At 37.6% G+C, this 144,179-nt stretch overlaps 1 long non-coding RNA gene across 1 annotated transcript; it reads left to right on the forward strand.

The window, feature by feature from the left end:
• Positions 1–31,551: 31,551 nt before the first annotated feature.
• Positions 31,552–110,551, forward strand: LOC139600585 (uncharacterized). Its single transcript, XR_011682609.1, has 7 exons — positions 31,552–31,905; positions 32,221–32,338; positions 32,445–32,596; positions 100,267–100,433; positions 107,731–107,882; positions 107,990–108,108; positions 110,227–110,551. It is a non-coding gene; the product is annotated as an uncharacterized lncRNA (long non-coding RNA).
• Positions 110,552–144,179: the final 33,628 nt, after the last annotated feature.

Here is a 144,179-nt window from a genome sequence, read left to right on the forward strand (position 1 = left end):
AGTGGATAACCCAACACCTGTATATAAACCTGTAACAATTCTGCATTTGCATGATAGAAGTACAGGACACAGACTATTTTCTTTTCCTTGATTTTGATATCCCAGAATTCCTAGAACAGAAGAAGATACCTTGGATCACAACCCTAGCCAGACTGGAGGCTGGCCTTAGATCTACTAGTAATAAAGGGAGAAAAATTAGAATTTCTTGAAAATATGAATAAGAGTTTAATTATTCACAGATAGTTATTCAATTTCTGTGTTTCATAACCAGGAAATCTAGAACCTTTTAATTTTTAATTAACTTCTAAAATAGGAGTCAAAAATTAGAAAAATTAACCAACTTTCCTGGTAACTGTTGCAGGGTAAATAGCAATAATATGAATACAAGATCTTCACCAAATCAGAGAATATCTCTTGTTTGAATGAACCCCTAATAATCAAATCCAGATCCCTGCCCCCCACAGAACTATCTAAAAGTAAAGGGTGCTGAATCTTAAACAGGATTAGAGGAATTCTTTCATACCTCAGAGAAATTAATTACCCCCAACAATGAGGTCAAAATATCATGTGCTCCTACAAAGAATACAATAGGATTTGTTTCATTATTCATCTGTTCATAGAGCTTTCCCCCAAAAGTCAGCCACCTGAATTGTGTGCTCTTCACATGAATGAGGATGAGAAACTGCCCACGCTGAGTTGAAACAAAAAGTGCTCAACTACAGAGTAGTCAAAACAACTTCTCTGCAACCAAACATCCTCTGCATATACCCACATAATCCCTTCAATTCTATTGCACAATTGTTGTCTGAAAAATAAATCTGCTGTTTGAGGTAATTTAGTAAGATTTTTTTTAATGTTTTTTTTAATGGAGTCTACAAGTCTAAAAGGAGCAGAAAGTATACACAGATCAACTCTTAAAGTAAAACAAACAACATCAGAAAAATTATTTGAAAAGTTGTTCACCTAGTTATCAGGAGTGCTGTTAGGGTTCTTCACTAAACAGGAAGATGGAAAGATACTTGGTATACATATCACACAGTGTGAAAAGTGAAAGTAATATATAGATTTAAATATAGTGTCTGCAATACCTTTCTTTCAAGTTCATATGAGAAAAAGCCTCATTCTATAAAAATATTCTTAGAGTTACACATTTTTTTAAGCCATTTCAGATGAAAGTGTATGCTTGTTCTGTGTCTGGTGAAACAGAATCAATTCTCATGGACACAGCAGTGAGGACGCAGGATTTCCATGATGCTTCCACCGAGGTAGTGTTGATTGACAAGTCCACATCTCCACTCCCCTGACACTACATATGCACACATATATGCACACACCCATTATTTAGACTTGGTTTCTAACAAAGGTAGATGAGTAGATAACAAAGGAGTTAACAAAGGAGATAACAAAGACAAAGGTAGATAACAAAGCCTTATAGCTATGTTTAAATTTTGAGCACAGTATCCATTCTTTGAATAGACAAATTCAACTGCATAAAATCCTAAAAATGGCCAGGAGCTGGCTGGGATAAAGTAAAACCCTATGTTTTTCCACCTGGTAGTGCTGCTTAACAGGCCTGAGAGCAGCTACTTCAATGGATAAACATTTGATGGGAGCCGTAATTCTTAGTTCTGGCAGGAGCAGTTATTCTTGCTTGTAGTTAATTAGTCCATCTGAGGAAGCTGTGATAACCTGCTGATACAAATCAGTGGCCTCAGAGCTTGTTCTAGAGGCTTTAACCATAGTTACCCCATACCTGAATTTAATCACATATGGTGTGGTCAACTGCACACTGTACTCCTCCTGCAGGGCTGCTGCAGATATCTATAGGAATTTTCTGTTCAGGCCAGGGAAAAGCTGTGTTCAAACTGCAGGAAGTTCCCCATGACTTATTTCAGGAATTGATAGTCCTGTATCTAAAAGGTGGGTGAACAAGTGTTAAGCAAAAGGGATTTCAAGTGTAACAGGTTTAAATTGGAATGTCTGCCTTCTTGACTCAGGAATATTACCGGGAAAGCTGATGCTCTGCCTTGTGGATATATGCTTCAGAAGTGTCATGGACTGAAAAATAGGATGGCTGTTGTGTTATTGCATTGCTTCACTGTGGTGGTTACAGCTTATTTTCAGTAGACATTGATCAGTACTTTGTTATTTCCCATTAGCAGTCTCTCTGTGCTGCTTTTCCCTTGAAAAAGGGGAACAAATAGGCACAAATATCATAGTGAGAAATGGGACTGTAAGAAGAGCAAAAACCAGTTATGCTGGTTTTGTTTACTTTCTTTAGTCTCTAGGAATAGGTAAAGCTTTCCTAGGCACAAAATAACTTGACTGCCTAAGTTCTGTGTTCAGTTTGGCTTAAACCCTTGCTTGACTCCCAGGAAAGCTGATATTCCTAAGAGCCAATTTTGCAACACTTCAATGCTGAGATTCAGGCTGTGAATGAGTCATCCAGGATCCTCTCTGTTGCCTAGTCTCTTCAAACCTTGAGAGGGGTCAAGCACAAATTTGTGAGGCAAGTCTGGAAGATATTCCCAAGCCCTACAGATCCTCAGCTGTGAGTTTTCTGTTACTTCCTTTTACTTATGTTCCTAACTCCTTTAAAAAGAAAAACAAACAAAACAAAAATAAAAATATCACAGTGGGTAAACTTTTTTTGCTTCCAAGGATGAGCTAAGGTGAGGAAACTTCATAAAAAAACAAAGTCTTATGTGAAAACTCCAAGTTGATGAGCAAAAATTCAAATCCCTCAGATTATATTTATCTCTAAAGAACTACGCCAGGCTTGAAATTACTCCTGTCTTTCCTTGACCTTGGCAGGTTTCCAGAAAAAAAAAGCTACACAATCTGGAGAGCTCTGATGCAGGTTATGTAGGAATAATTCAGGGGCTCTATTTAAGGAACATATTCTGCATCCACTTATTTCTAACAGATGCAAAGATAAAAAGTAAGAACCTTAAAGAGAAAGAATAACAGAGAAAGGGTGACAGTTGGGAACTATTGAAACTTTCAGGAAAAAAAAAGCATTGCATTAAATTCCAGCAGATGAGTTTTATTTTTTCTTTTTTTAGAAAAAACACTGATAAAAGTAATAGTCATTTATTATTTTCAAAGATGACTTCTTTCTGACTGGGAAATGAGTTCTCTCTCACAGAAGAAGGATTCTAGTCTTGACACATGTATATAAATCAACAGTAATTGTTAACCAGGAAATAGCAGTGCCAGGTTTACACCACCACATATAGAACTGAATCTGTTCTATTTTCCTCCTTGTCTGGAACATCTAAGGAATATTGATTCTTTTAAATTTTTTTTCCTATTAATTAGTGTTGGAGAAGGGTAGTTGCAGCCATTGCCAGATTAGGACAAGGAGAGCATGGATAAAAGTGACTGGAGACCTGACACACAGAAGATTCCAGTACCTGAAGAACACCTACAAGAAGGCTGGAGAGGCACTTTATACACAGGCCTGTAGTGACAGACAAGGGCTAATGGCTTTAAACTGAATTAGAGTCAGTTTAAATTAGGTGTTAGGAAGAAATTCTTCACTGTGAGGGTGGTGAGACACTGGAACAGCTTATCCAAAGAAGCTGTGGTTGCCCAACCAAGGCCAGGCTGGGAGGCCTCTGAGTAACCTGGTCAAGTGGAAGATTGGAAGTGGGGTTGGAACTAGATGATCTTTATGTCCTCTTCCAACCCAAACCATTCTATGATTCTATGATGTCAAATCCATGAAGACCCTGGGTATAAAAGACTGCTCAGAAAGATTGTGGGCAACAATCTGCCTTCTGATGTATGTGTGAAGGAATCCTGAAGTAAGGTGCAACCTATAGAGATAGAAATCTTAAAACCAGTGGAAAAAATAGTCTTGGATTTTCCACCACAGTTTTCTCCCCTCTTGATTGTATGATTATAATCTCCCATGTTTCCATGAAAGCAGCAATGCCCACAGGAAGCCGCTCAATCTCCAGACAGCTGCACAAGAGATGCTATAGGATTCAGATTAGAAGGCAAGAGGAATTTTGCTAATAGGTGTCAAAAGTCACCATGCAAAGCACCTACCTGTGCTTGAGAGCATCTGTCACCCATTCACTGCTCCAGAAGCAAGGGAGGCAACAGAGCCCAGCAGAGCCAGCATGGAATGTAACACTTTTAGATGCCAGTTAATGCAGCTGCCTTTATTCTGAGACACAAAGATTTTGCAGCTGAAGGCATAGTAAAACCCATTTAGCAGTATCACTTCTGTCTGCCACCTAATCTGAATCACCACAGCCATCAGTGGCTCTGTGGTGTAACTGGTACTTAATGGGCTGGAAACATTGAGGGAGGATTGGTTTCATCAAGTTCATGCAGAACACAAAAAGCACACTTTTTTGTCTTACTACTGGTTCCTGCTCTCTGCATTTCTGGAGAACAAGGGCAAGCCTTACTAAATATATTATTTGTATAGTATATTTATTTTCTGAATATCTTTTATGACAAATGTTAATTCAGTCACACATTACCCATTAGGCATGTACTCTGTTTTGGAGACATGCATTTGAATGCACGCATGTGAATGACTAATTTTCAAACCTGAGATATTCAGTGACACCGTCATGAAGATGCAGTTGTTCACTAGACCAATTATACAGTTTTATATAGACCAGTTATACAGCTTTATACAATTACCTGAGTTTTGTTTTTTTTTCTGTTGTAGCCAAATAAATAAATGCCTCAGAGCAATAAAATAAGTTCAGAATATATACAAAGTTTTATTGTACATATTTTGTTTCTCAAATTCATTATATATACCATGGTTAAATTTTCAGGCTAAGAAGATTTTGTGCCTGGGTGGGTTAAAGTTGGCCTATTAGTGTGATGGATATCATGCTCTAAGGTTAGTGGCTAGAAAGAATTCATGTAAGTTTATGCAGTGCCCAAGGGTGACAGTTCAAAATTTCTTAGCAAAACAGCAAATTCATCTTCACAAAGTGTGCTTTTTAGTCTGAGTCACCTTGTCAAGCAGGAGACAGCAGAGAAAATTCACTGGTGCTCAGCTCCTTGTCCAATAAAGTCACTGCCTTTCTTTGCTGTTTCAGAGTTCAGAAAAAAAAAAAAAAAAGGCTCTGTCTTTTTTGTAAACCTCTGCAGTCCTACACGGTCTATAGTAGTAACACCCTGCTCTTTGAACATCATTGAGATTCTTCCATATCTGCTTGTTCTCCAAGGATCCAGGGAGAACACTGGAGGGAAAGAGAGCTGCTATTAACATACACTCGTGATGAGGGGGAATTAAATATAAACCAGAAGGTATTTAACCATGGTGGGAAAACCGCAAAATTTTGAAACTGTAGGAACAGAAGAAACCTAATTGGAGGGGTGGAACTATAGCTAACATATTTTACTGACATTTCAGTTCAAATTTTTCAGTCGAGGAGAATGAGACATTTCAGAAAAATGACACATTCCTTTTAATACAAAGTCTTGAGTAACCTTGTGAAGGAGAGTGACTGGTTTTTCACACTGCCAGAACCTGTATGTTCTATAACATCAAGTTCAAATTGAAAAGTAGTTGGACAAGTATTTGCTATATCTGGTGAGAAAGTATTTGACTTCAGCTTTGCCTGCATTTTCTTAACTTGGTCTTCATTTTTTAGACCCCCCCAATTTCAGCAGAAAAACACTTTATTTTTTTTTAAATCAGATATGACATTTTTTGCAGAGGACACAAAAACATGATAATTTTAAGGAAAATATTGTACAGAACTGCACAGGAAAGGGGTGATTCAATATCTTTCATATATTTTTGAGAGAAAAATTCACAGTAACTGAAGATGTACTTTTTCCAAAGTGCCAATCTAAGAATAAGATGGTCCTTTCTCAAGGATATTGTCAAGAATAAAATTATGAACAAATACCTGCTTGTTTATTGAAGACAGACACATCATTTTTGGAAATCCATTATGATTTGTAATGGAATACGTGGGATAAATTCCTTCAAAAATTTCAGACGGACAACTTTATTCATCTGGATGAAAATTCTACCTTGTATGCCAGAATATTAAGTGATCATTCTAGGAAAAGTGAGTAGCAATGGGATATTTCATCTTTTTCTATCCAAGAGATTTTTTCTGCCTAATAAATCCAAAGCTCATTTCAACTGTGAGAGTTACAAACTTATACTGGAAAGTTAAAGTATTAGAAGGTGGATTTGCCAGATAATCAAAAACAGTTCTTTATGGTTTACACAAAATCAATAAAAGATACTTTAAAAAACAGTCAGCAGTTTTAGTTTCAGTAACTTGCCTTATGTTACTGCATATATATTGACTGCACCATGTAGCCTGAATCATTCAGATGCTTAAATGAGCATTTGCAGCAGGCAGTGTGGAGAAGCCATGTCCTGCAGATTACACTGCCATGGTGATCTTTGAAAGCCATGGTAAAACTGAATCAGAAAGATCCCCTTCTCATTGCCTCATAGATTAATTATCCCTACTTCTTTGGCTGAGGCACATGAAAATTTGCCCTCCTTATCTGTTTCTACATTTAAAACATGTATGCACAAAAGTAATCACATGTAAAATAAAAATGTACTGTTCTGTAAAGGTTATGTACAAACCTGAATGCCCTGGTTTACAGCTGTAAGCAGAGAATGAAAAAGACTTGGAGAATGAGTCTCTCACTTCTGTGGGAAAATGGTAGCCTAAAACTCATTGTGGGAATTCTCTTCCTTCCCAGTAAAACTCTGGGCCCCAGAAGTATGACTATGTGATAATAAGTAAAAAGCCTATTCAGTTTTCTGCCTTCATGTAATCTCTTTGTTGCACTCTTGCTGGAGATAGTTCAACTGAAATAAACCTGTGACAAAAGAGCAGTTTGCTTCCATCTTCTCCTTTACAGCACAAGCTTTGGACCCATTCGCAGCGTGGAGCACTAGGAGGTAGCAAAAAATCAGTGTAAAGTTAACAGCTACACTCTTGTCACAATAAATGTCCCTGTACCTCCTTGGAGCTGACCTAGGATGAGGAACAGTTAAAGATGGCAGGATTTTTTTGTATATTTTGGGGAAGGGGTTTTAGTAGCCTGAATAATTCTTCAATCCATTACAGGTGTTACTGAAATCTGCTCTCACTCCAAGGGTTTAGGAAGCAAATATTTATCTCTGTTGTTTCCATTAATTTACTTTGCATTTGACTGAACTTTGAATATTGCCAATTTCACAGCATGTGACTACCCACTGGTGGGAACAGAGAGCAGAGATAATGGTGATTCCAATTGTCACAGTTCTTTTCCTGGCACGCTCCGGGATGATGAAGTTGCTTTTTGCCCCTTGTGGGCCAGCACATTAAAGAACCATTGGGATTTGCACTGCTTGCTTCTGTAGTAGGCCAGCTCTCCTCAGGCCTCCCCAATGGGAATATCTGCCCCTGTTCTCATGTTTCATATGATACCAACAACAGGCAACAAAGATAGTAGGAGAAGATGGGAAAAATCTCTGACTTTCCTAGTAAGATGCCTAACATCTCTGCACTGCCTCTCTGGCTTTTCTTCTTTGAGATGCTTAATCACCATTTTATTCCAAACCAACAAAGAATTTTGCACATAGACTTAACTCTGGGTGCATGATTCAGAGGAAATCGGACTACTTCTATAAGGACACTGTTGTAGAAAACAGCTTAGAGATATCTTTGTGTCAGACCAAAGGCAGGCTTCTCAAACAGCCAAATCCTATTTCAGATTCTCAAAGCCTTGTAAATGGTCACAATAGGAACTGCTCAACTGTCATTTATCGTGAGTAAAAGTGTTGCTGTCTCAGAAGAAAACAGGAAACAGGAGATTTACTACATGAATTAAAAGTGTAACAAATAACATCATATTCTTGGGATATTGCAAGGGCAATGAAGGAGAATGAGTCACTTCCTATTTGCATCAATTATTGGAAGCAAAGAGACTCGTATTTTTTTGGGTTTTAGAGTCTGCACTGTGATATCCTTCATGTGAAAAATCCAAGCCTGCCTACATGCAAAGGTTAAGGTAGATCTTGCTGGAAGTTTTGGAAGGATTTTGAGTGAAAATACAAAAAATCTTGGCAAATTTTGTGATGTGCTTCATCTGGAATCACCTGGAGGACTAAATGCTTTTTACATTCACAGAATCACAGAATGAACTAGGTTGGAAAGGACCTTTGAGATCATCAAATTCAACCTATGACCTAACACCTCCTCATCAAATAAACCATGGCACAGAGTTCCACGACCTCCCTGTGCAGGCGATTCCAGTGCCTGGAATCTTTCAGTGAAAAATTCCAGACTCTTTCAGTGAAAAATTTATTTCTAACATCTAACCTAACCTTCCGCTGGTTCAGCTTAAGACTGTGGCCTCTTGTTCTGTCAGTTGCTGCTTGGAGGAAGAGACCAACCTCCACCTGATTACAACCATTTTCAGGAAGTGTCAGGGTCTCCCCTGAGCCTCCTTTTCTCCAGGCTAGACACCCCCAGCTCCCTCAGTCATTCCTCACAGGGCTTGTGTTCCAAACCTCTCACCAGCCTTGTTGCTGTTCTCTGGATGTGCTCAAGCATCTCAACGTCCTTCCCAAGCTGAGGGGCCAGACCTGGACACAGCATTCCAGGTGTGGCCTCACCAGAGCCCAGTACAGGGGAAGGATGATCTCCCTGCTCCTGCTGGCCACACCATTCCTGATACAGGCCAGGATGCCATTGGCCTTCTTGGCCACCAGGGCACTCTGCTGGCTCATGTTCAGCCAGCTGTCAAGCAGTACCCGCAGGTCCCTTTCTGCCTGGGCACTGTCCAGCCACACCATCCCCAGCCTATAACGCTGCAGGGGGTTATTGTGGGCAACATGCAGGACTTGGCACCTGGACTTATTAAACTTCATCCTATTGGATTCTGCCCATCCATCCAACCATTCCAGGTCTCTCTGCAGAGCCCTCCTACCATCCAACAGATCAACACACCCTCCCAGTTTAGTGTCATCTGCAAATTTACTGATGGTGGACTTGTTCCTCTCACCCAGATAGATCATCAGTTAAGATATTAAACAGGACTGGCCCAAGCGCAGACCCCTGAGGGACACCACTGGTGACTGGCCCCAGCTGGATGCACTATCATTCACCACCACCCTCTGGGCCTGGCCATCCCGACAGTTCTTAACCCAGCAAGGAGTGCTCCTGTCTGAGCAGTGGGCTGCCAGCTTTTCCAGGAGTGTGCTGTGGGAAACAGTATTTGCTTTGCTGAAGTCCAGGTAGGCAACATCAACAGCCTCTCCTGCATCCACGATATCCTGGTCCAAGCCCCCTGGTCCAAGTCCACCTAACACCCAAATGAAGCTGTATTAATCAAGAAGAAATTAAATTATTTGATTCAAAACCCAGAATACTGAGCACAAAGACATTAAAAACCCAGTCAGTTAATGGAGACACAGCTGCTGTCTTTCTCCACAGACATGCAGTGCCTGACTTCAGTGGAGCTGTTAGTGAGAGAGCAGCAGGGTTCAGACTCATCACCACATCTTAGAGTGTGGTAAATTGAGGCAGCTCCACTGATGTCAGGCACTGCACAGCTGCAAGGTGACACAACAGTTTCCTGCCACCTGCATGATTAAGAGAGGCCCACCCTGTGGGTGCTGAAGTCCTAATCTAACACTACTCTCAGCATAGGCGCTGGCAAGTGTGGAAGGCATGGAGTTTATGGGAAAGGAATACATAACTGCTAATTACTGTCTTACTGACTGTCTTAGGGTGCTATAGCTGTGCGGAAATTTAGGCAAGACAGTCAAACTTGTCAAAGTTTGCTTCATGCACAATAAGAATGGCTAATATTGAGATTGATCCTCCTGCCCATTAATCAGGGTTTCTAGTGGTTTGAAAGGGAAAACAAACATACACTTTTGTAAAATTATGTTTGAGTGTTTTGATGGAATTTTGTTTCTTGTTTAGGTGTAACAAAAAAGAAATTAAGGGTAAAAGAGTAATGAGTCTTGATAAAAGTTTGGTAAAGTGCTGAAGAGAGCAAATAAAACTGGAGCATTTATCTATTAACAAATTTGATTGTGTCAGGTTTAGGAAGGGAACAAGATATAAAATAAGGCATGAAATAAAATATTAAAAGCTATTGAAGAGAATAGGTTTTTAGATCATTTGTCAATAAGGTTTCCTGTATATGAATCCAATATATTTCTCTCTGATTAGGTAAAAAGTAAAATTATTTTGATTTTTAGAAATTTAAAAAAGCTAACTCTACTTCTGATTTTCTATTTAACTAAATCTTTGACTTTATATAATAGTGGTAATGTGGATGGTCAAAGTTTAGCTAAACAATACAGCTATAATTTAGCTCAATTGAAAAGAAATGTAAATGTGGAAATCATGAAATTCTATTGGTGCAACTGTATTAAAATTATAATGAATCTCAGTGCACAAGGAAGCACAGATAAGATGAAATATTGTTCAAGGCCTGCATATACATTTAATTAAAGGCTGAAAAAGTTGATTTTCCTTTTTCACTCAAATAGTGTAGAAGCTTTCCTTTATCAAGGTACTATTAAAATTAGGTAAGAAACTAGCTGTATTCCTTCTCACAGTATTTTCTTTAAAGCAATTGCTTCTCTCCTTCATGGATTTATTGTTTTTAAATGTGAATAAAAATATTGGGATTCTGAATTTAAAAAAAAAAATAAAATTCTTCAGAATCATCTTTCACTCATGTACAGGGAGGAGGGGGAGGAAATACCTGAGATGTGCAGTGTTATCTGAGAGCTGCAATCCGTGAAAGCATCCTGTGTGTGTGCACAGCACTGAGGTAGAGAGCAGCAGCATTATGCAAAGCCAGTGGCAAGGTGCTGTACCTGGCATCTGCTGGGACTAAGCCGTTGAGGCCAAAGCTGCTTCTATATGGCCTGGCATCTGATTAAACCAAGAGTTTAGACAGCACCTAAAATCCTGCTGAGCTCTTCATTTTTGTCAATCAAAAATTACCCAAGGGTAGCATCAGCACCCCTCCAACTGCTCACCCAGCTGATACCCATATTTGCTTCTACAATGTCACTGAACAGCAACAATTGACAACTCAGAAAATAAATCATAGCAATACCATAAAGACTTGCCAATGGTCAGCTGCCACTCTAAACTAATATACTTCTGAAAGGAGGACCGGGAGAGCTGCAAAACATATTGAGATGTAGAGAGTTCAACTTTGCAAAGTTTAGAGGGCATTTGATCCCAGCTTACAGATATACGTGAGGAGAGAAGTCTCTCATTCTTGACAGCACTTTTGTTTAGCAGATAAGCTGAAAGATGGATAAAATGAAAAAGAACAAAACTTAAAATGAAAACGTGTGCAGATTTTTCACACTAGTCTAGTACTGTAACAGATTTTGAAGTGTGTGACAGATCACTCAGCACTTGAATCTTAAATCTAAGTTGCCTGTCTTCCTATGAGATGTGATGTCTTTTAAGTGCATTGCCATTGGGCAGGACTCAGGATTTGTTGAAAAGAATTTTATGCCAAGTCTTCATGAGCTTTTAACCAAGGGATAATAATGTTTCTCTGCACCACTAACATCTATAAGTGGAATTACCGCTCTGATGAAATCAACCACAACTTTCACCATGCTTTTTGCTGGAATAAGATTTTATTTCACAAATACATAAATGCTTACAGTTTGTGCTCTTGGCCCAAATAGCTTAATCTTGCCTAACTATATTTGCTGATTGCTTATCTACCAAATAACCAAGTGGTAGATGCCTCCTAACCATGACAGAAGCTGATTGACTGGATGTGCTGCCCATTACAACTCATTCCTTTGACACGAGGTTCAGCATCTTCCTCTCATTCTCCTAAGATACATGGCAAAACATTTGTGAAGTTATTGTGGCTCACTAGACCTTGTATAAATAGTTTGTAATGGAATAAATTTTATCTCAAAACATTTGAAATTATGATACTATTAAAAATGGAGCACTCCCATCAGGTTTACTGTCTTTCTGATAACTTCATTTGAGATCCAGCTAAATCTCTGAGATTAAAGCTTCCCATGACTTGGCTTGCTCTTGACTTTTATCTCATAAAATTTCATATCATTTGCCATCCTGTGAAGTTTTGAAGGAGCTTTTATAGAACAAAATAGCTCTTCAAAGCAAAAGTGCATGTTTGAAATAATAGACTGAAATATGTATTTCTGTAGCTACCAGATAGTAAAAATGTGGAGGAGCATAACTTAAAAATTCCGAGTGTTTGTGAATAGAATCTTTTCTACCAGTAAGACTATAATTACTGGCAATTAGATTAACAAAGCTATTGACTAATTCCATAAAAGGCTGCATTTTTTTCTGCCCCTGATAACCAGGTACATGATGGATAAGGCAGGCATGCACAAAGCACCATACACCATTAATCTTTGGGTCTAATGGGGTTATTAGTACTGTGTCAGCAGATCAAACTCACACATCCATCTGTCTATCTAAACAGATTTCACACTCTACAGCACTCAAGAGACAGAAAGCTGATACCAACTGATAGATCATCAAGACATCCTTAAAGTCTGGCATGATTCTCTCACTGCCACTTCAGTTATGTTAGTCTGTAGATTTATTTTTTCACAGATTTCAGAGGAGCAGAGTTAAAAATGAACAAATCCTTAAAACTATGAAGTCTATTCTTTCTATGATAAAAGAAAGAAAAATTGTTCATTATTTTGAGGAAAAAAAAATCTTAGAGGAAGTTTTTGCAGAGTTATAGTTCCACCACAGATATACAATATAATCAATATGAATTCAATGCCTGGAAATACGGAAGCAATGATTACAGGGTAAGCAAACAAAGGGGAGAATTGTATATTTCATCACTCATGTTTTTCTATGTGTAAGTCATACAGGTGATTATTACACTTAACAGGGAAATTTACATGTTTTAGCTTGATACTTTACAATCTTTCCTGTTCAGCATGCGATGTTAAAAAGGGAAAAAAAAAAGGCGTTATTTTCTTTCAGATTCAAAATACTGTTGAGAAAATATACTGAAGTGCACATGATCAATGCAGTTTTTTCATGTACTTCAGAAGACATGGGGTATGAATTTAAGATGCAAGACCACACATGAATGCTTGAGCTATTCCATTATAAGCATGTCAGCAGTGCTCCCTGGGCAGTGTGCCATCACATGTAATCATTTTGCTTCCAGTTAAGATAGCTGGCTTAAGCTGGGCTTGGACTGGTAATTCACACTTATAAATGTACAGCAATGCTTTTCATGGAAACTGCCACATGTTGGAAGGGTAGGAGGAAAAAGCATACAAGATTAGATACAAGGAAACCACAATGTCAAGCCTGTTGAACATAAGGCGAAAGACCTGACCAGATGAATAAGTGGAAATCAAAGTTTATTAGCAGTGGGGTATTGTTATTCTCCTAATTTTGACATAAAATCTGAGTATGATATATTTTTCATCAAAACTTCATTTTTGTTCTTCTTGAAAACTAAATTGATAGTTGACCTGATATTCATTTCATTCTCCTAATGATAAAATAATTAATTGTAATGAGAAAATAATTAATTGTATGTATTCTGTAGATACTCGTTCTGTGTCAGATATTACAGGCATATTATCTATCCATACTTTTTTTAGGTGGAATATAATTTTGAGGACAGATTTGTACTTCTTAATGTTCTCGGTGGTGTCATGCTGAAAATACTGTCTACAGTGTTTATTTCTTACTGCTCCATTTTAATAAAATATAATGGCTTCGAGTCTTTTTCTTTCCTTTTAGCAAGTATGATGAAAGAACATTATCTTAGGTCTGGTATTTTGTATTTGGTTTTCTGGATTAGATGTTATATAGATGTTTCCTAAGTTCTGCCAATTAGACTACTTGAAATTTGATTAATACTAAATAATAGATCAATATTAAATATTTCCACCCTATTTACTCTTCCTTTATTTTTTACTTATTTTTTTATATTTACAAGTAAATATCTATACCATGGACAATATGATTTTGCATTTCTACTTCACTATGTTGCATGTGAAAGCAATTTTCTAGGCTTCCTTAAATATTTTGAATTGTGTAGGGAGTAGTCTCTCTCCAGTTATTTCTTTAAATGAATCTCACTGTACTGAGTGAGGAAATGATCATATTTCCCAAGCAGCCAGAAAGCCTTTACCTCCACACAAAAAAATTATACTTTCTTTGCTGCTGTTTGAAAGCCCTTTGCAAACATAAAGTTCAGACAGCTCTGTGTGAGAGAGATAAGTACTGGACCATAATCAACTCCATTACCTATAAAGCTTTGCTGTTCAACTTTACATAGCATTTCTACAAGTCCTTTTATATTTTCTTTCTGACCCAACGGAGAACTCAAGTCAGATATGATTTTCCTTCCCGCTCCAGTCTCATTGCAGTTATTAGCTTTCTATTTTCTTTCTCCTCTCAAAAATTGTTAGTGAAATATATTGTGCATTGAAAACTGCAATTATGGACGGAGCAAAATTATATATGAAAATTCCAAATTTGAGGAAATTTAAAGATATATGAAAACTCCAACACTTATGTTCCATTTTGACATTTTGAAAGTGAACTTTAAAAACTAGTTTTAGTTTTGAAAATGCAACTACTTTTAAAAAGAAAAGTAAACTCTGGAAATTAAATTGAACATCAGTCTAAAAACACCTATTATTTTAAATTCTTCTGAGTATCATAAACATGATCCTTTCACATCCAAGTGAAGTTGGATGTGGGAAAAAAGTCATCTCTGTGCATCTGTAATACAGTTCAGCATGTCAAACTACAGAAAAATAAGCTGTGTCTACTTGGTTAACCTCTGATCACTTTCTTCTTTTGAACTGGACTCACTGCTTCAGGGTTCCTGATCATTATCACGGGAATTCATTTGACTGAGCTCTATGTCTACTCAGTAATAGGATCAGCAAATCATGAGTTATTTCTCTATCTTTTCTGATGATCAAGGCATATATGAACAGAAGAGTTCCTGGTTCCTCATCATAGTCATCTAATTCTTTCTTCTACTTTCTGAATTGGCATTTTAAAAAGAAAGAACTCTCTGCTTTCTTACTCATTTTAGGAGTATTGGACTTATCAAATTCCTTTCACACTTGCTTGTGGCACAACCTTCAGAAGTACAGAGAAGTTCCCAGCCTCCTATTCTGGGTTCCAGTCAGGTGATGAAAGGGCTCTGCTTTCATTTTTAGCCTTCCTGGTCCTGAAGTCTAGCCTATTTGTGCACATGTTTCTTGTTTTGACTCTCATGTGGTGTTTTCATGTTTTTTCTGTCTTTTTTCATTAATCTGGAGAATACAAAATACATCTTGTTTTCTGGTATGTGTTAGAGGTTTTGCTGTTTTCCTTTATCCATTGCTATTTCTTCATTGCCAAGTTACTTCTGCCATGACTGAAGTAAGTTCTGACAGTTGCAAAGGGAGAAAAAAAATTGTGTTTCTCTTTATTCCAATTAAAATGAGCTGATCTGGAAAAGCTGCCACATGTTTTTCCTTTTTTTGTCACACGCTGCCCCTCATGCTTCCAACTCATGCTTCTCGTAAACTTTGGCATCTAAGAGAATTTGGGAGTATCCACTGGAGGTGGCCCTGGCCAGTAGTTCTGGCCCCTCAGAACTTCCTCTACACAGCCTCTTGCATAGTAAGTTCTCTGGTAGCCTAAATGCATGGCACTATATCTGCAACCAAAAGTTGCCTGCAATCTCCTTATTAAAGGTGAAATGAAATAAAGGCACATGATTAAATTTTGGAGAGACTATATGGGCCCCATGCCACTTTCCAGAATGGTTACAGGCCCAAGTCTCTCCTGTTCTCCATATGAAAAACTATGGATATGGAGTGAAGGACCGTGTTGATGAAGGTCATGTTTCTGGTCATGTGTGGGTATTAAATCCAGTTCTGTGGGCAGTATATTCTTGTGAAATTATCAGTTGCCTTGAAAAGCATTGAGTCAGGACTCATTTGAAATCAGTGGACAGATTTCCATCACCCTTAGTAGGCTTTGAATGGTTCTGCATTATATACCTTCATTTGTAAATGTTGTATTACACAGGAGATTTCAAACTGTGATTTGTTTAAAACTAGGAGGTTTTTTTTTTAAATCTGTTTTTCTCTGTTGAAAGTCCCTGTATTCTCATCCCTGAGAAGAATTGAGTAGTTTCATTTTCAGTCCACACATTATTAAGCACAGACTCAGTTTCATAAAACATTAAATAGACTTCCAGATAAAACCGGTTTTGTTTCCCACATGTACCAAGCTGCTTGGTTCTCATAACAATAAAAGCCAAAATAAAACATGTGAAGTGTAATGAAACAACTCAGTTTATTTGTAGTACTAATGTCAAAAGGATTTTATTAACTATTGAAGATTCAGGAACAAATGATGAATGACTTAGGAAGATCTGTTAAGTAGCAGATGTGACTAAAAGATTGACAAACACGAAGCCAGTTAAAAAACAATAACATAGCTCATTGGGGAAAGCTGGAATAATGATTCAGACCAAACCTATATTCAATCAACATTATTTTTAGCAAAATGGGATATGAAGTCAATGGGAGATTTGTCTGTGCTAGAAGTACCACATAATAACTTGTATGGCCCTAAGCCAACAACACATTGTTGGAAATAAGACTTCTGATCAACACTTTATTCACTGTGACAATCTAGCATCTTTCATTTGTGTTTTGTCCCTCTAAAACCAGTGAGGTTATTGTAACTTGGTTTAACTGAAGCAGGTGAAAGCTCTGTTTCTGCAGCTCAGCAACTGAGGAGACTGTCCCCAAATTGCCAAAGTGTGTAATTCTGTGAACAGACCCCCTGACTTCACTGACATTGTTCATCTGCCAAATATTAAGAGAAACAATTCCTTCTTGGCACAAACCTTGCCCATGCATGCACTTCCTGACTCACAGCTAGCCCCCAGCTTACTTTCCAACCTGCTCTGGTGCACTCAAGCAAGAAAAGCTATTATTGAGTCCTAAACATTCAGAGCTTACTTCAAAAACTGAATTTTCTCATAATCTGAGATAAAAATGTGCCTGCTGCCAGATGCTAATTGTATTCAGTAGTGTAGCAAGAAGAGTCAGATTGCAGTGGCATGGACAAGGAGGGGCATATAAGAAATTTTCTAGGATGGCATAGTTATTCAGGGATGCTCTGAACAAGGTGCTTTCATTCTTCTTCCCAAAGAAAGTTTGTGCTATTTTAACAAGGAACAGTCTGTGACTGGAAAATAAGAGGATCAAAGTGGGAAATTCAAAGGCAATTCAGTAGGCAAAAGGATAGCTATCTTACTCAAGTTATCAAAATCTGAACAAATTTCCAATTTTGCTCTAAAGACCCAATATAAAACTCACAGAAATCCATCATAATCTTTCCACTCACTTACGTAGCTTTGAACAAAGCTTTTCTCACTCCTTTTAAAGTCCTTTTTGTACCTTCTTTGCCCACCTTTAATTCAGCTGTGATATGACATCCATTACAACTAGCATCAATCTGAAAGTGTAATTGCCCCACTGTGGAAAATTGGTAGAAGAGATTAATTAATATCTTCATATCTCATCTTCTATATAATGACTTTGTCATAACTGAAATTGTCCTTCTCTTATCATATTGTCATTTTCTCCAGGTTTTAACTGGGTACTACACTTGAAAAGGTCAATTATGGTAAGTTCAAAAAAATACATGAAAGTGAAGATGAACAACTGACATTTAACCTAAGTGATGATGCTCTGCTTTTTAACTGTGAGTTTGATTAATTTAAAACCAATTTGGATCCATTCTTTGCTTCATTGCCTGTGCAGTGAAACTCCAAAAATTTGACCCGAGAGAATATAATTCAAGATGGAATAGATGCTTAGTAGATATATATGTCTCATTCTCATAAATTCTCCAAAGTACTGAGCAAGTGCAATTAAATTAAGGGAGTATTTTTTTTCTTTTACCCATTTATTTTTTTTTAATAGTTCTTTTGTTACTGTGTGATATTTCTACCCACAAAGAAAAAAACCAAGCCTGTTTCCTGAAGAACATCTCTCTTTGATTTACTGACTCTGCTTTGGCAATTGTTTGCTTCCATGACAATCTACTGCTGGAAGTGCTGGTAACGAGTAAACTCCTTCAAGTAAAACTGTGACGTGTTCTAATTGATCCTGAGCCAGAATGACAGCACTGTAACTCTGTTTTATTCACTGATGATCTGTTTAAGACTTTACTCTGACATCATTCACTGAAAGTGTTATCCTTCCTAAAGTCAACTGAGCGATTTGCACTAAAGTGAATGTTTGAATTGAGAAGGTACCTCAGGTTTATGCATATTTTTCTTTCTTACATGCCTTTCCATGGAGTTCAGTGATCCACACTTTTTTCATTGTGGATATCTGAAAAATAAATGAGAGATGAAAGTGATGACTTCTTAGGGTTTGGTTTTTTGATGCCCCCAATCACTCTTTTTTTCAAATGTCTGGCCTTATTTAGCTGCCTCACTGCACTAACTGCTTGTCCTACATCTTCAAAAAAAGTCCTTCAGCTTCTCCTAATTGTGTTCCTGTTTTTTCCTGCAATTCTCTTCTAGATGGTACAAATCCTACTGGAACACTTCCTAAGGCATTGATATTTCCTCATTGAGTCAATTTGGGATTGGGTCTCTCCTCTTTCAGCTATCGAACACACATGGTCATCACCATCCGTGAGGGAAAACCTGTGTGAACAGGCTCAGCATGTTGCTTCAGCCTGACCTCCTCCCTCTTTGCAGAATTATTAAGGGCTCAACCCACACCCACCTATCTGCAGCAAAGCTTGCCAGCTTTGAACATCAGTCTGAACATCAAACCTCAGGTGTGTGCTTCTCCACATAATGAATTTGTCACCTGGCAATTACAAACAAGGACAGGATATTCAGCCATGTTCTCATACTAACAAAGCCAAAATCTCTTTTTACAGAAATATAAACTGATTATTTTATCACAGTTTGAAAGTATATTCAGCATTTATTCACAGATGTATGCAGGCGTTTTGTGTCCCACCAACTGTCTTGGTCATTCCCCAGTAAGAAAATTATTATATAACAGAAGGATAATAGCATGACTTCATTCAGTTCTCCTCTAGGATATTATCTGGATTCCTTTTACTTTGTTTATTTATTCATATCTATGTCTCCTAAATATCTTCTGGATTCCTTTTATTTCTTTATTTATTCATACCTATGTCTCCTAAATATTTTCCAGCAGTGAGCTGCCTACACAATTTTAAACTTTGTTTCAATTGCAGAACTTTATACATCACTCAGAGACACAGCACTCTTTTAGTGAATGACCTACAGACTCACTTGTGGTAGATTTGTGCATGCAAGTTCAAGTTCTCCATCATAAGAAAATTATGTAACAATTTTGACCTAAATGGAGTTGTTCCAACTTCTGTGTTCAGAGTTTATGTCATGATATTCTTTAAAAAAATTGCAGCTTACTCTCTTTTCTCAGATAATTCTTTTTCAGTGTCTAATTTTAGTCTCTATTTATCTGTGTACTAATGCACTCCGGGATCCCATTCCCTACTCTTTTCTTTCTCATAGGAGGACTGCTTAAGTCTACAGTGTCACAGAGCAGCTAGTAGTATTTAGTGACCTCCTGCTCTATTAGATGGAAATTGATTTTCCTCTTCCAGGCAAGTGAAAAATCCATAATGTGCTCCATCAACTTTGGTTGTGCAGCAGCACTGGCAACTGAAGCTACAGGTGAAGACACAGCTCTTCAGACACCATAAATGACAATATCTTTTCTCAACATCACAGTAAGCAGGCTGCAGTAAAGTATTTCTCCAGCAGTTTGCAGTAAACCTGGTAAGGATCTGCTGGCTGACATTTGTCTGACAATGTGTGTTGCTGAATTTCCTCAATTTACATTTCACAACTGTGAAGTCTCCTGTAAAAAAAAAAATTACATTATATGACCACAAATAATAATTAGAATTAAATAATAATAATCATTATTTATGATGTCTTTGCAAGTAAGTTTTCAATACAGTAAGATCAAGTACTGCCACATCTTTGGGAATTTTCAATTTCTATCTGGACAGCAGTGCTTTTTGAGCACTTCTTCATTTTAGGGGTGCTGCTCCTGGGTTCAGGATGCATAATTTTACTTCTGTTTTCATCTGTGAGCCTGAAACACTTAAACTAGGATTAAGAATGACCAAAAATATCAACACTCAAGCATTACTCCAATGCTTCTTTCTTTGACCTTACTTTCATTAGCAGAAGCTCAAAAACAATTAGTAGCTGTAGAATATGTTCACCCAGACCCAATATAACATCCTTTTATGTGAGGAGAGGGAATGGAGTGGAAACTTGGTCACCATAGCTCACCTTGATGGGTGCCTAGCTGTACGAGCTATTCAGAAGCTATTCCGTCTTGGCTGCAGTGTTAGAACCTGCATAGAATACAATCAGGCTGAAAAAGAAGTGGGAAGTGGAGTATACAGACACATTAACACCAAGGGAAATCTTTTTTCAGCAGTGTAGAGAACATATTTCCTGGGAACAATGTCCTCTTTGTTTTTATAGCAAGCTGGATGGAAATTTCCAGGCAGATATACTGACAGCAAAAGGAATTAAAACAGACGTTCACATGATAACGAGGGAGGACAGCCAAAAGATAGCCTGGCTGCAGTCATAAAGCAAGTAGGAGTACTGTTTCAGCATAAGAAATTTCTTATTTTATCATAATTTCCAGTGAAAAAAACATTCACCAGGGGATAGAAAAGAGTATAGAGAATTGGTAAATTGAGGTTCCAGTTCATCCAATCAACTCTTTTGCAATCTAGATAGACAATACAGCCCCAAGACAATTAATGGTAGTGTATTTGCATGTAAAATGAGAATATGAATATCCCTCCTCTTTATCTCACAGAACAGTTTTGAAGCATCACATAAGCTGTAACTTTTAGGAAAGATAATAAGAACAAAATGTTATTAACATCCTATCACTAGTTCTATTGTGTTTTCATTTTATCTGTTAATGACCATGGTTTCTAGAAATAAAAACTGTGACATTGTGGAAGTCAGGCTCCTCTTTGAGCACGGCACAATATGAAAGGACTGCAAGAATTGTCTTGTTCTGTATGTTATGTCTTTGACAGTCAAGTTTTCTGAAGAGGCAGAGGCCACAGGGGAGCCCTGCAGAGCTGGTAGCTTCTGTGATGGAGATCCAGTTCCATCATTCTGGAGTTGCACAGAGGCGACTGGGGTGTTAAACACTGGACAAAAGAGAGAGAGGGAATTGTGGCAGACATGAAATTCACACACTCTCCTGCTTTTCTGTTCCCAACTTATCACCTCCAAAGCTACTCTTTAAGAAAGTGTGTGCTCATGAATTTACTTATGGAGATGAGTGTGTATATATGAGATGCAATAGGCATGGACTAATTATGTCTTGACTCTATTTTGAAGGACATGTCTATAGTTAAAAAAACAACCAAAAAAAGTTTTTCCTTTACTGTGTGAATTAGATAAAAGAGGAAAACACTAACAAAGGAAAGATTATTAGGATTTTGAAATGAATTGAACTTTCAAATTTATGCCTGAAGCAATTACTTGAATTAAAAAAAATCATTAATTTTGTATCTATTAAAATCAGCAAGAAAATCCCTACTGGATACTACTACAATGATTCATTTAGCCAGGCATTCCACCATGACAGTAGCAAAAAGAGAAGTTCATCAGCAAGGGGAAACATATGAGTCTGGATTGTTTTTCAAATCCATTAACTTACTCTTCCCAACTTCCACAGCCTTTTTATTAAGCACATCAGACAGTACAAATTCCCTTCAGTATCTGCTCATAAATCTGTTCAGGAGTTTGTTCAGAATCTTTTGCAACCACTCATTCTTCTACCTCTACAAAATCCTGTGGCAGCAGCTCCTAAAGTTCATCGACTTCTCTGTGAAGAGGTATTATATTAATCAGTTTTAAATTGACGTCCCACTAGTTTTAATAAGTACCCCTAATACTGCATGGTGGGGTGGAAAACCATCCTGCAGTCACCCAATCCACTATATTCATCATCTTGTAAGCCTCAGTCAACCTGCCAATGCACCTTCTCCTCACCAAATTTAAGTTCCCAGGCTGTTCTATACCTTCAAACATGTGGGATGCTTCATCCCTTGATTGTGTTTGCCGCCCTTCTCTGCTTCCAAGTCTGCTATATCTGTCTTGGGATGTGGAGACCAGGACAGTATTAAATATTCAAGGCATGAATGCCATGGGTTTTACAGAGGCAAAAGACAACCCTCTGCCTTGTTCTCAAGATTTTTCCTGGCAATGCTCAACATTTTGTCATCTTCTGTTGGCTACTGCTGCATATGGACATGCTCAGTCCAGTGAATAATCCATGGTGACTCCTCAGTCTCTTCCCAGAGTTTAATTGCAGCAGCAAATGTTTTGGACTTCTTAAATGCAGTCCAACTTAGGCATCTTTTACAGCTGAGATCAGAACTAGTGTGTGTGCTGGTGGGGGTTCTCTGCTCCCCACACCTAAACCAGACCTTTTTTTCCTGTTGAGACCAGCTGAAGAAAGGAGTTCTGCTGTCTCTAATCCCTTGCAGGTGGTTTTCTCTTCCTTGCAGTTCACCAATTCCTTGTATTACCACAGAAGGGGAGAGGATTAAGCCTACTGTTACTGTTGCGTACTGCTGCATTTGGGAGCTAAAAACTGACCTTTTTTGTCTTTGGCCTTCTTCCCTCTCTCTTCACTCCTTTTCAAGCACAAATCTAGAGTAAGTAGAAAGGAAAATATTGTCTCTTCCACAGCAGAAGCTGTGGGATAAGTGCTCCCTTCTGTGCTTCTGCCATTTGGTCAAGAGTCATGTCTGTTACAGTTTGTGTCTCACATTTGCTATACACGTCCCAAACACACTACTTCCCTGATCCTTTCTTTCATTTGCTCTTGGGAGAATGATGTTTTCTCAGTGAAATGGTGCTTTAAAGGTCCTTCCTACCCATTTACAGCTACCTATATTTTTGTTTTTAATCAGGTCAAACAATTTACTTTCATCCTGCAGGAAGGTAATTGAGGCTTCTGCTTTTTAGGATTTCTTTTAGAGTTTGCCCCAGGGCTAGTAATAACAAGACAGTAAATAGTGTATTACAGCTCTTACAAGGTTAAGATGCTTATTCTAGTTTGAAATGTCAATGTTTTGCTATTTCCAGCAGAACAGTGCAAATCCACAATGATGCCTTTTTAAGGTACTAACGTAAAATGTTAAAGGTTTTGTAGGCTGGACAGTTCTTGGCATAGTCCCCCATATCAGATCTGCTAATAGGAACAATGGGGCAAAACCCTGCATTAAACAGACTTTACTAATTTATAGGATGCATCAACTCAACTGCTTCCACAGGAGAAAAATATCCACTGCATTTCCTCATCCACTTACTACTGCTCTCATTTCAATTTTTTCATCCCTTCATTATCCCCACAAACAGTAGTTTTAATATAAACTTCATTACTTTGAAGAAAATCATGCTTGCTAATGAAAAAAAAAAAATTAATGGTTTGGAACAATCTGACGGTGAAGTCAGAGCAGCTACTCTTATCACATGAGCTAAAAGCCTTCCTGCAATGCCAGTTGCAGCCGTGCTTTAGATAAATCCTGACTATTCTATGAAAAAAAAAAAAGAACCAAACTATAAAACAATCCTAACCAAAACAAAAAAAACAGTATCAACTGTAGAAACCAGCCAGACTATTACAGGAATTTGCCATACTGAAATACATTTTAAAAATGGTTGTTGATAAATTGATCAGGTTATTGAGTTAAAACACAGGGATTCACCATCAACAGTCATCCAAACCTTCTGGCTGTTGCTCCCTCTTTTAGAACTTTTCTCGACTGCAGCACAGTTACAATTTCAAAACTCCTGAACTTGTGTAAAGCTGCACAATTATGCAAAATATTAGAACAATTTTTTGAAGAGGAAATTTTGTACCATTTTGAAACATGGTCTGCACAGAAATGAGCAGAACCACAGTTTGGCCTGTCATCCAGGATGTGTCACTGTGCCCCAGTTTCAGAATCTAGGTGGCCAGCCTTTCCAATCACTGAGACTTACTACATGTGCATGTCAAAACCCTGCTGCTCTCACATGCAAGAGCCACTCAGCTCTTTTTCAACACCTTTTTCAGGGTGCTGACTCTTGTTCTTCTGTTTGAAGAGAGGGAAAAATATCTTTCTTTTGTGAGAAATTTACATTTCCCAGAAAACTATGTAAATCAACAGCTATTTCCAGGGATGAGGGCACATCCATACACTGATATATAGATATACATTGATATTTAGATATGTATATATTCATATAGAGATGCTGAATTCCAACAGAAGGAATCTTCAGGTCTAAGTGTAATGACGTATTTTAGGAGAAAAATGGATAGACGGGCAGAGAGTCAGAAAGAACAAGAGCCAGCAAGTGCATGGGTCTCTGAGATGCTTGAGACCTGTTTTTCTGTAAGCCAGAATAGATTATATAATAGGGAGCATGACCTGGAACAATAGACTTAAGTCCTGTGCATGGCAAAATCAGTCTAAGCCTGTAACAAGGAACATGGCTTCACAGCTCCAAGGTTTTTTGGAAGCACCTTAAATCTGAAATTCATGGCTTGAACCTGTTTATATAAGTTGAGTTAGATGGAAAAATCAACCACTTCCTCCTTCCTTCCTGCTGCTGAAAAGAAGTCCAACTTTTTTAGTCTCTTTTTAATAAAAATATCTTTGCAGAAGACTTCAAGTCTTTTGTTAAAACCCAACATTTGGAAATGTTGTCCATGAACACAAAAGTAATTTTGAAACAGTTTTACTCAGGCAGAAACATGTTATTTTTCTGATGTTCAGTTCCTAGTTAGTAGTTAAACATCTAATCTCTTGTTTTAAGACAAACTTAGTTTAATTAAATGATATATTCTTCAAAACACATTTCTCTCAAAAACTAACATTCACTGTTTCTTTCCATTAAAGTTCCAGATGTGCTAACATTTATATATTAAGTCAATGTGATATTAAGTGGCATTGCTACTTTTTAGCTATGAGCTCTGTTAAACACATTTTTTATAAAGTACTGCACCTGTGTATAAGAGCTGCTTGAATTAAAAATAAGGTGAGCAGTAGGTTACTAAGAATTAAGAACCTAGGAGTAATAAACCTGCTTGCACCTCAGTTTCAAAACAACATTTTTATATTTATAAGAAGCAAATGACCACCTTGAAAGGCAATCCAACATTTTTATGAAAACAAATAATGATGAATTAAGAGCTTACACATATAGTATGAAGTCCTGAAAATGTTGGGGTTTTTTTTCCTTTTTTTCCCCATTTCCCTGAGTACTCTGAATATTTTTATTCCTGTAGAACAAGAGACTAAGAGAAAGTTTAGGAACAAGAAGTTAATAATTTTCTTTAATTTAAAATCCACTCAGATTTTCTTTTTTACAGAGGGAAAATAAATAGTGAATGTGACATAATATTGTTTCTTTACTATTTATTTTCTTTTTACATTTTTGGTGGAAGAGAGTAGGAGAATAATTTTGCTAATAGAAGATGACAGCAATTTACAATATGAGATAGAGTAGAAATATTTTTAAATATTTCTTAAAGAAAACAGATTTTCAACATGATTTTTTTTGTGCTAACTAGAATATCCATGTAAAAATATTTTCTCAAGTGATTTTTATCACTTTTGATTTTCTACAATGTTGTTCAGGATATGCTGATTGCAATGTCTTCATGCTAGCTGGAGACGAGGAGAGACACTTAGTTCCCTTTGTCAGCTCTATGGAAACTCCACAGTCTAAAATGTGACTGTCCAGTGTGCAGGTGTCACAGAGCATTTGAGCAGCAAGAGTCTGACTCCTGCCCTTGTCCATAGTTTTGCTCTCTGATCAGATTTACTTGGCTCACCTAATTTATGAGATAACTGAGTGCTGAGACACCTGGCCTTCAAACAATTCTGGATTGGTCTTTAAATTACTTTTTTATTTAGCTTTAGGTTCATGGGTATTTCAACAAGTAATTTGATAACCCCTTAAAAATTGCTACTGCCAAAATGGAGAGTTATGCACTCAGATAGAGGCAATGAATTTTGCATGCTAGAATAAAATTGAGAAGGGGTTTGTGTCCATAGGAGAAAAGTTCCAGTTTTTAATGAAGGCTTAGGATATGTTTTGCAGTGTTGGTGAACTGTCTTTGCTGCCCAGATATCAGAAAGGGCACTCTATGATTGTCTCAGGCACATAATAGTTTCATTTCATATCAGCAAATGGCTTTAAATGCTGAAGGCTAGTAGAAATGCATTTATTCAATAATATGTAAAGCAAATGAGGTGGTCTGATAGAAAGTGTTCTCTTCTGTATAGCAAGGATACATATATTTTCCAGAGTTGCACAAGATTTCACTGTGCAATTTCCATTCAAGCCAAAGGGTCTTCTGCATGCCTTCCCAGAAAGCTCACAGGAAAATTATTCTAGGGACACATTATCCAGTAGGCCTTAACAGCACTAATAAAAACAGTCATTAAAATCTATACTCATAGTTTGCCACCCATTTTTCATTTACCACAGGACTTTGGACTATCTCTCACTGCTTCTGTCAGAAAGAATTATCCCTGGCCACAGCAAGAAGCTTTAGCACAATGTATTTCTTGTCTTCTACAATGTGAGCTTGTTAATCTCATCACTGCTATATGTAAGTTTTGTATGACTTTTTTACTGCTTTTATTCAAAAGCACTGCTCCAGATTGTAATTTTATTTGCTTTAAATTGATTACCCTTGTAAGTCCTCTTTCTATGGGTACTGAAGACCTCTTGTTCCACAGGTGGGTATGGTCATTTCAAAAATAAAGACTCAAAGATCCTTTGAGGCTGAGGAAAAGAGCAACTCTTTCTTACATTAACTCTAAGCAAGGACAAAGGCATCAACAAGCATCTGCTTGCAAGGTAGACTTTTGTAGGCTCTGTAGCCTTCTCCAACACCTTATTTTATTAAACAAGTCACTGTTAGATAAAGATACTGAGGAAATCTTAAGATATCAGGGAAATAATTGGCTGAAATTTTTACTTTCTTGTCTGTCTTAGGAAAGACAGGATATTTGCTGAAATTGAGATTCTTGTCTACTTCAGGTAATCACCTGCCCATGGTAAAAGGAAAGCTTCATTTTCCAATGTGATTTCTTTTTGAATATTTTTGGTTCTGTGTTATTCAGGGTGTGTATCTAAGAAGAAAAATTTTCTGGGATGTTTTATGTCTTTTTTTTTTTGAGAGATAAAAACCATGGAAGATTAGGGGACAGCTTACTAATCTTCTTAATAAGCAGCAGAGCCTGTCTTCAGTGCTGCTTACAAGTTTCTTGTGGACTGTTACTTTCCTTGAATCCAACTTTGCTGCTGTTTCACATAAGGATGGATTTTTGTCAATTTTTTTTTCTTCCATCTTGATAGCATTGTGGTTGTCTGGATATCCTATTTAATCCCTTTTTTTTTTTGCTTCATTGCTTTTATATCCCCCCTCACCCTTCTCCCTCATGTTCTTTCTCTTCAGCACCTTTTTCTGTCACCACCCTATTCTCTTATCTTCCCATGCTTTTGTTCCTTCTCCCATTTCAAGCTTACTATTTTCCTGTCCTGCCCATTGCACATAATTATTGTGTCTTTAAATGCAAGGAAAATTAATTAATAATATAACTGTGCTTCAGCCTGGGCATATCTGCATATATGTAAATATACACAATAGAAGTTTTGAATTAGCAGTATAATTTAATATGCATATCATAGTACTAAGGTATTACAGGTTACAGGCTGGTGTGTGTACTATTGAGGCATGGTCTCCTTCAAATGTTGTCTGCCAAAATTGCCTAAACAATCCTGTCTCGCCCCCTTTAGGGCACTTTTCACCTTAGCAGCAAAAGGATGAGAGCTGTGGTGAATGCAGAGCTGCTCTGCAAAGATTGCTGAAGGACAGAGACCTCTCCTGTTCTGGCTACTGAAGAAATGAGAGCAAACACAGAAGCCTGTGCCTTGTCAGTTTGCAGCATTGTGTAAAATTGTTCATTTGCAGCACTGGTTCTCTGAAATGCATACCTTTCATGTAGCAGAGACAAATGGAGAAATAATAGAGGATAGAGAAAAACAAGTATGTCCTTGATCTTGTTTTTACTACCATCAGAAGTTTCTCCTGCTGGCTTCAAACACAGCAGCAAAAAGGGACTGCAGAAATTTAAGGGAGAGGAGAGAGTTTATTTGTTGACATAAGCACAGTAGGAAAACCAATAAAATCCTAAAAGCTTGAAGTGAACTGAAGAATTCTTGATTTTATTTAAAACCTTTTTTTTAACATGTTTTTCCTGTTTCATTGTCCTTTCTTTGTAGAGTCATGGATAAAGCAGGAGTGGTGAGGTTGCACTGAATGTGTCAAAACTGAAGAGAGTTCAAAGGAATTTCAGTCCTTTGCAGGCATGACTTTAATGAGTGTGATGCCTTGACTCATGCCTGTCTCATGACTGCATCTTCTGTCTAAAGTAGGGTCTAATTTATTCTGTGTAAGATAGGCTCTTCCTGTATAGTTCAGAATATAGTCCCTGCCTCAAGTTACTGTACTCTGCACTGACAAAAAGTCAAATTAAATAGATGATACCTTCAGCAGCTCTCCTAGGAGCAAGGCATACAAGCCCCAAAGAGGTGGTGGACAGGAGTAGGGTGACAGGGAGCACATTGTAGGAAGACATTTCACTGATCCTGGATAACAGCATTGTGTTAAAATACCAGTCAAGCTTTTAGACTGCCCCATGTAAATCTCACATCTGAGACCATCAAGACCTCTAATCTCAACCTTGTGTACTTAAATGGCCTCAATAGGAAGTTATTGGCAAATCTAGGATGAAAAACCTACTTCTCCTATTAGTTTAAACTAATTGTTCCTCATGTGATCCCATGAAGAAAGGTAGGTTCATAGTAGTTAAGTCTCTTGACAAAATTACATGTCCTTTTTTTTCTGCAAACTCTAAAATGAAACAAATTATGGTATCTGTCTCTAATATGTGACTGCTAATAAAACTGATTATCTTAGTGAATAATTATAGTTGGGAATTAATTGTTCACAGGAATGTTAATGAAGATTGAATTTAGTACTAATCCAGTTATATGAGGTTTGGAAAGCTATTAATCTGAACTCAGAAGCCAAAAGAAAGATTATGTTGGGTTGCTGGTTTTGGGTTGTTTTACCTACCACAAACCCCACAAAGTGTGTAGAACATCTTTTATCACCGAAAATCCAGCTCCCACTAAGACTCAAGGCCAGGCTGGACAGAGCTCTGAGCAACCTATTCTAATGAAAGGTGTCCCTGCCCACATCAAGGAGGTTGGAACTAGATGATCTTTAAGCTCCCTTCCAACCCAGGTCATTCAATGACTGTGTGATTCTATGAAGCCTGAGCTGTACCTACAGGTTGTTAGTTCCAGGTTTTTTCTTTTTTTATTAGAATTTTTTATACTCTCTCATGTCATTATACTAATAACTAGTAATTTTCTAGTATAACAGCTTCAGGTTCCTTGATGCTAATTGGACATGATGCAAAATTTTGTCAGAGAAGGAGATAATTAGGATGCATCATTAGCCTCTGTGATGCCTATATTCATTAGACTGTATTTCCCTTCTTCTTTACAAATTATAGCCTTATTTATGGTTGTTTCTCCTTGGGCTTTTTCCTGTGATGTTCTCAACACATCCTACTGGTTACAAAATGGTTTGAATTTTTGTTGACTTTTCAATATCTTGAAAGCACTTGGAATCTCATGGGATACAGACTCCAGAGAAAAGCATAAAAACGGACTTACCTTGTTGAACTAGCTAAAGCACAGTTGCCTGAAAGCATTATACAGTGGATCAGTAAGCATTTAGCTCAAATTTTCTCTACAAACATTGCCACGCAATCCAGATACGATACATGCTGATCTTTGTGCCTCAAGCAGTCCAACTTGCAATACCACAGTAGATTTTAGAATGTTACTTCTATTCAAAGGAAAAAAGGCAACAACAGTAAATATAGAAACCAAATGGATTTGTATTTTTAGAATAAAGCCTTATTCTGTGAAATCAAAAGTGTCAACTTCATGGCATTTGTAATGTATTTTTTTAACAGTTTCTGGGATTTAGATTCCTCATGAGCAAGTCCAAGAAATCTTCAACTTTCCAAGGAGTAATTCAGCATTCTTCTGGTAGTAGATTTTTTATTTTTCTTCTTGTAAGATTTGTGGAAAGGCATTTCTTTAATGCTGGAGTTATATAGGACTGTCTTTTCCCTAAGTAACATAAATCCTGTCTTGACTCAGTTTCCCTTTGTACTTTGATTCTTTTAGGTCACCTTAGGCAAATAAACCTAAATAGTATAATAGAACAATATTTCTGGGGAAAAGGACTGAGCTTGGCTGCATATTGGCTTCCACACCTGACTGTACTACTTAGCTGTAAATAACTCCCTTTTTATGATGGTAAAGTAGAATATGCAAGTTTAATCCTCTCATTAAGAGACAAACTTGAAATCATGTTTCAAGGATTAATGTAATAAACATCTTTGAAAATTATTATAATAAATAAAACTATTATAAGGTGTATAGTTATGAATATTTATGCAAGCATGTGCTCAAGAAAAGCAATGAGAAGAAAGTGTTTTGGGGTAGGTTGACGCTATTTTGCATGGGAATAGCATCTCAAGAAGAGCAAACATCTTTTACTTCTACCTGGCATCACTTAGTGACTATCATTGTTCGGTCAGGGCATTTTTGGCACAAAAAGGAGATGACTGAAGGAGGGAAGAACTGCAGAAAGATTGCTGCAAAGAAGTGAAGATCAGCGTCCCTTTTATAAGTTGAAAAGCATGCAAGAAACAATGGACTTTGACCACACCCAGACATGCAGGTAAGCCACTGGCTAGGTGGGATCCTCTGAAATGTGGGCAATGAAGTCAAAGGAGCTACTTTATGGGAGATTGTAGAGCTCCTGCCACTCAAGGTCTCTAAAAGCAGTTTATGCAGAAGCTTGCCAAAAGTGATGTTGTTCTAGAATGGACTTGCTGAACAACTGAGATTCCTTGGGCCTAGTTTTTATGTCTTCCCTTTTCTTTGTGCTTCTTCCAGCTGATAAATACTGAAGGCTACAAACTTACCTCTACCTTACAGCAGAAACCAACTTGCAAAAATTGTAGGGAAAATCTGGGGTGTCCCTTTCAGTATTTGGAGAGGGAGGAAAAAAAGAAAAAAAAATCCTGGTGTCTTTATTTACTTTCCAGAAACTTTGAATATTATAAACAAGTCATAAATTGAAAATTTGGGGAGTATTCATTGCTTTTTCCCTGCAAAACAAAGACTGAATTCATTCCTACAGTTGGATAGAAAACAAAAGTGGCAGAAGGCTTTAGTGGTACAAATGGATTTGGCAGGAAGGAAGGACGGGTCTTTCACAATGTGCAATAATATTTGTGGGACCTAGAAGGAGATTGGCAATATGGAGGTGTGGAACAAAGAAGCAAAGATAAACAGGCCCAGATACTCATCAAAGACAACATGATTGTCCACCTGACAGAGAGGGCTGGAAGTGGCACTTTCTTGGAAATAAACGATGATGAAATGAGAAGATAAGTTTTGCTTTTTTTAGCTTTTTTTCTTAGACTTCTCCCACTCTTCATAATAGCTGCAGCTTCTCTGCCTATATCAGACTCCAAGAAGTTTTCCTGAGCCATAATTGCTCAGTTGGATTTGCAATATCCCTCTGTCTCCAGACTTTTAACAACTCTCAGGGAATAATAACCTGGACAAGAAAAATGGGGAAACCTTGCAGAGAGCAAGTACCTACAAATCATATTCATACAGGTAAATCATGTCTATTCTGTCATAAGAATAAGATTTGCAATATCCTTTTGTCCTCAACGTTTGCATATTTGGAAAATAAAAAAAAAACAAAATAGATGAATTTTGGTGATGGAAGTAATGTGGGAGAGGGACTCTGAGAGGAACACAAGGATGAGTGTTGTCATATTTGATTTATGATTGCAGCAAAAAGGCATAAAAAGACCCAAGGGGTAGGAGGAGAGTGGGAGTCTAGACAAAGCAATGGAGGTCAGAGAACAAAGAGCCTGCAGAAAAGTAGAGTTCATATATTCATTTTTTTCTCTGCTCTTTACTTAGATGTATTCAAGGTCTCAGCAACCAGATCTGCTCTGAGTGGTGGTGTTGGACAACATGAGCTCTGAAGATCACTTCCAGCATAAATAATGTTATTATTATAATATAGCAACTGCAAAAGGTATTATTTCTATGTTAAGAACATACTGCTTCTCTCTTCTCAGAGTTACTGGTAGTGATAAACAATCCCATAATGTTTACCTAACAACTCTTCTCTTTCTTTTCAGGTTCAGACAGCCCTTTTAGATGTGTTTTCCATTTTATTGGAACCTGCCAAGTATGATTTTGTCCACAGAAGAGCAACATTAGCAAGAACCCAACTTAACCTGGTCTAGGGATATGATCTGATCCTATCGTACAGCACCAGGACAAAAGACAGGTAAATGCAGACCCTATTTCCATGTCACTAATGTTTGATTCATATTCTTGCACAGTTGCACAAGTTTTGTGCTGAGAGGAGGTTGGAGGGAATTCATTTTGTTTCACCCACACAGTGAATTCCAGCAATGTGGAACATCCTAGTTTCTGGAAGTATGTTTAAATTCTCACCTAAATCCTTCTAAAAGTAAAGATTATGAAACTGCAACTTGGGACCATTATGGCAGACACTTTAAATTAATGTAACTGGCCATGTTCTTAGCTCTTTTGTATGAGCAGACTACAAAAATTGTCTTAAAAGGGGTGTAAGCACTTCTAAGCACTTGTCAAGGGCACCCTGTGCTTGAAAAATGTTTCCTTTGTCAGCGTGAGCAAAGCTGATGGCATAAAGGATTGAAAACACATAGGTCACAACAAACCCTTAGCTACAGGCTCAACTATTACCCTGAGAGGCATAGTGTAAAGTTGCAGGTGCAATAAAATGCTGATACAAAGCTCCCATTTAGGGCAAGTGGCATTTGATCACCAGGGAAGTAGTTGTCCCTGCAATGGATTTCTTTTTCTGAAGTGGTCGAATTTTTATCACTTTCTCTTTCATCTTGGAAAAGGGGGATAATGCTTCATGAAGGAGATAACGAAAACCATCTAGGGAGCCATCAGAGAAACAAACTTCTAGAAGCTGTATTAAAAAAAAAGTTCCATCTCTGCTTGCCTCTTATATGTGTGAATCACAGTTTTACCACCTCCTTTGAGAAATGACATATTTAATATATGCCCCATCTAAGCAACAGATGCGTGTGTAACACAAAAAGGTGTGGAGGGAGATTTCTTAGAAATAAACTGCTCAGTGGAAGAGAAAATATGTGAACATAAATTTCAAAGGCTTGTTTCAGCAGATAATTTCAGGCTTTCCAGGCAAAGCCTAATAGTAATCACTACCATTAAGGGAATGAGTATGATGTAGGTATGTGGAACAGAAAATATGTAAAGTTACAGTTCAGATGCATCTTTACCTAACACATTCTAATATTTTCCTGTATAGAGTATTTGTTTTCAAAGTTGCATAATTATACAAGACAATTAAATTCACTCCTAGAGAGTATCATGAAATCTGGAAAAATTTTAAATTCTCTAGCTCTTGAAATGAACAATTACATTCCATGAAAGGAAAAAAAATCTTGAAATCAGAGAAGTGTAAAAAATGCTCTGAAAAGGAGATATGATCACATAAAATGCATTTAGGAAAAAAAAAAAAGAAAATTTGGAAAAGGAAAAGGAGTGAATACAATGAAATGGGTAGGAATGACATGAAGTGCAGTGAAAAACACTAAAACTTGTGGAAACTATACATACAGAAATCTTGACACCAAGGAACAAAATTAAATGAAGAGACAGAAGAACAAACTGATGAAATAAAAGGCCAAACAAAAAAGAATTCTGAAACAAAATGAAAATAATAAAATGGAATGAAATAACATAAAGTGCATTGGAAATGGACCAAACCTTGCTGAACTGATCCTCACAGAAATTGCAAGATTCGTTTCCCTCCATGAAATGAAGAATTTCCTTTCATGAAAGGGAATAAAATTTTGAAATCAGAGAACAAAGTCTAAAAAGGAGATATGATAAAATCAAATTCACGTGGAAAAACTCTGAAAATTGGGAAATAAAGTGACTATAACCTACTGGATTCGGATAAAATGAGGTGCAGTGAAAAGGACTGGATCTTGCCAAAATTTTACTTGCTGAAATCCCCTAATAAGAGAACAAAGTCAAACAAAGGCACAGCAGAAGTAATCACTGAAATTAATAGCTAAAAAAAAAAAGAGAGAAAATTCTGCTTTGAAGTGAAAATAATAAAATGGCACGGGATAACATTAAGTGCAGAAAAATGGACAAAAACCTCACCGAACTGATCCTCATTGAAATCACAAGACTTCATTTCCTCTCATGACATGAAGAATTTGCTTTCATGAAAGGAAATGAAATTTTGAAATCAGAGAAGAAAGTGTAACAAACACACTGGAAAGGAGATATGATAAAATCAAATGCAAGTGGAAAAAACCTGAAAATTGGGAAACTGAGTAACTACAGCTGAAAGGATTGAGATGAAATAAGAAGCAGTGTAAAGGACCAAATCTCACTAAAATTATACAAATTGAACTCTGGAAACATGCAAATGAAGCAAAACAAAGAGACAAGCAAAAAAACTGGTAAAGTGAAATGCTTAAAAAAAAAAAGACAAAATCTCATTCTGAAGTGAAAACAAGAAAAACAAGAAAAAGGCATGGGATGCCATGAAGTGCAGGCAAATGGACCAAACCTTGCTGAATTGATCCTCATTGAAATCGCAGGATTTCATTTCCTTTCATAAGATTAAGTTCTTCATCTCATGAAAGGAAGTGAAATCTTGATATCAGAGAACAAAGTGAAACAAACTATAAGAGTGCATTGCCAATGAAATTAAATTCCATGGAAAGAAATAAAAGAAAATTCAGAAATGAAGTGATTGTAATCACATATAATTAGATTGCATGAAGTGTTCATCTTCTGCACAGCTTTTGTAGTTTCCGTGTCCCTGGAGGTTTAGGGTTTGTAGTTTTCCCATGCCTGACCCTAAGCAGAGCAGTAAGAGTTGCAATTTGCTGAGGTGCAAGCACATGGGTGGTGTGGAGCAGAAAGGTGTGGAGGAAAACATGCTGGGGCAGTGCTGTGCTCCCCTTGGCATGCATTCTGTAGTGCCAGGGTGCCTTGAGCTCTGGGCTTTGTGCTTTTCTCAACCCAAGCCCTAAGAGGATCCCTAACACTGAGCAGAGCACTAAAAGCTGCCTTTTGCTGAAGCAGGTGCTGAGCAGAAAGGAGTGAAAGGAACAATGTTGGGGTAAGGCCATGCTCCCCTTGGCATGCCTTTTGTACCTGGAGCTCTCAGCTTTTTGGTTTTCTCAACCTTAATCCTAAGTGTAACCCTAACTCTAAAGGGAACAGTGAAATCAGCCTTTTGCTAAGGCAGGTGCCAAAGTGAAAAATGTGGAGGGAGAAATGCTGGGGGAGTGCCATGCTCCCCTGGCAGGTCTTTTTTAGCATCAGGGTGCCTGGAGCTCTGGGCTTCGTGGTTTCCCTGCACTTCATGTCATCCCATGCCATTTTATTGTTTTCACTTTGGTGCAGAATTGGGTTTTTTTTAGTATTTCATGTCTTCAATTTCTTCTCCTATCTCTTTGTTTGACTTTGTTGCCTGATTGTGGGATTTCAGTAATATAGTACTGGCAAATTTCTGTCCTTTTGCTTCATTTCATCTTAATCCATTTCATTGTATTAATTCCACTTCCAAATTTTCTTTTTATTTTTTTTAATTGCATTTGATTTTTTCATATCTCCTTTTCAGGGTGGTTTTTATACTTTCTTCTCTGATTTCAAGATTTCATTTCCTTTCATGATAGGAAATTCTGTAAATTCTTATGTCTCTAAAAGTAACAGATTTTGAATTTAAACTCTATTTCTAAGCCTAATGAATTATTTCAAACTTCATCTGTAGTTCCCAAGTTAAAAGACTACCTTTTGCAAAGAATGAGTAAATTCTTGATTTATTAAGAAAGAAATTTAGCATTCCTGATACTTCAACTCCTAAAGCAAGTATTTGGATTTAGATGCCTGATAGAAACTTATGTGAAAAGCTGTGAAACTGAACAGAGGTGTTCAGTGTTCCACGTCTTTGTAAGGATGTACTAAGATCAATTTGACCATGGAGAGCAATGGGTATTGTCTACCTTGACTTCAGTAAGGCTTTCAACAGTGTCTCTCAAGAAATCCTGTTGGGCAAGCTGCAGAAGTGTGGGTTGGATGAATGGACAGAGGAAGGAATTGGAAACTGGCTGAGTGATAGATCCCAGGGAATCATGATCAGTGTCACAGTCTAGTTGGAGGCTTGTCACTAGAGGGGTCACCTAAGGGTCAGTACTGGGCCAGCATCATTTAACTGTTCATCAGTGACTTGGCTGAAGGGGCAGATGTCTCCCCAGCAAGTTCTCTGATGACACAAAGCTGAGGAGTGGCCGAGACTCCAGAAGTCTGTGCAGCCCTGCAGAGAGGCCTTGGCAGCCTGGAGAGATGGGTGGAGAGGAACCTTCTGAAATTCAGCAAAGACAAGTGCAGGGTTCTGCACCTGGGGAAGAATAATCCCAGGCACCAGCACAGGCTGGGTCTGAGTGCTGTAAGCAACATTACAGTGAAGGACCTTGGGCCCCAGTGGACAACAAACTGTCCATGAGCCAGCAGTGTCCTTGTGGACAAGAAGGCTGGTGGTGTCCTGAGGTGCATTAGGAAGAGCATTGCCACCAGGTCAAGGGAGAGGATCCTGCCTCTCTGCTCAGCCCTAGTGAGGTGCACCTGGAGTGCTGTGCCAGGTTCTGGGCTCCTCAGTACAAGAGAGACACGGAGCTCCTGAAACAATTCCACTAGACAGCAAAGGCGATTAAGGGACTGGAGCATCTCTCTTTTGAGGAAAGGCTGAGGGAGCTGGGCCTGTTCAGCCTCAAGAATAGGCATCCAAGAGGGTACCTCATCGGTGTCTGTAACTCTGAAGGAAGGGTGTCAAGAGGATAAATCCAAGCTCTTCCTGGCAGTGCCGAGCAACAGGGTAAGAGGCAATGGGCAGAAACTGATGCATGGAAGTTTCTCCTAAACATAAGGAAGAACTTCATTACTGTGCAGATAACCAAGCACTGGAATAGATTGTCCAGAAAGGTTCTGGAGTCTCCCTTAGTTGAGATATTAAAGAACCATCTGGACACAATCCTGTGTCGTGTGCTCTAGGATGACTGCTTGAACAGGGAGGCTGGACCAGATGACCACTGTGGTCCTTTCCAATCTGACCCATTCTGTGATTCTGTAATTCTGACTATGCTGCTACTATAGCAACATCAATTTACATTGAAATATTGTTAAAAGCCTATAAGCAAGGATTAAGTTGTCAGTATTTTCCAGTGCTTTTCTTGTTGAACCAATGATTGACAGTGGGATTTCTTCTTTTTTTTGTTTTTTTTGGTAAGATAGTAGCTAATAAATGCATTCATGAGAATAGTACTTTTTCTTCTTTTGTTTCCTGCCTGCTTTGTTCCTAGATGATTTGCCACCACTGCTTATAAAGTAAAAGATTTCACATGCTACAGAAGTTGAGGCCTGAGCTGTTTTCCCTGAAAGAAAATAGCTAGCAAGCTGCAGGAGGTGACACACTTTTGACCTTGGAGAAGTTCTGTTGTCTAAATTAAGTTTTCAAACAGAAGTAGGTCAGTTACACAAATAACAGTATATTAAATATTAGATGTGGCCATCCATTTGGAATTAAATACTTTTATTTGGTAGTTTATCCAGCTATCTCAAAGAGCAAATTTCAAAGTTGAAAGAGGAAGGAATAATCACATTTTTTGTGTTTATCTTCCTCCAGACTCCTGCATTTAAGATGGGATCAGTGAGATTGTGGGCATAACATTGGGAGTTCGCAGTTTGTGGTGTGGCAAAGCCATGGATTAGGGAAGAGGCTGGATGTCTGTTTGCTTTCTTTGGGAAGCTGTGTGTGCAGTGACAGTGTGTATGCTGGCCATGTTCCTCTGAGCATGAGAGGGAACACATCAGGTGAACTCTTGTGTTTAGTATGCCCAGGAGAGGAAAATCTGTATTCACCAAAATGTGGCAGCAGGGAGTGATGGCCTAGGTAATGCGGAAACTTCTGGGAAGTGGAGAGCACAGCAGATATTTCTCCAAACCAGCTGCTGAGTGGGCAGCTGCTGAGAGAAAGAAGCCCTCTTGCTTCAGTGTGTAAGGAAGATGGTTATAGATTTTATTTATTTCTGTCGTCTTTACTCTTGTTGGGTTCCTAGCACCCCCTCCCCCCCAAATTTAAATTTTCCCTTCATATTCTAATAAAACTTGGAATTTAAGCTTAAAAGCTTTTTCTTTGTAGGACTTATAATGGGAAAATCTTAGACAGGTCCACTACATAGTTGCAGTCACTTCAAAGGCTTCCGTCTCTACATAACACAATATATGATTATTTATATATGATTATTTGTGACCAGACATGAACAGTTTGGTGAATCTTAAACTTCAGGGAAGCGTGTCTGACTTAATGTAATTTCTCTTCCCATTTAACAAAATTATGTGTCTTTAATTCAGGTTTGCCAAGATGCTTCCAGCTTGGTGGATATAACATGAACTTGAACTTCTATGCAGATAAGCATAGAAATAGTGCCTATATTTGAGACATAGGAAATATATTTCCTCTTAAATCTGCCAAAGTCTGGTGGGTGAAAATACACTATTTTTTTCACAATGCTTGGAGTTCTGAATTGCATGAAGCTGCTGCATTGAACATTGGAGTAAAGTTGATTTGACAGTCAGCTGCAAGGGAAAACACAGTGGTCCCAACACTAAACTGTTGAAATCAAGGATGCTTGCACTGTGCTCATTTTTATAGCCATAGTTTTTACCTGCTCCAATCATAAGTGACACCCTGAGGGAGTTCTATTTGAGGGAAAAGTCACGCTCTTTGTGGTCTTATTATCTAGAATTAACTTTAAGTCGAAACAAGCCACCTGCAGCACGACTGCTCTTGAAAATTCTCTGTGTTCATGTGAAAATAAAACAGTTCATCAATTCAGTCTTGTTATTCCTCATTAAACCACTTCTTTTTTATAACAGTACCTGCAGAACACCATGTTTCAAATTAACATTTAGAATCTTGAGCAGAGATCTCACAAAGCATTTCTCAGTTGTTAATCTGCATGTGTCTGGAGATTAATTCTTTTTCTTGCTGTACAGGTAATCTTTCATAGAAAGTACTGAAATTACATATTTTAGTGATTTTTAGGCCTAATTTCTACAACTCTTTCCTCTTTGCCTTAACATCTATCTTGCTGCTTTATGGTGCTATTTATAGTGTCAGCACATAGTATAAAGGAAATACCTGTCAGTGCTGCACTATTTGCAATGCTTTCTCTATACCTGTTCCTGCAAATATGTTTTCAGCCATGTAGTAAACTGTGAAGAAGAGTGCTTATGGGTGCAAGGATGGCTGTAGCTTCATCTAATCAGATGCTCTTCCTTGGATATCCTGGAGTGGCCTAAACTGCTGCTTCAGGGCTCTAGCAAGCAGCACTGACCAGAGGAGGCTGAAAGCACTGCAGCCCTGAAGGGCTGAGTGCTTGACAGCATTGCTCTGGACATAGAGCCACTGACCCAGTCCTCCTCTCAGATATTTGCCAGCAAATGTGCACCACCAGCCCTTTCCAGGAGATAGTTACCAATAATAACTACTAGCTGAATTACGGGGCATTTTAGGATGGAGGGGATATCTGGAAATCACCTAGTGCTTAAAGCAGGTCAGCCAGAGTAGGTTGCCCAAGACTGTTGGGTTAGCCAAGGTTTTGGGGTTTTTAAATATCTCCATGAATGGAGATTCCATAGTCTCTCCAGAAAACTTGTTCCTGTGTTTGCCCTCAAAGTAAGAAGAGTGGGGGAATTGTGTTCAGATGGAATTTCCTGTGTTTATTTTTTGATGGGTTTCCTAAAAAATCTGTGGCTCTTGTACTGTCGGTGGGCACCATTGAGAAAAGTATATCTCTGTCTTCCTCATTCCCAATTTTCATGGGTACAGATAGACAAGGTCCCTTTGAGTCTGCTTTTGTCCAGGCAGAACAGTCCCAGCTCTCTCAGTCTTTCTTCATGCAGCAGATCCTCCAGTCCTGTAATAATCATTGTGGCCCTTTGCTGGACTTGCTCCATGTCTCCATGTCCATGTCTCCTGTTCTGAGGAGCCCAGAACAGGACCCTGCATCCTATGTGTGGCCTCACCAGTACTGAGCAGAGAAGGTGAATCACCTCCCTGAAAATTCTAGAAATGTGTTTCCTAATGCAGCTCAAGACACTGTTGATATTCTTTGCTATGAAGATGAGACTTGGTTTGAGGCTAACAGACCTACATCATAAATGTGGTGGAAATATGATGTTCCACAAGAGTGGAATATTCATATTTATAAATGTAAACAAAACTTGCCAGACTAGAGCACTAGAGCAGATGCCATGAAAAGTCCATTTGTGCCTGTCTTTTCCTGCTTCTTTCCCACATGTTCAATCTTACATGTTCATCAGCATAAAGTCTAATGCACTGTGATGTTGAAAACCCTTGCAAATGGAATATTCCCATTTATGTCATATTAGAATTTCCTTGATCAAGTCAGGAAGGAGTTAAAAGTCTATTTGCTCTCACAGTTAGATGGGATCTTAAAGAAAATTTCAAGTCCCTTCTCCTGCCTAGAGCAATTGTTCATAGATGTGTCATTCCTGATGTGCTTTTCTAATATTTTTTTAAAGACTTCCAGAGATGGAGAGAGGAACATTTCCCCAGGCAATCTTTACTATTGTTTCTACAAAACCATTATGGCTACGAGGCCCAGCATCTAATGAGATTTCTTCTTTGACACATCTTAGGCCTTACTGTCTGTCCTAGCAGTGTCTTTCCTTGACATCAAATGTATTTGTTTATGTTAAAAGCATCTGTTTAAGCTTTATGTTCTCTTCCTTGATACTTTATTTAAGCTAAACTGCAGACAGGGTCCTAATTAGATCTGAACTGATAGGCCCAGAGCTCCACCAAGCTCATAGTTCCTACAAAACCATCTGATAGATTTCAAACTACACCATGTAGGGTATGTGCAAGAGTAACTCCCTCAGTCTATGAAAGAGGAAACAAAAGAAAAATAATACATGCAGTATTTCAAATTGAATCAAGATCCAAAATAAATCAGGTACAAACTTAAACATTAAGTGTTTTCTTTAAGACTGGTATGTGAATTATGGAAATGAGAGATGGAATGGAAGATGGGAAGTATCAGGTAAGCACCCCAAAGTGCTAGCAAGTTAATGGTGCCTAGAGCCCAAGGACTCCAGAAACTGGGAAAAAGACCATGATGTGGGAAGGAGGATGTGAAAGAAGGCATTCTTAGAAAGCAAGGTGGAAAACCATCATTGTCCAATCAAATGATGTATTAGAGATGTTAAACAAAAACCTATACTTTAACTGTTGGTAAATACTGCACTTGCACTAGGTTAAGCTATCTGTAGAGAAATGTATGCACACTTCTATCAGCCAGACTTCCAAATGATAAGTATTCCTGAAAGGAAAGGTCCCCTTTCTCTTTAAGTTGACATTAATGCAATTATATCTTTATTTATATAGAAATAGATATTTGCATGTTTTCGGTCTATTGGTCATATTATCTAGGAAACAGCCTTAAAGATTTACAAATGTGCCTAATTCTACTTCACAAGGAATTATGCTGAAGGCTTGCAGGTTATTTCATGAGTGTTATTTCCAAAGACCAGACTAAAGTGTCAAACAGTGTTACTTCAAATACTCAAGAAGTGTCCTCCATATGGAAGGTTGTGTCTGTGGGAGTGTAATTCAAGAGAAGCAAGGAGAACAGATGTGTAGAATGAACTCAAATACAGTGTAAGTCTTCAAAGAAAAAAAAAAAAGAAAGAAATTCATCCCATATTTTGGAATTAAGACAACCCTTAAATGCTTCTAATTCCAAGAATAACTCTTATCCTATAGTTTTTTGCATCTAGAAGCTGCTGTTCTAAATAACACGCTCCTTCCTAAAGGAAATATCACTTGTCCTAAAACATATATGAAAAAAGGGAAAGTTCTGATCCTAGCAAGGAGATACAGAAGATCACAACAGGTCAGTGTGACAGTGGTGATAACAGGGCAGACATTGCTTCTCACAAACACCAATCCCAACATTTAGTGTTGCCTCAGTTGATTTTGCAGCAGGACAGCATGTGATGAACGAAATTGCTCCTGGGTTTTTGAAGGCTATGAAAAACAAGGACATCACAAAGGAACTAGATTTCACATTAGGTTTTACATTATGCATACATGAATTCAAATAATGCAAGTAGAGCAATTACAAGACATAATCCAGCCAGCTGAAAAGCTGTATCTTAAATGTGCAGTTATAGCTGAGGTATTCCAGTCAACAAGCATTTAGCTAGAGGCAACTGTGCCTCAAAACAGAACATTTTCCAAAATTAGTTTTGAAAAATAGGCCCTCGGGAGGTACTGTTTTAGCTACTTCATGATTTAAATAAGGTGACTTGTAAAGGAACATCTATTGCCCCAAGATTTGCCCATACTCACAAAAGACAGAGCTGTCCTAGTTAAGAATCTGGAGCCTTTGGCATATTATATGAGTTATACGTAACTTAACCTTTTACCAGCGTATTTTAAATCATCCATATAAAAATATATCTACAGTAACTGCAGAGCAATCACATTTCTTCTAAAGCTATCTTTAGACCTGTTTTTTTTTTCATTCTGTTTTCTGTAGACACTAATCTAAGTGTCGTTACAAAAAATCATTTGAAATCCATGTTAAGATTGTTTTTGCCAAATCATTAAACCTTTTCTTGTAATTTTGGGTTTGGGATAAGATGGAGAGGTCTCCACATTAAATCTTATGCATTTACCAGAAAGACCTGTATAAGTGTAATGGAAGACAGATGGAAATACAAAGAAGAAAAACAAACTTCCATGAAATACTGACTTTGGTAAATTTTTATAATCAGATAAATGCTGAGAGTAGAGACCATCATGTACTTGTTTTCTCCCTGTAGATCATTATCTGGTTTGTACATTCTAATCCTGACAGTGCAATTTTTTTCTTAAAGTTGGGGTCTGTATGCTACAGGATGTGTTCATATTAACATTTTGACTCAGATCAGGAGCTTACTTTTGAATCCAGTTTACCAATTGCTCCTGCTTGCTGTGCTTTGCCATTGGATATTGTATTCCTTTGAGGTGGCTTAGTTAGGACATGCATACATAATGTACTTTAGCTATTAAGGGAAGTCTAACATGGCACCACATTATGGCTGCCCTAAAATAAAATTACTTGACATGCATATGAAGTGGCTGTCTGCACTAGCTCTTCTACAGAAATGCTCAAGCTGAGCTATAATGTACAGATTCTTCAGCTAATGGTGATATAGCTTAATTTTGTCTAAATAATCCCTTTGGAGTTTCTCTACCTCTTTGCATTTACTATTTATAGCAGTGTGAAATAATCACACTGTTGTAGAAATAGTTCTAGAAAGGATTTCCTTAGTAGGAAGTTAAGGAAATTCTTCTCTATGAAAGAAGAACTGTAGGTCTAGAGAACATGATTTTGCTCTTAAAGAAGTTTTAAACACAAAATAAAAGACCGTCTGACAGAACCAGACATAAAGGCGGGAGCTGGATGTATTCTGAATGGCATCTACTAAGATGAAAGTAGTAATACTCTTTTTTTTAAAAAAAATTTAAATATGCTGTCAATGGAAGGAAATTTAAGGAATGAAAAATTTGAGAGAGCCAGTCATTTATTGATATTTTTCATACATATATATACCTCACCCCTCTCTGATTTCTCTGATTGGTACACATACATACTCTCTATATGTTTCCATGTTTCTGCTCTTCATATCAGTGAAGAGCAGAATTTGAAGTTCCTTAGGAAAAAACTTACCAGCAAAAACATTTGGAATTCATTATATGAAATAGTGTTTTACTTTAAGAGAGGAAATGGATTAGGCATAAATTTGCATAAATTAGACTCTGCCTTAGTTGTGATGTAATAACTTACACATCTTATGTGAAGCTGTCTGAGATACCCTAACTTTGGGTGTTAAGTTTTCTCTTCCAGATCAAATATGAGAATTTATTAGTCAATGCCTTGAAAAAATACATGGAATTTATTTGCTATCTTGCATTATTAGGAGTTCCAACTATCAAAAATTATTTTTGAAATTCAGTGGGCTTTATCAGTATCTAATGAACTTGAAGAACTTATTTCCTATTACTCTGTCATAACTCCAAATCTACTAGCAATACTGGATCTTAATCACATCTCAGACATAATCCTTCCTAAAGCTGTAAAAGAATGCTAGTTAAAGCATGACTCCTCCCCAGAGATCCTGCTCCAGATTCACTGTTGTTGCTGTCTTCCATCTCCTGCATCCACTAAGCTGTTTTGACTGCTCCAGCTGGCAGCACACAAGGGGTCAGCAGCTACTCCCCTTATTTTATGCTCTGGTCTCATTGTTTACTGAAGCAGCAATGACCAGCTTTAGAGAAATCTTCATTGCTGAAAGGAAGTTTGCCTCTCCTCCCCAGCAAGTCATGATAAAACGTGTTTAGAGGGAAATTGGAGTATCTGACAGAAGGAACTCTAAAATTTTGGATACAGAAAAAAAATGAAAAACAGTGGGTAACTTCAATGAAAAACAGTGGGTAACAGTGGGAAAAATCAAAAAAGACATGTTACAATTAAAGAAAGGACTGAAATAAATCATATAGCACTAGCTATAGAATGTTATGGACATGTATCATGTTTTTCACCAGCCAAGAACCAAGTCCCAGGCAGCTGCTTACTCAGTCAGGATCAGGGAGAGAATCAAAGGGTAAGAATAGAAAACTCATAAGCTGAGATAAAGACAGTTTAATCAGGAAAGAAAAAGCCACACATCCAAGAAAATCAAAACAAGGAATTCATTCACTGCTTCCCATGGGCAGGCAGCTATTCAGCTGTCTCCAGGAGAGCAGGGCCCCATCATGCAAGAGGGTTATTTGGGAAAACAAACATATTCACTCCAAAAGGTCCCCCAATTCCTCCTTCTTCTCTCCACCTTATACAATGAGTATGATTTTATATCATCTGGAATATCCCTTTGGTCAGTTAGGGTCACCTGTCCTGCCTGTGTCCCTTCCCAACCTCCCATATATCCCCAGCTTTCTTGCCACCATGGCCGTACAAAAGGTTTTGGTTCTGTGTAAGCCCTGTTCAGCAATAACAAAAACCATCTCTTTATTATCAACTCTGTGTTCACCACAAAGCCAAAACACAGCCTCGTACCAGCCACTGTGAAGAAAATTACCTCTACCCCAGCCTAAACCGGCACAACCTGTAAGAAACGTTTATAGTTGCTAGCACAAGAGGGAGAAAAACATCAAAAAAGTAGATTTACACTGAGCTTTTCATTTGGATATAGTCCAGTACTGTAGGATTATGTGGTAAAGCTTATCTGCACACTCACAGAGGAACAGACAGACAATGGTAGGAGGGAAAGCCCAAATAATCCCCTGCCAAGCCATTCCCAGGGAGACCACACATGGGCCATCAGCCCACCTGCAAAAGCTGAGAAGAGCACGAGAATACACAGGGAACCCAAATGAAGGCCTCCCAGAGAATTGTACCTTGTCCAGGCATCTCCCTGGTCAGTCCCAGGGGAGATATCATCCCCAGAAACCAGGTGGGAAACCAGTCCCCACGAGTCATGGTGAGCAGCAGTCCAGTCATCTTTCAGACTAAGGGAGTGGATGCCTGTGTATATATAGGCAGGTATAGACACAGAAATAGATATGTAAATATATGTGTGAATGTACATATTGTAGCAAGTGGACCTCCATCCTGCCTAGCCCCAGAGGAAAGCAAGATGAGGCCACTGGTGCTGTCTGTGCTCCTGTGGGTACTCCAGGTTTCTCTCTGTGATCTCTGTGACAGCCACACTGAGATGTGTATATGTAGGGTATATGTGGGCTTGGGTGTGTGTGTCTCCTGGGAGCACATCTTCAGCATCAATACTGGTAGATCTGGGCACACAGAGTGCCAGCAGCCTTATTCCTCTTGGATGCAGCAGGATGCATTTACCTCTAACCAATACCTTTTCTTATTTCAGCTGATAGCAATAAAAAAGTTAGATGATGCATAGTTAGAGCACTCTCAAAGGTATTATTCACACAAAATATTCCATTTAAAACCTGATATTTTTTGTTTAATCTGAGATAACTGTGCATCTTGGAAAAATATTTTAAAATATTTGTTTAAAAAATGTCTTGAACATTAGCTTTCAGGAGAGTATCTAGGAAGCAGAAAGGAGGTATGTATTTTTAGTTAGATTTTGTTGTTAAATTTGATATGCTTTGATAAAGCTGCTCCAACTTTGAAAAAGGTTTCTCTGAAAAAATAGTAATAGAAGAGCATAAGCTGAAGGGTAGTTCCTGGAAATATGCAGTTCCTGAAAATCTACATCTCAATGAAAGAGCTGAAAAAACCCCTCAGGCTGATTTCAAAGCCTTTGCATGAGTGATATTCCAGAGAAGATGGGTGAAGGATGCAAGCAGTTATAATGACCCTTGCTGTTTTACAGTAAATTTTAGTTCCAGGTACTGTGAAGAATGTAATCTCAGGGTTTTCATCACCAGATTTTTATTGCTTTTATCATATCAAAATGGATGTGGAGGAATTTATACCGTAACTCTCTCCCTTACTTCCACTAAACATGTAGATCAATATATAACAAGTAGACTTTGAACATTTTTTTAAATTCATAATATCAATTTTATTGCATAATTTATAATCTATTGCATAACCTATAATCTATAAAAAACTTCTCTGTCATAGACAACAGGAGCTTGTAAAGAAATAATACCCTTAAGGCAATTAAAGTTTACTCTTTTCAGTCTTCCTTTTAGATGAGTAGATAAAATAGGGACAGATATGAGTGGATTAAGAAAAAAACCACTTGTATCTGAAAACCTATTTTATCTTAAAGTTTATTGATTAAGTCACTTCACTGTTTCACTGAATGAGCATATATATATATAGATATATATATATATATATGTGCAAATGTTTTCAGGATAGGCATTCAAGTAATTTCTGTGCTCCTCAGTATGGATTTCCTGTGTAAAGGAGTCTGTAATAAAATTATGTTTGCAATTGGTTTTATCAGCACTGCAAGGTAGAGCTCCTTCTCTTCAAGCTGGCAATTATTTTTAGTCACCCTTATGCATAATAAGGGAATTTTTGTTTTGTAAAATGTACAAGCAAGGAAAATCAGGCCCTGAGGATTTTCACTTCACTGAACTATACGACGTCTGGATATGCTGATATTTAATAGCTACTTCCTAATAGTGACCTTGTATTCAGCTTGAGAAGAGAAAATGTAATAGTGAGTAGAAAATGTATAATAAAATTTTATTCAAAATCAATTTTTTGAGAAGGATAAATTAGATTAAACTCTAATAAAAGTGTAACTAAGATAGATTTCACTTAGGTCAAATGAGTAATATGGTTGGTGTATAAGATGATGGTCCAAATACATGCACAATTATATAGTACTAAATACAGTTAATAAAATGCATGGAAAATGAATGACTAAAAAAGAAAGATATATTTAAAGGTAATTCTTTCAAATTATTTTTCCCTGAGGGATGTTCTCCAGGTCTCCTCATTGTGTTCTACCACACCAAAGCAGCAGACAGACTGGGAAAGTGGAAATGGATAAAAACCGCTGGTTGGTTTGGTATGGTGTTTGTTCTGTGCTTTACTCCCATGCTGTTAGTAGCAGAATGCTAAGCACAGTTTAGTATGGAAGCTTCCTCCAAATACCTCTAATGAAACTCATGTGGTCCAAGGAGCTAGGAAGAAAATGGTAGTAATATGACAATAATAAATAAATAAATATGTAAAATATGAGAGAAAGTAATACCATGAGAGAAAGTAATACCAGATGAAAGAGCTGAAGAGATTCTCTCAGTAGTCCTCAAATGAGTTGAGCAGGATTTAAATTATGTACTACTGCTTGCCCATAATTTTACCTCTTTTCCATGTATGATTTCAAATTCTTCCTATGTACTGTTTGCCTCCTGATCTCTAGCAGAAGTTACATGATAAGAGGTTATAATTGGTTCATCCCCCATGAGCTGGATTTTGAAAGAAGAGGAAGGTATAATTAACTTGGAGTTTAAGGAGATAATGAAGAGAGAAAGAATAGATGGTAGATTTGAAGCTTAAAAAAGTAGGAAAAGAGGAGCAGAACTGAGGGATTTAAGTTTTTCTTATAACTTTTTATCATTATATCTTGCAAACCAAATCATTTTAGGATTTGTATTGTACCAGATCTCAACTTCACAATTTGCAGTAAGAGCAGAATCACCCTATGATTTCATGAAGGAAATCTAATGTCTCCCAAAATGGATGGCAAGTTACAATATTTCTGGTTTAAAAAAATCAGTGATATTACACTGTGTATTTCAGTAGTTTATATCATCACCCATTTATTAACATCTACAAATACTAAAATTAAATGACTCGTCCCCATCTTACAAGATTTTTTGCCAGCTGTAAACTACAGACAAGTCTCAACTGTTCAGGTGTGGTTGTGAATCTTGCATGTGATCAAAAAATGTCAAGGTTCTGTCATCACCTGTGATATTTTTTGCTAGGAGCATGCCCTCCAGAAAGGCACAATATCAACATGATTTTTTTTATTGTTTATACTCTAACCTTTACATTTTTAGATATATGTATGGGTTTTGCTTACATGTCCTTATATCCCCAGGGACATTTCATGTTGAAGGGTTATTGCATGTGAATTATTTTACCTCATGGCCAGAATCTGTCTCATTTCTGATTTGTCTTTAGTGGTAGAACCTGCCCTATTTTTTTGACCCATATTGAGAAAATAGGAATCCCAAAGGATGCATGTTATTACATTACCTTCATAAGCCCAACCAGACTCCCTTATCTTAAACCCATTTGGCCCATTGCTTCTGTTAGGAAGTTATAGAAACCCACATTTGGTTCCATGAAGCATATTAGCACTTTACTGCATTAACCTATGATTTTCCAACCTTGATCAGACCCAGCCGAAGAACCTGAGAAGATTTTTAATGGACCTGCATTATTAAAACCATAGCAAAAGTCTTTATCTCCTTGCTTAAAAGTGTATGATTTCTCTACAATTTTACAGGAGTAAATTTTTCAATAACTCTCTCATCAGTTCATCTATTACTTCTGTGTGTTCTAGGCAACATCATTGTTTGGTTTTTTTTTCCTGTATATAAATGAAAACTGCACACTTCTTTTTTATCTGTTTTTCTCCACATACTTTAATCTGCAAAGATCCTTTCAGATCTGCAAAATCTCATGCATCTGTCACATCAAACAATTTCTGTCTGTTTTGTTGGATTTTTTTAATAATATGAATACCCTTGACACATGAATTGCAGAAATGAATACAGGAAGGGCTATTCTGTTTTCATTCAAGAGTTCCTATTTGTGTTATCACCATTACCAGGGTGGTAACATATTTTGATATCAAACTTGATTCTTTGTTTTTCCTCTATCAAATGCTTTCTTATTACTGAATCTGATATGCTTGTACTTTGAGACACCAAAAGACTTGGTAATCCTGTTGATCTTTTATTTCTTGAGACTTGTAGGATCTTTAAATGCCTGAAAAATATAGTGTTATCTTGTTTATTTGAATTAAATCTGTATAATTAAAATAGTTATAAATTATGAGCTTTAATAATATACAAGGACTAAATTATTTCAATTTGCAGAAGCCCCTAGAAGCTTTTGGACACCTGTTCAAGTTTAAATTCATGATTATGAAATGGGAAGCTCTTGTTGGCACACGCTTGAAGCCATTCCTCTTTGAGCTAAGCTGCTTCCAGCAAGAAGCACTCTTTAATGAAAATTTCTCTTGCTGAAACAAGACTCTGTAACATTCTGGTTTTTTCCTGAGTGGTACAGAGTTCCCACTTCCATAGAAATTTGGGCCTAAAGTCACAGCACAATTTGGGAAAGACAGAATTTTGAAGGCAAATAAACCTAAAGAAAATGACCAAAATTTCCACTTTCTCAAATGCCTGCATTGGTTGGTAGGAATTTCCTACCCTGGCCACTGTTAGTCCTGATATATTTTCTGAAGTCTTAACCAAATACAAATTTTCCTACTATATTTTAAATGCATATATAATATGTAAGCAAATGGAGAAATTGGAGGAGAATGTAGTATTTTCAAGGTATGAGAGCAATGAGAAAAAATCTGAAAGTCTTCAGATAGTGATGCTTCATGTTTTTTATATAAACAAGTTCTGTTTGTTTCTCTTTGTCCTTTGCTATGTCCCTAGCTTCCTTGTGGGATATGGACATCTTTGAACACTTCTTGAATATTCTTCCAAATCTCTCAGCTCTTGCCTTGTATATGTTATATCAATTCCTATGTTGTTCCTAAGTCACAGATATTCAAGCACTGAGCAGGGTTATTTAGTTTCTATTTTTACAAAGATATCCTCAAAAATTTCCTTTTCCACTGAAATAGGTGTGTGGAATATATCATATGTTCTTGAAGGAAGGAAGAAAAAACAAGGGGAAAAAAAAAGTGTGAAGGACTTTGAATTTCTATCAAACCAGAAACCATTCTTTGTTACTTTAGCCCATACTGGATGTCACAACATCTCACAAGTCAAAGATATTAAGACTTGCAGGTGACTCAGTCTGTGTGGAGCACAGAGCCACTGAAGTCCAGCTTACCAAGTTTTCCCTGACACCCAGGGGTTTGCTGCATGCAAGAGCAGTCACTGAGGCAGTAGAGGCAAACATGAAGTTTCCAGTGTGACATCCATCTGACTTTATCCTGCATGAGCTGCTTTTCTATGGAGCTAAGGGATTTTTTTAAAGGTAAGAAATTTTTTGATAGAAAAGAAGCTGGAAAATTCTCGTGAAATTTTGCTCAGGTCAAGCTGTCTTTAGTAGAGGCATTTTTTAAGGGTCCTGAGGAAAAGCAGAGACGTTGAAAAATGATAATGTAATATAAAACCTAAAAATTCCACATCAGTATAATACATAAATCCATAGAAGTCCCTAAATCCCCCATATCTAGATGATCAGTCAGTTTTTCCTTATTATAAAGACTACATTTATTCATGCAGTTTATGGACATTTTATTCAATGAGTCTTCTGTAGTTTGTGAAGTGAGATTCTTCTCACTTGTTCATTTGCTTCTCACTTTCTTTCATTTGTTCATTCACTTGTGTCCAGTTACTAAATGCTGTGAAATTTTTGTGTGTGCCTAAATATCACAAGTATAAATAATTCACATTATTTCATTTTCATTCTATTGAAACTCCTACTAGACTTGATACTTATAGGAGTTTATTATACTTACAGGAGTTTAGGCTTCAAAACACGTTCAGATCAGGAACTGCTGTGTTTAATTGCTCTTTGATGGCCTCTGCTGTCCTGATGTAGAAAGAGGTGAATTGAACTGATGTTAGTGAGTGAGCCAGTGCAGGGATGTGTTGCATATATGTGTGTTGCCCATCCTCTCTACTTCAGTACAGAAGTGGCATTTAATAAACCTGTAGCAGTAGTCCCATAGTTGTGGAGAAAAAAAAAAAAAAAACAACTCTGAGTTAATCCCACCAGGCTGTCTGTCTAGGCTGGATCAGACCCAAATGTGGATGCAGCATTTACACAAAACCAAACAAACATAGCGATATTCAAATTTTTAGTTTTCTCCATAAGCCAATTGCTGTCTCACTTTTCACTAGCAATAAAAGTCATGAAGCAGATTATAGTAATTTTCAGGAGCATTAGCTGTTCCACAGATTTTTGTTTGATAGTAAACTGATTCAGTTTATCTGTATGTAATATCCACAAGCATTGAGAAGTACCCTGAAGCTAAAGAGATACTCATACACGTAGTATGGCCTCCTGGACTAGGGTCCTTTCCTTGCTGGAAATTGCTATTCATAATTGACCACAGAATCGTAGAATATCCTGATTTATAAGGGACCCACAAGGATCCTCCAGTCCAACTCCTGCCCCTGCACAGGACAAACACCACAATCACACCATGTATCTGAGGATGCTGTTCAATAAATAACATCTTATTTAACTTTACTGGAAGTGTTTTGCTCTCATTTGGCCTTCACAAGCTCTCCAAGATCTTTCTTTTCATTTGGAAAGAAAAGAGGGAGGAACTATGACAAAGTTTTTGACATCTAGAATTAGGTTCCCTGCAATGACTTAAAATGCTGTACTATAATTAAAATATCAGTGTAAACTTCCTGAATTACAATTTTTGGGGTTTTTTTGGGGGGGTATATGGGGGGGGGGGGGGGGAGAATGTGACCAGAAGACCCAGAGCAACATTTGCTTTAGTAGATATATTTCAGTTAATATTTAACAGTTGGTGTGTATGGGAATCGAGATTAATTGGGAAAAAAAAGGGAAAAAAAAGGAAAAATAAACAAAGAGCAAAACAAACCTTGTTATCATGCACCTTCTGTCCTTGATTGACTCTGTTGATTGCCTCTGTTGTTAACATGCACCCTCTGTTCTTGTTTGAGTCTGCTCTTGATTGAGTCTGTTCTTAACAGTCCTTGCTCATATTGATATTGTCATTTGTTCCTCTAAGGAACAAAAATACACTGAGGATTACTTGTGTGTTTGCCACTGGGAGAAGCATCTCATCTGAGGACAGACTTACTTTCCAATCCTTCACTCACCGAGAATTGAATGTTTCAAGCTCAGTAATTTTGATGGGATTAGCAGTTCTGGTGTTCAGATCAATGGTTTAAAAGAAGGCCATTTTTCTGAAAGTTCTGAAAATGTGAACCCTGGGGATTTTTTCAAGGACAAAAATGTGTTGCCGAAATTATGGCAGGTGGAATTGCTGCTAACTTGTTTGGGGGAGGGGGGTTTGTTTGTTATTTTAAAGCCAATTTTTTTTGGCCAGCAGTCTCTGTCAGGTGCAGAAGAGAGAAGAAATAAATGTCCTAGTGAGGGAGTTGTGCTCTTTTGTTTGTATGTGTTTATCCAACATAATCCCCTCAAATTGCAACAGATTACAAACTAATGCTTCTAGAAGCGTTTTTCCTTCTGTCATTGTTTTCCAATTCAGTGCTAAATGGAATGGCATTGGGCTACAATAAGAGAGTCAAATCAACTGCAGAACTGTTAGGTTTGTTTTATTATTAATGAGATTCCTAGGTTTCTGATTCCTATGAAAAATGCTTACAAAGATCTGTTAGAGATAGTATAGGCTTGTGAATTTTGAAAGAAAGGGATTTTAGGAAGGGTTGGATAGTCCATTTCCAAGTCCTTCTTTGCCCTCCAGTATATTCAAAATGTGAATTTGCCAACTATTTTTAACCCTTCCCTCCTTCCAGTATGAGTGTTTCCACATTATGAATAATTTAATTTCTCCCCTGATTAGTCATCTATATTTTCAACTCATCCAAGTTGCTTTATGAGCCTAATAAAAGCATTGTTCATTTTATACTCTGCAAAAAGAACTAGCCATGATGCCTGCAAGCTCAAATACCTTGAAGGGAGATTCTTTCATGTTCCCAGTTAATTAAGAGATCTAGTAGACTTGACAAGTTTCATTCATTTGGCAGGAGAAGCTTTTATTTTTGCATGAATTTGAAGTTGTTTCTTAAATAACTTACTTATCTCTCTCCCTGAGACATTTTTCCACATTCCGATTTCTTTGAAATGTTTCATACAAACTGTCATTGCTTGACAGCCCTGGATCATTTACTCTGTCTCATCCACAGGCACAACTAACTGGGTCCCTCATGAGAAGGAAGCCCATTTTTATTTTCTCTGGTTAAAACAATCCTAGACTGATCATCCAAAGTATTTCATTTGTGGAAATTATCATATAATAATAAAGAACTTTAGCAGCAGAGACTCTTAAATTTAGTTACCTTATTATAGGTGAGCTGTAATTTCATTGAAACTAAAGCTATTTCTGATTTATCTTCATTGCAGCTTTGACATAACTGCTGCAGCATTGCCTTTTTTGACTGAACAGGCCACTAATAAAGCACAACAAATCAGTGACTTAGAAAAATTCTCTCTTGTGTCAACGTAGTTTGTCTGTTGGTACCCAGTATGTTATTTGGGGAAGAAAAATACATAGATCCTATGCAAACAATGACAAAATTTGCATTGGTAAAGCATTTGTAGAATTCAAGCAGAAGGTGTTTGGTTAGACAGGCTGCAATTACCTCTTCATTAAGGATCCTGTGGCACCTATATGCTTCACATAATTCCAAGATGCTCTTGTTGGGATTGTGCACAAATATTGGGAAACAGCCATGAGAGAGTACTCACTGAGACATCTTCACTGTTTCAGTGTGGTGGATGTGCCTCTCATCACAGGACTGATGGAAACACTGAGTATTTCCACAGTACACTTGCAGGGCCCTATTCAAACTGGATATTATAAACACTTGTGCTTGCTGTCTCATGGCACTGCAAAAGAGACCCTCAAGCCTATGTCCTTCAAGAGAATTACTCTGAATGCAGGGCCAGTAAGGAAATAATGCTGATCCATCTCATTTGCATAAAGGTTGCTAAATTCAATAATGCTGATCCATCTCATTTGCCTAACGGATATTACAGTCTCAGTGAAAGATATCACATGGCTGAACTTGCTTTAATTATATCCATCCTATCCTGCATCTGCTCACTCTGGGTCAGTGCTGCAATGTCAGTCCAAATATGAGGAGCTGGAGGAGAAAGAACATATGTACAAACACAGTTCTTAAAATTCAGGTAGATTTAACAAAATCAAGACTCCACAATAACCTTGAAGATGCTTTTCTTCTTGTTGGTTTAATTCAGATAAGATCAATTTTATGACCAGCACTTTGCTGGGGGACTGCTTCTATTTTAATCTCTGTGACAAAACATTCGTCTGCTTTGCACATTTGTACAGTTCTGTGACATTCATTCCCCCAAAATCCACGTGCTAGAAGCATGACAAAAGGAGATTGTTTTATTATGTCAATGTACTGTTAAAATTATAGGTTTTATTTTTTATTTCTTTTTAAATTTTTTTAATCAACAGATAGGTAATACATTTTTTCAGGATTGTTCTGTAATCCTCTAATAGCATTGTTTTGTTTTATTAACAATTGCTGAAGTATCTCTTCAGTCAGTTTAACATTATGAATTGTAACGTTGCTCCAGAAATCTTTTAGTATTTGTTGACATTTCTGGAGCAATCTTGATTGTAAAGATAATATAGTAGTGGCTGAGTTTATTGTGAATTGCTGAAAGAGATGCTCAGAACAATATCCACATTGTTACCTTCCCCTAAGTGTTAGCAAGATCTAAATTTGCATCATTAAATAGTTCTCCACACCCCATACAAATGAGCATAATAAGCAATTCCAGAATCCTCTTGCATCTGTGAAATAATATATCATTACAAATGTAACAATTTCACATTGAACTCCTTCATAAAGTACTTCACTTCATAAAACACTAGTGTTTTGCTTCATAAGGCATTTCTTCACAGTCCATGTGAAAGCAGTCTACATTTGTCTACATTATGAGCTGAGGGAGACCTTGAAAAAAGTTTCATGATTTTTCAAGGCCCATCCCATGAATACTTCCTGTACCATTGTTCAGCAGCTGTCTCAACTCAAAAAATACAGCATTTTATTTTGTTGTTGAAAAATCAATAAATTAATGTAGGCAAAATTAGTTATTTCCATTTAGCTGTTTGAATTTTAAAACTGTATTGAAAAAATTTAAAATAATTATTGTAATGGTACTGCTAACAGTTTCTAAAAGTACAAAATCAGTTAATTTTAAGTAACCTGGCTGAACTACTAGGATGCTTTAAATGTCATGACCAGACTTAAAAGGTTAATTAATGTTAAAACACCCTTATCTATCTGTGCATTTCCTTTCTGACTTATGTGAACCATACACCTTGTATTCTCTCATATTCTCTTTAAAAGTGCTTATTAAGTTTTGCTGCTCGACCTTATTTACTAAGAGATCTGTAAGAATAAATACAGCAGGGGGTATTGTAGAGAACGAGACCTAAGCATGTTTTGTCTCAAACATTCTGAGTGTGGCTACAGGAAACCTGTGATTGGAAGAGAAGGTCCCACAGAGGTGGGGACAGGCTGTGCTGACCCAGATTCCTGCTCCACCTTGAGACTTGTGCTCAGCTTCCCCCCAGCTCACTTCCTGGAGAAGGTCTGCCTCTGCATGCATGGAAAAAAATGTGCAAAAACTCTAATTTACTTGAGAAATATACACCAGGTTAATTATAAAAGGAAATTGATTTGTCCCACTCCCTCTCTCTTGGACAGAGATTGGGCCTTCTCACTCCATCTTTCCCTCTCTTCTCATTTCCTCTCCTCTTTTCTCTTCTGTTTTCTTTGTCTTGCAACCCTAGCTCTAGACTATCCACATGGCAGCACCAACACAGGATCCAGGGACTGGTGATATTCCTTGTTTTCTTCCCTTGCTTTGCCTGGGAAAATAGCCAAAACATGGCTACCGTATTCTATCCCCTAATCCTTATTGAAATTTGCTGTGGGAGTGGGGAACTTGTGGAGGTGTTTTGGCTTGTGAATCAGCAAGCACAATTTAGAAGTTTATTGCTGGACTTGTGGAGTGTACTGTACAAAACTAAAGTTTTCTTGTCCTCCACTCTTGTAGAAGTGTATTGTAGGAATTTAAGGGAATGTTAGCTAATACCTTTTACATCAACACATTGGGCTGGTTGCTGGAGTTATAAAAGACCATGCAATAAAAAGAGTTGCCTGACATGTCCAGTGTCTTTGTTCAGCCTGACAAGAATTTATAACAAACGTTACACCCCCTATCATTGAGTCATGACAGGTTTCAAATCAGTTTTCATACTGTAGAGTGGCTTGGGTTGAAAGGGAACTTGAAGATCATCTAGTCCAAATCCCTCTGCTTCAGGCAAGGGCACCATCCACTAGATCAGGTTCCTCAGAGCTCCATCCAACCTTCCACCAGCAGTTCCAGGAACAAGGCTCCAGAACTTCTCCAGGCAACCTGATGCGGTGTCTCAGCACTATTACAGTAAAGAATTTCTTCCTAATATCTAACCTAATCCTACTTTCTTTCAGTTGGAAATTATCCTCCCCCCACCTTGTCCCATCACTACATGCTCTTGAAAAAAGGCCCTCTCCATTTTTCTTGTAGGCTTCTTAATGTACTGGAATGCTGCAATTAGCAAAGCCTTCTCTTTTCCAACCTAAGCAATCCCAGTTCTCTCAGCTTTTCCTCATAGGGGAGGTGCTTCATCTCTCTAATCTTCTTGGTGGCCGCCTCTGAACTCTCTCCAACAGTTCCCTGTCCTTCCTTTGCTGGGGAGCCCAGAGCTGGATGCAGCACTGCAGGTGGGGTCTCACCAGAGCAGAGCAGAGGGGCAGAATCCCTTCCCTCTCCCTGCTGGTTATGGATGCAGCCCAGGACACATTTGGTTTCTGGGCTGTGAGTGCCCATGGCTAGATCATGTCGAGCCTCTCATCCACCAGCATCTCCAAGTCCTTCTGGTCAAGGCTGCCCTTGGTCTGTTCATCCCCCAGTCTTTGTTGGTACCAGGTATGGTCTCTTATATTAAAAAAAAAAAAAAAAGTAAGAGCCTTTAAAATTATATGTGGGGGAGCACTAAATGTAGAGAGAGGTCATCACAGAGCACCCAAGTTGCACATAAAATTTAGCAAAAGTAGATATGTAACTTATCAACTAATCTTTTAGTCTTCGTGATCCAAGAAAAATTTGAAGGGTGAACATCTTTCATGTTGAATTGAATACACTATGGTGGGCAAGAGCAGAAAAAGGTCTAAAAAGCCTTAAAGTTATTGACAATAAAAGTCAGCCTGTCTTGGGTACAGAAGTATCTTGTCATGCTCATCCCATGCTTCAGGGTAGGTTATGTTTGTGCTTCACTGAAAGAAGTATTAGCAGAATAAAATGCATCTTTCATCTCTCCTTTTTTTTTTTAATTTTTTTTTTTAATTTTTTAATGAAAGAGGTTTCCAGGTTTGGGATGGAAATGGAAGAGGGAAGAAAGCAAATTTGCCAGATGCATTCAAACTTTTTCCACATGACCCAGAAGGAGTAGTATGGCAACAACAACTTGCTTCCTGTAAAGCTTTTAAATGAAATGTTCTTCAATAAGAACAGGATTTGTTCTCATATGAGTGAGAGTTTTCCCAGTATTTTCAATGTGAACAGGATTTGAGTCATTTCCTCACTAAGTGGCAATGAGGAAAATTGAGTGAATAGGTCTCATGATCTCCTATTTGCCAGTATCTGAGTACCTAATTGATTTAGATTCTGAATACATAATTGTAAGCTTGTGGAACATAGTAGGGTGTACAAATCTGCTCATCCCAAATGACCTAAAGTCTACGTGAGCAGTGTTGTCTGAATTCTTAAGGCCAGCTGCGCTCTACAGTTATTAATGACCACATTTCTCAGCTTGCTGTGTTGGACTAATTGTTTGTCAGATGTGAATTCAGACACAAGCAAATGTGGGAAGATTGAAAAGGACAATTTATGGCTAATTTCAGGAAACTTATTGTTTGTTTTATGTTCTTATATGGATGTATTTTCTTACATTTCTGCTAGTTATTGGTCAAGTTCTGATCTCCGTTGTACAGGTGCAGCTCAGTCAACATAATTTTGTTAGGACTGCTGCCAGCTCTATGGGTTTTGTTTTACTGTATTGTGATGTATCACATACAGCCTTTCACCCCTCTCTTTCCTGTGTGGCGCGAATAGTTCCATAATATGGATATGATTCAAGAACACATTTCTGTTAAGGATTAGTTTCCCACAAAGAGTAGTTAATGCTATCCATTTATATTGCATTTTGAAAGGGAATTGTGGCTACTCAGCATTTTTTTAAAGAATGAGGTCTTTATAGGCAAATACATCTTAATATAAGCATTTAACTGGAGTTACAGTGTCTTGCTACTTTACATCTTGGCACACTGCTGTTGCTTTTGTAACAGATGGTTTCTCCCTGAAGACCTAAAACTCTGAGGTTTTGAGCAGCAGTGACAAAATACTTTATGGAGATAGGGGTATCAACTAAAACATTAAAAAAATAAAAGCTGCCTATATATGTTATCACAGTTTAGAAGACACAATCTCAGAGAAAGGTTATGAAGCAACAAATCTTGTTTACCAAGAAACAACACAACCACATGTGGAAAACCCAATAATGACAAATTTTGGTCTGTTTAGCCTCAAGGAAAAATATTTATTCATAACTCTTATTTATGTTACCATGTTCCCCACCACACATACAGAAACCAAAATAATATTCTCATTCTGTCTATTTTTCTCACTTAGATTGTCTGGTAAGCATTTCCACACTCTGGTGATTGAGGATTGATTATGCCACATGAAGATATGATTGTAAATGTGAATGCTGAGTGCCATGTGTATGAATTTAAGCTAGTAACTTTTTCTCTCAGTAACAAATGAACAATTGCTAGTTGTTTTTTTTTTTACTTAGTCACCTTATGATTTCTCAGCCTAGACAGATCAGTCTACTTCATACGTCACAAAAAATCCAAACAGAATATAACATAATCCATGGTATAAATTTTAGACCACTGATGCTGGAGAGTTCAGACTCTCATTTAAATTAAAAAAATAATATTGATGTACACAAGATGAAAAGGTTTTGATCTGACAGTATCAAAGAAGCCTTAGATTTCCAGCAAAGCCCTAGAGTCTCATAATAAAAGATACTACTTTTTTTCCTCCTCTCCTGAAATAGGCATATTCTTCATACTAATTATATTTTAAATGTTCAATAAATAGATCAACAGCTGCCAGTACAGAGTCTTAGGAAATAGGCTGGACTAGAACGGTGTTAAAAAGCTAGACTGTATCTTTTAAGTGGCTCATGAGAAACTTCAGTAGTCCTCAATTTTTTTACTGGGTATTCTGTCTGGTGTTAAAAAAAATGTCTTGGGAGACTTTTAGGAGTAAATTTAGACAGTCATTAAACTTCATTCGGGTCTCTTAAGGAGGGAAGAAACTGCCTGGAATTAATTTTGACCTCAGGCAACCTTACCAAGACTCAGGGTACTTAGGAACAGTGAGGAACCTAATGAAGAGAAATGCATTATAGATCACAAAGTAATTTTTTCCCAAAATCTTCCTAGATCTAGGTACCTGTTCAACTTCAAAGACTGTCTGTCTTTGAGACATGGAACCAGAAATTTATAACTGAAACCTGGGAACTAGTATTTTTCTCTCTAGGAATCTTGGAGAAAGGGAAACTGGCAATGGTTCTGAAGATCTAGCTGCAAGATTGAATTTCTTGAAAAAAATAACAGACAGTGTTTAAAACGAGGAAAGATCCTAGCATGGAAATGATGTACCAAAATAATGGTATCCTACTGGGCCCAAGATGAAGACAATACACAGGCCAAGGGTGGTCCAGGAACTTTTTAGTTGTATAGCCTTGTTCTGGCCCTATCTGGTTATTGTGGACTGATAAATGTCAAAGAAAAAAACTTGATAACATCTGTGTATTAATAATAGCTGTTCATAAAATTATGCCAGAAAAATTTAGAAAAAGCATATTTGGTGTATTCATTCAGGGGGAAGTAAAGTCTCAGAATTCAACACCTTTGTCCCTGTATTTGCAAAAATGATAAAACTGTTGCTCTCTGACCAGGCAAAGAATCAGCTACTTAATATGTATCTTTCTTTGCTTTTATGTCTTTCTTAAGCATCAGTACAGGTAAAGATGACAAAGATTTTTGTTTCATTAAAATTAATCGCTTTCCCTCCAGCTTTCAGACTTCAGTTCACAATACCAAAAATCCTAACAATGCAATCCTCTTCCACCTTGAAATGGTTGCTAACAAGGGGTCACATTCTTTTTGGGGGTCTCTTGGTGTTTTTAAATGCTGCTGAGTTTAGTAGTGAACAGTAGGTGACTTTACATAGCAAAATAATAGGGAAAAAACCTTCTTACTTTCACATAACTTTCAAAACCCTGTAAAGACTGGAATAGGTGGCAGATGTACTTTTGTATCTTCCATTACAGTTCCTAATGATTAGATAGCAGAGGAGACTACATTCAGGACTCTAGAACTCCTACCTCAAAGACACTCAATAGTGTTGGGACTAATGACTAGTAGCTGTCACACATGTTATCATGCCATCCTAACAATGGCTTCTGAAAGGTCCAAGCAATCTTCTCTCAATTACTGTATATTTATTTGACATTCTTCTGTTTTGAAATGACCTTTGCTTAAATCAATTTATGTCTTACTGAATTCTTGCTGGAGCCTCCCTGGAAGGGATTAGTTGATATTTGTGAGTTCCAACCATTTGATCTGTAGGAATTTAGTTTTGTGTAACTCAATATACAGTCATAGTTGCATTGGTTTGGGTTTGGCTTTTTTTTCCCTACATTTATTAATTTTTCATATTAATTTACTTTCTTTTGAGGTTTATATAAGTCAATAAAATTCTTACAACTAATGGATATTGTATATCAATATACAGACTTAAAATGAAGTGCTTAGAGACCAAGGTTTAGAGTATAAAATTAGAATTTTCATTGCATATAACATTAATGCTCTGACTTTGTCACTATTTGTTAACACAAAAGCCAGCTGTTTCCTTCCAGAAGCCGGTGTACTTCTTCTAGTCACAATATTCATTGAGCATTGAAGTATCATGCAAATGTAACCCTTAATTTATTGTCTCTTTAAGAACGTGCAAAGGCTCTATAAGAAGAGTTTGTACATTTACAGTTTTTAAAGTTACAGCAATTATTCACTGGCAAGATACACAGAGCAGGTAGCTAGGAGCAGCTAGACTAAACCTGAGTATGCTCAGCATCTCCAGTACAGGCATTTGATGAGTCTTGGCTGCCCAGATAATTATTATTGATGTGGAAAAGTGTCAGATCCTCCATGGTCCTTGGAACAGCCTTGTTCTTAATCCTTCTGAGTTCTCATTTTTTGACTCACTGGTTCTTTTCAGCATTTCAGCCCTTTACATGTCACTGTTTTCCTCTGAGTCCTCAAGTCGGTATGACCATTTCAAAATATTCACTTTTGCCTTTGTTTCTTTTTTCCTCAAGAAAATCTTGGCTATAGCCTCTATCCTCTCACAGCTCAAGAATTTTTCAGTAAAGCTGAGCCAAGGAACATAACTGTGCCTTACAAAACTGGGCCATGGGCTACAGACAGCTCAGCCCCTGTGCCATAGATTGCAGTGTGTGCAGACACTGATCTGTTGGAAAAGGTTTGGCTTAAGAATGAGAGCACAGGTATTGCACATTGCTCAAACTCCTGAGATAATCTTAATGTCAATTATGTCAGGGTAAAGATTTCTCTTTAGCTAAGTACCTTGGCTTTTTTCTTTTTTTTTCTTTTTTTTGTCTATGATGTCTTGAGACAATCCACATATGCTTAAGTGCAGTAAGTACACAGAGCAAGGAAATCAGCATCATTAACATCTCTGGGATGAACAGTTGGCTTACCAAGGAATTATCTTTTCCTTTAATGTGTCGGGGTTTTTTTTAACATAGTGGCTGTCTAATACTTTAAGATTCTTTACAAGTGGTATCTGAATAATCAAAAATATATTTGATAAATTAAAACAATGATGGTATAGGTCTATGGATGTAAAATTATTTAATGTCTATGCATAGAATTGCATGTCTTGTTTGGCTGAAAAAACATTTTATGAAAGAGGATTTAAGGTAGCACTTTCAGGTATCATGCCTCCTTAAAGTTTAAGCTCAATTGCTTATACACCATTTTGAATAGTCTTCTACACCTGTTTAAAGTACTTCTGATGGTTTTTTCTTTCCTTCATAGTAGGGCACTACATCCATAGATAGCAGTTAAAATTGCCAGATTAAGATGAGAATTTAGATTATGCAATACTACACCCATACCTACCTTTCTATTACCTGAAACATTAAATTGAAATCTGGCTTTCTTCCAGGATATGAGAGAAAGATCATCAGCAGTGAATAACCCTACTCTATCCTGTCCATATGAAAAATATTTACAAAATAATTACATTGAGAGCTGAGGCTCTTATCCGTTGGGTATATCCAACAATGAAAATCCCATGGGAAACTAACCTCTGTTTACTTGTAATTTATGACTCTAATTCTCTTTTATTACTGAATTCAGACTGCCCCAGAACCTGTTGCAAGCCTTTTTACCTTTCTTTGAAATATACTCCCAGTTAAACATTCTCCCTTCTCTTAGTTTGCATATCCTGTTGAAATAAGATGTTCTTTCATTATCCTCAGGAAAAGAGGCAGCATTTATGATGACATGCTGAAAAATGCAAGTGAGAAAGTATTCAGTTCACAGCTTGAAAATAGAAATACCAGTTTTTTATGCTCTACTCTTTATTTTGTCATAAGACCAGCATAATTCTTGAATAACAACAAGACAAAGTAATTAGAGCTGGATCCATCTTTTCTATTAGTGCTCCATGTTCTTATTTTTGAACAATCTCCACTGAACTGCTGAAATATACTTCACAGACAGTTTTGTAGAGAGAAAATACAAATATTTTGATAGTGATTTAGCAAGTGTTTTAACATTAAACCAATCAATTTTGCAGTGTAAATGAGAACAGGATAAGCTGTGAGTGGTAATTGCTTCAGGAAAGAGCATGATATATTTTTTATTTTATATGTAACTTCAGATTACTCGTGTTTCCCCCACCTGCTTCTGGATAGAACTGAAGAAAATACTTTTCTGCAGTTTCCTCAGTGCAAAATATACCCAGAACACTCTGCTGAGAGGATCTCAGTGATTCCTCTTCCCTTCTATGCCTAAAATTTCCAGGATATAAAGATGTTTGCCAAATTCTTGCATGATTGACATTTACAATTTTCCTTAAAATCACATGAGTTATTATTATTTCTTAGGGAAAACTTGAGTGTCACATTATAAGAAGATGCTTATAGCACATGTAAGAAAGTGTGTTGCAGATAATGACATATTTTAGTAAACAGGGAAAGGAATATTCTGCTGGGAAAAAGATAGAACAGAAATCATTGTATGACAAATTCAGTTCATTGCACTTTGATTTTAACACTGACATATTCTAGGGACCTTGGGATCAATAATATTCATAATCTGATTTCCCAGAATAATTTTTCTCATATGTAAACATCACCAAATCAGCTGTAATTTACAGTTCAGCATTCTGCATAATGCCTGGGAAGCTGAGCAATAATTAAAAAACTTCCTCTCTCCTCATTTTTGACCTTGAGAATTGATATGAGAGAATCTGGCATGTCAGATCTTTGTGTTGAGTTCTCATTTAGTAAGAAAAATAATCTCTGTTCTAAGGCTAGCAATCTCTCTGTTCAAAGGCAAAAGCATTATTGAATTTGAACAGCATCAGTCCAAGAGCAAATCTTGTTCTGGGGGGATCAAAACATCTGAATAGTAAGACAGGAAAAAAAAATTCTGAGAAGAATGCAAGTTGATTAAAACACCTACTGACCTATATTGGAGCATCTTTGTCTGCCAAGAATGACTGCAATTTATTAGCTCAAGAACCCATATTTCTGTGAAAATGAGAATTTTTCCAGTCTCTTAAAGATTTTTTTTCTTTTTTTCTCCCTTATCATGAATACCCCATCTAGGAATCAATCCCATGTTCAAGTTCTAGATAGACTTTTTACTTAGAACAAACTTGTATTTCAGAGCAGTAGCATTTTTTCCAAGATGAAGAAATGCTTTGTGAAGATTTTTTCTATAAGCAAAAATCAAATGCCATTTACTCTGGTACATTGTATGGAATCTGCTTAACTTCTTATTCTAACATTGCTGATTTTGTCTTGTTTTCTCTTATCTGTTCCTGAGCCTCTTGCTTTTCAGAAAAGCTCTTTAAGATTTCTAAAACTTAGAAGTTACATTAAAAAAAGTCAAAACCCAAACACATACATAGATGAAAACCACAAGACCCGAGATACAAAAAGCTGGTGGTTTTGTTGTTCTGGTTTTGTTCTTGTCTTAGGATAGCCATGTAGTAATTAAAACACTTAAGTACCATGATGGATAGAGGAGGCTGAGGGACAAATGCTCTCTTTTTTATTATTCAATGTCAAATATAGAAATATTGCCCTGTCAAAAGCAACAAAGAGAGAAAGCACTGTTCATTTGGTAAAGACATGAGGGATTGTTGAGGCACTCAGCAATGTCTTGAAGCACAAAATACAAGGTGCAGTAACAAGCATTGAGTACACTATTGTCAGGCATCCTGCCTTCAAGAAAATAAGTCACTATGGCGTGTAATTGTTACTTTGGTCTGACTTCAGGCTGCAGAAGAGTGTATTTTTGTGTGTCAGTGGGAAATGCCATCACTCAGACATCCAAGAGGAAAATAATTTTTTTCTTACTAGGGTTTTAATTTAAAAATTACACTCAAGACGATAGAATAAGGTTGAGGTTAGCTTTCAAAATGATGCCTTTTTAAAGGAAAAATACTGTTTCTCTTTAGAATATCTGCCTAAGGGAATCCTCATCAGAGACCAGTGAAATTTTGAATATTTTTATCAGTCGTTTCATTTGAGGTAGCATGTACATTCCATCTGTCTGCTCTTCCCCTCCCAAGAACAATAAATCAGAGAATAATAATTCTTGCTAAACAGTTCATTTTATTGTTCCTGGCAACATAAGAAGTAACCCAGGGTACATTAAATTACAAAGCCTAGGTTTTATATGTTCTTTTTGTCATTGTTTTTTCATTTGGTACTTTGATTTTTCCCTATTTAGTTTAAGGGTTGTTTTTCTTGTTTGGTTTTTTTTTTTTTGGTCGGGGGGGATTTTTCCCCTTTTCCTGCCCCTGTGTGACAAAGATATATAAAACTATTTCTCTCTGGGTAACTAAGGTTTAAAAATAGTCCAGCAATACTCTTGCTGGTGCATCTTATTTCAGAAGATAAGTAAGCAAGCAATCAAAGAGCCCTCATAAGGTTTTTTTAGCTGGTTGAGCATACCTACAAAAGCAGACTCTATACAGTCTTATTTCAACAACTGACTAGTAACTGATTAATTCAGAAAAACTTTTCACTTTTGGGTGATTTAGTCACTTGTCAACTATTTTTCTCATTTGTTTTCTTAGGAACAGCATTAATAAATCTGATATGACTCTGTTTCAGTCAATGGAATTAATAGAGGCTTATTCTATGCTCACAGGTGGCTAAAGCCCCAGCAAAATTGTTTCATTGCATCTTTCAACTGAGAACAGAGCTTCAGAACTTATATTTGGTCATTGGTCAAACTGAGCCTCAGGTTATTTGGACATTTGGTTCACAGATTTTCTCAACATTGTTTTTTCAAGAAGTCTGCAACCTGTTTACCAGCCCAGCTGGCAGAGGATGAGCCTTGGAGTGAGCTCTGCCATCTATATTTTTCTGTCATCATCATTACCCAGGTTTCTGAAATGCATGCCAAATAGTTCTGGTTTTTATCCCAGTGTCTGGTGCTTCAAAAATCTGGTAGTTAGAATGAACATGTGTGAAGAAAATTTCCTTGGATCACCATTAGGTGTCTAGTAACTTCTGCAGGATGCTGAAAAAATCTCACAAAAGAGCCATAGCAAAAAAGTGAACAATAAACCACAACGCTTAACATAAACACTCAGAGAGGAGTAAAATCAGATCAATTTTATCAAGAATTTAACATTGATGTAACTGATAATGATAGTCAGATGAACAGCAAACTAGATAGACAGAAAGTCTAAATTATTCTTCTAATCCCATCTATGATCTCTAAAGCAGTCAGAGTTGAATGTTTTCAGAAACAGAAAATTCCTGGCAGCTCCCATTGCATCTGTTAAAAATGAGAAGAATCAAGGACCAGCCTGAAGAAGGTAAAAGTCAGAGCACCGAACGTGCAGTTTACTTAGAGAATCATAGAAAATTATAGAGGTTGGAAAATACCTCTAAGTTCATCAAGTCCAACAACTAACCTAACACTGACAGGTCCACCACTAAACCATGTCCCTAAGTACCACATCAACATGCTTTTTGAAAACTTGAAAAAAAACAAAAAGTCATCTAGTCATTTTTACATGTGTATTTTCCCATTGTTTCTATCAGTTCCAAATCTTAAGAACATACCATATTCAACACCTAAAAGCAGGAACTTAACAGCCAAATATTTCAGCTGAGGCACTTGATAGCAGTTAGCTCTTGTAAAAGAGGCTCAGTCATTACCATAGCGCAACGTTTGAGAACAGTGTCTGCTTATTTTGTGAAGTCCATGCATCTGCATCTGCATTAATTCATTTTAGAAGGGGGAATTTCTTTGTAGTAAGCTAAGGATCACAAAAAACTTCGCATGTCAAACCAGAACTGGCTCTTTCCTAGAAGTATTTCTTTGATTATGCTTCATTAATTACATACTATGTAACAACTAGGGATAAATTAAACTATCAGCATTTTTGAAATTAGGTTCCATTAGTCTCATCTCACTCTTCTGAATGAGTTAGCAAACAAATGCAAAAAAAAGGTCAAGTCTTCTAGTCAGTACTAGCAGAACTGTAGTTTAAGAGTATAAGACTTTTAATAATCACTTTTACAGTTGGTCTGAGCTTCAGGGTAGGTAGGTCAGACATTATCAAAGATGTTTGCTAGTATGATAAAATGAGCCTTGTGAAACTTCAGAAGGACCATGAAAACTGAGAAGGGCAATAGGAAAAGAACCTAGAGTTTGTCCATATCAGCAGGAAGAAAAGCATTGAGTTTTAGATTCTTCCAGAAGTCTTGAGACCAACAGGCACTCTGGAAAAGCAGCAAAAAAGTTGGACTGATTTATTTCTTTTAACAGGAGGGAGGAGCAAGGGACAAGGGACTTGTTTCCAACCCTCCACCCAAAAGTTAAAAAAATCTAAAATAAAACAGCAACAAAAACATTACATAATTTGAGGTAGCTGGCACTTTACCTGCATAGCTGCATATTTTATTTTGGAGAGGAACTTACCTTTCCTGTTTTTCCCTCATACAAATGAATTTCTTGAGATAGTTCATTTCCTGAAATGTTTTTAAGTCATTTTCTTTGCACTTCATATCTATAGACGCAAAAGTTTATACAGCGCCTTCTTCTTTCCTAGATTAGACTTGAGACACACTCCAGATTAAACTTGGTAGTTCTGTAGTCAAAAACACTCGTACATCAACATGGCAGGTTTAGGTGGAGTTGTCAGTCAGTATCCACATCTGACTGAATCTCTGGAGTCTCTGAGCTGCCCTTTGAAAGAAACAAGCTCACCAGTTCTGGAAGCAGAGGATGAAAGTAATTACTTGTTTAACAGCACAGAGAATATCCTCAGCTCAGTGCTACATCCTGAGAGCTGTCCTTTGGGGATATTAAATAGCTATTTCATCCAGAACTAAAAACTCCCACCTGCAAGAATGAGCACTCTTACCTTTACAATAAACTGAAATTTCCATGTGAAAATTAATGGGAAAGTATTACACCTCTCTTGTTAATTTCCTTTCCAGAATAATACAAAGTTTTTATCTGCAACCTCATAATGACTCACAAATTATAATGGTATCTGCCTGGGAAAAGGGCACGTAATGGATTTGCATGCCAAGGCAAGAACAGTGGGGAGCTTAGGCCTTCAAGAGGAGCAGCCAGGGCTGTCCCATGTCAGAAACAACCAGTTCCTGTCAGCACTGTGAGACCACACTGTAGGGGATAGCTGAGCCCCTAGCCATGGCTAGGTCCCTCAATGGAAACACCTCTAAGGAAAGGGAGAAAATTCTGCACAGACAGAGGATGAAGGAACAAAAATAGTGAGAAACAGCAGATGGAACACTAGGGTCAGAGGAAAAGGAGGAAATACTCCATGCTGGATCAGATATCCGCTCTGCAGCCCCATGGAGGACCCAAGGCTGCAGCAGGTATAGATGTCCTGAGAGAAGCGGCAGCCCATGGAAAGCCCACACTGGAGCCAAGGAAAAGGGTGAGGAGGAAGCAGCGGCAGAGAGGAACTGTCATGATTGCAACCCCCAGTTCCCCATTGCCTCTGCAATGCTGGACAGGGTGGGGAGAGGACGAGGAGTCAGGAATAGAGGAATTATGTTGAATATGGGAAAAAAAGGGGAAGGTGAAGCATCTTTTTGTTTTTCAACATCTACATAATTTTAAATGGCAATAAATTGAATTAATTTTCCCTGAGTCACAGAATCACAGAATACGCTGAGTTAGAAGGGAAGCACAAGGATCATGGATTCCAAATCCCAACCCTGCCCAGGACCATTCCTAAGAGTCATACCATATGCCCAAGAGCAATGTCCAAATTCTTCTTGAACTCTCTCAGGCTGGTGCTGTGGCCACTTCCCTGTTTCAGTGCCCAACCACCCTCTGGGGGAAGAACCTTTGTCTAATATCCAATCTAAACCTTCCCTGACTCAGCTTCCCTCAGGTCCTGTCACTGGTCACCAGAGAGAAGAGATCAGTGTCTGCCCCTCCTCTTTCCCTTATGAAGAATCTGTAAGCTGCAATGAGGTCTCCCCTCAGGCTCCCTCAGGCTGAACACAGCAAATCAAGTCTGTTTTTTTTATGACAAAAACTGGTCGATCAATTATCCTGCCTTTCTTTTCACCCATGTTATTTTCTCCTCCTCCCATGTGTGAGAAAGGTGAAGAAGTGAGAGTCTGAGTAAGTGTCCAGCAGCTCGCCAAGGTCAATCCACCCTAGAGGGTTTGACAGATGTTCCTGCAAACATCTCTGCAAGAAGATAAAGCTTATGTCTTCCCAAGAGCATCAGTAATATGAACAGAAGTATTTCTTGTACTTGCTGTACAAAACACAGTGGAAAAGCTTTTTGTGATCTTTTACCACCTGGATTTACTCAACTTCAAGCACTTAATTGAGGCATCTAACTCAGAAGTTTAGTTCTCTTAGTCAATGAAAAAGAACAGATGCCTTCAAAAGATTATTTAAATCTTTAATTGGACAACATTTTACTCTGGAGGTATTGGATTCTCACCATTGATTATAAATGAAACCACAGACAAAGGCACTCTTGAAGGACTTTAAGTTAAGCAGGATGAATCAAGGTGTCTGTGGCTGAGGACTAACAGTCCTTGATCTTTCTTCTACAAAGGGAGAAGCTAGTAATAGCACTTTAGAATCTGCTTTTCATGTGTTGGTCACAGTAGCCATGCAGGTAATTCTGCTCTTCCACACAGAACTGAAATGTCCCTACCTCCTTAGTACTGGAGACTATTTTTTGGGCTCAGGGTTACAGGTAGTTGCACCTTTTAATGTTGCAGTTCTTTATTAAAGATGTGCTGTGCTTCCCCAGTAATGTTTCTTGCAGAGGAAAGCATTACCAAAATGAACTAACATCATTAAGAATGGACAGAACTTTAGAAGATATTTAAGTGTAGCTGTGCAATTTTAAAATCTGAATTACAGAGTTTGGGCACTGAGGAAATAATATGTGACACCTAAAATCAACCACACAAATTTAGCTTTTGGGTAAAATATTAATTTTTTTTGTTTTTAGCATGTCAGTTCTACTAATCATCACACTACACTAATCCAAAAAGGTAGGTTGATGGCAGATGGATGATTTTTTTTCATTTGAGTGATTTTAGTCAAACTAGAGATTTAACTATTTATGAGTTAAACATGTTCTTTCAACAATTTTCTTTCTCTCCTAAATTGCTTGCTGTTGAGATAATAATCTCCTTTTTGCTTCCATCAAAGATATACAATCAGCTAAACAAAACTTTTCTTTCAGATGATTTTAATGACCTGGGGATAAGAACCAGCTCTGATGAAGCTTAGTTATCGCTCATGTTAGAGACACTTCATAAATACTGTGATTGATATGGTTGATAAGATGAACATGGACAGCTGGGGGAAAAAAGCCCATAGTGCTCCAGTGAATTTTTAATTACATCATTACAGTTTGGTTGCTTTTTTTCCGTTTTGCACTGTGTTCATAACCATTTTTGCCTTTCTGTTCATCATTGTCAAATTTCTCACACTATGTGTTTAACTCCATTCCTGTACTTCCACACACACTCATTTTTTTTGCTTCCTATAACATGCTGCTGCAGAGTCCTGCATTTTTTTTTTCACAGAAATGCTTATTTTGAATTATCTTTTTTGCTATTGCAGGGTGCCAGGCAGCTTTTCCTCCTTGCTTAAACCTCCATCAACAATCAAATTCTGTAGCAATGTCTCTTGCAGGTTTGTTTGTTTGTTTGTTTTTAAATGATGAAAATGTATAAAAATTGTTTAGGGAGAAAAGCCCAGTCCTCTGTGGCAGCTTGGTTTCCAAAGCATGGTCTCTATGGCCTTGCATCTAATTAATCTCATTGTTTTCAGGTTTCTCTAACCAAAACATTGAAACAGGAGATCTGCAGTTGGTATATGCACAAGCTGGACTTTGTTCAAACAGTGCAGAATCTTCCCCGCCACCTTTCCACCAGGAAAAATGAAATAAGGCTGGGTTATCTGCAGAGAACTTTGTCAGTATCTCTGCCACAGCAAAACATTTACATGCAGCAAGGGGAAACAACAAGAGGAAAAAATATATTCAGTACTGTATTCCAAATTAAACCTTACTTGGAGCCATCTTTGTGCTTTTATGTCAAGCAAAGCAATCTATGAATGCAAAGGGAACCTGTAGTTACTGCTGAAGATAAATTTCTCAGTGTGACACATATATGCTGAGAAAGACACATACAGCCATACCACAAGTGCTCAGGTACTGTGGTAATTTCCCTCATTTGGGACTAAATTGTGATTGTGACATTTGCTTATGTTTTGGCAACTGGAAAATAAATAGTGGTCATGAGAAGTCCTATTTTAATATGATTAATGTGAGGGATGAGCTGGTAAGTATTATTCCATTTTGGTTTATATTCTCACCAGCTACTCACCTTGGACCATAGGTTCTTGAAAATACTTGCTTTCTGCTACTTGAGTTTAGTTTTAACTGATATAAAGGAGCAAATGGAAGTGTGCTTATGAAGAAAGACACAACTATCTGTTAGGAACATGAAAATTAATATCTTTTCTTTATAAAACTTCAGTTCTGTTTTGAGCAGCATAATCTTTTAATAACATTAGGGAATATAAAATCTGGAGGATGGTTTCCTATTGGCCTTTATGAAATTCAGCTTTTTATTCAATGCTTTTAGACATTTCTTTTGGCATTTTTACTGACTTGAGCTCCCCTGACTCTAATTCCATCACTAATAAGCTGATATCTTGCAAAAAGACCATGGCTGGATATTCAAGACAAGAGCCACAACTTGCAAAGGGCCACTTAATTCAGTTTTTGTCCCAGTTGTGTACTCTAATAAGGTAATTTGCAATATGTATGATATTAAAATAAGTCAAATGAGCCCTGTGAATCTCAAAAACCAACATGTTGAGGAGAGCTGGTTGTGCCTTCAAAATTAGGTGCTGGTCAGTTTTTCAGCAAATTTGAAAAATTACTGTGGGATTCTGAGCCATAGAACAAGCTCATGATAACAGAAGTGGAACACTTATTTGTGTTTTTCTTTGAATATTTAATTTAAGGCATAAATACTTATCCAGTGGTATAAGGTATAAATATAAACCTTTAACCTATCAGGGGAAGTGGTAAGAGGCATTTGGATGAAGGAAGGTTTGACCAGCCCTTGTTTTGACAGTGGAGTTACGGTGATCACAGCCAGCTGACTGACCACACACAAAATACCCCAGGGCATCTCAGTGATGTGCTATAGGTGCTTACACAACCCTGTGTGAGGTTATCTTGGAGTCCCCTCATTTGACTTGGAATCATTATTCTACTGAAATCCCAATAGTTCTAAAGCTCAAAAGTTGATAAAAATTCCAAACCATTAAAAAGCTGTAACCGTGCCATGCTGAGACATTTCCTTTTGTTATATATGTACAAGATATTCATAATAATACAGTGAGATCAGGCATATTTTATAAATGTTGCAGGTTGCTTGAAACATGTCATTTTTGCCCCACTATGATTTTCCTGATTTTTCTTGCACCAGGCAGCAACACTATATTTTCACTTTTTAGCCCAGCTCTCAGGAACGCTAGTCAGTAATCACACATACCCTTCCTCTTACCTGGAAGTGTTTTCCTTCACCATGTAGTTGGTTATGCTGTCTAGCCTTAAAAATTGCTTTTTGGCACTCTTAAAAGAAGCAGCAAAACTGAAACAAGCAAATTACAGGAAGAACAAGTTGTACCAGTACTAAAGCTTTATTGTAATATAATGAAATTCTATCATCAGGCAAAGAAAAACCACTGAACTGATATGAAAAGCAGTTTAAAGCTCGTGTATCATCGCTGTCCTTCCTCAAGTGATTTCAACATGAAAAGAGGTGCAAAAATAAATTTGCAGTGTTTTTTGTGTTCTTGGAACAGGAATTGGTTATATGAATGGCTTCTCAAGGAATTAATAATTGACTTGGGTGGCTTAAGAAGCAAAATTCCTTGTACAGCTCCTGTCACAGTTTTAGATAAGATAAGGATTAAGAATATAAATTGCCTAATAAAGAGCAAAATCTTTTCAAGTTGTTTGGCTCCCTCCTGTCACAAGGGAACGTAAAAATTCTTAGGTCCTGTTAAGAAAAGATTCTTAACCACCCCAAAACACATTCCTATGCCAGGAAAAGCTTTCAAAGTTGAAGTCTAACCATGTTTTATGCATTCTGAGAGATGGGACCCCAGGCCCACCAATGTCAGTTGGTTTCCTCTAACAGCAGTGAGAAGCAGATGTTTGAGGAGATTAATATTCAGGCCTTCCCCAATGTAACATATTTCTAGCTTCTATGATGCATCAATATGAGTACCTCTGAATCAAAGAACACTACTGAATTGCTGCATTTAAAAACATCAATGCATTTTAATTTAATTTATTTTTTTCTGGCCTTTGAAGCCTTTTGTTTGGTTTCGTTTTACCTCTAAAATGTTCTGTGATACTGGGTTACACAGTACAAACTCTACAAAAGTATATGTCCCTTTGCTGTTAAATACATGTCCTGAACCTGGTAAGAAGACCAGTGTGCTTCTAACTTCTCATGATATATGATATCAGAGGCAATTCCTGGGCCAACCTTGATTTACAGACCCTTATAATATTGCTTACCAGCTCATTTATTTCCAGAAAGAAGAATCTCAGTGTTGATTTTCTTCTCATATAATTTTTTTCACTATGGGTATCATATTTGGTCCCTTTAATATGTTTTTCTTCTAGTTCTACTTGATAGCTGGAGCAGGTATCTGAAGTCTGTAGCTAGCTAATTCTGAAGTTAAAATTAAGCTGACAAAAAGAAGGTCCATTCAGATCTGAGATTTACTTTTGTTTTCTTCTTACTTAAAAAAAAACCCAAAACATAAGAAACAACTATTAGCACTGCTGCTTCATTTTAAAGTATTAAAAAAGAGAAACTATTGTTTTTCATGCTAGCTCAATACAAAATAATATTTGCTACAGGAATGACAATGGGAAAACTTTATTATCATCTTGAGAGCTGGGTACATGCTGCAAGATGTTTGCTGTGAATATTCAGGAGTAATTTTAAAGCAATCAAACAGTTTGAGTCAGCCTCCTGTTGCTTCTACGGCAGTCATTTATTAGAGATATATTAGCAAATGGTTTTTTTTCTTATTCTGCTTTGTAAAACAACCTATTCCTAAGAAGAAATCATGAAGTTATGAAATTAAAATTCCAAATTCATAGTTATAAGAATTCACAACAGGGAATATAATAGAATCATTTTTATCTTCTGAAGTGTGAGATGATTTATTGAGATTGTTTATTGTAATAATTTATTTACTTTAAGTCCGTTGCAGGAATAAAGGAAGAAATCCTTTAATATTGATATCTCATATCTGTTGACTTTATGGTGACATTGGACTTTTTTCTTGATGTTGGTGTTTTCCATTATTTGTTCTTGTAGGTGTAGGAAATCAGACTTCTTATTCAACAGAGATTGCTAGTAACTATGTTGCTGTTATGCTGCCTCTCCTAAAATGAAATTATTTCATTCATTAGAATTACTGAGAATGTAAGTTACTCTTGGTTTGGCACATGAGCTACAACTAATGCAAAATGGTAGGAAGTCCTGTCAGTTAAGGGTTACATAAGAAATAAATATTAGTATTCAGAAAGATTTAACATCCAAATGCAAAATGCAGAGAGACAGCAGGGAGGTTGCAGAACATTCTTTTGCAAACGATAGTTTGCTAATACCAACATAGTCTTCACACAGAAGACTTTCTTGTTGCCTCCCATCTATTCATTTTAATAAAAATTCTGCAGGAAAACATTGTGAAAGCCATCCAAAAAGTGATTATTGAGTGTATGCTGATCCCTCACATAGACTCAATTTTAGGCTCCATCTGAACTGCTTCTCAGGTACAAGTGATGTGTTCATAAATCCCTGGGTTTGGTTTTTTTTTTTCCTAGATGTCCAAGGACAAGAGTGATACTTTTAAAAACAAAACAACCAAAAAAGTAATAAAAACTACTGAAATAGATAGACTAAATAGTACTGACACCCCACTGTTGGAAAGCAGATACATTTGATCCCTTTATGTAAGAGTCCTGATCTTTTATTTCTTTCATAGCTCTAAAAGCCTTTTGCCTTTTGTTCAAGTAAACCAAATGAAGGAAAAAGATCACACTAGTGTACATAAATGAACAGACAGATGAAAACCTTCACAGAAACCAAGTAATGTTCTAAAAAAGATGTCAAAATTGTCAAAATTTTTCCTGGCACAGAATAAATATTGTTTGTCTGGAAAGGATATAACATGAACCATGACATTTAAAAAAATATTAGTCATCTATTGCAACCTTTTACATGTCCAAGACTAACATATCCAGTGTAACCTAAAGGACTGTGTATACCTATGTCTCTCATGAAAAGGCAAATCAGCATTTAAGGGAAATACAGCAATTGTCTTCCAGTAAATTGGAAAACTTTGAGGATTACATGGTCGTGAGTCTAGAAGCTTGAAAACAAACAACAGCCATAAGGCTATCTCAGAGCACAGAATAAAAATACTGAGAATCTCAGTGAGAAAGGGCTCCAAAGCTAAGGATTTCCAGATTCCTTCAACTGTTGAAAAAATCAAAGTAAGTTTTTTTTCATTTGTTGGGGGTTTCATCATTTTTGGAGATACAAGCAAATACAGCACTGACCATTGTTGGATTTGTTTATCCTCATTGGAAGGGACATAAAAGACTTTTAGGAGGCTAAAGTGAGTCCCTAGTTGAAGAGCAGTAGTCCTGTTGATTTTTTTAGGCCTAATGTCTTGTTTTTAATTGTTGTGAAGGAAGGAAATAAAAGAATCAAATGATGCCTTTGGGGATCTCAGGCACTGGGCTCAGCCAGCATTGGCTTGAGAAAGGCTGGCCCTGCTTGACCAGAATGATTTCTTTTTATGATCAGGTGGCTCAGTTAGTGGGTGAGGGAGAGGCTGTGGTTGTTTTCTACCTGGACTTTAGTAAAGGTTGGACTCCATTTCCCACAACTTTCCCCTGGAGAAAGGGGCTGCTCGTGGCTTGGACAGGTGCACTCTTCCCTGGGTTAGAATTGTCTGGATGGCAGGGCCTGTAGAGTGCTGGTGAATGGTGCTGCATCCACTTGGTGTCTGGATGCTAGTGGGGTTCCCCAGGGATCAGTGCTGGGCTCAATTGTGTTCAATATCTTTACTGATCACTTGAGCAGGAGCATCAAGCGCGATCTCTAAAAGTTCACAGGCAGCACCAAACTGGGTGGGGGTGTTGATTCACTGAAGGGTAGGAAGGCTCTGCAGAGGGATCTGGACAGGATGGATCCATGGGCCGAGGTCAACTGTATGAGCTTCCACAAGGTCCTTCCCTTGGGTCACAGCAGCCCCATGCAGCACTGCAGGCTGGGAGCAGAGTGGCTGGAAAGTGCCCCAGTGGAAAAGAACCTGGGAATGCTGATTGATAGTGGTTGAACATGAGACAGCATGTGCCCAGGTGGCCAAAAAGTAAAATGTAGCTTGGTCTGTTTTAAAAATACTATGGCCAGCAGGACCAGAGCAGTGATTGTCCTGTTGTTCTCAGCACTGGTGGGGCCATGCCTCAAATCCTGTGTCCAGTTTTGGGACCCTCACAACAAGAAAGACATTGAGGTGCTGGAGCAAGACCAGAGGAGGGAAATGAAGCTGGTGAAGGGTCTTGAGTTCGAGTCTCGTGAAGACTGGTGAGGAAGCTGAGCAGGGATTGTTTAGCCTGAAGTAAGGAGGCTCAGGGGAGACTTAATCACTCACTACAACTTCCTGAAAGAAGGTTGTAACAAGGTGGGGCTGGGTCTCTTTTCCCAGGCAGTTGGCAACAAGACAAGAGGAAATGGCCTCAGGCAGTGCTGGGGGAGGTTCAGTGTGTACATCACTACGAATTTCTTCATTGCAAAGGTTGCTAAGCTTTGGAATGCACTGTCTGGGAAAGTGGTGAAGTCACATGTAGAAGATGTGCATATGTGGCCATTGGGGACGTTGTTTACTGGGGAACTTGGCACTGCTGGTTTAGCAGTTGGACTCAATGATCTTAAGAGTCTTTTCCTAATAATGTGATTCATTGTTTCTATAATTCTATCAAAATTTGTATTTTTAGGAAAACCAGAACAGATTGGCTCATTATGCTTTAGCAGCACTGCACTAGCTTGAGCTTCCTTGCAAGATCTGGGTTATAAATTTCCATAGTAATTTTGCCAAAGTTTGCTTATTTGGAAAGCAGTTTCATCCATTTTCCTGTAACCTTTCCTTAATTTTTATCTTACATTCTTCATCTGTTAATGTGTTTATTCTTTACCTGGCCTTACACAACACCTGTAGGTTCCAAGAAAGACTGAAGAGCATCTTAACTGCATCCAAGGTCTATATTCCAAGGTTGATTGGAATGGATTCCTGTGCTTTGAGAATATATAAAATACTAGTTCATACATTGGCAACACATACTTCAATCAAAGCAATTGACACACAATTCATAAGGTGAAACGGCAGAAAGAGTGATTACCCCAGGATGAGCAGCCTGTTAAATTAGAGTATTTTGTGTGCCTCTTCACAGGAATGAGAACTCAGGTGCAGTTTAAAAAACCCCAATAAACTCAAAGTCATCTCATGACCCTTATTAGAGGTAAAAATACCTTTTTTAAGAAAAAGACAAAGAGAAAAATGGTCAAATGAAAACTTGTATCTTATTTATTTTAATTTCAAAATAAGAAAAAAATCTTGTGTTTCAAAATAAAGTGCATTCACATCTCATTCTGCAGTATCTAATTTATGGGCAAGCAAAAGATAAGAAAAGGGAGAAAATTCTTTTATGTAGTCTACCATATATGATTGTTCAAGTCAGATGACGTAGGTTTGCATTTGTAGGGAAACTAATAAAATGCTTCAAAATGAAATGCAGCAGCAATATAATATTTCAAAATATCTTTTACAGAAGATTCAAACATCATGTGTACTTTGTCAGAGCTGCCTTGTTCCATAGTGCCTCTTATTACTGGGTCACTAGTTTATAAATTGTCAAAGAAATAAAATCTGGAAGAGCTGTCAAATTTTTAAAAAATGCCTTGAGCTGAATTCTTTGTTCTTCTGAAATAGCTTGGCATAAAAAATAAGAACTGCCAAAGAACTGCCAGCTTTTAAAGAAAATTAAGGTGTCAGCAGAAAGAAATTTGTTATCAATAAAATTTCCATACTAAAAACACAGGATGTGTTTTCAAACAGTGCCATTTTAGATATTCCTGAATGAAAGGTTGTTTTCCTTTCTGAAAAATGTTTCTTGTTGCGGCTCATTTCATTGCTATAGACTCATTGATGTGCAGTCATTTCATTGCAGTTCTTGTCAGAAAGTTCAGCATCATGCTGTTACTCTGGTCTTTCTTGGCATCAGTGACAATTTCCACAGCCCCCTGCAAGTTCAGTTATCAGCAGCTAACTTGGCATCTTCAGCCCTAAACAAAAGGTTTTTGCCTGTGCAGAGAGCAGTGAATTGCAGTCAAGCAAAAATAACAGCTTAGTTAACTCAGACTCTTCATTTAACAATAAGACTAAAAACTCGAGCAGAGGATAAGTATTTGAGTTTGGCAGTGACATAATTAAGATTTTTAGACCAATAAAAATTTGCGTCCTTGTGCATATACTATAAGAAGCTGTCTTTAACTGCATGATAGGCAGCCTTCACCTCATTCTGAGGGTTCATCCACTGGGCTCCTACCCCATCTTACTTAGTCAGTCTTTCTCCTTGCTCTCCATATCTAGGCATGGGTTTTCAATGCTGAAAATTCTAATAAATGTTGCTTTTGCATTTCATCTCAGGGACTTCTACATTGTCTTCCAAGACAGCAGGAAAAATACAAATTGAAAGAGGTATCTGTTATGCCCACTGCTAGATGTGTGATCTGCCAGAAAAGACAAGGTCTTCAACAGGCAAGCAATGAGGCTTTCTTAATCCAGAATTCATCTTTGATTAGATTTCCCAAAGACTTCCCCAACAGATGTAGCTAAATTGTTTCTTCTCAATTTGATTTTAAAATTAAATGTATAGGCATAAACAAAAACATTGTGGGTTGGTTGTTTGGGTTCTTTTACTCCTGAGGTTGTAGAATTATTTTGAGTACTTGAATACTTTCCATTCAAGTTGCATTTATATAATAATGCTATTAGGACATACGTTTTATATAACAATGTTACATATCTCACAACACTAGTCAAAAGGAGATGTCTATCACAAGAAATGTTCATGTTTATGGCTCTAATTTTGTCAAAAACATAACTGATGGCAAGAAAGACTTATGAGGAACATTAGAAAAGTATGAAGCAATTTTACTAACACCATTATTGATCAGTTTTGGCTACGATCCGTTTCTTTGCTCCAACAGCTACTCAGCAGTCCCTGATTCTGAGTTTTGCTTTACTCCTCAACTCTAGACAATCAAATACACCCCATGGTTTTTTGCTGGTGAATATTTATGTAGTTCCATGTGATTTGTCTTTCCCTTTCAGATTTCCTAATTTCAGAGTGTTTTGTAGTATTATCCTGTGAACTGAACACTTTATGTCATTTTCATATTTAAGACAGGTAATTTGTGATGGAACACTCTTTGAAGAGACAGATTTGGATTCGTTTTTTTGCACGTGTGATTTTCTACTGACTCCAAAATCATTCCTGTATTTGACCAGCAGCTTTAGAAATGTATCTGTATTTAAAAACCTTGACATCTGCTGTACTAACCCACCACTTTATCCTAGATATCAAACCACAGATGACCTGAACAAGGAATATTCTCTTGTTCCCACACAGTAATCCAACCTTGACCTCTAGCACTTTGCATCCTGAGGCAAAATCTTCCAGGAAGATGGAATTGAATAGGTGGTTTGGTCTAAGCTCAGGCTGGGAGTTGCCTAAAGAGAGCATCATAAACATGAAACACCCTGTCAAAGAGTGAACTAAAAGTGTGTCAGGACAGGACAATTGTAATAATGAAGTCAAGCAGCCTGACAAGTTTCTGTAAGCACATAACACCATATAATTAAGTATTTTTCCTTGAAATATTTGCTTCCATGTTCATGCATTGAAATGTATGAATCATTAAAATGAAAAAAGGGAGGATGCTTGTGGGATCCATCTAACAGACTATATTCAATCTCATAATCTTGAAGCCTTACATTGTCTCTCACTCCACTAGTGCACACACAAGGTTAAATAAAAAAAGGTAGAATAATCTGATCAACACCTTAGATTTTTTGTTAAATTGTTCTATTATCAACACGTATGCAGTATTCCCAAGTTTAGAACTTACATTCTGTATTCTAAAAATAATTTTTGAAAATGTTTTCACCTGAAGTATATAATTTTGATAAGAGAACAAGATATTTTAACAACTTCACTAACCCTATAAATTAAATATGTTTCAGCTGCAGAGTGGACTGGAGATTTTTACCATTTGGAGAGCTGGAATTTTTTTTATTGAATAATGCATGTTATAAATTCAGAATGTTTTTACTATGTTTCTTCTAAAGGTTACATACATTTTTCTCTCATTTCTGAGTAAATGTTTTTGCTGTAGGTGCTACACTCAGGGAAGTTTTGGAAGTTTACTGTGTGCAAGGTTCTCTTGAGAGAAGATAACTCATTTCAGACTTATTTAAAATGTATTGAAGAAGAACACTGCTTACCAACTGGAAATATTACAATTTTTGCTTCTACAGGAGAGTATTCCTGTTAGGCCTCTGCCTGTCACAATATACATTCTGATGACCACTTTCATTTTATCTTTGTAAGCATAGCCATCTATATCAAGTACTGTGGCAAAAGCATTTAAAGAAAAAGTGGTGGGGAAAAAAAAGTCTATCTTAAAATTAGCATTTGATGCCACTCAGAAAAAAACACAAAAACAAACAACCAACCCACCCCCCCTCTAAATGTACCTACAGTCCTTCTTTAACTTGATATTAGGCAGTTATTTATTGGCATAAAAACAATTGGAACTTTTACATCTTGAAATTTCTTGACTCTGACCCCTCCAAAAATATCCAATAGTATTTGAACTACAGTTTAATGTTAGCCACACCCTTTCTTCTTTTTGCCAGTGGTTGTTACTAACTAAAGTAGGAAAGGAGAATTGAAAGCATGGTTGTGCAGGCTTTCGAATATGAAATTTTCTGAATCTTCATCAGTCTGTAAGTCTTGAACCTGTGCCATTTGTTCTTTTTGGTGTCTTGGATGAAGAATTGTTTGAGAATAAAACTCCAAAATTTAATAAAATGGTCAGTTGTGAAAAAGTGACATACAAGGGAATAGAACCTTAAATCTGTAATCTTGTGGTAAATGTTTTATAGTTTATAGAGAAGTGGTAGTGCCACTTGTAATAAGATTCACTCGGACTTTGTCTTTCACAGTCATGTCTTTGTTTGATTTTTCCTCCATTATTGCTCATTCTTGTACCTCATCTCATCAAATGAATAACTGATTATTGGAGGCGATAAATATTGTTTGTCATTTACTTTTTCCAGCCAGGTCACTATGTTTTTTGCTTGTCCTGTCAATACAACTTAAATCCTGAAAAAAATCAGTTATATACCAAATGAGAAAATTAATTACATGTGTAATAAATAAAGTATTTTGCTCATTTCCTTAGCTGTTCTGAGGCTGAATAGTTCTGTGAAGCCACAAAAGTCTGCACTTCATTTGTTTAAAATAAGATACTCATGTCCCCCTGTGGCAGGTTGCCCCTGGCTAGATGCCAGGTACCCAAAAAGATGCTCTTCTTATCTAGGCAGGGGAGAAAGAATAAGGTGAAAAATGACTTGTAGGTTGAGTTAAGGCAGTTTACCAAAGCAAAAGTTACATTTTGCATGTGCACAAGCAAGGAGAAAAAGCCAATAATTTTGTTTTCCACCTCCCATCAGCAAGCAATTTCCAGCCCCTTCCCAGCAAGCAGGGCTTCAACATGCATAGCAGTCGCTCTGGCAGGCAAACATTGTAAATAACAGATGCCTTGCTGTTTCCTCCTCCTTTCTTTAGCTTTTATATCTGAGCAGATGTCACATGGTATGGAATGTCCCTTTGGTCACTTTGGGTGGCAGTCATAGCTGGCCTAGCAATGTCCCCTAGATCTTGCTCCGCCCAGCCTATGGATGGGAGGGCAGAATGTCTGAGAGACACCCCCAGTGCTGTGCCAGCCCTGCTCAGCAGGAGCCCCAACACTGGGGTGTCATCAACACCTTTATAGCCATCAATGCCAAGCACAGCACTGGAAGGGCTGCTGTGGGAAAAGGAACTGCAGCCCAGCCAGACCCAATACACCCCCCTACTAGAGTATGTGCAGTCACCAGTGAAGAGGAAGCTAAAGAGCTTTTCAGAAAGTGTATTGAGCTACACGCTCCTTACCCTTTTGACTGAATTAAATGGAGGTCTAAACCTTGTCCTAGGTATGCTATGCTGCCAAGCAGTGGATCTTCTGTGGCAGTTTCTTTAGCTTTCTTTTAGTCCTAGAGTTATAACCTGTGAAGACTTAAAGAATGCAGTTACGTGTCTCAAAACACTGCTCCCATAAGTCACCACAATGGAACTTGAGATAAGCACAGATGCCACACCAGGAAGGAGCTAATACTTGACCTAATAGAGGTAAAGGTTTGATTAGCTTCTAGACAAAAAATTCCCACCATGGCAGGCAGTGGGAAGTGGGGAGGAAGCAAGTGTTTATGCACACACCATCTCAAATAATGGGAACAACATCTATGCCCTGTGGATACCCAGGACTTGGAGTGTATAAACGTGAAGAATGATTCTGGGACCCCCACCACAAAGAAGACCAGGGTGAAGAAGGACCAGCAGGGTGCCACAGAAATCCATGTGCTGATGATATCTTCTGCTTAATCTCTCTCTGTATCTTTTTCTCCTTATCTTCCCCTTTGCCGCTCTCTTCCTGTTTGTTTCTATCTCTCTACCTCATATGTACTGTTAAATAAAATCCATACTGTTGAATTTGCCATATGGTCTTGTTTGCACCTTAATTTGGGCAGAAACATCTCTTAATCTTAACACAGCATTGCTTGCAACTATCTATATATACTTATGTCTATATGTATGTGTACATATATATATATATATATGTATATATATATATATATATATATGCATGTGTGAATAGATGTAGATGTGAATATATATGTACATAATCTGCAAAGGACTTCAAATAGGAGGAGATATCAGGAGCAGAATTCTGTCCTTTGCTATATTTTATTTCACTCTATTTCTTATTCTGGTGTTTCCCATTTTCAAAATATTACAGAAATGCTTTAGCAATGCATACCACCAATACAAAAGATATTAAGAGAGTGAATTGGAGAACAATAGAGTCGTTCATCATGTGTGAGTATACAAAAATTTATTTGGAAAGCACACAGATATCAGTACATAGAAAATAACACATTATATTTTAATCCTTCAATATTTAATTAAAAATAGAGACATCCAAACTGCCACCAATATATCTGCAGAGTTAACCACTTCTTGAGATGAATGGATTCTTTCTGCAGGAAAATGTTCTATTTTTAAGGTTATCTATGTCATCATAAGCAGTAAGAATATTTTTGCTTCAGTGAAAGCAGAGTTTTTAGGACACACTTAATACAATAACATTTATTTTTCTGGAGATTAAAGGCATAGAAATTCACTCTGCCACTAGGTTTACAAGTGGTAATTTAAACAAGGATAAGGTTACTGTGTTTATGTGCAGAATTGTAGTTTAAGTCTGTTTCCCTCAAGAGATCTCTTTAGAAAATATTTTCAAAGTTGGCAATAGCAATTCCATCTAAGGGTAGATATTTATTATACTAAACAGTTTATAATATGTTTATTTATTTTAGAGAAAATAGCAGTTTCAAAGTTTGGTGTTATTGTCCAAAACAGAGTTAATATTCTGGGTTTATACATACATACATAGTTAGTATGATGTTAGCTTTGTATTTTAACTTGGTGTTAATTCTTATACTGATATTTATTATCACATATCTCATATATAGACACAGGATTCATATATTATCAATAGCATTTTTGAATTTTGACTTTTTCATACATTATTTAATAGAGATGATTTTCAGCTAGGCTACTTATTTCTTTTTTGAATGTATCATTTATGTTCCAAGATATTTATTTTCTCTAGTTAGTCCTTTTCAAACCAAGTTAGCTGGAAGGGTTGTGTTGTTCATGTCTATTTGTCACATTAGATTCCCAGAATCTCATCAGAACCATGTCAAATTACATCAATCCAAACTCTGGACTTCTGATAACAGAGTGCTATAAGCACAGCATGACTTGAAGGTTATTGTAAGACAAATAGCTTATCATGATCACAAAAGTACTATAAGAGATGCAATAATTTATTGAGTGTTCATGCAATATGATTTTTTGTTGTATCACAGTAACCTGAAATTCAGTAGCTTTTGCTTTTCAAAACCCGTTCACAACACTGGACTACATTTTATAGGGGTATTTGTAATGCCTGCTAGGGGAACTATTTCCTTTCTGCAAAAACATACAGTAATGAGGTAGTGATATCTTTCATTCTGACCCAGAAAAGAGCCAAATACTAAAACAGGAAATTAAAAAACACTCCCTGAAGTTAAATATATTACAAGATATTGCTGCCCTCACTATAAGACTGGGAAAGGAGCAAAATTGCATCCCCTGGCTGCATGAGCTCTACCAGCAAATCTGGCACAGATGCAGATAAACCAGGCAGGGTGCCCTTCTGCTCCTGCATTATATAGAACATGACAAAAGACAGTCTATCACAAAAATGTACATTATCGTATGCTGCTGCTACTGTTATGCTCAGCTTCTTCTAGAGCTTGGACAAGCCCAGGCACACAGAGAATGAACCTTTCTCATTTCATCCCTGGACTAGTGAAGCAGAGAAACAAAGTCTGTCAGAACCTAAGAATTGGCCTGCTTCTGGAAGTGTGCTATGGACTTCTCTGGTAATGCTCATATCTTTCTGGGAAGACTGCTACATTCCCTTTTTTAGAATTTTGTGAATGTTTGGAAAGATCTGGCATGAGGTTTTTTCCATGATCCTAAATTTTCTCATGAGGAAGCAAGAGCTTTGAAGGGACAAATCTATGATTTTTCTCCGATGCCTGCAAGGCTATTTACTGTTGTGCCAGGCTTAACTTGCATAAATCCCTTAAATTATTCTATATCCTTTTGGGACTGAGATTAGAAAGTTTTCAAGCTGCAATTATCAGCTCATGGAGGGATGGAAAAAAAACAAACCAAGATATATTCATGAAAGTTCTTCTGCAGTGAAGGGCAGCTATGTCATGTCAGCAAGAAGTTCCTATTTGCTAAAATTATTCATTAAGTGAGAATGACACCTTATCCAGTGTGTATGATCTTACTATTCCGTTCTCGTATGTCTTGTCCTAGTGAGACTCCTCACCAATAGTACAAAGTGTGGTATATCACCTTTTATTTATTGAAGTTTTATTCATATTTTTGAGTAAATTACATTTAACTGCTAGTGCAAATTTGATTCTGGGAACATGTTTAAAAGACATTTTATGGGTTCCCTAGCAGTAGCACTACTTAACTCTGAGAGCCAGAAGATTGCCTCCACTGTATTTAGTAACAATAGAAAACTGAATTTCCCATAGGTCAGTCCAAAATACTGGCCACCTGTACTAACCAAATCTCTGTTACTTTCTTTGAGTAACTCTCATTGGAGATTTTCTGTTCAAGTGTTGTCAGTTTAATTGGGGGTCTTACAAATATTGGTGGATTTAGCCCTCATAGTCAGAAGAAAAAGTCTAGATATACCCAAAGCACCAAAGGCAAAAAAACATATTGCATTTTTATTTTTTTTAAATATCATGTAACTTTTATTCCAGTTATGAATATAATAGAACAGAATAATAAATTCAAAACTAATAGATATCAATCGCATTGGATTCCCAGAAATTGTTCTTTTGGACCCAATGGACAACTCCCTTGCATCAAAGGAACTCTCTTTGGCTTCTGGGGTGTTTGGCTTATGCTCAGGGAGATGTGTGTATAAGGGTATTGGGAGTGAGAGATAACAATTTTGTATCATTCCTACTTTGTCAGGTACAGCCTAGGTTTAACACATCTATGTTTCCTATGTACTGTTGCTGTAGAGTCACCACTGCTGTAAAATGTGACTGCAAGGTTCAACATATTCTACCTTTCTCAAAATATGTCTCTGAGGCTCTGTCTTTTCTGCATATATTCTCAAGGTGACCTGTCTGAATGAGACGGTACTTGAACTAAAAGGTAAAAAGCAGTGTCACTAGCTCACTTACAGCTGTAAGACCGTCTGACACAGCTCATCATCTTTATTGTTGCAACAATGTGTTCTACGTTAGAAATTTCTTTGTGCTAGGACAGTTCAAAAATTTTCTGTCCTGTTGGATACACTTGGGAGTTGTGAGAAGGCATTAGGAGTCTAATAGAATTTGATAACTTTTGTCTGCATTGACATTTACTGTGGCTTTTAAAAAGCCACAGATCTCTATGGTGACATCAAAATTCATCTTGTGTCCCTGGACAGGCCAACACACCAAGTAAAAGAGATGTATTTTCAAGGTTGCATGCATCATAGCTAGGACCCACCTCCAGCCAGTAACTTGAGTCATCTTTAAAACAAAGACAAGACTTGAGACTGGACAGGTTGAGGGTATGGATCAAGCTTTGCAAGGTATTTCTGACATGCTATGTGTTATGCAATGTTGCCATCAAATATATTTCTCTGATAGGGAAAGGAAAAATTAGTTTGTGAAACAAGCATGAACATTTGGCTGATCCTGTGGAAACCCCAGCTCTTTAGTGCTCACAGTGAGCTTTTTGTCAGTTGGTTATTTGTTTTTATTGGGAACTGAAGTTGTGAGGGACAGACTACAGAGAAATCTCTGCACTGGCTGTGAGATAACCAGAAATGCTTCAGCTAGGGAATAGAATTTGTTTTCTCCAGTATAAATTTCCATAGTTTGCTAAATAAATTATAAGTTACATTGGCCAGCAGTTCCCAGACTCTTGCACAGCTCAGTCCAATACCAGGAAATTCATGAACTAGGAACTAGTGTTCTTCGCATTGCATGGCAGTATCAAAATTCCTATTTATCTTACTGGAAACAGGAGGCCTTTTTTTAGGTGACCTTTCTTGCTAGCAAGGAAAATATTTCTTCTAAGGAAAAAAATGTACTGTCCATATCTTTATGGTAACAACAGTGAATAAATTGAATGTTGCAGTCCTTCAGTTCTGCCAAATTGTCATCTAAAGCAACAATAAGAATATGAGTCCACTTTGTTCTGCCAATTTCTGAAGGTATCATAGAGGTTAAATAGCAAGTACCTAATGTTTCTGCTTTGGATGATGTTATAAAGGAAATTGGATAAACACAGGAGTATAAATCAAGGAAAGGTGCTAGAAAATTGTGCCATCAGTTAGAAAAATGTGCCATACTTATACCTGATCTATCCTCTTACTTGCTGAAAGTAGAAAAGAGAAAAGCATTCAGTATCTTGAGTAATCCAGGCACTGATTAATTGCATCCCATAATGCTTTCTAATGCATCTTTTAGAAAACCTTATAAATCATACGCAGGCCTTTTCCCTTTAAATGCTACTTTATCAATTCTCAATTGCTCAACTTTCAAAATAAAGGAAGAAAATTAGGGTCTGAGCAGCTGGGATTTATTTTCCTCCTCAGGGCCTGGATTCAGTTCAGTATTTAGGCACATGTACAGCCTGAAACAGGTGCACAGTCCCATTAAAGATGTGTTCTTAAGTACCTTTGTGAATGACAATTATTTTTGGTCTTTCAATACACTGTGACATTTGATGCATGGTAGACATTCATCCCACTTGAAAAGGTCACACAAGAAACAAGGAAAGAAATTTTTTTCATTAATATAACTATAGGCTTGAGTTTCAAACCATGTGATACAATGAGTTTTACACAGCTTCACATTTCATTGCTGGCATCTGACTGTGTGACTCTTATACATTTCTGTATGCAAATTAACTGGAAACTTGTAGTTGTTCACCCTAATAAGCCCCAAAAAATGGGAAAGTTTTGAAACTTATAAACTGAAGGAGTCAGATGTGATTGCTCCACCCTGTATTTCAAACCTGGAAAATTATTCAAGCTTGGGTCAATTTCTAGGTTCTTGTGGGAAATATTTTGCAAAGCCTTCTTTAGGTAAGAGCTACTAGAACTTCCATTTCTTTAACCATAGATTCATACGGGGTTTTGAAACAGATTTGGAAATATCTGGTGATGGTGGAGAATGTTTTAACTTTGGTAGCAAGCATGGCACAGCAAAATATTGATAATTACAGAGTTTTGCAAAAGCTGTCAATCTCATTGAATAGAGAGGAAATTACTGCTTTTATTATGCGTTCCTTTGGCCCACTTTTTAAAAGAATGTCGGAAATAAGGATGAGAGGTTATGTAAAATAGCAAGAGAGGAAGTCTTTAGCTGAGTCAGGAAATCAAGCTCAGTGCACCAGCTACCATTAACCTCCTCTCCCACCTGCTAATGAAAGCACAGCATTACATCTCAGTCAGTATTTGGGTCTGCTTTAAATTGCAATCAACCAGCAAGCTTTCTTTCTGAAATACACTAGTAGAAATTTATTGAAAATATTGCATTGTTACATTTTATACACGGCTATTATAATATAAAATTATATTATAATTTTCTGTGAGGTACATTTTGATGTTCTCCTTACTTTCCTACCCAAAAAAAATTTTAGTTATAGAATCAGTCATAAATGGAAACAAACTATTTGATCACTCAGTCCAGCTCATGTCAAGGGAAAATGCTAATAAAAAGAACCCATTTCTCTCTATAAATAGTCAGGAAGAATGAGAAGAAAACTGTAACCAAAGTCCATATGTAGCATTCTGTAGTTACTCTTTCCTAACTATAATGAAGGTAATTTCAAAGGTTTGTAGGATCCCTATCTTAAAATTCTGCCTTCATTTTCTAGCTAATTTGTGCATGATTTTCCAATGTGAGAGAGCAATCATCTTTTCTTCAGGTATGATATAGTTGTCTTACCAGGTTTATTTTGGGGGCTTTGAAGACCAGTAAGGAATTGATTTTAAAGTGCTTCCCAGAGTATGACTTCAAACTGAATGGTCAGAGCACTTGTCATACTTAGAGAGCAGAACCACAAGGGTTGATTTCTTCCTGGGGGCATTCCTTGTGGGAGCAGCCTATCACACTGTGGTTGTAGAGTTACTGGTACCTGTGTCTGTGTCACACAATCCCTATACTTTTCCAAGCCTCTCAGTTGCCTCTCCTGATGCAAAGCCTTGGCAGTTTGGGTAGTTTAGTCACCACAGTGCAAAACCACCATTGTACTACTGCTTTCCTTCGGATAAACAGGGTCCTTAAGCATGAGCAAAAGAGAGGAGAAAATAAGGGAATGGTATTGTTCAGCATAGTTAAAGACTAAAGTGCAGCCTTTTTAAGGCCATCTGTCCAAAGTAAACTTCCCTGTGAAGTAACACTGCTTTTCTGCTAAGCTATTGTTGAAAGGATTTACATTTCATAGGAACAATGAATAATCCTCCTTGTTCCTCTCTCATTTTGTCAATGAGCTCATGTACTATGCAGGACTTAAAGCTTATCACAAAATGCTAGAGGATCAGGGGATTGCAGGGATGATGTGACTGTCAAATGAAATTGGAAAACACAGAGACCTGTTGAGCCAATAGACCTACTCAGGTAATCAAGACTGAAGGCTGGCACATCACACAGCACCATGTCCAGCCTCCTCGCAGCAGGGCTCACCACCTTGGTTGGTATGCTGTGCTTAGGAGCAAGGCTGAAGTCTGAAAGTGAGGTTGGAGAGAGAGAGGCTAATTCTTCTCTGTATTGAACTGGGATAGATCAAGTGGAGCACTTCATAAATCACTGGATGAACAACATAAAACACACAAGATACAAAAATTGCTTATTTTCTTTCACGTCATGCTTTTTTTTTCCAATAACTCTCTCCTGGTGAAATGTCTGCATATTTGAGAAGGTGAGGATTACAGGATACATGTGGTGACTGTTTTCTCAAAGGCTAGAGGTGATTCCAGCTAGATCCTGAACAAGGTTTCATCTTCTAAAAACTGTCAGATTAGTACCATATGCCAGAAGTAAATGCACATAAAAATGTTAAGTAATGAAGAAAACTGCTGTGTTTTTGTCTCCAATATATTGTTTCATACGCAATATTAATCAAAAGGACAGATTTCATTATTTTCTTAGCCACCAGTTCAAGGACCACACACCTGACTGCAAGTAGTCTGCTGTTCTCCCTGATGTATGGAATAGGATTTTTATTATATTTTCAAGGCCTGTTTTCTTTTTTCCTCAGGGACATTATGGTCAACTGTTTTTGATATCCACATCCATCCACATTGATGCTAACCTGTGACACTCTGTGACATAAGTCACATACAACTGGATGCACAGAGGTCTGTTGGCATTCTGGTAATGTAGAGAATCTGACATTTTGAAGGTCTCTGCCTCAAATCTCATTTGATGGTTTCCAACTACCTTGCAGACAGATACCCTTGTTGTAGCTGACATCCTGGACGGCATTTTCAACAGAGAGACAAAGGATTACAACTGCAGCAAGAGGCTGAACTTCAGACCCTTTTTTTTTTTACCTGACATAATCTGTGAACACAAAAAAAAATCCACTTCAAAAAAATCCAAATAAAATGAAGCTGTCTTTCCATGCAAATCCTCCCATCGTGGAGATGGACTCATTGATCAGGGCAATAAAGAACCTAGTGACAACAGTAGCCCACCAAGCTTCCTTGTGTTCAGTGTCAGCACTTCCCTGCCCCACATCACAAAGTCAGCCTCTCTCCTGCTGAGCATCAACACTGTGACTGATTCATTGGACACAGCACAGAGACAGGAAGAAGTCAGGGAGTCTAAAACGGAGGATATAGGATGAGAAATGTCAATATGCTCAGCACTGTTCCCTTATAAAAGAACTAGAAGTATATTTAGGAATAAAAGTTAAGCCACCCTGGAAGGAAAATAAAATTGTTGTGAACTGATGTCGAAAACCATCAGATCTTTGATATTAAAATGATAAGCCTTATGATGAAAAGTGCTTTTCAAAAAGATATTTAGGTTTCTGCAAACAAAAAAGCCTGAATATCCCTCTCATAACAGATTAAAATTGTATAGTGTAACTTTCACTTACTTATTAAATTCTTTCAGGAATTTAAACCTCTTTATGTGTATTTTTTTAACAGATTTTTTCCTCTAAATTATAAATACATTCAATTATAATATCATAAGCACTGGAAAATATCCGTCACTTGAAATATTCACAATATGCTCTGTTTGAAAAGTTTGGGTTCCTGTGCTCACACGTTTAATCACAAGATCCACACTTGAAAACATCCTCAAGGGTACCAAAAACATTGCTATGTTGAAAGAAATATTCTTCACTGCATGTACAGAATTTATTCAAGCAAACATCAGACAGAAAGCAAGACTGCAAACTCAAGAGACCTCTGATTTAGAAAATCAATAGAAAAAATCAGGTAAAAGACACACCAAACTATAAAGTGATAACAGATGAAAATACGAAAATATGGATGAGATCCCAGAGAAAAACTCACAGCAAACCCATAAGAAATCTGAGCAAGTATACAACTACAAATGATACAGCAATCCTAACCACTAAGGGTTCATCTTTGGATTAATATTTTTAAGAAATGTGTGTTGTTAGAAAATTCAACCATCTCAAGGAGCAAGAACATGCTAAGAGTAATAGAAAAAAAAAAATAACCTGAATGTCTAAGTGGTGAGAAAATCATTGCAGTTTTGACAGAAAATGAAAATTTTCTGCAGAAAATGTAGAATCCCGGAATGATTTGGGTTGGAAAGGACCTTAAAGGTCATAATTCCAACTCCCTGCTACTGGCAGGGTTGCCTTCCACTAGAATATTTCATAAATCCATACTCATTTGAAATGGGAAAGTATATGAACTTAGTCATTTTATTTACATTTATTCTAAAAGACAGAATGAACCCTACAATACATGACAGCAGAAATGTTATATGGCATATAAATGTTCAGTTACATAAAATAGTAAACAGATATTTTTTGTAACCATAAGCAGCCTGAGTTTTCAGACAGCGGTCTAGAAGTTTAAAAGTCATCGAGGTACCACCCACTGTGCAGGACAAGGAGCAACAAAGTAATTCCTCTGTTAAAATTTTACTATGACCTGAGAAGCTGCAGAGCTGAGGTTGAAATCTTCACAAATTATTTGGGAGAAGGGAGGCTGACACTACCTCATGCAGTGGCAGCTTGCAGGTCATGCTCAATTTTGAGCTCCTAAAGGCTGGATGCAGGGGAGTGAGTTACTGAAGCTGTCAGGATGTTGTGGAAGATGCAGAAGTCACGAGTTCCACCCCAGAGAAGATGGTGAGGACATGGACGTCAGTAGAATGTGGAAGCATTTGTCACCCGAACATCTCACAGGAAAGTCATGTCCAGAGTCCTTCAATCCCAACTGAGGAATTGCCAAGCAAAGTTATATTGATAAACACCAAGAAAAACAAGGTTTAATTGAAAAGCCTGCATTCACTGGTGCTCCGGGCCAAGAAAATTTTTGAAAGTCACCTCTCAGCTGTAGTGTTAAATATCTCCTAATACATACCTGGCCTATTCATAAAGCAGCTTTTCAACAGTTCTGTATACTATAAGCTCTCCTAAATTGACACAATGCCCTAGCAGTATCAGGACAGAGAAGTAAATGTTAGCTTAGTGGTGTGCAGGTGTATATGCATAGAAACTAGATTAAATGGATGATTACCTTACTAGCTTATACTGTATCTGAAACATTCCTACAATCATATGGATTATAGACAACCTCATTTGAAATTATGCCTGACCATAGGTTTTGGACTAATTTTCTAGCAGTCCATTGTATGAATAATTTTGTCATCTTTAACAATGAATTCATGAATTGTTCAAACAAGGAGAAAATTCACAAATTTCTGTAACTGCATTTGTTAGACAATTCATAAAAGCTATGCCTGCCTATGAATTTATTATATACTGTATTTCCACTAATTGCTATGCATGGTGTGATCCTCTGAATCTGATAGTTTGTTTGTGCTCCTATTAGAGAGACTGAAATATCTTAAACAGGAGAACAACAAATATTGAATGGCAGGTATCAGACAATGCAATTCTCTTCTTTAACACTAAATTCAATGGATGAAAAATTATTTGTGCTATTAACCTTGAAAAATTCTGGACTTAGTAAGGCAAAATCACTGCATGCTGTCTGCAACATCTTTTTAGAGGATTTTTTAAAAATATTGAAAACCTCATGTCAAATATAATGTATTTTGTTGTAGAGCTTGTACAAATCAATGCTGCTGACTGAGGGCATTCAAACAAGTGGAAGCACTTATGTGACTATTCAGATCTAGTAAACTCAAGTTTTATTTCATTTTAATCACAGTTCATTCTTTACAACCACTCAATTTTTTCACATCAAAGAATAAGATGAATGAACTGCCTGACATGTCTATGCCTGTTCTTTGTTGCAAGCTTTGCAATTGCTTGGTCTGTACGTATAATTGTATCATTTAATGGATGTTGTAAAAAGGGGCAGTTTTGGTCTGTGTGTTGTCCTATTTGGCTCTGTTTACCCCAAAGAGGGGAGAAAAGACAGAGATGAGACATGAATTCTAGTCCCTGCATGTGCAGAGAAAGAGCCTCAAATAATTCCTCAATTCTCAGAAAAATCCAGGGGCAGGAAGGAATAGGATATGCAGAAGACTGAGGCATGCATTTATCCAAGATTTTCCTTTGCCACTAGATCACAATACACTTTGGCAAATTCACTTGCTTGGAAGGAGATCATCACTTTATCTGGTTTAGATAAAAAACACAGATTCTATGACATAATGTTACAGTATAAGGAAAGGAAAAGAGACAAGATATCAAAAAAAACCACCATTCTCAGTGGATGAAAATGATGTGACAGTTGCTCTGATGGGAATATTTGCCTTAGCAGTCCTAGCCAGTGTGTGAGTTTGCTCTTGTGATAGCTGAAGTTGCTGTTTTGCCAGCTTCTTAACCTCTCAGAGATGACTGAATCTCAATGTTGATGGAAACGAATCCAGTTTCTAAAATTCTATTATATCATTTAGGTTGAAAGATACTATATACATATGATTTTCTTAAATAGATATACTGTTAAATATGGGACAGCTTTGATTTACAACTAGTTAAGAGGTTTCAAATGTCGTATTTCATACAATCACTTCAACAATTTGGATGCTACAAAACTTAGTCATCCCAAAGCAATGCAAAGCCAGAGGGAGAGAAAATTACAATCCTGTGATTTTTTCTTTCTTTCTGTTTCAGGATATGGTTCACCAAAACCCACATTAAAAACAAAATAGCTTTTTCATTGGTCAGTCATTTGAGGAAATAAAAGCAATTAAATGGCACATTGATTTTCAAATTTCCTTCTTCCAGACTTAAGTATATATACTCCAGGAGCTAACATTGAAATATTGTTATTTTACATCTACTCCTAGCTATGGCACAGTACTTCACAAAAGCTGCTTGCACAGCATTACACAAGGTGGAGGCCAGCAAATTAAGCTGACCTCATATTCCCTTTAAAAAAGAAAGTAGTGAGGGGTGAGATGCCATTTTAGGAATAGCTGTGCTCAGGCTAAGCTAGAGACAGACAGTTCAGGTAGCTTAAAGGTTGTGTTGTAAATCTGTTGGAACAGATCTTCTAAACAATGCTGACTTAAGCTTTACTCTCCTGTAGCAAGGCAAGTAACCATATGGACTCTGCCTGGAATAACCACAAAGCCAGAAGAAAAACTTGGCTTTATGGAAGAAAAATCCAGTAGAATTCACAGACTCTGGCAGCACCCAACATGAGACTTTTGGGGAAGCGGATAAAATTAAGCAACTTACATGCTGATATTCTCCCAGCCTCCATCGATTTGCAGCTCATATTTGAGCCAAAGGTGGTATCTTTACATTTAATAGTTCTCAGTGGATTTTTTTCATGAACTTGAGCATTCAATTTGAAACCATATAAATATTACTAGCCGCAGAATCCTGCAATAAGCAGATTAATTAGCTAGTCTATGCATTAAATATTTAGGGAAAAATGGAATTTTAATATGAAGTTCTTCTTCATGCAAATAAAACATAAAGTCTTATAGAAAGGGTTTAAGGTCCGTTTATAGGCAGAAAAGGTACTTCAAAATATGATCTCTTTCATTATGTTTTCTCAAATCAGTTTGGACTATCGGAAAAAACTGGCTAACAAGGATACTTACTTCTATCTAATGAATCCTTTTTTTTGTGTCTCAAAGAATTTTTTTTTTTTTTTTTCGGGGCAGTATTTAGAGGCAAGGAATACAGTGTTGAATTTTAAAAGGACAGCAAGGTCCAGTAAAAGAGAGAAAGGAAGTGCCCCAGGCACCAGAGCAGATTCCTCTGCAGCCCAAAGTGAAGGCCATGGTGAGGGAGTTGTGCCCCTGCAGCCCATGGGTGTCCATGGTAGAGCAGAGATCCACCTGCAGCTTGGAGGAACCCACACTGGAGAAGGTGGATGCTTGAAGAAGGATGTGACTCCATGGGAAGCCTGAGCTGGAGCAGATTCATGGCAAGATCTGTAGACCAGGGAGTAGCAGGTTTGCTGGCAGGACTTGTGACCTCACAGGGGACCTACACTGGAGCAGCCTGCTCCTGAAGAACTGCATCCTCTGGAAGACACCCCACCTGGAGCAGAGGAGGATGTGAGAAGTCCTCCCGCTGAGGAGAAAGGCACATCAGAGACATGTGATGAACCAACTGCAGCCCCCATCCACCATTCTGCTGTGCCATCTGGGGGAAGGAGGGAGAACAAATAGAAAGTTGAGTCCAGGAAGAAGGTAAGGATGGGGGGACGATCTTTTTAATATTTAGTTTTCTCATATTCCTGCTTTGATTTGATCAGTAATAGATTGAACTAATCCCCCAGGTGAAGTGTCTTTTGATTGTGATGGTGCCTACTGAGTGACCTCTCCCTGCCCTTAACTTAACCCATGAGCCTTTTGTAATATTTTCTCTCCCCTGCCAAACTGAGGAATGGAATGGTAGAGCAGCTTTGGTGGGCACCCGGCATTCACCCAGGGTCAACCCACCACAACAGTAAAACAAAATTTAACTTTCCTTCAATAAAAAAGAAATATGATCTCCAAGTTACATCTTCCAACTCATTTGCTTCTCATTTGGTGCACCCCTGATTTCAGTTCTGTTGGAGTGCAGTCATAATTTACAGACTTGTGACAGAGACACGTCTACATTTTCAGCTGCCAAGGTTGCTATGTTACCAGGTTTTGATACAGCTGCACTCTTGACGGCCCACTTTGGGGTATTTGCTGCCACTGTGCATAGACAGCTCAGATGATTAAAGGAAAACTACTGTGTGTGAGCTATCAGTAGCAATAGAAGCACTAAGGTTGGGAAAGACCTGCAAGATCAAGTCTAACCTTTGACCAAACATCACCATGTCAACTAAACCATACTACTAAGTGCCACATCCAGTCTTTCTTGAACACTTCCAGGCTTTGTGATTCTACCACTTCCCTGGACAGCTTGTTCCAAGGCTTAACCACCTTTCTTCTTCTTTCAGTGAAGAAATTTTTCCTGATGTCCAACCTGAACCTCTCCTAGCATAGCTTAGGACTATTGACTATTTCTTCTTGTCCTGTTGCTCAATGTCTTTCTTGTACTGAGTGGCCCCAAACTGAACATAGGATTGGAGATGCAGCTCACCAGTGCCAAGTACATGGGGACAATCACTGTCCTGCTACTGCTGGCCACACTAATCCTGATGCAAGCTGGGATGCCCCCAGCCTTCTTTGCCACTTGGGCACATGCTGGCTCATGCTTAGCTGCTGCTGACCAGAACCCCCGGGTCCCTCTCCTACATCACTTTCTGGCCACTCTTTTCCCAGCCTGCAAGGGGTTATTGTGACTGAAATGCAGAACCTGGCACTTGCCCTTGTTGAACTTTATTTAATTTTCCACAGCCCCATTGATCCAGTCTGCCTAGGTCTCTCTCTCTCTGCAGAGCTTCCCTACCCTCCAGCAGTTCAACACTTCCACCCATTAAAATCATCCATGCATTTACTGAGGGAGTACTCAATCCCCTCATCTTGATCATGGATGATGTTGTTAAACAAGACTGACCTCAGTGCTCAGCCTTGAGGAACCCCACTAGCAAGCAGATGCCAAATCGATGTCTTACCATTCCTCACCACTCTCCAGGCTCAGCCATCCAGCCAGTTTTTTAACCCAGCAAAGAGCACACCTGTCCAAGCTGTGCACTCACAGGTTCTCCAGGAGAATGCTGTGGGAGACAGTATAAAAGGCTTTGCTGAAATTCAGGAAGACTACATATACAACCTTTCCCTCATCCACTAGGGCAGGTCACTTGGTCATAAAAGAAGATATGGTTAGTAAAGTGGCACCTGCCTTTCCTAACCCCATGCTGGGCCAAATCCCTTGGTTTTCCTGTGAATCAAATCTTTCATAAGTCTCTAGTGAAGAAAAATATATTTTGAAACTTGGCAGTAGGTAGGAGAAAATTAAAAAAAACAAAGTCTCCATCTTCATAGCCAGAAATTCAAGTTTGAAATCATTAGTTGTGTTTTCTTTTCCATAAGAGAGAAGGAAAACACAGTTATCATCAATAAACACAATGGTAAATCCAAGTAATTATACAGTACTCTTCATCTGAGCACCCTGAGCAGTTTATAATCAGTAATTAATTAAGCCTTGCAGCATTTGAATGATATATTACTCAGGGCACCCAGACTGTAGGCTTTTTGTGTGACCCACAGGTTAACTGGAAAATTCTGGATCAAATATATCTCAAGGCCTAGGATGTTAATCTATTTTTAAATTCAGCTCCAGTGAAATAGTCCCACTATGATGTCTGCTCCACGGAGGCAAAAGAAACAGATGACAAGCATGGATGTGGGGTTATAGCAAGTGAAAAATAATGAAGAAGGGTAGCAATGGAAATTTAGAATGGATTACACTTTATTCCACATGCTCAAGATTTCATTTGAGGTTTGGTTATCAGGTGTGTTCTTCCAGATAATTTCTTATCAAGCACAGCAGGACTGTAAAAATTGTACAGTGATTATAAATGTCCCACTTTCACTAATACCTTCCATAGACAGAAGGTGTAATACAGCTACTTTATACCTAAGGGGCACAAGTTCACCTACAGGTAGCCTGTTTGCTGTATCAAAAGTCCAGGCTGGTTTAGAGTCTGTTTTCACTCATATGAACGGAAATTTAGAAAAATTTCATTAAAGTCATTAAGTGGGCTCAGTCCAGCACATATGAAGTCTAGTCCAAATGTAAAGCTGAAAATATGAAATAATAATGGCTTCTGTGTGAGAGAGAGGGACAGAAAAAATATGAAATTTTGTGGCCTTAATACCATTGAAGGCAATTTGTGATGACCATTTAGTAGCTGGAATTTTTTCTTTCAGATGCATCCAAAGCACAAATATGCCTTTAAGGTTTCTCCAATCTTTCAATAAACCTAAATTCTACTGCTGATTTCTGATTTTTTTTTTCACACTGAAGGAGTGAACTGGATTCTTTTTGATCTAGAAATATAGCACTTATGTGACGGTGTTTACAGGGGTCTTTGGATGAGGGAAGAGATGAGAATGTTGACTCTATATTTCAGAAGGCTTGATTTATTATTTTATGATAGATATTACATTAAAACTATACTAAAAAGAATAGAAGAAAAAGGTTCTCAGAAGGCTAGCTAAGCTAAGAATAGAAAGCAAAGAATGATAACAAAGGCAGCTGCCTCAGACTCTCTGTCCGAGTCAGCTCTGCTGTGATTGGCCATTAATTACAAACAAGCAGACCAGACCAATCACAGACGCACCTGTTGCATTCCACAGCAGCAGATAATAATTGCTTACATTTTGTTCCTGAAGCCTCTAAGCTTTTCAGGAGGAAAAATCTTAAGGAAAGGATTTTCATAAAAATATGTCTGTGACAACTTAGATGTGATTTTCTCAAAGGAGGAGGAAATAATATGCCTCTCATTTAACATCTGGTTCTCACCAAACCAATTAACCTCAAGAAAGTTTTCATATTCTGAGGAAATGGTTGAAAGTTCTGTGGTAATTAAAAGTGAAAACCAACAAAAACCCCAAAGAAACAAACAAGATCCCCAAAGAAACAAAAAAACCCCCACAGCAAACAAATTAACCAGTATTGACTGTTTATTACTTTATTATTTAATAATCCACCTGTTTGTAAGTCAGTGAGACAGAAAATCAGCTGTGTTTGTTCTGTTTAACAGATTTCCTTTTTGCATGAATCCACCTATGATCTGTCTATCTTTTGGATTCATCCTGATGTCTATAAGCAGAACTCTTCGTCCCTTCCGTTGACCTTTTTTGTAGATGGAAGCTGATAGTGTCATTCACACCTTTAGTCCCTCTTTTGAATGCAAGTAGATATTACCAGGTATGTTCAGCATGTGATGCTTCATGCTTATGGAAAGCTTTTGTATTTTATATCCTGCTTGGTAATTGTTTAAGACGTGTGGAGCTGCAGATCATGTCTTATTTGCTGCACAGTTTGATGTCCTGAGACCACCAGAAGAGGCCCACATAGGTACAGTAAACAAGTATTGCATATGGTTGCACAAGCTAAATGTCAATGCATTAGGCAGGAGACAATGATTAGATAGGTGGGTTTATGTAAATTTCAATATACAAATTCTCTTCCTTTAGCTCCCTGGTATGCTTGATTTATGGAAAACTTCCACCTTGAACCTTGAATAAAAAATGTCCCTTCCATAAACATGATTCTTTGTCCATGTTTAGAGGGTTCCCAACATGTGGCAATAATTCTGTGATAAACTTAAGATTTGACATTTTTCATCAATTTGTGTGCTAGGTATATGCATGGCTACATCAGTGTGCTTCGTGGAAACATTTCCCTGAAATTTTCCTAATGCTAACTCACTTTCATATTAAGTCTCTGGTACAGAATTATTGCATGCAGTCTAGTCAATCCATTTCCTATTTCAAGTGTAATTTTATTATTCTCTAATCTGATACCTTCTCTGTCTATCCAAAATCATGCCATCTTCTTGACAAGTGTTCAGTGTGCTCCTGTCCTCCTCTCTCACTCTTAAACTAAGAAAAAGAAAACCACAGACATGTACTTTGAAAAGGTCAAGTCCTGCTCTCAGCAGCAGCAGCATACTTGAGTATAGACTTGGACCCTAATGGGTGCTGTCTGTCTGCTATCTGATGACTAAAAATGACAAAGATTTCTCCCTCTCAGTAGTTACAAAGTTATAAAAAATAATGGTAGAACAAGAAAAGTGCTGCTAATAAGAAAAATTTTGATTATAAGGACATAAATATGATTTCAGAATTCTAAATAAATTTAGAATTCTAATTCTAATAAAAGTAGTAGAAAAATAGCCCTACTGAGTATACCAGCACAGATGATGGGTTGTGGCTGGCATAGCTTACCTTCTTTGTACATAACCTGTGGCACTTTGGCATAAATAGAAATAAGCATGCATCATTTTACCTACAAATTAGTCTGAAGCAGAGCACTTAAAAGGCCACTACATCATGAAATGGCAGTGGCTCTGCTAAATCACCATCACCACAAACATGTTGAGAAGATATTTGACCACTTTCTTTATGTAAATATATTAACTGATTTGGTTGCATAAGTGATTTTGTTCTTGTTGGCAGTTTGCAATTTTGAATATGATTTATTTATTTACCTCTTCTTAGATGGTTTTTATCTTACATTATTAAGATAGATTTAGGCTTTGTTTATGCCTGTGTTCTGTAGAAGTTTTTGTTCTGAAACAGTACATTTTCATAGGTTTCAGAGCATCACCTAGACTAGAGAAAACTACACTGTCTGCTAAAATGAAATCATAAACACCCTCTGATAAAACAAAATTATACAATTTCTCAGTGCTCTTCCAATTAAGTCCAAAAAAAGCCCTAAACTTTGTGATCCTTCTTCGTTTTTCACTTGGTCTGGCATATATGCATGCAAACCTTACAAAGCATCAACTGGAGAAAGAGTGCGAATACTCAAAAAAAATCAATGACTATTTTCTTTAATGTCAACTAAAATAATATGTGAAATCCATCTTCTCGAAATTACTCACAACAAGTGAAAAGGGAACTTTCAATTCAGTGAAAGAATCAATCCAGTGAAAGAATTAGTCATGTAATCTGAAACTTGTCACTGTGAGATGAAACCAAGGGAAAAGAGGTATGCACAGAACTTATTCTTGATGGGTATAAATTAATGAAGCTCCTTTTCAGGAGGCCTAGACCAAAGGAGATCAATGAGAAATTAAGTGAGTTGATGACATACAGAGTTTGCTGTATGAGTTCTCCCTATGCAAGATATTTTGTATTCTTCTCTAATCTTTGTATTCTTCTCTAATCTTTGTATTCTTCTCTAATCTTCAAAAGAAATATTATAAAATATAGCTAAAAAAACTATAGATATATTACTATCTTATTATTGTGACTTTGCCATTATTTTTATTTTGTACTACCAGCAAGCTTCAGTTGTGTTACAATATCACTGGTTTCAGCGATATTGGGTTCATAAACTTGAACTGACTGTTTTCATTCATTGGAGTTGAACAGAAAAGCATTGCATGTGTTTTGAGAAAGATGTTTAATACATGAACAGAGCATAAAATCATGTGTTCTGTGATCTCAAATCATACACTTGATAGTTTGGGGACATTTTTTTTGGGGACATTTCAGCAGAAACCAGAGGAAAAGTGCAGTAACTGGTCAGTGGCTTCATGCAAGGACAAGGGACCTTGAAGGAGTGAGCTGAAACTAGACGGCTGACACAACAAAGAATATGTAGAGTAAAAACTGAGTCCTGCCAATAGAAAATATATGCTTCTCTGCTCATCCAGTCCTTGCTATGGCTGTGTTGTCTCCGCTCACATCTGATATTCTGACTGACAGCCTATAGAAATTTTTTTCTGGGCATGTGATCACACTTCTTTTGAGATAGGCTGTCTGAAAAAGCAGAATGCACATGTTGAAAGGGGTTTCTTCAATTTGGTTCCTGATTCACGTAGATCAGGACCACTGGTAATATCAGACCTGTGGATGTGGATTCCTGACTATTTAATGTTTTATGTTTTGTGTATCTTTTTGATGTATCTGCTTTTCAGACAGGATGCAGTAATTACTCAATCTGCAGGTAGTAAGAGCAAGCATCAACCCAGTACAGCTACCTGGGTGCACCTGTGCCACTGTGCATCTACCCAGAATGTGCACACAAGAGCGTGGTACTTGCTCTGCAACGGGTCCTAAGGTGCATTAAAAAGGCTTTCAGGGGGTCTTCAAAAAGTAAAAAAAAAAAAGAGTATCCCACTCATGAAGCCTTTGTTTCCCAGTCTCAGTGGGATGTTGGTACAGAAAGCTCAGAGAAGGAGGATAAATCCTGCTGCTCAAAGTTGTGTATAGTTTGGGTATTACAAGGGAACACAGGGAGCTGCACTCTTTAGAGTTTATGTGCATATCCTGATGTAATTTTAGGTTTTGCCAGAAAATTCACAGTGCTGATCAGATTCTTCTGTGTATTCATCAATGAGAATATTCTTTTGTTTCTGTTTTCACCAAAACTAGGAGAACTTCTGTAGGGTTTCCTGCAGATCCTGACCAATCACAGGACTTCCTGTCTTTCGGACTTTGGACTGCCTACCTGGTGGCTCCACTATATATTAGTGCTGGAAATTTAAGATGAATGTAGCCTCAATATTTAAATCCTGTGATGTTGTACATATACTGCCTGCAAGTCAGGGAAGAGTTGAAGCACACACAGTATCGCCAATATTGCAAAACTGAGGAATTATTTTTAAAAAGGCAAAAAAAGCCGGATATTCCTGAAATTTCTAGAAACACATTTTATCACTACTATAAGTAGCTCTTTGTTTAGTTTAGGAAAAAAAAGCAGGTTTTTATCAAACTTTCTTGGGCTTGAGAACAACAGATAAAGACCATATTTGGAAATTTAAAATTAAGCGAGTGTACTGTGATTATGTTGCAATCAATTGAAAGAAGGTTAATGGTGGTTTCTTAATATATCTGCTGCTATTAGCTTCAGAAAATCAGCTAAAGCCACTCGGAGAGCTATGGTCTTATCTAGGCTTCCTACAAGGTCTATGAGCTCTGATTGAGACAACAAAAAATTGTGTTTTTTATGTGTTACTTATCTGAAGTCGCAGAAACATTATTTATTCAACAAAATGTACTTTGCTTTTGAAAATCAGTCCATTGAACAGATGGCCTGATACTGGTAAGAATTGATGGAAAAAATTCCATTGATTCCATGCATGGTATCTCATGATTCAAAAATACATATAAGCTCACTTATTTCTATTGCTTAAACAGATCCAAATATCTCCTATTCACAATAACACTTGAAATATGGAACATAAAATATAAAGCTTCAGATTTTGCTGGTTTTTGTAATTTGATGTGAACTTCTATATTGCTTTCCTCTCTGAAAATAGAAAATGCTGAAATGATGTGCAATCCAGCATCATGTATTTGTCAACAATCCATGAAATCTTTCATTGACCTAAACAAAGGCAAATTATTTGTTATGGGTATTCCTAAGGCACAACACTATTAGCTTAAAATTGAATAGAGCCTGAAAAGCAATTGTATAGAAGCAAAAAGAAGGAAAGAATTTATAATCATAACTATGAAGCCATACCTCAGAAGATGATCAGTCCTCAAAGTGAGATGAAAATTGCAAAAAATAAATAGATGAAAGCTATAGTTGTTGATTATTTCCTTATTTATTTTAGATTGCAAATTAAATCTTAAACAGAATTATTACTTGTAGTGTATCTGACAGTGAGAGGTAACCATTTTTTGGGTTTCTTTTATAAACTACACTTGTGATAAAGGCTTGGCACAGCTGATATGAGCAAGCATTGATAGGACCTTGGTACCTAGAAATAAATTCAGTCCTGTTACATGGAGTAGCATATTTCATGCGGGAGAAATAGCAATCTATTTTTAGTTCTGCTGTACTCTTAAGAAATGCACCTTTTCTCCCATGGAAAGAACTTATTGTACTTTTGCAACTCCTTGGACTGTTGGTAAAACATTTTAAGCACAAAATCCAGCAAGATGCAGTCAAGAGCACTACAGACTTGAAAGTCACTCACTGAAAATGGCAAATGCTCTATCTGAGTTTGTTAAGTCCAATTCTTCCCTGATTAGTACAAATACTTCAGTTCTTCCTTCTCATTCATTGGTCAAATCTCTCAAGTGCAATATAAATCACCTTTTAGTTTATTTATTTGTTTATTTTTTGTCTTATGATATATTAAAAAAAAAGTAATTCACGCCAGTTCTGCTTATTTAGAGAGTTGAATTGCCAATGGCAAACTGGAGATAATATTCAGCTCAGCTAAGCTTTCAAAAATCATGTTATAACTGATGAAGTTTTTTCACTGTTGGGATTATTAATCAGCTAGAGAATAAATTAGGCAGTTAGTCTTACTATTGAAAAAACCCTAATGACTTCTAACATTTTTCATTATGCAAGCTCTTTCTGAGTTACTTAAAATGAGCATGGTAAATAGTTGAAATGAAAACTTGTCATGATAGCATTTAGTAGGCTTGTTGTTTACTTTCTAATGAATTTATTGAAAGTAGGTTTTCTATTGTGAATTTTACAACTATACAGTTCTGTCAAAGTTTAATATTTACTTAGCTGTTTGTTTGAAGAAGACAAGTAGACTCCCTGTTTTGGAAGATGTGATTTTGAAGCTGGCACAGGCATGAACTAGTGGATCATGGTGTTCACAGTTATCAACAAACCCTTTCAATGGTCCCAGTGGATGTCTGGAACAGTAGGAATGCAGAGGTGTTCTGAGGTCTGTTGGCAGTGACAGTGAGCAGGGTTTTCAAAGGGGAGCTTTCTAAACTTTGCATGCAGGTAGAGGTGTCTGGAATGGGACAAACAGGAAAGAAACACATATACCCTTAAAATATGTAGAAAGCAGGTTCCAAGGCCAATGACAATTAGCAGAGGTACAACAAGCCAGTTACTCCAGGAAATAATAAGTTGAATAGACTATAGGGTGAGTTATCAGCTGCACTGTGACAATTAACCTCAAGGGCAAGGAATGGTTTTGGACATGCCATATTTGCTACTGTAAACAGAGAAAAGGAGTTCCCATCCTCAGTGACTTTTTTAAATGAAAACATTGATTCAGGGCATATTACAGCAAAACCCACTTTGCCTTGCAGTCAAATTTGGTTGAAAGCCTTGAGGTGAGCAGCTAGTCTCAACTCATGCAGCACCTATTCTTTATTTTGTGCACTCAATTGTCCTTTTTCTAGTGAGTAATACTTTAAATCACTACCTTATAAAATGAGAATGTAATTTGTATGTTAGAAAGAAGGTTGAAAATTAATAGGAAACTAAAGTAATAGGTAATGATTGCAAATTTATGCTTTCCAGTGTATCATATCTAGATCTTACATAGCCTTGGTGTTTTCTGGGATGAGTAGGGCACAATTTGGAATCAAACTCCATTCTCTGGAGTAACCTAGTTTACTCCTTTCATAAAGTGGGGCATGTCCCCCTCAGCTGGTTAAAGGTAATGCTACACCTACTATGTATTTGAAGGTGATATGTACTGTAAATATCAGGGGCTTATACTCCAGACTGTTGGTAAGAATGAGATAGGAAAATAAAGCAAAAGAGACTTCCAAGTTCAGTGAATCCATCATTCCCCTATATCTAGCAACCATGATAGTTGATAGTTTATCAAATTTGTTGTTGACAACCATTAAATGAATTGATTTTTTAAACTTTTTTTCAATTCTTTCTGTACTTTGATTTTGGCAATTTCATGTGAAAATAAGTACAGGAGTTTACAGTTAATGAATGGAAAATTCCTTGAATCAGTTCTTAATCAAAAATTTTTTTCATGTCATCATGTTTTTTGTATTTACAATATGAGGCAAGTAACAGAGTTTCTAATTTTTTATTATTTTCTTATATAATCTACTTTTATCATGTGTCTGTTTTCTGTTTCTTCAGTGATCAGTCCTAACTGCTCAGTTTCTTGTTATATGCAAACACTTCCAGTCCACTTTTCATACTTTTCAATAACCTAGGAACTAACCAAAGTTCTGCCAGGTCTCTTTTGGGATAAGTGATCAGCACTGCGGACACCCCAAATGAGATAATATCATTAATTACAGAAACTCATCCTATGGCAGAGTAAATTGCCCTATTAATAGGGTAACATAACCTATTGTTAGGCTCCCAGCTACAGCTGCATCAAGGAATCTATAGCAATTTTCAGGTCTGCTGTAGGAGTTTCTTCCACAAATTTAGAGTCCTCTGAGATGATGGAAAAATGTGAAATTTCCTTTTCAATGTGAGATCAAATATTTATTATGTTAATGAATAGACAACTTGAATTAAGTATGTCCAAAATTTCTTTCAATCTGTATGACCTTTCCTGACTTAAATGACTTTGTAGTATCTGCAATCTTCAGTAAGTAGAGAGCCAGTCATGTTTTACAGTTTTTTTAAAACTATTGATCAGCATTGAACAATAAAGTTGGAATGCAATAAACTCTTTGTTGTGTTCAGTTAGTTGCTTTGGTTTGGGTTTTAACTGGTTATTTCATTGTGCTCTTTGGCCTCTTCTTCACGAAAATATTTTCTTCATGACAATTCCTTTTGAGATTATTTCCTCTCATAGAATCATAGAATATCTCAAGCTGGAGTGCACCTATAAGGATCACCAGCTCTCTGCTCCTTGCTGAACTGCCCTAAAACTAAAAGATATGACTGTGAGCATCACTCAGACACTTCTTGAACTCTGACGGACCCGGTGCCATGACCATTTCACTGGTGAGTCTCTTCCAGTGGCTGACACCCCTCTCAGAGAAAAACCTTTTCCTTATGTCACATATGAACCACCCTGAGCTTCATTCTATTTTTTTGGCTCCTACTACTAGTCACTGGGAAAGGAGATCAGCATCTGCTCTGCCCCTGCCCACCCTGAGGGCTGCAATGAGGTCACCCTCAGCCTCCTCTTCTTCAAGCCGAACAAACCAAGCGACCCCAGCAGCTCTTTGTAAGTCTTGCTCTTGAGGCTGTTCATCATCTTGGTTGACCTGCTCTCATTACTATAACTTGATGTCCTTCTTCTGCTGAGGCACCTGAAACTGCACACAATGCCTGAGGCTGGGCATGTAGAGTGGGACAATCACCTCCTCAACCAGCTAGCAATGCAGTTCTTGATGCTCCATGGGATGCAGTTGGTCCTTTTCATTTCTTATTTTATAGAATCTTAATCAGGACCATGCCAAAGTCTCTTAAGCAGTGTTACTAACTAATGTGGAATATTTTTTCTTCATTTACCACTTTATAGATCTATTCAAAGAACTTAAATAAAAAAAACTAAGAAATGAGATTTTCCTTTGCAGAAGCCATGTTGTTTTTATTCTGCTTAATGATATCCTAGACACTGCAGTTTTTACACTTGGTAACCATCATTTCAACTAATATGCTAGGTATGGACATAGACCTTAAATCTCTAAATGCTCTTTTAAGAGTAAAATTCTTACCACGAATTAGGTCAGATGGCTAATCTGAAAATTCTAATTTAAAAAAATTCACTCTACCAGTATACCAAGATTTAGTTATTCCTAATGAGTAGTATCGAAGTTTTGGCTTTAATTCACAGTAGAAGACTAATTAAACTAGAGAGGGCTTTGTGCTAGTAACTTCACTAAATCAGGTCCTGTTCTCTCTGGAATTTCTTGAAATAGATATACCATGAGATTTCCACCAATTGAAATGCTTTTATGGTTTTTTTGAAGAAAATAAGGACAATACAAATAATTTTCTTGAAAACTGTCAATAACTTTTTTCTAAAATTAGAATAGATCTCACCAAATATCTATTGAGCTGAACAGTCAAGACCATGGTAAATAAAAGATATATAAGATTAAGTATAAGAACAGGACAAGTAAGCAGTGATACTTTTTGAAAATATTCTGCAGCCTTCAAAAATTTGTACTTAGGAATTTCTTCAGCTAGACACCTTCACTGTCTGTTTAATAACCCTCCATGGAATTTTCTATGGTATTGTTCAACCACTCTGAACTTGTCAACTTTTAGCAACCATATCATCCTTATAGCGGATGATTAGGGGCTAAGATGGCCAATTCTGAGCATTTCTGTTCAACCCTTCAGTGAATCCACATAAAAGTGATTAAGTTTTATTATTTTACAGGAGGCATTCAAACCAATTTACTGATATTAGAAATGGTTTAGAAAAAGAAATACAGCTCTTTTTTTTTGCAGCACAGAAAAGACAATAAAATTTACAGTGCGATTCTATCATGTAGGGGGCATTCCCACAGCTGTTGTTAAGGTCTGTATTGCACTTGGCATCAGACCAGAATCAGTCCATTAGGCAACAAGACTTCTACAGAATAAAGGATATTATAAGATTCCATTATTTCACCATTAGAGCCAATGTATACATGTGGCTGCTTATACTCTTTTTGCAACAATTTGAATATATTCATCCTGCCTGCTATAGTTTCAGAGATGATTAGTCTTCAATACAGGCCCTGGGTAATGACTTCAGCAAAGAAGGCTGAGGCCTCTACCATATTCACAAAGTGATCCTTGTGTGAATGGAAAAAGTGCAAAAGAGCTCAAAGCTAAGCATTATCCTGTACTAACCTCCTGTATATTTTGATTGCAAAGAATTTTTCATGTTGTAGGTTCATATTACCCTCAATTAGTGTGTGAAATTTCTGTTGGCATGTTACAAATGCCCCTTTGAGGTATCAAGAAACATTTTTCATTTATATAATGATGGCTTTGTTTGGCATCAAAGTTTTGTTAATCAGAGTCTGTTCTGTCCTTGCTTCATAAGTAGACAATCAAATCAAACAGGTCTAGACTTTCTGAAACTAACTGAGATGCATAAATTTCAGCAGGTTTGAGGACAATGACATGAGGATAAAATACAGTATAAAAGGATAAAATATATGTAAATGAAGTAATACTTTAACCCTATGTTTCTAAGATTTTCCTGCTTTTTTATTGAGGCAGAAATGAACAAAATCAAATAAATAGTTTAAAATAAAAGATCCTGACATGCTCTAGAGATGTGCTACCATATTTGCCATCATAACCAAAATTATAAAATTATTTAATCTCTTTTTCCTTCTAGGTTGAAACCTTCAAATTGGAAAAGCTGATGTTTAAGACATATTTCCATGTAAATTGCTTTAAAGTATTTGCATGTAAAAATTCATAGGAAGAATAAATAGTAATTATCATTGCAGGCAGCTCAAACTGAAGAAAACTCTGCACTTCACAGCAGCAATTAAGGAAAGCAAACTTGGTAAGATGGATAATGAATAGGATATAAAGCACACAGGTATCCCATTGGAAATCAATGGAACTCTCTCCTCAGAGTCAATCTGGAAAAGGATAAGGAAACAAGGAGTGTTCAGAAGTGAGCAGTGAGAACTATAAGATGTGAGGCTTTCAGTAAACTGTTCTATGAAGCAAAATTATGGCATCAAGATTGAGTAATCTTGAAGAAGTGTTTAAACTGAAGGGATCTTTGGAAATCAGTCAAGTCACCTTCTCAAGTAGGATCAGCCAGAGCAGGTTTTCCAGGACCATGTCCAGTTACATTACAAACATATCCACAGAGACTCCACAATGGTTTCAGGTAATCTATTAGAGTGTTTGAACACCCTCAATGTGAAAAAGAGGGGTGTGCATATACATATCAAGAGATATAGCTATAGGTAGCCAGATGAAGATATAGCTACAGTCATATAGATACATACACATGTATTTACCTCCATCCTGCAATCCCATGCGAACAGGAGTGCCATGCATGGGCAGGTAAGATGACAATAAATTTATGTAAGAATTCCTACTTACTGAGTCTTTATTTATTCCTGTCTGTGATGACAAAGACCTTACCAGAAGCTGTGGATTTCCTAAGAATTCATTTTCAAGCTCCAGTAGCTATGAAATGTTATGAATAGTCATAGATGTGCACTAAAAATTTGAAAATACCATTGTTTGTTCAACTCATTCTCAAAATATAAATTACATCAGAAGCTTAACAGAACACCAAGCGATGGTGTTGCTGATGTTATGCTCATTTTAAATGGACATTTAACCTGATAAGAGAATATGTCTTTCAGAATCAGATTTAGAGTTTGATTAATTTAATTTTGAAGATATTTTTGAGAAACACCTTCAAAGATAGAAATATTGCAATCTCAAAGCATATTTCTCTGTAACTGATTACTGAAGGATTTTTTAATCTTCCTCCAAAATATCAGCTAAGCTTTAGCACCAGAGATTTGTCACTGGATTGTGAAAATGCTGTCTCTGATCTCTTGTAGTCATTCTTGGTGTATTGCGTTTGTGTGGCCAAGCTTTGGGAGCAGGGGGTGCTACAGGGATGGCTTTTTTCCAGCCAGGGTCAACCCAATACACTTGGAAAAGAGCAAACATAATTGGATCTTTACAGATATTTTTTTCAACATTTTACTATTTTGCTTGATTTCTGTCTTTAAATAGTAATTTAAAAATTTATCATTGTAAATTTTACATAGTGTGAGAAATATCTCATGGCCATCTAGCAGCATATTTTCTCAGTAAATGACATAGAATGGTTAACCAAAAAATTAAGTGATTTTTTTTAAACTTTTTCCCAGAACATTCAAACCCCAAACTTTACAAATTCCTTTCCCTTTTAGGTTTAAGTTTCTTTTGTATTAATTTTTTCTCACCTAAAATTAACTACTGCAGCCTCTTTTCCAGTTCTCACATTCTATTCTGATTGCAGATACATGAATATTTAAAAAAACCCTATCAAACACTTTTTTTGCAGTGCAGAAAAATAAGAAAGTATCCTGGGGCATTTCTCACATATTAATTATAGCTCTGGTTGATTTCCAGGAACAACTGTTTTAGAAACCTGCCCACACAAAGTGAAATTGATCAAAGAATTTGTATTAGAAATACTGCCTATTAAAAAAACCAACCAAACAAAACAAAAAAAAAAAAAAAAAAAAACACCAAAAAACAAACCAGCAAAAAAAAATAAATTGGTTTCAGCCATAAAACAGAATAATGTATACAGGGATTTAGATATAAGACTCATCAGGAAAAAAAAGAAGGAAATAAAAAAGTTAAATACTCAAAGTATCTTTAATGACATAGCAGAAGATACATAGATATAAAACTTGTATACATAGACATACACAAACATTCACATGCACGTGCACACACATATTCTTCCACTTGTTGTATTCTCTGGATCTTGTTTATTATCATCAGCAAAGATAATAAAACACATTGTGTGCTAACCTATTCTCTGGTGCGGAACTGTTTCATGTGGTTTGGTAACATAATAATTTTTTAAAAAGAAGCCTTAAATTTTTATATCTGTCTCAGATTTTCATTGTGATGTTTCAGTCTGATTTCAAAAAAACCTGAATACTTTTATCTGTAGCTGGAGAAAAGGCTCAGAATTCTAAAGGTAGATGACAAGAATTTTATCAGTTATATGCAGGCTTCTTGCCCCACTGTATCACAGTATTTAAGGAGGAGATGCAAAATCCACGGAGTTATCAGTCAGTACCTGGGAGATAGAGATGCTGTGGCATATCTAGAAATAAGATATTTGGTTCCACATCTCCCAGAAATTTCTGGTAAAATGTTGAATCAACAACTCATCCGTAATGTAATGATCAGTTTAACTATGGAAGGTTATTCCTTTAAAGTTTTGCCCATACAACAACCACTAAGATGCACAGCTGCTGGTTTCGGCACTGTAGGGTGGACACTGTTATTGTAAGATCTTCATTGAGCAGTCCATGAGGCCTCTGGTGACAATCAGAGAATGACCATGAGGACAGTGAGTTACCATACTCAGCTCTGCTACAGAGACATGACTGTATATTTCAGGGAAATGCTGTCAGCCTAGAGATACTCATTATCTGTAACTCGCACAGACTCTAAGAAGAATACCAGCTCCCAACAGTTCTGTTTGTTTTCTGTCTAGGTTATTAAGAATGGCATACTTTTAATCACTTTATAAAAGTAAAAAGTTTTTTTGAGAGAGGATGAAAGGGCATTTTGGTAATTAGTGTTTGCAAAGTTCTAAGAAGTCCTAAATTTCAGTCGCTGGGTTCAAAATAATATGAAAATTTCTTTGTTCCTGAACTTCTGTGACTGTCCCTAAGTATACACTACCTTTGATCAAATGATCAAGGTAATTTTGATGCCTTTATTCATGTGGAGTAGATCATTGCACAACATAAATGGTCCTACAGAGATCCCAATAAAGTACTTGTGGTTTGCAGTAGTATTCAATGCAAAACAACAGTGTCTACTACCAATGGATAATGAGAAAAGAGGGTCCACTTCAATTTTAATTAAATCAATAGGAGTGTTTTCATTTGCTTCACTAAATCGGTGCTTTTCCTTTTTTACAAGATTTCTAATAGTCCATTTTAAAATATGTTTCTCCCTAGTGAGATCAAAATGAATCCTTTACTGTGGCAACCAAGAAAGATTTTCAATGCAGATGCAGTCATTGTGTTGTTTTACAGAGTGCAGCATTTATAATGTTTGGTCATTTGTGTACCACTGAAATAATGAGTCAGACACACAATATGACATGCAAATAGGAAAGAAAGCTTTCCAGAGCTATGGAACAGATAATAATATGGCCAGCTCATCTGAATAAAAAGCATCACCATTCTTAACCAAGAAAAAATAGGGGGGGGAAATTGTTTCATTGACTAATGATGTAAAGGATGCAGCATTGCCAACCTCTATAGAGTCCTTAAAACCTGACAGGACTTGTAACTTGCCATAGCTACAAACTACTTAAGTACATAATGGTTTTTCCAGCAAGTGAAAAAACCTTAGAACAGACTCATTAGGAGAATGCAACTGCTCAAAGAAAACCTTCACCCAGCAGAGCTACCTCTTTAAAATGTTAATGTTTGATCTCTTTTGAGTTTACCAGTTTAGAAAAGCAAAATAAAACCCCCAGGCATTTCTAGTAAGGATCTACATTATCTGGAAATTATTGAGATGCATAGTGCTCTAAAGAAAAGAAATTGATGGCTTGGGTATTTGCTAATACTCATGCCATTATAGTTCATATACACTCCTGCTACCAGTTGTTTACGTTGTCTTTTCATAGAACACTGAGAACCAGACTTGAAGAGGAACCCTTCTATTGCTTTTAGAGCAGCGTTCTGAAATAATGCCTTGAATTCTGTTAGAGCCCCCTGCAAAACTGTTACAAGATGGAAGTCTAAAGTTCCTTGAAATTTTAAGGACTTTTTTAGTATACTCCACAAATACCAAGTTTTAAACCTGTCTGCCTACTTTATTTTGATAATCTACTTTAAGAGAGGATTTTTTTATTATATAAGACCAAATTCTTCAAAGATACAGCTTTTAAAAATGTGAATGCACCAATTGAGCTCAATTGAATTAGATTACTGAGAATAGTAACTATAAATGCCTGCAGGAAAAACAACAACAACAACATAATTTCCTTAATGTACTTTGCACTAAATACACTTTTGCATAAGTGCACCTAAAAGCAAGGTTCTGGTCACATAGTTCCCTTGAGCATTCTAGCAAGAAAGGCCAATAGAGGCAAACCTGCAAAGCAGACAGAGATAGATCACGTTTTTCTCAGGATAGCACAGGTGATGTCAGCAGTTCAGTGATGGAATTCTGGGACTTTGGATCATTCATAAAATCCTCCTGTAAAACATGAATGGAATCTCAGGTGAATAGTAAAGTAAACACTCATCTCCGTTTTCTGTAAAAGCACGGCTAACCAAATTCATAGTTAATGTCTGTGTATTTACATGAACTGAAGGGGTGCAGCACAGAAATCTGGTCCAAACAATGCAAGCATGTGTGCAATACTATTTTAAATTATATTAAGACATCTGAAATAGACTTTCAACCCTGCTTTGATGAATTTGATGCAACTCAAACTATGTCTCCCACAAGACAGTGGATAAGCACAACCCAAGTTAAAGCAAATATGTTTGATAGTTTTTCAAGGTAATAGTATACTAACTCTCTTTACAAGCAGGTATTACAGTGCTTACAAAAAAGCACTCACTTTCCTCTGACAGATTACCACTGGCTCTTTCTTTTTCACCTCTTCTTTTAGTTATATTTGCCAGGTCTTTAAACCTGGAAGAGCCAACTACCTGCAGCCCCAGGGAGCTGTTATGTATTACTGCAATTTAGTGGTGGAGACTGCCATTTCTTTTCTCCAGAACTACTAAATGTTTGGACTTCTGCTGTTGTTGGTTGCTTTTTCTTGGTTCTTGCCTTCTTAAGTGCTGTTAAGTACTCTTTTCTTTATATAGTTGCTTGAATGTTTTGGAAAAGGATTAATTTTTCACTCAGGTGTTTCGAGGTCTTTGGTATTCCTCTGTGTTTGGGGTGAGTTTGAGAAAGATCTTTTCCCCAAGCCTTGATTTGCCTCTGCTACCTGTGGATGTAATGCTGTTTTTCTCAGGGCAGTTGGATGTTTGCTCTTCATTTTATTGTGTGTATAATTTACCTTCAGTTAAAGGAAATCCCTTGTTAGTTCATGATCCTGCCTGTGGAAGGGCTGTATTTCACTGTCCACAGGTGATTGTGGGACTTTCTACAAATGCAAAATAAGGACATAAACTCTATCTGTTCTAAAGAAGTGGCTCTCAGCAAGCTGTGGAAGCTTTTATAGTCTGATGGCTGAATATTTACTTTTGATCTGTGTAGGTGTCAGACACAAGTAATGGTAGAATTAAATGAGATGTAGTTGATATGATTATTTCCTTCTATTGACTGCATGTCCTTAGTATTTTATCTTTCAGTTTAGTAGGATTTGCCAGATTGACTTGGATTTAATTGCCAAGGTTTGTCTTAATGTGGCAAGTTCTCACTGCCCTAATATAACATTATAGTGTTTGGTTTTGTTACTTTAGAAATACCTGTAATATGTACAATATGAGTTGTCAGAAGGATGTAGAACAAGAAAGTCAGCAACATGGATAGTAACAAGTACACATATACCCTGTATTTTTCCCATGTGCTAAATGTACAGAAAAAGGCTACTTTATAAATCTGGTAACAGACTCTATAACTAGGATGAGGGTTTTTTATGAAATCCAGTGTGACTTTCTTTTTCAAATGAATATTAATCTTGATTTTCAAGACACGTGTAACTTGGAATTTTATTTGGCAGAGTTATTCTTACTATCCTAGGACAGGCCCAGTTACAGTCTTTTTGGATTGACAATTATTCATTTATTCAGCCACTACAAATAATTGGAAAATGTCAGAAGAACTGACTTAAACTCCAGTCAGTTTAATCTGGCATATGCTTGTGCTGCTGCTGAAAAGGTCGTTTCTATTCTTGCCTTTATACTGGAGCTAATGTTCATGTGGCTTCAGAGTGAACTGATTAAAATGGTATAAGATGAAAACTGAACAGGGGGAAATTGTTCAGGGTCAATGTGGTTCCTGAAGAAGATTGCAGAAGAAGACTGTGACTTTTGAAGAAGTGTGGCTGCATGAATACCAGCCCTGGCACGTGGGAATACAGAGAAGACTCTGCAGGACACAGTGGCTGTGACTGCTCCTTTAGGCACTAGACTCTGCCAGACTTAAACCTGAACCTTCAAAAGACAGCATTTAGCCCACTGCTTCCATGGTCTGTGCTGTGTTATGCACTGATTCCACTGCCTCACAGATGTGACTAAGCTTCTTTGTACTGATCCACGTAAACATGAAAACAAGCAGCACTTAGCCAAGAAGCAATTTCTCTTCAGAGAAATAAAATGGAAATCTTGATGTAGCACACTATATTTCCCAAGCCCGCAGGCTGATTTTGCTTGTGACCTAGAAGGCAGTGCTTTATGTAATTTCATTAATTTGAGTGATTTCTGACCATGTCAGTTTTGTGTAATGATAAACTAAACAAAATTTAACAGTCTCAATAAAGAGAGGGTCTACAGAAGTACAGCTAATTACTGTGTTACTGTGTTACTATGACATTTCATGACAAAAATCAAGATTGTATATTCTTATGTATTTGGAAATCTATTTGGAGATAACACTGTCTTTGCCCACTATGTTTATTCTTCTCAAAATGAGTATAACTGGATTTTAGTTCTAAATTCTTTGCAAATTACAAGAATTCTTCCTTTGAAAAGCTTTTTAGGGATTTGAATATCTATTCACTTTCTAAATCATAATCCCATTCCTCTCCCCAGTTTTTGAGTTGTTTTGGTTCCATCACTTTAGAAAAACATATTTCAAGCACCCCACAGTAGTATAAAACTCCATGTACTCATTCCATACATACATTAAAATGTACTTGCTTTTGGAGCTATATAAGAACAAAAAGTTCTGTCTGTTCACGATACATGAAAATACCCAGTGAGTTAAATTTTTCCAGTTATAATGCTGTGTTTGAGTGATTTATGGTCTATGATGCATGGATGGAAATACACACAGGAGATTTAATAGACTATTTCCAAAACCCAAACAACCTAAGAAAGCCTCATTATGGATTGCATGTGCTACATGCTGTGGTCAGTATTTCATCTTACATGTAACGAGACCCATTACCTTATGACAGTAACTGATGGCAACACAACATATCGTGACACAGAGAAGTAAATCTGTAGGTTCCTGGGGCCGCTTTTGCAGCCAAAGAATTTTTTTTTAATCCTGCAGGAAGAACATATTTCTTTCTGTGCTTACAGTGAAGGTGCTGTCAGCATGAATTTTTTAAGCTACGTTTTGTGTATGGTCATAGAGGGTGAAAAGTGCACAGTTTTCTTCTATGCCATGGTCTCCCAGCTCACTCTTACTGGCATTACAGGCCTGCTGATGGCTCTAGCATAAAACTTTTTCAGCATTCTGTGTGTTTCTTTTGTTAGCTATGGGACAGCCTTTCACAGAATCGTAGAATCATTTAGGTTGGAAAATGCCTCTAAGACAATAGAGTCTAACCATTATTTTCTATATTGTTTCTGCAAAACCACAGTGGTAACATCTTAACTGTATTTTCATAATTTTATTTCTTTATTTACCACACATTAAACCATTTTTAATGTTTCTGATTTTCTTTATATACATATGTACACAGATATTTCACTTTCTCATAGTCAATTACATTATAGCATGAAACCAATGACAGTAAATAATTTTCCACTTATCTTGTAGAAATGATGAAAGTGATATCTATGGTTTCTCTTCAAAAGTTGGCATACTATACTGTCTCTATGGCACTGCATATTTTTCTTATTATTAATACAGCCACACTGAAAAGTAGGGCAAATAGCATAGTAAAAGCATACGGAATCATTGATACTTGAAAGGTGTGAGGCTGGATCAAAACAAACTAGCAAATCTTAATTTATCAATCAGTTTTTATCAGTGATTCTTCTCACAAAGGCATATATATATAGTCATATATATGTACACTTTATGTCAGTTTGCACACACTCTGAGTCTAGTAGAAGTGATCTGCTGAAATGTTTCTCTCTCATCTCCTTAGAGCATGAATGAAGCTAAATAGAGATTTCTTGTACCAACCATATAAACTGAACCGTTCAAAGTGCAGTGATTACAAGATGGTCATTGGTATTATAATCATTGATGATGCTATTAAGACAAGAGCTCAGAGAAGAATCCACTTCCACACACCCTCCTCATTTGAAATACTACAGATTGGGAAATGGAATGGAGTGTCCATAGCTGAACCTTGATTTGATCTCATACTGATTACATGTATTATTTACTTTCATTCTTTGAATACAGTTATCAAATTTTCTTGTACAGATGGGAGTTGTACAAGCATGGAAAAGAATTATCCACTTAATTCCAGACTGTGAACATGATCAATATTAATTTAATGGAAAACCATGCTCTCATGCAAATGTTCTCTAAGGAATTTAGTAGAGCCTCTGCACAAACATTCAAGATTCTGAATTGGGTCCTTTGCTTCAGGATTATAGACAGAATATATTATTATAATTAAAATTTTCTTTTCAACAATAAAAAATTCCTTCCCCCTCTATATGCTTGAGATAAAAATTTTATATTCAGAAAAACAAGGCTTTTAAAAGCCTTTATAGCAGATGTTGCTGTTAACCAAGAATCCCAAGGATCCATGCATTATGAAGTAATCACCTGGAATGGATGTAAACTGAGCAAGGGAATTCCACTGCAGAATTATAAATATCTCATTCTGCATAGAGTAACTGCTTCTTACTGCTACCTAAATATAATGATGGCTATAACAGAGAAAGAAAAACAAAAGTAAACCAAATTAGCCAGAAACACCTGGTCTATGAAAAAAAAAAAATTTGTCAGAGCTAAAACAAGTAAAACAAAGCTACACACAGGTTAAGAAATCTTCCCACAAGACAGACATAACAAGCTTCAGTCCTGAGTTCTTGCAAGAACTGGCAGTACTCTATTTCAGGGCTATCCCATCAGACTTATGGAAGAATCATATTAGCAGGTAAAATTTAACAGTGAGTCACAATGACATTTAAGGATCACTGGATCCTTAGTAATTGAATGAACACGTTTTTTAATATGAAATTTTACTTCTTGAAAATGGTAAATGTGGAGTCTTAAATTGATGGGTGTAATTCTGACCCCACAGTTATGATTACAGTGGATTAACTCCTTCCAGCAAGTCATGCTCTTTCTTAAGTCTCTCTGGATATGATTGAATGATTTTGTGTTTTACATTAGCACTGCTAAAATATTTGAGGTGAAACAGAAATCAAACCCATATGTATTTTAGGGCATAACAAAATAAATATATTGTACTTCTCTGCACCTGACCTTGTTTATAGTTTTATATCTCTCAAAGAGAGGCTGGCCTTTATAGAACCAGAGACCACTGGGAAAGTCAAAATGAAATCAAAAGAGGATCTGAACAGCAGCACTGATTTAATCTCATTAACCTCTGTAAACTCTCAGGTTCCTCATGCTCTTATGAGCCCTCCTCTTATTCTGTAAAAATGAGTAACATATCTATAAGGAAGCTCCACCTCCAGGCATTGTCTGCTTGTAAAAGACAGCAGGAAAACTTCACATTCTTGTGACTTACCTTGACATGCAGTTGCATGTTCAGACCCTTCATGGTTGGCAAAAAGGAACAATATTACATAAAAACTATAAAAAGTGAGTTGGTCTCTTCCACTTTTCATTCATTTCACAGTCCAAGTTCATTAGCTCTCAATAGAATGCTCTCTCCTACATTTAGTCATCTCTGAAGCTGATAAGAAAGTGCTCTTGTTTTGGTGTTCTCTGGTCTGCTGAACTCTTCTAGAGAAATAATTTCATGGAAAACCATGATCTCATGCAGATGTTCTCTAAGGAATTTAGTAGAGTCTTAATCATCTCACATGAGTTTTCTTAATGAACAGGTAGATCTTATCTTCCATCTCTCATGGTCCATTTTCAGATTGTTTTTTACCTTTCACCATCCCTTCTATTTGTAGATGAACTCTCTCCAAATAGCGGTGATCTACTGCTATAGCAGTGGCTCCAGTTCTTGAGGTTTCCTCTTTGCTAGGTGCAGCAGGAGTCTTGAACTCCAGAGCAAAACATGCTGTGTCTTGGGTTTTAAGCAGGAGACTCACTCTTCCACCTGTTGCCTTGTGCTCCCAAACTGTGAGGCTTCTGGGGCACTGTCTCTGCCCCTTCTTGCTCCAGGTCTTCACAAGCTGGGTGAACGTCTGGTTAGCAGATCTGTCATGCACCAGCCAAGTGGGGCTGATTCCAGAGGCCTGAAGCAAAGCAGAAAATACTGAAAGGATATTTTAAAAGGAAGTCATACTCCCTAAAAGTAGCTTGACATCCAGACCTAGATATGATATATAAACTCCTATGATACACAAAATCAGTATACAGCCTTTCTGCAACAAAACATCCATGCCAAGTGTTGAAATTCAAGTCTCACAGCCATTTACTCTTCCAGTAGTTCAAGAGGCATTGGCTTATTTTCAGTTCTGCAAATGGAACTGTAGTACCTTTAGCCCCATGAGAAATGTATGACTGCTTCTGCCATGCTTATGAGACTAATTTAATCTCTTTGTTATGTGGTTAAATCATCCTTTCTCAATCAGAAAATTTATGGTTTGAAAAAGGGAACACCTTGCTGAATTCTTATGCAAAATGAAAGTATATAGAAGGGGGAAAGACAGGGCAGACTACCAGGAGCAATATAAAAAGTTGCCTGGATATTGTAAAACTTGACTTTAGGAAAGCTGTGGTCTTTCATAGGGTCACTGTAGCCCAAGTGATGAATTCTTGTCTGGATAAGTGAACAATTAGGTGGATGGAAAACTGGCTGAACTATCAGGCTCAAACAGTGTTCATTAATGTCCCAAAACTCAGCTGGTGCCCTGTAATAAGTGACATCCCACAGGGACAAACAGCGAGGCCAGGATTGTTTAATTTCTTTACTAATAACCTGTCTCATTTTGCAAGTCTGTGACTGGCACTAAAATGAGGGACGGAGGAAGAGGGGGAGCAGGGGGTCAACCATGCTGGGGCAGGGTGCTCCATAATGACCCATTTAGCTTAGTAAAAATACTCCAAAGACCTTAATTTTTAATTTTCTAAAGCATTTTGGCTGAGTCATGATTTTTTCAGAAGCAGTTCTCTGAGAAAGGAAAATGCGAAGATTTTATGGAGAACAGCAAAATGGGAAAGCAGCACAGCAGTCTGGCAAAAGCTGACTCTAAAATAAGCAACAGAGAAGTTGATCCAGTTGTAATCCCCAAGGAATGTACTAACAAGTACTGATTTGGCTGGAGAAGCAAAGAAACTTTCTTCCTTCTCTTCTTCCCTTGCACACATCTTTTACAACCCTTTATCCACCTGATGATGAGGGGGAGGATGTAGGAGAGAAATGGTAATAAAGCCTCTTTAATCCTGAATCTCTGCATAATTGCCTTACTGTATCCCATTCCTTATTATTTTTCTTAGTCTCTGCTTAGGAGATTATCTTATATTTAAATGCTTCAGAATCTCAGCAGAAACACCTGAGGAAAGATATGACCTTCTATTAAGTTAAGAACTAAATTCCTGAGCTAAGTGTGGTGTGAGAAGACAACTTGTTTGGCTACATTTATAGTTTCGTGTATGATATCAACTTTTCTTGGTTCTAACTAAAGGTAATTATTTGTGTTAATTTTTTAAATTGTAAAAGAAACTTTTAAAAACTTTTCCTTTAAAATTGAAGCTTGAAACCAGAAGAAAATATAGATGCTTTGATCTCGGGGCTATGTATCCATCACTGTACCAGGAGGGGAGTGCCAGATCAAGCACGGGATGCTTATGCAGATATGAAATTGTACCATTTGCAGCAGTTTTATTACATTAATTACTTTTAGCTAATTATTATTTACTCTTGGAATTTAACACTCAGCTGAAGACTCAGAAGGCAGCCTCTGCAGAATTACTGCTTCTACTCTACTTGTTTGGTGATTGCCTATGTTTAATATAATCAGCTGGTAGCATATGCTGTGGCAAAAATACCAGTAAAGGATCCATGACACGTATTTGGGAAAAAAATCCAGCCATGCTTAAGGTCAGCAGAGTGATGAATTTGGGGATCAACATAGTCCCTGGGTATAGGCAATGAAGTCAGCAAGTGATTAGAAGGTAAGTGTGCAAGATCTGGGAGGAAAAGTTTATAGATGAAAAAGGATATGTCTGTGGAGGAAGAGAAGTTACAGAATCTCTAAACTGATGACAGTCTTTGATTTAGAGGGGTAGAGATTATAACTTGATAAATATCAGCCAAAAAGACATTGCAAGCAAAACCCCAAAGGAAAACACAGCATGGGGTGATTGCATGTCCTAGGCAGTAGCTGTAGTTAGCATCATCCTCTCCAGAGCCTGCAGGTAGACACATCCCTCCCAGGACCATCTCAGAAGTGGGTGCAGCAGCATGATGCTGATAGCAGCTGGACTGAGTGCAGTGAGCTGCTGGACTCACTAACAGACCTGCTTCTCACAAACCTGCAGAAAATGCTACACAGCAAGAAATTATTGAGCTCTTGGAGGTAATAACTCTGAAGCTGTGCAGCTGTTTTAATATTGTCTTTAGAGTTGGCACTGTGTGTTACAAGGCAGGCTTCAATTCAGCGTGCATAAGTACTTGGAGAATGTTAAACACTTAGCAACTGATACAATCTGGCAATATTCAATTGCAGTCTACTTAATTCAGTGAGTGGAATATCCTTTTCTTGATGTGAACATGTTTTGTGGCAGAATATGCTCATATTTTTGTGGTAACTGAGCTTGGTAATCCTTTCACGTCAGGTATCACCATGTGTTAACTTTTTAGAGATATGTGCTCCATGAACCTCGGTCCTTTTCTAGTGCCTACAGTGTCATGAAAAGTAGCATCAGGATCAGTGCCAAAGCTGCTCTGGCTGGGAAGCTTCCACATAACACCTGTGTGTGTCTGCATGATACTGCGTCTGTCTGAAAGCCTTTCCAAGTGCCAGGAACTGCTGCCACATTCCCAGCAGCACACAGTTAACTTGTGGGGAGTAACTGCTGCAAGCTGCAATCTGGAGTGAGTATTTCCAGGAGAGCTGACTCATTCTGAAGTTGATGAGATAATTCATTGTTTCATAGGATGAGTTTCCCTCTCCAGTGCTATCTTCAGTTCAAGAAGTAGGAAGATTATGTGATTCTGGAAGTGCTGAGCTTAGGTTGGGAGCACTTCCTGCATCTGTATTCAAAAAGGAATGAACCATTTTTTTAAGTACGGTGATGTCATCCTGTGAAACAAACTGAGGAAGAGCAAAGAACCTGGAATGGACACAATATGGAAAAAGTCATAGCAGGCAGGACACTGGAAAGGTGGGGCAATATGGACAATGACAGGCCACTGGGACTTAAACTGAAGAGAGTGAGGAGGAAGAAGAAGGGAAGGATGCCCAAACACTACTTAGGTGGAGAAGAGTGAGTCAGCAGGGAATCTTCCCAGGAAATGAAAGCCCCCTGCATGAGAAAGTGGAGACATAAAATATGTTAGTCACCATCGCATTTCCACAGATCTCTACCATTCTATTTTTTAAGGATTTAGCCAAACCTGCAAGGACATTAAACAAACTGGGAACAGTTCTTAGGATATCCTAACACTGAGCTCAGAGAATAGAAAAATCAGTGTTGACAGTAGCAGTACTTCTCACACTCTCCAACATACCATGTAATCTATTCTCCCTCCAACACCCCGGGCTTTAAACCTGCTTCAACACTATCATAATGGGTAGCATATCAAAACAAGGAATACATAAAGATTTCAGCCTTTTGGGTTTTGTGGGTTCTTTTGTTATCTCTCTTTAACAAGCCTCTCTTCGTTTCTTGAAAATGTCATTCCAGCCAAAGATCTTCTATAATTAAAGAGCAAAACTGTCCAAATAATTAGAAGTTTTCTCTTGCCCTGAGCATAGCTCTGGGCATAGAAATGGAGTTTAAGGCAAACTGCGCAGCAGTAGGAGTAATTGAATTATTTAAAATGAATGTCTGCCTTCGAAACCCTGTTCAGTGGAAAAAAAACAGCAAGATCAGGAACAATGGAAAAATGATAGGGGATTTTCCTTAGGAAAGTAATCAAAGCAAAAGTTACAAAAATCTTCCCTAAAGTGCAGTGAAACAACGGGATTTTTTTAAAGCGACTGGCTGTCAGGCCCCTAGGGCTTCTGGCCTTGATTATGCAATGTCTGCACAGGCAGGACTGGCTGCCAGCAATGGCTTTCATATGCATTTCCTACAGAATATGCTACAATAAAATACACATTAGGCCCTTTTCATTCAGAACACATTGTCAATGGTAAAAATCCTTGAGTCCATTCTTATTTTCTGATGATGGGGGGGAAAGAGTCTTGTCTAATTAGGTGCATCTCATCCAAGATTCCTGCTTGCAAATCTCCCATCTCTGATAATGAGGTGTTCCTGCTCCCTCTGCAGGGGCTAAGCAGGCTGCAGTCATAAAACAGACAGCTTTTGTATGCCTGAGAACCAGGTGAAGACACAATTCTGACCGTACTTGTCCTCTCATTAGTGCCACGAGGAAAAATTTCCTCAGTTGAAAGTTTGGGACAAATATTATTTGGAGCCTTTTATATCTTCCTTTCTTGCTGGTTGTTTCTGGGGGTACTTTTTGAGTTTTTGGTTTTTTGGTTGGGTTTTTTTTTTTGCAGCATAATAAAGCCAAAAACATAAATTATTTTGTGCTGATTGCATTTTCTGCTTCCTCAGGCTGATTTTCAAGTTATGGGGTGGTGTGGCATCCTTAGGGACCAGCAACTTACCCTCTTTTATTTACTGGTGGAACATCAGTGTGATTAACGGTGCTCGGTAGGAAGGAGACAGCTAAATGTGACAGAAGAGAAGTAATGTGTAAGCATGCCTGTGCTAGATGCTGCAAAAGCTCCTGATAGCAAACTTGGAATAAAACTCTTCCTAGTGTGCAGTCAAAGCTCTGGAATGCACCCGTGCATTTCAATAAACTTTCCTTCCTTTAATGAAGCTGCTCTTCACTTATTTACCTTAAAACACTTATGTGGCTGTCACCCAACTGTTTTGAAATAGAGATAACAGCTAGTTCCCTTTCTTCTTCCTTGGAGACAGGAGAAATGGTGTGATTAATTTATTACAGGTTTTTGTTTGCTTTATGTTTGTATGGATGACTGGGCACAATGTGCTGGAGACTGGGTGGGAATAAATTATCAAAGGAGAGCTGTAGCAGAGCTGAAAAAAGGGAAATCTGTGGATGCTTATTTCACCTGAGGGTTCTTTCCATAACCTGAAGTCCTTCTCCTAGTGAGTTCTGTTACTAATAGGATGTATTGCTGCATTTGCTAAGAATTTTGAATTTTCAGGCTGTCTGCCTTCATGTCTTTATTTTGCCACCCATCACACATATTTTATTAGTTTGTATTCTACCTCATAGCCATCATGACAATTTCTTTTGTAACTTGAATTCTTTGAGCAAACAACAATGTACATATTCTTAGACATTGTATGAAACTAGAGCTACAATTATAAGTCTTATTTTCTCTCATGTAAATAGAGTATTCCTCGAATACAGAATAAAACACAATAATTTCTTGTAACTTCTTAGCCGCGACCATTGAAAGAGGAAATTGAATTCTTGCTCCCTGCTGTCAGAAAGGAAGAGTAGGCTTCCTTGAGAGGTTCTGGCCAGGGCAGGGTTAATTTTTTTGCAGTAGCTGTGGGGGGGACCTGACAGGGACCCGGAGGTTGTTGTGTACAACCTCACATCACTGCTGGGAGGAGAGGTGGGGAGAGTGGAAGGAGGGGAGAGAAAGGGCTCTCTTCTGGGAAGAAGAGAGGTTGCTTGCATGGTGCTGATCCCAAACCAGAGGGAGCTGTCAGGACAGTGTGGCTGTGGTTGGGTGTTTGTTGTCAGGGTTTTCCGTGGTGAGCAATCATAATTCTTCTCTTGTGCCCTCTGTCATTTGTATGTGGTTGTCACTGTTTCTTTCCTTATCTCATTGCTGTTTCCAGTAAATTGTTCTTATATCAATCCGTGTGATCTTCACCTCTTGTGCACGTTTTTGATCTTCACCCAGTTCTCCTCTCTAGCCCACTGCAGGGGTGGGGAAGGAGGAGGCAGGGAGTGAGAAAGTGGCCTGAGGTTCATTCACAGTAGTTTCAGTGGGAATGCTAAATTTGGAAGTACAATTCCTAAGCACCATCTACTAAGGGAAATTTTATCTGGAAAAGGGCCATTTGAAACTGATAGTGTTCCACAATTATATGACTCCAAAGTGGTACGGTTTTTTCAACAAAATCAGTGAAATTTCAGCCTTGGCTTGGAAGAAATTTTCTTCATACAAACCTAATAAATCCCTTTCCAGTGGTGAATAGGCTGTAATGATGATATTTACATTGGGCATTAAGAAAAATTTCTTCACTGAAAGGATTGTCTGAAAATTGGAACAGGCTGCCCAGGGAAGTGGTGGTGTTAGACATGCAGATGTAGTAGTGATTTAGTGGTGGACTTGGAAATTAACAGTTGGACTGGATTAACAGTTGGACTCAGAGATCTTGAAGGTTTTTTCCAACATGAACCTGTGATCCCTCTAGGGTGAAGCGAAGTGTACACTGGCCAGAGAGGCCTTTCCTTATCACACTGAAGGGCAGTGATGGGAAAGAGGAAGGAAGCATCACAACAAACCACACACTGCTGCAAGGCAGCCTTACCTGCACATAGAAAATGATCTAAATTCTCATTCTTGGCATTCCTGATGCCTTTTTGGAGCATCACACACGTGTACAGATATCAGCCCACTGCACACAAGTGGCATGGGACACAAAAGGCCTAATCTGGCACCAGGTGGAGCCTGGAGGCAACTCTCTTATAAACACTGTTGAAAATTAGTGCCTTTTTCTCTTGGGGTTTTATAATGCTTTAATTTCCTAAACCACATTCACCTGAATCTCTGCACACACATTTCACTGGTATATGATTTTAATTGTTGCAATATTCTCCTAAATGCTGAAGCAGGTAACTGCTCAATGAACTCTCTTACCTGCATTCCAAGATAGCAAAGATGACTGATTAGTATGAAATGAAATTGTGCACCCATATTAAACCTCATAGACTGGCTTACCTTTATATTACCCTTCAAATTAGGCTGAGATTTCCCTTAGCTTAAAAAAAAGAGAGAGAGAGAAAAAAAAGGAAAAATATATTAGTAATAATTTTATAGTTTTATATGAAGAACTGGAGATACCAGATAAGGACAGAAGTTTTTCAGGAGCAAAGGGTTAGAACCTTCTGAAATGTTAAACCTTGATATCTGGATATTTAAACACTAAACAGTTCTGAAAAATTCAGGACATTTTTATGGTTATATTATTAGGGTATTATCATTTTTGTTTATGGCCTACAAGTGGGTTTTAGAAAACTATTCTGGGACACAAAACTTTGTATTTTCCATGGCCAGCCTTTTTGGAGACCAGAGGCATAGCCCCGAATTCAGGATGTTCTTTCAAACAGCCATGTAAATTTGCAGTAAATTTTACTCTCTCAAAGGACAAGAGATCAGCATTAACCATGCATTCGAACCCCTTTGTGGAAAACCTAGACTTTTATTTGTGATACATTTATTCTTCCTTTGAGAAGTCAAAAGAGACCTATAGATCTTTTGGGGAAATGGCTGACTTTATAAATTATTGAGGCATAACTGCAATAATTAGCTGACTTTTGTCATCACCATACTCCATATATAGCAGAGCTGCTAATCTCTTGCTTTTTTTCAGAGCTTTTGTCTCCTCAGTAGATTATATCTGTATGATTGGTTTTGATCACTTTGTAATGAATATTGTATCACAGTCTGCTAAGTAGACTAGTATCCACATGCTACTACTTCTTTTGGATTAAAGTGTATGTGAAAAGTTTAAAAAGGCATTCACACTGAGTGGAAAAATTCAGTGTTTTCCAAACAATTTGATTCTGTAGATTAGGCCAGTCTTTAAGATTGTATGTGATATTACTGGACATAGTAAGTCCATGGAAAGCTGTTTCAGTTCTAAATTGGCTCACAAAGACAATTCATCATTGTCTCCATCCTGAGGTGCATGCATCCATCACGTCCTTCAGGGGATGGTAGTAAGTATTTTAATCCTGCTTTACAGATAAAAAGCCTCAACAATGAGAGCTGAACAGGTTTATCAGACATTGCAGCACAGGACAAGTGAAGCAAGAAATGAAGCTATAGGACACTCTGATGTCCTAACCATTAGAAGTATACAGCTTTCCTAGAAAATCTGGATAAGGATGCACCTGCATTTTATCTAATTGCCCAGACTCAACTTTTGAGAACTTGTGGCTGCAAAATTAATCCAGTTTATTTCAGCATGCTAATAGCTGCAAGTGTCTCAGACCTAGCTCACTACATCCACCCTCCTGGACTTTCTCCACTGCTCTCTGTGTGTATGCAGTGCCAGTTTGGGCTGCCTTATAAAAGCTCCTAGGGCATGTACAATTCCTCTTCTGTGGCAAATGGTGCTAGGTTTGCATGTTGCCGGCCAGTGCTGCAAAGTGATTGTGCTAGACTGGTAACATTCCAGAGGCATGCTTCCCCAATCACCGTCCTTCAAGGAGCCACAGGAAACTGCTTTGGGCAACCTGCTGGCCATCCTAGAGGCTCTGAAATGTGGTAAAGAGTAGAGAGCCAAATGTCAGATATGATGCCTTGTAAATAAAGATGTGGCCCATGAAACATCGGTCCATATGTGCTGAACTGATCCTCCTGTACCCAGTTTTTATGCTCTTTTAGACCAGAGCAGACATCAAAACACAAACCATTGAGCCATTTGTCACTTTTTCAACATAGAAGGCCTGTGAAATGATACAGAATGCTGCAGTCAAACCCTTGAAAGCATTACATGCACAGAGCATTGCTCTGCTTAACACATTTCAAACTACAGAAACTGCTAATAAGATAAAAGGCAGTAACAAATCAGAGAACATAGCCTCCAACAATCATGCATGGCTTACCGTGGCAAACACATCCTGGCTGAGTAAGGAGAGTGCTCAGCATCTGTTTCAGGCCTCCTGCTGCAGCCTTTTATGCTTTTTATTTTTATCTCATTTGTCAAAATAACAGCCCTTTATCAGTGCTGATTGCAGAGATTTTGACTCCTTGCCTGCTGGTTTCCTCCTCTGCTCCATAGGAGTTTCCTAATTGAATATTACCCCTGTGAAAAGAAAAGCTTTGAATAAGAAGAGGAAAAAAATTATTAACAGTCTTGAAACCACCCCTCAATATTCCACCACAGTCCCACACACAAACTCCCATTCTCTCCCCAAAGTGAAATATAGTCTTCATTGAGAAGCATCAGCTCTTTTCCTGAAGCTAATCACATTTATCATACACTGAAAATTGTAAATGAACTGCAGTAAGAATCTAACTTGAAGAGGAGGGGAAGAATAGAAAGATATTAATTCAAAATAAGTTATAAAAGGTGTCTGGTTTGGTTAGATTCACTGGTGCCTCATTTTTCATATTTATGAGTCAAAAACAAGGAATCATTTACTGCCTGCATTGAGACCTGGCTTTAACAATTTCTGTCCATGTCTTGGTGCATGGTGTAGGACTTTGAATTCATAAAAAGATGATTTGTAAACTCTCTTTTCTGGCACCATCATTCCTGCTAAAGCAGCAGCAGGCTGCATGCTCAGGTTCACTTGAGAAAGGACGAAAAACTTGTACTTCCGGCCTCAATGTGTGTGGGAAATCGTGCTTTGGCTTGAGACAGATGAAAGACTTTGTCTGCCAAGTTCTTACCCTGACCGTGATGGCTACTGCAAAAGCTCACGTTTCCTACTTGCTCATCAAAAGTCACTCCTCAGGTGCTCTTGCTGCATCCCTTAGAGAATGAAGCCCAAAAAAACCACAGCTTTAAAGTCAGCTATTGAAAGTGGAACCTGTCTGGCTTGTCTGTGAAAAAAAGAGAAAAAAAAAGAGAAGCATGTCAATGAGGCTGCTGAATGGGGCTGCTATGCACACCTGGCTTCTTCAAAGCATGGCACACTTTCCTAGAAAACTGAGGGTCTGGTGTCTTGTTCCCTGGGATTCCTCAGCTGTTTCCTGAGTTTCAGGATGCTGCCTACCTCTTTGCACACAAACCAACTAAATAAATAAATAAATAGTAAAATGGGTGGTGAGGACATATGAAAAACAAGGGAATCACAGCTGACAGATAACCACGGGAAGGACTTAAAATGGCTGAAAGGAAACTCTCCTCTCTACATCCCTGTTTTTCAGTCTCTATGCCATCATGGATTTATTTTTTCTTCTATTTTAAAGGGGGCTTTGTTATTCAAATGCTCGTGAAAATAATTGATGCAAAGTTATTCCTTCAATGCACCAGCTCAGCATGTTGAGAAAACCAGAGGTTTTCCCTCTCTCCAGTTTAGGCCTGCTATACACCATTAAGGGAGGGCCGTCTCCACATTCTGCTCCTGCTGTCTGCCCCACCTCCAGGATTATACAGCCTTTAGTACCTTTTTCCATGTAATTCCCCCACTTTAGGAGGCAAACTGGTGCATCCATTTCCCTGTTATGCAGCTACATGTGAGGCAAGAAGACTGCAGAAGGGAGGTATCTCTCCTACTGAGAGCAAGCTAAAGGTCACCTATGCCTCAGTACCATTTTCAAAAATCACCTGTTCTCCTATCAGGTGACCTATAGTTGAATTTCAGCTTTGCAGCAAAAAGATCTTGAGAGGAATGGATAGTTAACTGAATTCTGATACTCCCAGTAGGTTAATTAGCAAGAGCTTAACCACATCCTTATTCTTTGAACAAGACAGCTGAAAAAAGGCGGATTTCAGCAAGTTTCTCTATGTGTGCACATTGGCCTATGAAGTCAGAGATGGCACAACGAAGAGGGAAGACCTAGAGGGACCTGGGCCAGCAGCAGATACAGCTCAGATGTTTTTAGGCAACATGGGGTTCTAGCTGCAGAACAGATTCAACCATCACCTGAGCGGGAAGAGGGTGGGCTGGGTGGGATGGCCAAGGTTGGGTGATTTCTATGCCAGAAGGCCAAGACCGCTTGGGACAATCAGGTTTGGGGTAACTCCAGAGCAGATGAGCCTTCTGTGTTTCCTGACAGCATGAGGGTAGGAGACAGGTTGTGATTGCTGCTGGGAAGCACTGGAGTGAGGCTGCCATCTTATTCCCCATCCTGCTTCTGTCCCTTACCTGAGCAAAGCAGCAGTCACTCTGGCTTTGTAGGGTGCATGACCATTGTGAAGAAGAAGGTCCTGCATGTTTAGCCACTTCTGAGAGCTTGCCGCCAGTTCTGAATGTGCTTGGAAGCAGCCCTGGTTGCAGGCAAGAAAAAGTAAATAATTCTTCTTTAAACAAAGCAGTTTGATACCACTAGGCATGGCAACTAAATGTGCGGCCAGAGCTTTGAATTCTCACAGGTGCCCTTCTGAGTGGCATGCCTCCTCTTGTGAGGGCCCACCAGGCATGTGGAAGAGCAGAGTAAATGTGCTTTGCAGTGTGTAATCAAGTCTGTTGAGTACAGAGGGAAGATAAAAGGCCGTAGCAGAAGGACACGTAGCACTGCGCCGCTGCATCTCTTCTGGCTGCTCACAAGTTCCCAGCAAGTGCAGCATGAGGGAGAGAGCTATTAATAGTTCTGCTCATCACAACTGCACAGTGAAACAGCACAATCCCAGCACAAGGGAATATGGGAGCCACGAACTCCAAAGCAAAAAACTTCAGGCACAGAAGGCAGCCTCAAAACTGTAATAATTAACAAAGGAAGGAAAGAATATGTGTAATACGGGTTATTTATGAAGCTACAAGAGAATGCCTCTGCATTAAATAAAATTTAAATGAAGCCTTGCACCTGAGCCAGAGAGACAAGTGTCCCAGCTCACTCTCACATTCTATAAATGTTTTTTCTGAACAGATCAATTAAAGCCTTTACTATACAGCTGCTTAATAAATAGTATATGTGCTGGAAAATGTTCATCTCATTTTAATACATGTCTACATCTTCCTTAGGGTTCCCATATTCTTCTGTAGCTACGGACTTCTTCTAAAAGTTATTTGCTTTTGGAAATTGTTGTCAGAAGAGTACAGGCCTGAATTTATATCAAAAGAAAATTTCAGAAATTCATATTCATTCAGTTTGACAGAGTCCTCAGACAGTAATATTGAGTGAAGACTGTGATTTTGTGCAGTGATAAAATAGTATGCCTTGGTTATTACATAAACACACATCTAATTTTAGTGCCTAAAGTGTATTCACAGTTTCCTGAAATTACCAGTGTTACAATCATGACTCTCAGGCAAGAAGAAGAAAATCCTATTAGTGCATTCCCACAGAGGAAAACAGTGTGTTTTGGAATAACAGTAGCTACTGAAGGCCATAAAGATAAAATATGTAGAACATGATATCTGAGAAAATAGCATGATATTTGTATGAGAGTATTATGCAGTATTTATGAAGAAACCTTCTCTGTTAAACTTTTATACCTTGATTAAATCCAATAAAAAAATACCTAAGCACACTTCCAGGCATATTTCACTTTACAACTATTCGATTGCTTGTATTCAGAGGGTTTGCAAATGGCTTTAGCTGGGTCATCCTTTAGCTGGTATTTCTACAAGTATAGTGCCATGGGCCATTCCTCTTGTCAGAACACATTTATTTTATTTTCTAGATGATTATGGCCATATTTTTTCCTTATATATTCTACCTTGGTGATATGCTGAATTCTCAGATTTTCAGCAAACACTTGCAATACAATTATTGTAAATATAATACAGTGTCTCTTATCCTCAGTTTTCCCAGAACTTTAAAATTATTAAGTTTGTATCAAAACTGCAAGAGAAAACAAATTGCTTATGGCCGTCCTACATTGGTGGAGCCGGCACTGATATTGGGCCCAGATATGGTTATAAATGTTAAAAATATGTACAATAAACCACGCAAATGCTCAGACACACATTTTAAGAAAGATGGAGATATAGGCTACTTATTTCAATATTTTTAGTTATTTTGGAGTAACAATTCCAAATAACAATTCCAGCTTATAGGAAATAATTTTGTTTTAATTCAATCTGTGGAACAAAAAGAAAAAGCAATTTATAGTTTAAAAATAGGGACTTGAATGTGAGCTTTCACCCTCTCAGATGTCTTATTAATCAACCTTCAGTGCCATTTCTATTACTGCTTTAATATGAACAGTCACTAGGAAAATGAAATAAGCAGTTATTTGAAACCATGTCCCCCACATCCTAGCTGACTAACTTTTCAGCTTGAGAGGTTTAATAATTCATTTCTAACACATCTCATTTGTTTTGCATTTTTTTTAGCTTTCTATTAAGGCTTTATCAAAATAATTATTTTTATTTTTATTTTTATTTTAATTCACTCTCTTTTGAAATGCATAAACATTGGAGTTTGAAAAATAGCCTGAGTAGACTCTCTGGTGACTCTGTGGTGCAAAGTGCAAACTGTCTCATTTAAGGTATATCAGAGAAAACACATGGGATTATGGAAGAATGACAATTAAGATGAACCAGAAGCAGGATCTCTCTGAGTTACCACGCTCCTCTGGAAATACTTTATTTGCAATGAACAGGAAAAGATAGGCAACATAAATAATGACAAACGAATTCACCTAAAGCTTGGGTCAAAACCTTCATCAATAATGGAATTATTACACTGTAACTTTTTTTCCTAGTTGTGCAAATTATTATCAAGTAACTAATGAATCCTATAATAAAAACTAATCAGGATCAGCCAAATCTGCTTGGACCAAAATTGACATGACATAACTGACAGATGAATTCCTGTTAGTGGAGCTGTTGTAGATGTCAGTATGGGAAACACTCTTCTAGGGCAACTCTAGTTCAAAAGATCTAAAAACCAGATCTTAAAACCAGATTAGGATGTGTTTGGTCTCCTATCTGACAAACATACCATAGCATATGGTAAAATGTTGTCATTTTATAGCTATTTCATCAGTTTGCTACAGGCAGTATGAAAATATTGGAGAAAAAAAGAGCCTGTAATTATATAAGAGCAAAATAAAAGTTTCAGATATAGATTCTGTCTGGATCTCTATTTCCATTTAACCATGATTGCAAAACATAAAATCTGCAGCAGCCTTACTGCAAGAGGGCTACATTTCTAGGGAGTCCAGTCTCTGGTCTCTGCTAGCCAGAAAACACTTCCCCAGGCAAGAAGAACTCTTTTGAAAGTGCTATGGGCTTTTCCATCTTAATAGTACTGCAGGCCTTTGACTTCTTAAACATCTAGCATTGGTTGATGGAGTAAAGGAGATCAGTGGAGGACAAATGAGGATGAGACTGTACAGGGCAGCACCTCTGAGGGTGGAGAATGATGCTCATGTCTGCCACATCTGCCATCCTCTCTGTGTGCCACAAGGCACTGCCTTGTGAGCATGGCCATCTCAGACCAGCAGGAGGAGAGGGGCTGGCACCATTTGGAGAGGAGCAGAGCATCTGCCAAGTCCCTTCCATTTTCTTTTGCTTGCATAGAATGTTTTCTCCATAGGACCACACAAGCACCGAATATGCACCCAGTAACAAAAAAAAAAATTGAAAGGAGTTTTCATGAACTGTAGTTGTATTAGTCCCCATAGCTTACATTAATATCAGTCCTTCACGCATTTTATAAGCTATGTTATAAATGATCAAATTGGAAACCAAATTTATAAGAAAATTTAGCAATGATTTATTAGATCATTAACAAAAATAGAATTTCGAAAAACCACCACAGCCAAGGCAGCATCAACCCCGAGTGCTGGCACTGGGTGAACCTGGATCCGACCGACAAAGTGTCAGCGTCTCCCCAGTGGTTCACCCCGACTGCTTCACGCTGCTAGCTTATATACAGTTTATTCTGCCTGAGGCAGAAATGACCAAATGTTCCTTTGTGTCCCTTCACATGTAGAACTGGGGCCATACATGTGCAGGAATAGACAAAGGAAAGTCCAAGTGTCCAGACAGGAAGTCTGAGCACTTCGGAAGAGGAAGAGCCTGCATTCGCATGTAGCAGAGTGGAGCCTGGCCCGGTGCTTGAGTATGGTAGATGCAATCTTCCCAGGTGCAGGTCCTTGTGAGTGGCTTAGACATTCCAGGGAAGTCAGCACTCATGGTCCCAGGAAGGTTTCATTCATACCTTAACAGACTTGATATTATCTTAATCCGGGAACTACTTGAATAAACATAAGACTCTGCTCCCAGCCAGGGTGGTCAAAGGGATAGCTTGGATTCTACAATATTTCATACATATATAGCATGAATTATTTCTACCATATACTACAGCTATGTTTGCTTATTAAAAAAAAAAGAAAGGGGAGGAAGGAAAGAAAGGCCATGAAATAAAGTGATGTGCTATTGAGCTTTAGCAAATCCCTCTGTGTAGGTCCAGTTGCCCTGTGATGTTAGCCAACAAGAAAGAGCAACAACAGAGCTGCTTTAAATACTCAAAATATTCACCTAAAACTCCAGGAAAACTGACTCTCCAAAGACAAGGCAATCACGGCATTCTCTGATACTGGAAAGGGAAATGCTGAGCATAAAAAAAACCCTTTCATTTGCCTGAGGTTTCTACTCACAATTCCTCCCATGACAGTTGGGTATATAGAAGACATGCAAAACAAGGATCCCATTTTTGGCAGGAAATACACTTCCAGCAGTATCTCCTGCACTGGTCCTTCTATCCTTAAATGAGAATTCCTATGAAGCTGACACCTCTGTGTGATAACCGTGCAACACCATGCAACACAAATTGGTCTTTTTGTCCCAATATTCAAGGACAGTGTTCCCTAACTAGCTAGTAAACAATGAAGGAACAATGAGTTCTGGACTAGCCTAGGGACTGGAGGCAGTTTGGCCTGAAGGCACCTGAGACCTGGAGGGCGGGCTATTGTGGTCCTGGAGAGCACAAAGAGGCCATCTGAATGCACTGATTAGTTGCTTAAAGGTAGCAAGGAAAAGCTCTCTGCCTTTTGTCGGTAACTCTGTATGGATCTCTCTTTATGTGCTTGATCTCATACCTTTCTTACCCACACACAGGATATACCATGGATTTGCATCTGCTTTATTCCAGTGCAGTGAGCTTTGTAGAGCAAGTCTCCTTTCCTGAACAGTTGTGCCAGAATTACCTGTTGGTGGAGACATGATGGCAGACATCATCAGACAAGGCAAAAGGGAAATGATATGGCAAGTAGATGTTTACCTCCTGAAACCCCAACTGCAAAGAGGGAAGAAGGCATTAATGGCTGCTAAAGTTTTTCTGGTAAGTAGTGGTGTTTATTTTTCATATAACTAGTTCCTGTGTTTCTGCAAGTAGAAACTTCATCTTCCATAACAGACAATTCCTTGATACTGTAGAAAATAATCAGGAATTAATTTAAAAGAAGAAACAAGATGTAAGGAGCTAAAATTGTGAAATCTTATTTTTTCCTAAAATATTAATCAACAAGGTTCAGCCTTTGAGTATAATTTGTTCAATTTACTTTTTCTACCAGAAGAGGCTATAAAACACACATTGCCTTTTGGAACTATGTAAAGTACACACACAAGAAAGGCAAAACCAAAATCAAGTCACAATTAATTCTGAAACTAGCTGAGTAGTAATGCAAGACCAGCTATTGGTGCTTATGCAAGCCCCTTTGGCCCAAAGAGGCTGCCAGACAGTCTCCTAGACTGTAAAATAAAGCTAGAAAGAAGGCTATGTTATTAACTTTTCAAGTTGAATGCTGTGAAAACAGAGATAATTTTCTCACATTTGACAAAACAGACACAATAGCAAAAGATACAGTACAGAAAAAGTAGGGAAGCATGTTTTTGTGTTCATGTTCTCAGGGCATGTGGCAGCTGGTCGGTCACAGATGGCTGCTCTGGGCTGGCAGGTCAGCCATGACAGCTGTTGCTTTAAACCTTGGCTTGCTTCCCTGGTTCACAGATCATCAGGATAAAGTCTCCTTCCTTCCCTCATTCCTTGCAGGCTAGGACAACCCACCCAAGTGAAGGGGTTGTTCTCTGCTATGGTATTGGAACAGCATGGTGCAGCTCACTTCCAGTTCAGGAGAAGAGAAAAGAAAGAGGACAAGGTGGGGTTATTTGAAGCAGGATGGGGATGGTAGAGCAAGAGTTCGTGCAGCTCAGAGCATCAAAGCTGCACAGCCCAAGGGCTGAGGCTTGTGCACAAAGATCAGAATTACCCAGCCCTGCCAGCCTTAGGCACTGCATCCTGCAGCAACTCATCACCTTGGTTTTGCTCTGTAGTGTTGAGTTTCCCTTTGAGTGTGCACATATAAAGCACCTCAGCCTCTAAATAAATAAAGTGTGATATATTTGAAGTTACCAGTTAGACCTATTTATTGTCATTCACTTAAAGGTTTTGATAATACTGCAGCCCTTGAAAATAAATAGGTTATTGTGTTTGAATTTGTCTCCTCTTTGTATTCATTCTGTCAATAGTCATTAGAGACTGTCTAATGACTACTGATTACTGCCATAGGTATGATGAGCTCTAAGCAGGTTCTTCCAGGTGATCTAGCAGAGCAGTGCCCTCAATTAACACTGGTATCTTTTTTTATTACAGACAATTGCTAATCAGAACCAACCATGTGTTCACAAAATTTCAATCACAAAATGAAGAAACCAGGTAAATATAACTGATAGCTCTGTGTTCCTTGCCAGATCGCCCCAGAGACAGTTATGGTCCAAACATCCACAAATGTCCTTTTCTTCATTTTTTGAACACTAGCAAAATTGCTGCCCTCCTGTCACCAGGCAGGACCAGCTAAATTATCAGCATTTTAAAGTCTCAACTTAGACCTCCCTTAGTCCCATGGTACGCTGTGGGGTGTCTGATGTGAAACCATTTCTAGAGATATCAGGTAGCCATGTTTCCTAGGTAGAAAAGCCCCATGAGGGAAAATTTTCTGTCATGGATGCAGAGCTAAGATTCCTTATTGCCCAGGGATCACTAGAGCAGATGTGAGAATCTGTGGAAGGGGAAAGGTAAAGCAGGGGCAGCCAAAGGAATGCTGTGCTGGTTTAGGAAAGGTTTAGGAAAGGTTTAGGACATGGCCTCGAGTTACACTAAAGAAGGTTTTGATTAGATAGTAGGAAAAATTTGTCCCCTGAAAAGGTGGTCATGCACTGGAATAGTGTTTAAAACACTTGTGGATGTGACATTTGGCAACAGGGTTTAGTGGTGAACACAGCAGTTCTGGGTTAATAATTGGACTCAGTGATCTTAGAGGCCTTTCTCAACCTTAATAGTTCTGTGGTTCTATGATTCATGCACTGAACACTGCTGAACAAAGTTGGGAAATATACACGTCTGCTCAGAGCTTGCAGCTGCTGAGACAGAAATCCTTTATTCTAATTCCCTGCAAAGTCTGAGAGCACAGGCTGAAGAACCAGAGGAGCTCAGTCATCTCTAGGAAATTTAAACAAACTTCTGGATTTTAGTGAAATCATGACTGGGAAGTTCTGAAAGACATTTGCTGACATACATTTTATCAGGGGATAAATGTAACTGTACTGTGCTTTCTTTCATCACCTAAAATGTCATCTATCTCACTGTTCTTTTAATAGATGATGAAATATAGGTACAATCACAGTCAATTTTTTCTAAAACAGATTACAGAGATTCCAATCTACATACGTAAATGGAGCTACAACATGCCTAGCTTTGAATAGAATAATTTCCAAGTCTTGTATTTCTTTGGAATTGGGACATATTTATTCATTTGCATTATTTAAAACTTTCCCCTGCACAGAAGTACTCATTAGAGAAAGAAGTTTTAGTATGTCTAAAGAAATGAAACATCTTAATAATTAATCTTTAAAATTGTGTGTATAAATAAAATTGTATATACATATATACATATATATGTGTATGTATATATATGTCTCTAATGCATGTATTCATAATATTTATGTATTTAGAAATCTCTGTTATATGTGCAGTTTGTTAATATTTCCATAAAAATCTGCACATATAATAGAGAAGTCTACATACAAAAATATTATGGAAACATATATATATATGCACACACAATTTTAAACATTAATTATATTTTTCCTTTCCTTATATCAAAAAGTCAAGATTCTGCTTTTCACAGTGCTTTTTGTTTACTGAACACAGGGATTTTTGCATGTATTTATGGAAATGGATGTCCTCTGATTTCCTCGTGCACACTCTTTGCTGTGCTGGGAGCCAGGCGCTAAGCAGTGCTTTTTTCTGCTCCTCTAGTCCGAGTCCCCAAGCCACACAAGGATATCCCTGGCACCCTCCCACTCCTCATATCAAGGAGATGCTGGCCAGTCTGTTTGGTTTTGTAGCGTACCACAGACAGACTAAAAATATAAAGACAAACTGGGATTCCTGGAAGAGCAAATCTGATAAACTTGCTCTGATGGCACCAGAGGAGAGATTTATGCCTCTGGCACACACTGCAGCCAGGCTGGCCTGCAAGTGCAGGGAGAGGGAGATGCAGTCTGTACCAAAAGCTGTGTTAACTACACCACAGAGCAATACTGATGAAGGAAGCACAGCTTCCTGTCTGCCCTCTGCCCAGCAGAGAAAGAAAAGATAGAAGCCACTTCTCCATTAATGACTTCCGAGCCCTGGTGACAAGGAAAATAATTTGTCAGTGCTTCCACTTAACAAACCTTTGGCTAGACATTAAAGAGCCTTTTTTTTTTTCCACAAAGCAAGGCCTCCTTTGCCCTCTTTCTGCAAGATTTGTGTGGCAAATTTAGGGGGTTTTGATGTAAAAGAAATCTAGATTCACTTCTCTTTAGAGAACAAGATTATACAGGGTTAATATCTATTTCAGAAAGGAAGATAATTTGAAAGTGAATAAATATATAAAAATTTCTTCAGGGTATATGTTCCTCTAAGGCAGATTGTGCAACCAGGCTGTGTGTAAAACTTTGCTTGCTGAGGTTGTGCTTTTTTTTCCAATTTTATTTTAAGTAGCATCCATAGAAATCTTGCCAAACACAATTATGGTGCCAACTCATATGCTGCATATGGCCTGAAGTGCTGGGCTGTTTGGGGTTTTTTGGGGGCATGGGGAGAAGAACAACAATGTTTTGGTTCACACACGCAATCGCCGAGTTCTTGCATTTCACTGAGTTTTCAGGAAATGAGCATATGGCTTTGGAACATCCACCTCTGAGTCTTGGGCTGTGTCAGCTGTAATGAGGAGAGGAACAGCACTAAACACAGGCAAGTCACACATATGTGTCTAGCACAGGAAGGGTACCTTCAAAGAAAGCTGAAGGAGTTGGATATTTCATTGGGGAAGACAGCACTTGGATTTGGGTACCAAACACTGTTGTCATCTTTTTGGAAGCCATATGCTTTCAAAACATGCTGCAGAAGGGGCTGTATTGATCTGTTGTGCACCATTAGCAAGCAATTCTCACAAAACCCTAATTCTCAAGTCATAAATTGGTCTTCTGCAAAAATAAAAATGTTCACCTTTATGAGGGTTGGGCTTCAAGCCATGATTTGTCTGTGATGCTCAAAAAGAGCATCTTATTTTTTTTATCAAAAGAAAATACTTCCTCTTCCACCTTTTGCCCACCAGTTGCTGAAATTGTGGATTTTCAGCCTTGAGAATGCAAGAAGCATAGATAAATTATTGAAACTCTAGGGATTTTCTGCTTGATAGCTGGAAATTTTAGCAAGTAAAGAAAAGGGTATTATTTAGTGTCTCTATGCACTGAAAAAGTGAATGAAGGGCAGCTTTGCTGTTTGCTCTGGTAGGTACAGATCAGGCCATCAATTAAAAATCCCTAGCCTAATCCCCAAAACAGCCCTAAGCTGTTGGATACTTTATTAAGTGAGCAGAAGCCTGCAAATAATTATAAAGAATAAAATTATTGTCTAGTTGGGTTAACTTTGGTAATTATTTAATTTCTTCTTTTCTTCTGAACTTCCTGACTGAGGACACATTACAACCATCAGGGTAAAAAATATTTCCCCAGAGGCTTCTAAGGCTATCAGAAGCAGGAAGCACTATATTGTAAAATCCATTGTTGTTAAACTAAAGCTCAATAAAGGATGCATCCCACCATTATGCAAATTTTTAGTCTGAGTATTGGAGGAAAATAGTATTTTGTTAGTCTGCTTCAAGACTTGCCAGTGAATGGCTACAACTTGCTGTTCTATACATGGTATCTGCACAATTCCTACCCAGTGAACTCACAAGGTGGGCACCTGAAATGAAAATGTAAGTGAATGAAGTCAAGCACCCAGCTCCAGCTATGCAGTAAAAGACAGCTGCAGTTCTGAGGAGTATGAACCAAGATCAATGACATTTCAAAAGCATCCTGAAATTGTTTACTGCCAGTAAAGCACAAATGCCTTTGACTAGGTATAAAGCTAGAGTATTAGATGTCTGTTCTTGTTCCAATGTCTCTTAAATGAACAAGCTTTAAATACATCACTTTTTTTATGCTGCACTTTTGTTTCCTTTTATATAATGGATTATTCAGAGCACTTTCTTTGGGATAGAGTTTGTCACTCAGATGGAAATTATTTGATTTTGCAAACACATTCACATAGCAAGACATGTGCCTTTTATACTGAACATTAATGCAAATACATGCACTCCACCTAATTCAAGGAGACACCATTCTGTTAGAGCTCCCATGCTAATCCACAGCTTTGCTTTGACCCCTTTACACAAAATCAAAGTGAAAAAGGTATGAAGATGTTCAAATATCCCTGCCAATAACAACAGGGGAGCAATTCTGACCATGCCCAGCAGACAGCAGTCATGGAGTTGTTGTTTGAGTATTTCATGCAAACGTAAATTTGGAAATGTTAATTGTTGGACCTGAGAGACAGGTATCAAAGACTACAGAGTTTTAGAGTGAATCTGTTTTACATGGGACAACTCCAGGGAGATGACTGGAGTTTAAACATTCCTAGTGCTCTCTGAGTAGTTCTCTCAGCCTCCAAGGCAGAGAGAAATGCACAAGTCTTCATGCCCTATTTTAATGACCTGATCTCCGTTTCAGAGCCCTGTTGTTCTGCCTACCTGTGGACAGCAGGATGAAGCTCACTATGATTTTTTTTTTCCTCCCCATAGGGATTTTCTGGCCAGGAAGAGGAAAAAAATCAAAGCTGCTGCAGTGTGTTATGTAACTTCTTTTTTTTCTTTTTTTTTTCCTCTTACAGATGAGAAAGTGTTGATCCTTCCCTTTTTCACAGCCTGGCTTCCCAGCTGCTAGCTTCTTTGCTTTTATTACAAAGTTCTACCATGTTAATCTGATCCTTTCTCTCTGTTACATCATTCTCTCACTTTAGCCCAGGAAGTTTGTTGCAAGTGGACTTCATTCATTTCAAATGAATTGACTGTTTTCAATTTTAATCAGGCTGAAGTTGTGATTGTGTGTTGTTTATCCATATAAATGAATGGGGAAAACCTCTTCTTGCTGGGGAGAGATCAGAAGAGATTATTTAGTCTGAACTGTCTCCACTCCCAGGACTGAGACTTCCTTAGGTAAGCTTGCTGACCTGTTGAATATACCTTTCTTTACTCATCTGCTTTTTTTCCTCTGTCATTTTAATATTACATCCCCAACTATCTATCTAGGTTGTACACTGCTATCCTGCAATGTGTTTAATTTGCTGCTGTGAACAGGTAAAAATCTGCTTCTTTGTTCATTGTGGGCAAAAGGTGGTACGTTTTCAAACAGTTTCACAAGTCATAGCTGAGAGATTTTCATCAACACAGCTTCTTTCTATGTAGCTACAAACACTTGAAAACCTCAGGCTTACGCACAGCAGACAGAGTCACTTGTAAGAGGCGCTCCATGAACCATAAACAAAGCTGTCATATATGGCTTCCCTTTACTTAAACATTGCTAGGAATTAAGTCTTTGTACAACATTTCAGACTAATATGGAAAAATCCTTTCAAACTGCATAACAGATCAACATGCCTACATGGCTCTCCTCCTGTTCTACTGGCTGAGGTACACAAAATGGGAACATTTTTCAGTTTTTAGTGCCATTTGGATTCCTACTGGCTTTACTAGCAATATAATTAGGGATGCCAGTTAATGTCAGTGGTGATTTATGTGAATGGTGGTTTATTTAATTTTAATTACTATGAGGGAAATCGCCAACCTCTTTCACAACAGTTTGTCAATAGGGATTTTTCATCTGTTTGAATCAACTCTTGAAAAATTAAGAGGTCTGTAAAAGTTTCCCTGTTCAGTATCAAGCATAAGCAATTGAATAAATAAAAAATTTTCCAATGGAATTGTTCTCATCCTGAAAAGAATTTCACTCCATGCTGCCCACCTCCTTTGGCAGGTACTGCTGAAGATCACACATCTCTCTGGAACATTTGCGTGTAAGTGAGATTCTTTCACTTTTAGGTCTGCCTTTTTTAATTAGCTGTTTAATAAGTACTAGTTGTGGCTAGTGAGCTCTAACTGTTTGGTTTATTGCTTGGAAAAATAAGGTAATATGCTGTCTGTCAA

Source organism: Agelaius tricolor, unplaced genomic scaffold (genome assembly GCF_023055355.1).
Source record: "Agelaius tricolor isolate 1412-34295 unplaced genomic scaffold, bAgeTri1.0.p SCAF_2, whole genome shotgun sequence".
NCBI lineage: Eukaryota > Metazoa > Chordata > Aves > Passeriformes > Icteridae > Agelaius > Agelaius tricolor.